The sequence below is a fragment of the Anarhichas minor genome, unplaced genomic scaffold, assembly GCF_050575085.1.
Source record: "Anarhichas minor isolate MPS153535 unplaced genomic scaffold, ASM5057508v1 ptg000037l, whole genome shotgun sequence".
Taxonomy (NCBI): Eukaryota; Metazoa; Chordata; class Actinopteri; order Perciformes; family Anarhichadidae; genus Anarhichas; species Anarhichas minor.
Window position 1 is genome coordinate 3,327,517 of NW_027466483.1, and position 122,484 is coordinate 3,450,000.

General features: G+C 42.1%; 8 protein-coding genes across 9 annotated transcripts in view; 5 read left to right on the forward strand and 3 right to left on the reverse strand.

Moving 5' to 3' along the window:
- Positions 1-13,237: 13,237 nt before the first annotated feature.
- On the reverse strand, positions 13,238-19,420 carry gpr135 (G protein-coupled receptor 135). 2 transcript variants are annotated; one of them, XM_076107018.1, is made up of 4 exons: positions 19,348-19,420; positions 18,971-19,264; positions 17,708-17,947; positions 13,238-16,271 (listed from the first exon to the last, which is right to left on the reverse strand). In XM_076107018.1, the coding sequence occupies exons 3-4, from the start codon at positions 17,821-17,823 to the stop codon at positions 14,921-14,923; spliced, it is 1,467 nt and encodes a 488-aa protein (XP_075963133.1). In that variant the 5' UTR covers positions 17,824-17,947; positions 18,971-19,264; positions 19,348-19,420; the 3' UTR covers positions 13,238-14,920. The 2 variants fall into 2 exon arrangements, with proteins under 2 accessions (XP_075963133.1, XP_075963132.1); XM_076107017.1 differs by having other exon boundaries at positions 18,971-19,416.
- A 2,131-nt stretch (positions 19,421-21,551) lies between these two features.
- Positions 21,552-29,563, forward strand: jkamp (jnk1/mapk8 associated membrane protein). The gene is made up of 7 exons (XM_076106956.1): positions 21,552-22,017; positions 22,683-22,762; positions 23,610-23,764; positions 26,139-26,345; positions 26,661-26,842; positions 26,983-27,059; positions 27,340-29,563. Exons 1-7 carry the CDS (start codon positions 22,014-22,016, stop codon positions 27,556-27,558), a joined length of 924 nt encoding a protein of 307 aa, XP_075963071.1. The 5' UTR covers positions 21,552-22,013; the 3' UTR covers positions 27,559-29,563.
- Positions 29,564-39,629: 10,066 nt separating this feature from the next.
- Positions 39,630-45,237, reverse strand: fam241a (family with sequence similarity 241 member A). The gene is made up of 2 exons (XM_076106957.1): positions 44,994-45,237; positions 39,630-40,682 (listed from the first exon to the last, which is right to left on the reverse strand). The coding sequence occupies exons 1-2, from the start codon at positions 45,138-45,140 to the stop codon at positions 40,401-40,403; spliced, it is 429 nt and encodes a 142-aa protein (XP_075963072.1). The 5' UTR covers positions 45,141-45,237; the 3' UTR covers positions 39,630-40,400.
- On the forward strand, positions 43,837-52,829 carry lrit3b (leucine-rich repeat, immunoglobulin-like and transmembrane domains 3b). The gene is made up of 6 exons (XM_076106955.1): positions 43,837-46,389; positions 48,504-48,878; positions 48,982-49,067; positions 50,497-50,790; positions 50,886-50,945; positions 51,631-52,829. The coding sequence occupies exons 1-6, from the start codon at positions 46,280-46,282 to the stop codon at positions 51,924-51,926; spliced, it is 1,221 nt and encodes a 406-aa protein (XP_075963070.1). The 5' UTR covers positions 43,837-46,279; the 3' UTR covers positions 51,927-52,829.
- Positions 52,830-57,236: 4,407 nt separating this feature from the next.
- Positions 57,237-81,109, forward strand: enpep (glutamyl aminopeptidase). The gene is made up of 20 exons (XM_076107025.1): positions 57,237-57,871; positions 60,254-60,395; positions 61,984-62,118; positions 62,270-62,390; positions 63,773-63,927; positions 65,141-65,254; positions 65,352-65,486; positions 65,566-65,631; positions 65,752-65,817; positions 66,305-66,465; positions 66,861-66,943; positions 67,220-67,356; positions 69,319-69,374; positions 69,473-69,623; positions 70,864-70,937; positions 71,076-71,180; positions 71,423-71,596; positions 72,303-72,443; positions 79,024-79,105; positions 80,826-81,109. The coding sequence occupies exons 1-20, from the start codon at positions 57,237-57,239 to the stop codon at positions 80,970-80,972; spliced, it is 2,880 nt and encodes a 959-aa protein (XP_075963140.1). The 3' UTR covers positions 80,973-81,109.
- A 1,777-nt stretch (positions 81,110-82,886) lies between these two features.
- rrh (retinal pigment epithelium-derived rhodopsin homolog) lies at positions 82,887-90,915 on the reverse strand. The gene is made up of 7 exons (XM_076107033.1): positions 90,804-90,915; positions 88,939-89,129; positions 86,506-86,605; positions 85,799-85,952; positions 84,405-84,573; positions 83,254-83,432; positions 82,887-83,015 (listed from the first exon to the last, which is right to left on the reverse strand). The coding sequence occupies exons 1-7, from the start codon at positions 90,913-90,915 to the stop codon at positions 82,913-82,915; spliced, it is 1,008 nt and encodes a 335-aa protein (XP_075963148.1). The 3' UTR covers positions 82,887-82,912.
- Positions 90,916-106,412: 15,497 nt separating this feature from the next.
- Positions 106,413-109,823, forward strand: cox8a (cytochrome c oxidase subunit 8A). The gene is made up of 2 exons (XM_076107007.1): positions 106,413-106,601; positions 108,901-109,823. The coding sequence occupies exons 1-2, from the start codon at positions 106,485-106,487 to the stop codon at positions 108,994-108,996; spliced, it is 213 nt and encodes a 70-aa protein (XP_075963122.1). The 5' UTR covers positions 106,413-106,484; the 3' UTR covers positions 108,997-109,823.
- A 1,988-nt stretch (positions 109,824-111,811) lies between these two features.
- Positions 111,812-122,484, forward strand: part of LOC142966317 (glucosamine-6-phosphate deaminase 2) — an 11,011-nt gene continuing 338 nt past the window's right edge. Inside the window, exons 1-7 of the mRNA XM_076107010.1 lie at positions 111,812-111,870; positions 112,282-112,417; positions 112,509-112,610; positions 117,398-117,580; positions 118,187-118,371; positions 118,517-118,691; positions 120,928-122,484. The exon at positions 120,928-122,484 is cut by the window's right edge and continues 338 nt beyond it. Of these exons, the coding sequence (XP_075963125.1) occupies positions 112,294-112,417; positions 112,509-112,610; positions 117,398-117,580; positions 118,187-118,371; positions 118,517-118,691; positions 120,928-120,986 (828 nt within the window). The 5' untranslated portion in view covers positions 111,812-111,870; positions 112,282-112,293 and the 3' untranslated portion in view covers positions 120,987-122,484. The remainder of the gene's footprint in view (positions 111,871-112,281; positions 112,418-112,508; positions 112,611-117,397; positions 117,581-118,186; positions 118,372-118,516; positions 118,692-120,927) is intronic.

Here is a 122,484-nt window from a genome sequence, read left to right on the forward strand (position 1 = left end):
CGTTTTGTTCAGCAAGATAATCTTCACAAACGAACACCACTTCTATGATTTTTGAAGCGTTAACGAAATCAGCAGAAGTAAAAAGCTAGCATTAGACTATACAGGAACTACACCACGGTCACATGACTTCACGTCACCACCACTAAGCTAAAGGAGGACTAGTCTGCGTGATGACGTTTGTAGTCTCATTGAGCCACTTGTTAGCTCTTTTAAAGACACCTAAAAGCTTCTACATTTTTTTGTAGCAAATGTGCTACAGCTGAATTTCATTGCTAAACACTGTATGATAATAAATGATCCTTGAATCTTTGAATCCTAACCAAACACCCATTTCAAACACCCATTGACTTCAAGACAAAAAAAACGGAAATACAAAAATGCTGACTCGTTTCTGGGTTTTAGGACTCATTCTTGTAGCACTCTATTGCTCCACCCTTTTTTTTAGCCCTGGAATCTCATGTTCTGTTATATTTTTTTAGTCTAGTCTCATTTTCATTAACACTCACTGTGAATTTCTAAGTATATCAAAATGTAACTGTCCCAATGACAATTACACCGTCTCCATGACAATTGAGCAATCAATGTGGTTAACTTCTCTACATTTGACAAAAAGTCACACTCAAATGTTTAGTTATATTTAGTTTGTTTTTAAATTAAGGACAGGTTCAAATTATTTGGATGGGGTTGTATTGATATATTTATGTACATTCATATACTATGACTATATTATCATATCTTATACCCTCCCATAGACACTACACGTTATTTTAACCTCTCTACATTTCTGCACAATACTGCCACTTCTTATACTGCACAGCTTTATTATTTTCAATTTTAGATATATTGTACATATTCTTTTTTAGAATGTATTTGTACTATTGTAATTTTCTGCTATTTATGTAATATTTATGTTTCTTGATTTTTGTAGTTACTTTTATTTTTCATTTAATTTCCTCCTACTGTGTTAATGCAATGCACCAATACACCAAATCAAATTCCTTGTACGTGAAAACCTACTAATAAACTGGTAAACTAGACTAAACTAGATTCTGATGGTGGTGAAAGATGGCATTTATTGTTATGTAATGTATTTCTCATTAAGTCATCTCAAAATATGGTGGAAGGATATTTTATCTCTAGGGTTCACAGATAATGATATAAAAAATAAAACATGTCTGCTGCTTCTTGTCTGTATGCTCCCCCCCCCCTCCCGTGTGTGAGATGGAGCCGGGTGACATTCCAACACACTTGTCTAACATGCTGTTGCAGAGCAGTGACGAGTGTTGTCCTTTTGTCTCCAGTCTTAAACACCAGAATTACGGGTTGTATGAGCTTAGCTTACATAGACTCTATCACTGAACCTGTCACATTAACAGTTTATTTCAAGCCATCTGCACCCGTGAAGACACATTACTGTCCAGGACATAAGGGCTGGAATTATAAGACTTTTAGAAGAGCAAGAGAGAAATCCTGACCAAACACGTACCTGCTGCATTATGAGCACAACATTCAAACTATAAGTATTAGCATTAGAATGAGCGTCAGTAACAAACAGGTCTGCTGCTGTTCAAGTTGAACAAGACTGAAAGGCTAATACCCATACAGCAACTTCCGGTTCTGAGAAGTGAAGCCAAAGCTTCATGTGTTAAAGCTGCATTCTCTCTAATGTCCACCAGGGGGCGACTCCTCTGGTTGTATAGAAGTCTATGAGAAAATGACTCTACTTCTCTCTTGATTTATTACCTCAGTAAACATTGTAAACATGAGTTTATGGTCTCAATCTCTAGTTTCAAGTCTTCTTCAATACAGCATGATGTTCATTTAGTAAATAATGGTCCATTTAGAGTCAAACAAACCATAAAGCAGGGTATGATTTAGGGCGGGGCTACATGGCGTTGTCCGGTCTGGGAGTTGTGTTTTCATCTTATTCAGCATTCAGTTGCACTTGGCTACACTCTCTCCTGTCAATTCCGGTTACAAAAAAAAACAGATTGCGAGGGACAAAATGCCGAACTTGAAACAGCAGTCCACAAACCGATAGGTGTCAATGTGACTACGTCCACTTCTTATGTCTAATACCCTGCTGGCTCCCCCTGAAGGACACAATTGTAATTACAGCCCACAAAACAAGTGTTTGGGCCAATGCACAATGAGCTCATAATGTTTTACTGTCCTCTTGTGCTGCACACTGCATACCTTTACACATAAACATCGAACAAAAAGTTCGGAAATTAGTGTTTGGTAGATTATTTCTCTGTTGTAACAATGCTTCTTGGCAATGAATTGTATACCATTGGAAAGCCTGTTTAGTTACCTTTTAAACGGTGCCCCATTTGTAAGGAACATGCATTTGTGGGATGAGCAGCACGGCTGAGTATGTGGGTTGCGCCCATGAAAAATTTGCCAAATCTTCTCTGCCAATGCCAAACAGCTTATTCTGCTGTTGCTATTGACCGTCAGGCCCGTTTGCGCTGGTGTCGGCAACACCTGCACTGGAACCTGAACATGTGGAGGAACGTTATGTTCAGCGATGAGTCCAGATTCTGCCTAAGGAAGTTGGATCGTAGGGTCAAAGTGTGGAGAAGACGGGGAGAACGCTATGCTGATTGCTGCACCGATAGAGGAACACCTTTTGGTGGAGGCAGTGTGATGATGTGGGGCGGCATCTCCATCACTGGAAAAACGAGGCTTTTCTTTATTGGAGGCAATCTCAATGCAGAGAGATATTGAGATGAGATTCTGCAACCAGTGGCAATCCCATTTCTCCACTGTCTGGGACCGAACTCCATCCTCTAAGATGACAACGCTCGCCCCCACAGAGCGGTTTATCAGAGACTACCTCCAGAATTTGGGAGTAGAGAGGATGGAATGGTCCTGACCTCAACCTAATTGAACACTTGTGGGATCAGCTTGGGCGTGCTATTCGTGCTAGAGTGACCAACACAACCACGTTGGCTGACTTGCGACAAATCCTGCTTGAGGAGTGGAATGCCATCCCACAGCAGTGTGTGAGCAGGCTGGTGACCAGCATGAGGAGGAGGTGCCAGGCTGGTGTGGCTGTGTATGGTTCTTCCACACGCTACTGAGGCTCCTGTTTGTTAAATGGCCAATATGTCTTGTTTCTTCCTTGTTACTGATAGACTTCAATCATCCAATCCACCAAACAACACCAAACAAGAGTCGATAGCAACAGCAGAATAAATTAAAGCTGCGAGCAGCGATGAACGGGCCCTCGCAATCTGCAGTGCGTCGGGGGTGCGCGTCCGAGAACGTCCGCGACCGTCGGACGGCGCGTCCGCGAGCGAGACGTTTTTAATCCCGCGTGGACCGCCTGATGCCGGAAATGATGCTTTGCAAATAGTCCGATGCTTCCTGTATCCGCTGCCTGGCGCTACAGAACACGTGCAAACATGCATCATGTAGCACTGTGTCAAATGTAAACCACATTGTGTAAAAGTCATGTAAATCGGAGGTGTTTATCACAAAATCCAGATTTCCTTTGGCCAGCAGGTGGCGCTGTGAGTATTAGTGAAAATTAGCTCATAGACATCCTCAGGCCATGAGTGTTATCAAGCATGAGAAGTTTGGGACCGTTTGGAACAAGTCCAGCTGAGTTACATCAGACATTTCCTTTAGCCAGTAGGCTTTGCGGGTTTACTGTAGCGCCCCCTAGTGGTCGAATGCAAAACAATTCTCAGGGTATGTTACTGGATGCGAATATGCTGAATATTTTGGGAATTTAGAACAAATGGTTGAGAAGTTATGTGTATTGATATTTTGCCACGCACCTAAGAAGTGTATTGGTCCACATCTTGTAAACACAAAGAGATATCAAAAAGATTTTGATAACTTTTGATGATCTAGATCCACTTATGATCCACAGCAAATTTCGTAGAAATCGGAGCCAGCGTGTAGGGGTTCGCAAAAATGTGTTTTTTTTCACTAAATTAAAAATGGCTGACTTTTGGTTGGGTTTAGAGCTTAGAGCTCCGGGGCTTTTTTGTCAGTCTACATGTGATACATCTGTTTACCAAATGTTATACATCTAAATTGTATATATAGATAGTGAAACGTACTGCGAGGGGTGCATCGTCTAAATATTGTATAAATTCATACAAAATTGAAAATGGCAGACTTCCGGTAGGGTTTAGAGCAGGGGTCACCAACCTTTTTTAAACTGAGAGCTACTTCAAGGGTACCGAGTAGTACGAAGGGCTACTTGTTTGATACAAACTTCCTGAATAACAAAGTTGCACAGATCACCTTAATAATAATAATATATGTGAAGAGACTGTTTGATCACATGTCAGTTAATTATTCCTCACAATAATTATTAATAATGATTTCCACAACAATGATGGTATTGCTACACATACATATTTAAACATGCAACTTTTATTTCTGTTAATCTGTTTCAACATTTGAAAGTCAGAGATCACATCTCTGATATTTTTGTATCATCACATGATCAAAGCCGGTTACTTTTGCACACAGCGCCTGCTGGTGAATGATCCAGTGGTAATGTAGACATTTTGCGAAGTCTGGGTCACCGTTGCATTGCGCAATGAAGCCTGCATGCCGGCCAGTCATCGCGGGAGCCCCGTCTGTTGTCACCAACACCAGCTTTTCCAATGGTACCTTTTTCTCCACGAAGAAACCAGTAAAAAGTCTCGTCTATAGCCGAGCAGGGGATCCAACCCTCCGAGGCGCGCGAGCGTCTTCGGGCGCCCGTGTTCAAACCTCTAGTCTGGGCCTTTTCGGTCGGATCGCCCCGCGGCCTGTTCCGAGGATTTACGGACCTGATGACGGGGTGCGCTCGCGGCGTGCATCTGGCGCCAACGGGAAGCGCCCGCCATTCAGAACCTGAAAACCTAGTGCGGTGCGGCGGCCTCGTCCTGGCTGTCCGCCGTGCGCCTCCGGGTACCCAACTCTCTTAACTCTCTGCAAGCGTTTTTGATTAAAAAAGAACAGCAACTACAATTTTAGACGGAGCTCCATAATGACTAGTGCTATTTTTAGAACATGTCTTGCGGGCGACTCACGTGGTCCCTGCGGGCGACAGGGTGCCCGCGGGCACCGTGTTGGCTACCTCTGGTTTAGAGCATGGTCCCAAGAGACTTATTTTTAAGTCTCCATAGGATACATGTGCCTACCAAGTTTCATACATGTAGCCAAAACGTAGCGCTGGGGCTGCTCTTTTGAAGTATTGTAGGGGTCGCTATAGAGGCAATTTAAAACGGCCAATAAAGAAAATCATATAAACTATTTCTTCCAATGACCTGTGACACATGTACAAAGTTCCATGAGTTTGTGAGCATCCCAACCCACTAAACCATCAGCTTCCTTTTTCATGGCAAACTATGCGTCGCCACGGCAACAGCGTGGAACGAAAACTCACAATATTCATGGCGATTTATCATCAATGTCTTAAGGCTATCCTTATCAAATTTGAGACTCATCAGGTCACCTGGCTAGGAGGAATAAATAAAAGTATAAAATATGACATTTCCTTTAGCAAGTAGGCGGCGCTATGAGTTATTGAAATATTTTCAATTGAAGTATATTTAGGCTTGAAGTAGCATCATGCATAAGAAGGTTTGTGCGAATTGGATAATGTACCTTGGAGTTATAACAACTTCTTTTTTCATAAACAATGAGGCAAAATGGCCGCCACGCCACGTCAAGGTTCTTTGATGAAAACTCTCGATTTTGATAGCTTTTAATCACAAAGGTCTTAAGAGCATCCTGACCAAAGTAGAAGTTGATCGCTTAAAATCTCTAGGAGGAGTTCGTTAAAGTGCGAAGGCTTAAATCTGCTAAAAGTGACAAAAAGCACAACTTCGAGGGTTTACTGTAGCGCCCCCTAGTTGTTGAATGCAAAATAAATCTCAGGGTATGTTAGAGGATGCGATGTGCACATATGCTGAACATCTGGTAATTGTAGGACAAACGGTTGAGAAGTTATATGTATTGATATTAAGCCACGCCCCTAAGAAGTTTATTGGTACATATCTTGTAAACGAAAAGAGATATCAAAAAGCTTTTGATGACTTTTGATGACGTAGATCCAGTAATGATCCACAGCAAATTTGGTAGTAATGGGACTAAGCATATAGGAGCAGTTCGCAGAAATGTGTTTTACACTAAATTCAATATGGCGGAAAATCTAAGTAGGCGGAGCTTAGGGGTCTGATTGGCTTTTTTGTAGCTCTAGCTCAAGGGGACATGTGTGTCAAATTTCAAGTCAATCGGACATACTGGACGAGGGGCGTCGCCGGTCCGACTTGTAGGGGGCGCTAGAGAGCCATTTCTTAACACAGAAAGATGCATTCTTTTTCAGATGGCTATATTCACCAGGCCTGACAAGTCCCCAACATTTGGTGAGTTTTCATGCATGGCAAGTCCTCCAACCATGCGTACGTTTACCCAAACGGGTACAAGATCTTTACCCAAACGGGTACAATATCAATAGGGCCTTCGCGGCCCGACGTTGTCGGTAGCTCGGGCCCTAATTAAAGCTGCGAGCAGCATTGATCAGGCCCTCGCAACTTCACGCACGTCGAGGGTACTAGCAGGACTCTGGCCATGCATTTCTGTGACCGTCATACACTGCGTGCACGAGTTAAGCGGTATTTCCTGGTACTGGCAGGACTCTGGGTGACGCGGCCATGAATTTCTGTGACCATCACACTCTGCGTGCACGAGTGAGATATTTCCTGCGTAGACCAGCACCATAGCAAGATCATGTTGCCAGGTCTTAAGCCTCAAATGTTTTGAGTGTACATCCGATACAATCATAAATGTAAGCCTTTAAAGATCATTAAGAAAATGAATGTGTGTGAATGTGCTTCAGTGTTTGTAACATAACAGACTGTCAGTTTACTGGGATGGGGTTCAACTCCCTGCAGTGTCCTGCTGATTGTATTTGGACTTACATGAAAGTTAACAAAACAGTAGTGCCATTTGCTGTTACTTGAACACTTTAATTTAACACTGTTTTCATTTTAAGTTCTTCTGTAACTTTAGATTGTAGTGTGAAGCATTCATTATAACGTTTAACCTGATTGTGATGAAGAAGCTCTGGACAGATCATTTATACTAATGCCCACTGACATGGTTTGAAAATCCACTGTTATCTAACTTTTGCTCTCCAAGCATCTTAGTTTGCACATATTTAGATCAGAGAAGTATTTTTCTCATGGTGCGCCCACAAACCCTTTCAATAAGTTCAGTGTTTGGGCCGCTGTAATTATAGAATCCTGCTTACGTCCGTGCTTATCAGTAGGTGGCGCTATGACTATGAGTTAATATTGGTATGCAGAAGTCCTAAAGCCATGACAGTCAACAAGCATGTCAAGATTGGGACAGTTTTGACAAAGTACAGTCGGGTTACAACAGCTTGATGGATGATGGCGAACCATGTAAAATGGCCATCACACCATATCCACGTCGTTCGATGAAACCTAAAGCTTTTAGTAAGTTTTAATCGCCAAGGTCTTTAGATTGTTCTGACCAAATTCTAAACTGATCGGATTAATTCCCTATGAGGAGTTCGTAGTACAGCACCTGGAAATGGAAAAAAAACACGAGAAATTCATACAAAATTGAAAATGTCTGACTTCCGGTTGGGTTTAGAGCATGGACCCCTAAGACTTTTTTTTAAGTTTACATGTGATACATGTGCCTACCAAATTTTGTAAATCTATGTGAAATGTACAGCGAGGGCTGCTTCGTTGAAATATTGTAGGGGGCGCTATTGAGCCGATTTGCCACTCTGAACCAATAAAATCATATTATATAACTACATTTTGGGCTTTAAATGTGTATGCCAAGTTTGCTTATGTTTCGAGCATTTCTAGCCTCTCAAAAACACCTTAAGTTTTCATGGGGAAGAATGCGTTGCCACGGCAACAGCTTTTCACGAAACAACAAGCTTTGAGTAACTTTTCATCACAAAGGTCTTTAGACTGTCCCGACCAAATTTGAAGTTGATCTGATTAATTCCCTAGGAGGAGTTCGTTAAAGTGCAGCACCTGGAAATGACAAAAACGACACTAGAAATTCATATAAAATTCAAAATGGCTGACTTCCGGTTGGGTTTAGAGCATGGCCCGAAGAAACTTTTATTTAAGTCCGTATGTGATACATGTTCCTACCAAATCTCATACATCTAGGTCAAACATACTGCGAGTGCTGCTTCGTCGAAATTTTGTAGGGGGCGCTATTGAGCCGATTTGCCACTCTGAACCAATAAAATCATATTATATAACTACATTTTGGCCTTTAAATCTGTTCGCCAAGTTTGCTTATGTTTCAAGCATTTTTAGCCTCTCAAAATTACCTCCGTTTTTCACGGCGAAGACTGCGTCGCCATGGCAACGGCGTTGAACGAAACATCAAAAGCTTCATGAACTGGTATTATGAACTTCTTACATTTGTGTGGAAGTAATTTGATCCATCCATCCATCCATTTTCCTCCGCTTATCCGGGGTCGGGTCACGGTGGCAACAGGCCAAGCAGGCTGACCCAGACTTCCCTCTCACCGGCAACATGTTCCAGCTCATTCTGGGGGATCCCGAGGCGTTCCCAGGCCAGCTGGGAGATGTAATCCCTCCAGCGTGTTCTGGGTCTTCCCCGGGGTCTCTTCCCAGTTGGACGTGCCTGGAAAACCTCCAGTGGGAGGCGTCCAGGCAGTAGGAGCTGTGTCCGCATTCTCGGCAATAAGTCAGACACGTTCCCGGTGGGTGTTGGCCTCCGCCAGGGCTGCCCTTTGTCTCCGGTCCTGTTCGTGACTTTCATGGACAGGATATCTAGGCGCAGCCGGGGGGTGGAGAACGTCAGGTTCGGGGGTCTCGGGATCGCCTCTCTGCTGTTTGCAGATGATGTGGTCCTGTTAGCCTCCTCGGATCGTGACCTCCAGCATTCACTGGGGCGGTTTGCAGCCAAGTGTGAAGCGGCGGGGATGAGAGTTAGCACCTCCAAATCTGAGGCCATGGTGCTCTGCCGGAAACCGGTGGATTGCTCCCTCCAGGTGGGGACGGAGTGCCTACCTCAAGCGAAGGAGTTCAAGTATCTCGGGGTCTTGTTCACGAGTGAGGGTAAGATGGAGCGGGAGATCGACAGACGGATCGGTGCGGCTGCAGCAGTAAAGCAGGCGCTGCACCGGACCGTCTTGGTGAGGAGGGAGCTGAGCCGGAAGGCAAAGCTCTCAATTTACCACTCGGTCTACGTTCCTACCCTCACCTATGGTCACGAACTCTGGGTCGTGACCGAAAGGACAAGGTTGCAGCTACAAGCGGCCGAAATGAGCTTCCTCCGTAGTGTGGCCGGGCTCAGCCTTAGAGATAGGGTAAGGAGCTCGGTCATCAGGAGGGAGCTTGGAGTCGAAATTCGCCAAGCCGCCACGTCGCCGCCCTTCAACAACTTCTTACAATCTTCACAATGAAGCATTATCAAGGTCTTAAGACTGTTCTGACAACATTTTAGAGGGATCTGATTAATCTGTGAGGAGCAGGATGTCAAAGTACACAACTTACAACTTCCAATTGCCACTAGGTGTCGCTATTACTATGATTCTAAATTATCATATAGATGTGTTCCGGGTCAGGATGTTATGACATATGAGAGATTTGGAGCAGATTAGACAATGTATGGCCAAGTTACAACAACTTCCTGTTTCGCGGCGAATGGTGTTTTTTTGACACCACGCCACGGACACATAATTCGATAACTTTTTGATCTTTGAGTAACTTTTCACTGCCAAGGTCTCAAGAGTATACTGACCAAATCTGAAGTCAATCGGGTTAAATCTCTAGGAGGAGTTCGTTAAAGTACGACGCCTTGAAACGGTCCAAAAACGTAATAAAAGTCAAAATGGCCGACTTCCTGTTTGGTTTAGAGAAAAATTCCAAGAGGATTTTTTGTACGTCCCATCACGATCCACATACCTATCAAATTTCATACAGCTAGGTGAAACCCGGTGTTGGGGCTACTCAATAGGGGGCGCTATCGAGCCAATGTTTCATACCGCAGCTGGACACCCCAATCAGACTGCAATTTTCGCAAATTCTGGCTTGCGTGCCAAATTTCGAAAAATTTTCATTTTCCCAAGCACCTCCTTTTTGCGACGAAACAGGTACGATAATAATAATAATAAACAATCGAATAACAATAGGTCCTCCGCTCCGACTACGTCGGTGCTCGGGCCCTAATAATAAACTATCGAAAAACAATAGGTCCTCCGCTCCGACTACGTCAGTGCTCGGGCCCTAATAATAATAATAATAAACAATCGAAAAACAATAGGTCCTCCGCTCTGACTACGTCGGTTCTCGGGCCCTAATAAACAATCGAATAACAATAGGTCCTCCGCTCCGACTACGTCGGTGCTCGGGCCCTAATAATAATAATAATAATAAACAATCGAAAAACAATAGGTCCTCCGCTCCGACTACGTCGGTGCTCGGGCCCTAATAAGCTGTTTGGCATTGGCAGAGAAGATTTGGCAAATTTTTCATGGGCGCAACCCACATACTCAGCTGTGCTGCTCATCTCAGAAATGCATGATCCTTACAAATGGGGCACCGTTTGAAAGGTAAATAAACAGGCTTTCCAACGGTATAACATTTATTGCCAAGAAGCATTGTTACAACAGAGAAATAATCTACCAAACACTAATTTACGAACTTTTTGTTCGATGTTTATATTTTTGCACGTGGGCTTCAACAAAGCCAACGGAGAATATGTCATTAATGGTATTAAGAATTCATTAATATATCATTAAGAGAATTCCCATTAAAAAGATTTTCCACCGAGGACAAGATCATAATGTCAACAATTCGGAGGTTTCTGTTTTATTGTTTTTATTGTGTTGGTAGGGCATTTTCACCACTGCTTTGGGTAACATGATATTTAAAGACTTGTGTGTACAAGTATAAGATTTGTCATTTGTCTACTGACCATTAAATAAATTATTGCAATTGCTAACAATTACATTTTGATGTATTTGAAAACAGCCAAGTCTATTAGTGAAGTGTCTTAAAGGTGCTGAATTCATTACTATATCATCAAATAACTATCATCTATGTAGAGATATAGTGGAGTAATGTCTACCTGAGCAGAGAATGAAGTCACCCCTCCGGTTGCCCCTCAGGTAAATACTGTCACTACTGTTGCACTCTGTTAGTTGTAAATAGCCGACTCAGCCGTACTCAAGTATTTCCATTTTTGGATTATACGAGATTGGGAGCATTTCAATTGCCTCTCAACGTCTCTCAACATGGGACGCCTGAGCCGGCGGTGCAAACTAAGGCTACGGTGCTAGCGGAGCTGCAAGTGTTTACCTGCAAGTGTTTACCCAAGTGTTTACCTATGGGCGACTGTAGCTAAGTGGATAGCAGGGCTGTCTTTCAATCAGAGGGTCAGTGGTTCGAACCCCGGCTCTGGCTCTGCAAGTCGCATGTCGATGTGTCCTTGAGCAAGACACTTAACCCCAAAATTGCTGTGCCTACGGTGTAGAAATGTGATAGACTCTGAATTGTAAGTCGCTTTGGATAAAAGCGTCTGCTAAAATGACTGTAATGTAGTAATGTAATGAGGGGGAACCGGAGGGTGGGGGCTATAGCTTCCGCTATGACGCTGTCGGTCGGGACGGCGTTATCAGCTATAACCACCGTATGAGAGCAGTGCAGAGCTGTCAGCAAACGTTATTCGATTGTTTATTATTATTATCGTACCTGTTTCGTCGCAAAAAGGAGGTGCTTGGGAAAATGAAAGTGGGGCATGCTCACATGCACTGAAAGGTACATGCGGCCGACCGGCTATGTGAGAAGCTCTGAGTACAACATACTCAGAGGGAGAGACTTCATTCTCTGCTCAGGTAGACGTTACCCTACTATGTCTTCACATGGATGAGTTGTTTGCTGCTACATTGCTGCTGTGTCCTATAAACTACCTCGCAGTGTATACAATAGTTACAATCAGCTCCGCCTCCATTAAAATGCTGCTTAGACAATAACATTTCTTGGGAAGGTACATTTTGCTGATAATACTTACTGTATTTGAAGTGACATTCAGTGCAGGAGTTTTACTTGTAATGGAGTAGTTTTTACATTGCAGTATTGCTACTTTTACTAATAAAGGATCGGAATACTCAAGAGAATTTGTACTTCCAGAAAAGTGGTCTGAAAGCAAAAAGGAACAAGAACTGTGAGGGAATCAGAACAGGCTTCATTTTGAATTAGAATTTTCAAGGGCTCAAATGTCCAAAGGGTAAAGTCATCTCAACTCTGATTTAAAGAGTTTTTTACGCCCACATTACCCCAATCGTTTCCCTCACCTGTTTAATATTAATATGACAGACCGCTGTCCTCTTCCGTCCTCTCTCAGATCTCCTGTCCTGGTTGCGTTTGTCTTTAAATAGCCCTGTAGGGTAACAATCTTCAAAGACATGTGACCTTTAGGGTTCAGTACAGGATGTGAACTGAAGGCTTTCATGACACAGGACAGCCCACTAAACAAGGCGCTGTCCCACTTTGATTGTTCCTTTCCTCGTTACCATTTAAACCTGCAGATCAGTTATTATATTAGTTAGACTTTTGGAGCCCACTGAATCCATCCTGTCTAGGTATCATTCTTATTAGTAGATGGAGGTGGCCATTCTCACAGCAGACATTTTTTGACTTGTCAAACCCCAAAAAATAGTAATGCCAATATTTTATACTGCAGCTCATTGTGCTCATTATGTCTTACCTGGCACACTTACAGTAAACTCAACAGTATTATTTACACCTATGCTTTTCCTACTAACATTTAAAGCTCATATGTTGTAGAAAGTGAAGTTAGTGCTTTTTAAAAATGATTATTATAAAGCAAGCCTAGGTGCTATATAAATAGAAGAAATGAGTACTAAAACCCAGATATGAGTCAGTATTGTTTTGCACATTAGGTTCCCTCGTCTCGAGGTCAGTGGGTTTTTACAATGTGTTTTTGGTAAACTGCCTGAAATAAGGTCCGTGGTTAACACAAGCTGAAGAGATTTTAACGTTTTGCTTCAAGTTATAAAATACATCAGTAAATTTCCCTCTCAACAATGTTAAAACCTACTGAAACGCAGCACAATCGACGATGCTGCTTTGCTGCAGACAGGTGGCCGCTGAGCCATAAAAGCATCATTGTCACAGCTTTTATAGACCTGCTGAACTGAACTAGACAGTTTGAACAGTCCAAAGACATCACATCGGTTACATCTTTCACTGTATTTGGAAGATTGCAACACAAAACCTGTTGAGACACAATCAAGCTGACACTTTTACACATATTAATAATCATAATAAAATATATAGTAATGTCATGCCTAATAAGTAAAAAGAAAAAAAATTCCACAACAGGCTAACAGACATGCTGAAAATACAACAAGCTCACGTACCTAACGATGAAATAGATAGCCTGTTGGTGACTTTCAAAATGACCCATATGACTGTTTATAGGCACAGTTTCAGATCTACAACCTCCGAGGTTAAGCTTTGGTTCAATTCAGACAACTGAAAGCACCTCGCTACTGCTCTGCACAACGCCACACGGTTAATACTGTGCAATGATTGGTTAGGTTTAGGCAACAAAAGGACTCGGTGAAGGTTAGAAAAAGGATCATGGATTGTGTTCAAATAATACCGTAACAACGTATGGTAACAAAATAACCTTCAACATAACGTGACAACTAAACACAACAACGTAACTGCCACAAACAATCGCTGTTAACAGATTTACAAAACATTCCGTAACAAGCGTAACATTACGTGAAGTCAACAACTTGGTTACGTACTAACTTAGTTACGTAAAATAAATGGACGTGTAGACTTTTGGTTTTACAGGGAACACGGACAACGGTGTAGTTTGTTTGACACATCCACACTTAGAGGACTTTCTTGCATGTTAAACTCGTAATTTGCCCACATTACATCCATTCAGCGTACCTTTCAATAATGGCCGCTCAACATACTATGTCAGTCATTGTACTACGTCACCTGCTCTAACCGAATGCAAGAATCTGGGAGTTTGCGGAAACTTATAATGGCAACGTTTTTTTCCTGGCGACTGGGCTGCAAAATCATTCTTTATCGATCCATACAAATCAACTTGGGGAACCTTGCACCGCGGACTGATAGTGAACAGTCTTGAACAGACACTGATGAACTTTGAGTGATCTCAGAGGCCGCAGTCCAGAACAGAGGAAACTGCCATATCTTACTTGCTGAGCTGCACCATCCACTTTATTATAACCAATAAGAGGCGTGGTTTGCAGAGGATTTTGAGACAGCAGTCCATATTACAAATACGTCTCTTGAATAAATTGTGTTGACTCTGCAAGCTTGTTGGCTGAAACGATGGTTGGGTAATCCATTGTAACTGGGAGGTGTTTTTCTGGAGATGTCTGAAAATGGCATGTACATATATGTTTTAAGCACGAAAGGTTTAGGATTAAGGAAAAGCTTGATCTTTTTTCCATATCTACATGCTGCGTTTACAGATGAAACAACATAAAAACCTTTGTAACACAAACATTTCATGGTTTTCTACAGAAATATATTCCATTCCCTTCCATGCTTAACCACTGAGAGGATGCTAGAGGTCCTACAGGTGGTCACATGATGATGGTGTCCTCCAAAATCAGGAAGGAATTTCATGTACCCATCAATTGTAACAGCTAACTTTTGTCTTCCCACATGGTGTAAACTTTTTGGTAATTTAACAGTATGCTTTTGGTTCCTGGAACAAAATCCAAATAAACATTTTGGAAAAGACACAAATACTATAAGGTTTCCAAAAACTGTTACAAACTGGTGATAGTCTCTAGATCCACAACAACAAATACAGATATGACGAAAAAACTCGTAAGATGGTTAAGCATTCTCCCAGAATGTCACAGGCTGGTGTCAGCTGTCTTCATCTTTAGGGCACTGACGGAGTTGGCTAGTGTCGCAGTGTCGGGCTGGGCGTCCCGGCAGAAGAACACAGTAGGGTTTTTACAGGCCCACATTGCCACCTCCCCTCCCCCTCCTCCTTTGCCGGGACTTGAACTGGACAGCTGGCTGATATTATTCACGCCGACACGACTCACGTAGCGGTCCCTTATCCGCTCCGCTTGGTTGAGCCGAATCTCCCGGTTCTGGGTTTGGCTGGAGAGGTACGCGGCAATGTTTCTGGTCCGATAGCCCTCCTCTCTGCTCCGCCCCATTAACATGGAGATATTGGGGTTCCTCAGGGCATAGATCAGAGGGTTGATGGCTCCGTTGGCCCAGGCTAGCCAGATGGCCACTGTGTCCATCGCAGGATTGAACGTGTAGTCCCCCATTGCCGTGACCAGCCCCATCAGACAGTATGGACCCCAGCAAAAAATGATGAAGACGATCATGATCAGAACCGTGGTGGCGGTTCGCATTTCACTGTAGAATCGCAGCAAGTACGCGTATGTGGTCACTGGCCTGACTCGGATTTCAGAGAGACGAACCGTCTTGCAGATGTTGTAGTGACAAAAGCACATGAGGGAGAAGGGCAGTAAAAAACACACGACGATAAGGCAGACACTGTAAGCTGTCCCCATGCGGGAGGTGCCAGAGTGGAACACGTACATACAGTGGTAGAAACCTCGCTTATGGATCTCTGTAGGTGTTCGGACCAACAGATACCAAGGCAGAGAGAAGATGACTGCAGTTACCCACACGGCTATCAACAACTGAGTCGCTTTCTGGCGCCCTATTTTGGCCTGTGGCTGCCTGACTATGGCGTAGTACCTGTCAAAGGAGATCAAAGTCATAGTCAGGGTGGAGATGATCCCAAAGCAGGTGTTGAAAAAGCCGCTGGCCACGCAGAAACGCTCCCCGAACATCCAGGCGCCATCCTTGCTGAAGAGCATGACGAAGGAGAACGGCAGACACAGGACGGCGGTGAGGAAGTCGGACAGCGACAGCGACATGATGAAGGCGTTGGTCACAGTCCGGAGCTGTCGGTGCTTGATGATGACGACAACGACCGCGGAGTTGCCGAGGCTGGAGAGGAGGAAGATGGAGAGGAGCACCAGGGCCTGGGTGGCCACCGCGATGCCCTGCAGGACAGAGTTACTCTCGGCGGCGCTCAGCACCGACGGGGTGGACGCCTGGTGGAATAGACTGAGCTCGCTGCCTCTTTGGTCTCCGAAAGTCGACAGGTTTCCTGTATTCCCTACTGTGACCTCTGTGGTGACGGTCACTAGGCTGGTCACTATGGAAACAACCCTAAAGAAACAACAACAGAAAAGACAGAAAGAGGTAGAAATCATTGTACATAATCTGGACACAGCGCCTCATGCATCATTTTTTGATACTAGTAGGGTAGAGTACTTGACTTTTGGTACCAACACCAAAACAATATTGCATTCGCTACTTTCCTTTGTGAAATATACGTGGTTTTCAGCAAAAACAAAGGAAGTTTTCAAATTGAGAATGGTCAAAAAGCACAGCACAGCAACTTGGTTAAAACTAAATAAAAAAATAAATAATGATTTAAATCATTCCACCATGCTCGAAACATTTTTGCTCGCTTTGATTGGCTGCCTGGGCAAAGTGGAACATTTACGTGTTGCGACTCCACTCCTGGAGCTGAAAAGTTGAGAATATTTGAACTTTTATGCGGATCTAAAAAGTGTAGAATAACGTGACGAGAGGCACAAAGAGAGCAGCGGCTCAACTGCTTTCAAAAAAGTTCTCATTCAAGAGCTAAACAGTACAGTGAAATATGTTTCTGAAGACATTTGAGGTGAGAGTTGTTTTCCTTTGGCCGCCGTGGAATCTTACAAATGCCATTAAGAACACTAAGAGGAGGCAGAAAACCACAGATTATCTGTCTCATGTATTACTGTCAGGATATAGTAACAGTTTGAGCAAATATGACAAACGGTTATATTTTATTAAAGTTACGAACTGCGGTTTTAAGTCGTAACTAGCTCCTTATTACAGGACCAAAGCATTTCAAACCCTGAATTGCTTGTTCATAAAAAAATTAAAAGTTAATTTATTTGTATTTGTTCACTGCAAACCAATTCGTGGAGGTACACCTTGCGTCCAGTCTGAAATGAAATGTGCAGGAATAGAAAAAGTGTAGCTGGGAAAGGGCAGGCTCCTTCAAAATAAAATATTGAGAACGGAGGTTATTATGTCTTCCCACATCACTGGTAATACCTCACCACTGTAAATAATGCAATAAATTTGGTATTACTTCAGATTTCCACACGGCTTTGGGGCCCCGTGTTCTGGAACATGCCACAGATTAGAGATGTTTATTGTTTCAAGTCCTGAGGGAGTTCTTTTCAGGAATTTGTAACCACACCAGTGGTGCCGATATCAGATTTTTTCTTAAAGGCCGTCAGTCGACTCTACGTTACAAATATGAAATCGATTCCCCATGCTATCTGTATGCTGAAATGAGCTTTCTCTATTTCGACAGATAAATATATGTTTGCGTCACCTATAGCTCCAGGAAAAAGGACGGCGCAGCAATTCCTTCTAAAAGGTTGAGTGGAATTTGTTGATAACTTGCTTACCTCAAGCAATTCTACCACTCACACGCAAATGTGCACAGTGCAATATGAATTTTGCACAGTGCAATATGAATTTTGCACAGTGCAATATGAATTTCAAAGCAGAGAGGAAAGTGGTTGGACAGAGTGAGCTACCTTGGCACAGCAGGTGAGGGAGTGCCAAGCTGGTTGGTGAAGCTCGGACCGGAGGGGTCAGCCGTGTAGTTGCTGGTGCCGCTGCCCTGCAGGGCCGTGCCAACGGATGAATCCATCGAGGAAGCGCGAACACAGCACGAGAGTCATCTATTCAGATCACAGTCAGTCCGATGGTTTCATGGACTCAAACATAGCTGCCGACAACTCCTCATCCATTAGTAGTTTTTCTATTTTCATTATCTCCAAATTCATCAACGGGAGAAGGGAAAAGACAAGGGGATGTCAAATCTGTGTTCATGGGCTTGTTGGAATTATCTCTCATAGTGAAATATCTAGGATTTTTAAAAGTAAATAATGGCAGTAAAGAAAATGTGTAGATTAAAATATAGTGTAACACCTGAGCCCTATTTGTATATACACATATGATGGATACCAATATTTTACACCACTGTTGAAAACACACAGTTGCTCCGTGAGTAATTACATGTAAAGTCAATTATGCCTCATTGTTGTTGCAGCTACTGGCTCTGCATTTTGAAGGCCACAAAGCTCCCCAGGGCCCTTCTTCTATAGAAGGATTAAGAGGACAAGGACTGATGCCGCACCTGATCCACAGGAGCCCATCATAAAAAGTGTACAGATGGAGCCACTTCAGGGGAGATTAATATCTAGAATTTATAACTCTGATATGATTTCAGTGTTTGTTCGTCAAAGTTTTAAGATGCTTTTTTTTTTGCTTTATTTGTAATTTACATTTATAGGTTCAACATGTAAGTTCCATTTACATATACACTTGCCAATTTAGATGACATATTGGGCCAAAATATGTGCTTCACTTCATAATTTTGATTGTTAGCTGTCAGATGACATTGATATAAAAATGTTGCCATATTATGATATATTAAACAGCATTTACCACTGCATAGTAGTTGATACAAGTATTAATAATACTGTCATGCTGTCACAGTGGGGCTATTTATCCTACTACAGTCTGACAATATACTAAAACCCTTTTACAAGGTAATTCACATTTGCAGGTTTAAAGATTTAAAGGTTTAGCATAATGTTACCAAAACAAAGGCCCCAAAAAACTCACTGTTTCCTCAGTTCAATAACTCACCCGGAAGTTAGCTGTTTGTTTACATTCCGTAAAAATAAAAGACCAAAGTCGTATTGACATTTTGTTAAAAGCACGTTTGCTAACATTTGCATGAATGCCCGTTATTCGGCAGTGACGTGTTCCCTGTGGTCCCGTGTCGTTACCTCAGACTGATTTAGTTACAATGTGTCCACAGTGACCTCCACACAGACGAGCTCGTCCATCAGTCGCGTGGTCCGGACGAGCATTTGTGTTCGATAGAGCGCGAGCGTTTCCTCTGAATGCGTTCTAGAGAGTCACAGCAGGCTGCGTACACTAACAAAAAACACGGTGTATATATTCACAACTCCGTGTCGTTAATGGCAGCTCTTCAGAATGTGGCCTTTTGAAAACCGCTTCGTAGAGAAGAAAGTCAGTCCATTTATTTTTCTTTGTTTTCCTCAGCTGCTTCAACAACGCTGGAAGAGAAAAGAAAACATGGTCGGAGAGAAAGCAGCTCCCACCCTGTTGATTTATGTACGAGGAAAAAATATTACGATACTTCTTTATATCTCCATCATAACAGCTATGGAACCCAGACGAGACCAGCCTCAGAGATCCCAGGTGTGAACGCGAGCACGAGCACGAGCTCACCAACTCTCTCTCTCTTTCTCTGTGTCTCTCTCTTTCTCTGTCTGGGTGGAAGGAGTGCGGAGTTGACGGAGCGTGTTTGAATAGCGATTTTTCGATATTTTTCTTCACTGGGTAATGGTGTATATGATAGTGTAGTGTAGTGTGTAGGGTTCACGGGGTTTGTGTGTACATTTAGGGGATTCTAGGGTCTTTGTTTGTGGGTGTTTGCAGTCAATCAGCGCGTGCTGGTCGGCGTGCTAAACGCCACCATGCGCCTGACCGAATTAACCGGCGCTTTTCGGGTGTTCAGTGGAAGAATGCAGCCTGGCAGTGGGGGAGCTTGTCGGCCACAGCTGCGTGAAGTCCGCAGCGCGGATGAACAATGCTGTGGTCGTTTTTTTAGATAGCATAGAAGCTGCGGAAGTGGTGTTGGAGTGCGGGATCGAGGTGGGTGATAACTTCCTACCCGTTTACCCTCTCAGCTCACCGGCAGTGAAAGTTACTGTGTCCAACGTTCCACCGTTTATTAGGAATGATGCAATAATCAGAGAGCTGTCCAAACACGGGAAGGTAGTGTCTCCGGTTAAGAGAGTGTCTTCTGGGTTTAAATCTCCTCTGTTAAAGCACGTGGTGTCTCACAGGAGACATTTATTCATGATCCCGAACAACAGGAGCAGGGAGGTCAACCTCGTGTTCAAAGTCCCAGTAGAGGACTTTGACTATGTCATTTTTGCAAAGACTGATGACTTTAAATGTTTCAGTTGTGGAAAAGAAAGACATCAGAGTAGAGCTTGTCCTGAGAAAAACGGCTCTCATAAAGACCAGAACCAGAGAGGTACTGAGGAGGGCAGAGGGGACAAGCAGGACGAACAGTTGGGGTCCAAAAAGGGAGGGAAGAGAAGACAAGTGGGGTCCAGGAGATGAGGGTGGAGTGGACAAGTCGAGCCAAGGAGGTGAGGGTGGAGGAGACAAGTGGGGCCCAGGAGGTGAGGGAAGAGGAGACAAGTGGGGCCCAGGAGGTGAGGGAAGAGGGGACAAGTGGATTACAGGAGGTGAGGGAGGAGGGGACAAGTGGGGTCCAAAAGGTGAGGGAGAGTACTGGAAGACAGGTGGAGACAGGTAGTGAGGTGGACATGGAGGGAGACGAGGAGCAGCTCAAAGCCCCTCAGCTGAAGAGGAAAAAGGAAGGAAACAGTGGAAACTCACAGGCCAAAAAAGTGTCAACGAAAGGAAGTAGGAGCAGCTGAGTGTGTGTCCAGTTTGGAGAAGGACTCTGAGTCAAGTCTGGAGGAGGATGCTGAGTCCAGTCTGGAGGAGGATGCTGAGTCCAGTCTGGAGGACGCTGCTGCTGACAGTGAGCTCTCTGAATACAGGGCTGGCAGCTAGGAGCTCTGAAGGCTACAGTGTGGAGGAAATAAAGGGTTATCTGCTGAGGAGTAAAAATGTAAAAAGAGCTAAAGTGGAGGACTACTTCTCTGACAAAGAGAAGCTCTCCAACTCTGTCAGATCACATATGAGCAGTGAAGACAGAGGAGGTCTCACAGAGCAGGAAGGCTACAGACTGAAGAAAATAGTTCAGAAGATAAAGAAAGAGCTGAACAATGATGGAGTTAGTTGGCAATGTTTTTTTGTTTTTTCATGTTTTAAGAAAATAAAGGTTTCTAAAAATCAAATCAATCTCTGTGTCTCTCTCTCTCTTTCTTTGTCTCTCTCTCTGTCTGTTTCTCTCTCTGTGTCTCTCTGTGTGTCTGTCTCTCTCTCTGTGTCTCTCTCTGTGTCCCTGTCTCTCCTCTCTCTCTCCCTACAATCCCTTGCTCTCACCCTCTATCTGAACCCCCCCCCCCCCCCCAATATGAACGCGCTCACTGCTTCATGTGACGTTTGATGCAGTTGTCATGGTAACTGGTGATAGATTATTTTGCATCCCTGTCCCTTGTTAAATGGCATTACAAGGTGTTTGCAAAATATGCTGCTGAAAACTGTTACATCAACCCTCCGACACACTGGATGTATAGTCCATGTTTAGTGATTCTAATAGGCGACACGGGGACGTCTCGTCATCGCGGGTTTGTTGGACAGACAGGGTTGTGTGAAGGATGTGGAGAAGAAGAATCAGTTGAGCACGTACTTTTGAGTTGAAGTGAGTATGAGATGCAGAGAGAAAGGATGAGGAATAATCTGAGGGAATTAGGAATGCATGAATGGTGATATGGTACAAGGGTGCTTGTCAGAACTAGGATTTTATAGGTCTAGAGGGTTAAACATGGAGGATAAAATATAGGTTAATGTGGTATGGGTGGGTTTTTTATTTATTTTGTATTATTTAATTATTATTATTTTGTTTGTTTGTTTATTTTGGTTTGGGGAAAATATTGCAAGTCTACTGTCTGATCCACACTCCGGAGCAGAAGGTAGCGGTAATGCATCAATAAACTGGATGCCTACAACCGCCGTAAAACTAGAAGAAGAAGAACTGATTTCCTGTTTGTCTACCTCATTTTCGTCCGCATCCGGTTTGCGTATAAATTGTCTTCCAGACGAAAATACGGTAGCACCGAGGCCAGACACCTTGTTTTAATCATTATTGGGCACATAATGGGTGAGTTATAGTACCGTTTAATTTTCATTTTTCATCCAATGATAGCTTGACGCCGTTAGTTTGACCGTAGCGGTAGCTCAACTAGCCGGAAACTAGCCTGTCGGCTAAAAACATCCCAATGCACTGACTATACCAGCCCAAATTATTCAGTAGGAGATATGCATTAAGTCAAATAAACCAACGAGTGTGTTCATGACAGTTTATACACCGACCAGTAAACGCACTATTTTGTGCCAGTTGCGGACATTTGGCAACATTACAGTTGTATCCGGAACTAGCCTGTGGTTGTGTTGGTCGCGAGCTCACTTTCACATTATGCTTCGTTCCAGGAAGCTATAACGTTCGTTTGAGGTAACTGATAGCTTAGCTGCCTTAAAATAACTAGATACCAATCGTATTAGCTGATATGGCAATACACTGAGACTTCTCCTGACTGTGGTGCATCAGTTAGTTAACTCCTCTCTCCGTCAGTGTATTGCAGACAGTGTTGGTGGAGTCTGACTGGTCAGAATGCATGGACAAGATGGAGGACAAGAGCTTGACGTTGTTGTTGTTGACATTTTTAGATGTTGCCTTCAGTTTAATAAAGACAATCTAATCTAGTGCTGCCAAACTGTTGTTTACCAGTGCCGACTGCTGTATACTGTGTTTGTTTGTCCTTGCAGCTGTGTCCATGAGTTCAACATGTCCAGGCACATACTGTGGCAGGTTGATGGTCAACGGATCAGTGGAGGGAGAGTGTGGTGTGAGTACTGACCATCAGGATGTGTGTCTGACTACTTCATGTGTGTCTGTCAATGCATCGATGCTATAAAAGAGACCCGGGATTGTTGTCGTTTTAGTGCAGATTTCAGGTCGGTATCCAGCCCTTCTGCTGCAGCAGGGCTTCTTAAATTAGTGGGGAAGTTATACTGGAATGTTCTGTAATCCAAGGTGTTTTGGATATTTTACCCCCCTCATGTATGTAAATAGGTGGAGAAAATATAACAAACACCATTCGATGTAATGCAGTCCAGTACAATCTCCCGTATGTTGCTATCACATCTGTAATACTTTTGTTTAGAAGTGCTGCATTAAATGTAGACGTCAATATGCAACACACAAATACAGTAAAGTAAAGTCCAAAAAAGATACATATGGTTCTATAACTTTAATTGATCGAACTGTGATGATGTGTTCAAATTCAAAATTGATGGCGATTAATTCACATTCAGGGGTCTTGCTCCCTGTGTGCTCTCATGTCTCTGGGGCTGCAAGAGTCGTCCAAACTGATCAAATCATCAGGAGCTCTCTGTGTCTCTCTCTCTCTCTCTCTCACTCACTCACTCACATATATATATGAGTGATATATATACTCTCTCTATCACGGGTGAGTGCCAGCAAACCAGTAATTGTTTTGGAACTGCTTGTGGCAGCTCTAGCTCCACCTTCAGTTGGACTCGCAAAATCGGTCTGTGCACCGTTGACAGGAGGGAGGGGATTAAACGTAGCTTTGATGCAAAGAACTGGCATGTCTTATATAGATCAATTATCTCCACATTATGTCTACATTAGGAAGAGAAAGTAATCCCAGCATCTCTGTCTGCTGCCAGGTTTGTCCTCGCGGAGAGCGAGCCAACCTCCAGAATGTGTGTGAACGCTGCACCGAGTCCCCTGAGCTGTACGACTGGCTCTATCTGGGCTTCATGGCCATGCTACCCCTCGTGCTGCACTGGTTCTTCATCGAGTGGTACTCTGGGAAGAAGAGGTGAGGCCACACAGGATTACTCTCACTCGCTCACTCACACACACACACTCACTCTCTCTCTCTCGGCTTTCACGAGGTAATGGACAACCCAGTTATTATGATAAAATAAGACCTTGGTGTAAATGTCATAGCTAGTGGTGGTATGACCCTTATAGTGAAAGAGACATGAGCTCTCCACAAAGAGAAATGTAGGCTATCCAAGGTGTCGAGGTAGGCTTCACACACAAAACACACACATTACACATGATGCACACGTTACTCACAAGACACGGGAATTAACCGAATTAATCATTTTCTTCAATTTAGAGACCCGCCGCCACCGCATGGACATTTGACTCCCCTCTCCCTGCAGGCTGCAGCTTTTTAAATGATGTATTTTAATGTCACTTCAGCAAATAAAGTGGGACATTTAAAGCAGCAAAAACTAAAAGCTGTACAGTCAGGACCAGAAGCATTTGGACTGTGACACAATTTTTCTAATTTTGCCTCTTTACACGACTCCAATGGATTTGAAAGGAAGCAGTCAATATGTGGTCGAAGTGTAGACTTTCAGCTTTAATTCAATGGATAGAACAAAAATATCACATTAACCGTTTAGGAATTACAGCCATTTCTACGCAGTCCCCCACATTTTCAGAGGCTCAAAAGTGATTGGACAAACCACCATAATTATTATTTTTAATACTTGGAGGAAAATCATTTGCAGTCAAATGCCTGAAGTCTGGCTCCCTCAGACATCACCAGAAACGGTGAGTTTCCTCCCTTGAGATGCTTTGCTGCAGCCTCCTTCAGCTGCTGTTTGTGGGTCTTTCTGCCCTCAGTTTTATCTTCAGAAAGTGAAAAGCCTGCTCACTTGGGTTGAGATCAGGTGACTGACTTGACCATTGAAGAATATTCCATTCCTTTGCCTTGAGAAGCTCTTGGGTTGTGTTCACAGTATGTTTTAGGTCGTTATCCATCTGCACTGTGAAGCACCGTTCAATCAGTTTTGCAGCATTATGCTGATTCTGAGCAGATGGGGTTTAAACACCTCAGAACTCATCCTGCTGTTCTATTAGCTGTGACATCACCAATGAACACCAGTGACCCAGTTCCATTGGCCATACATGCCCATCCAAAGACTTTAACAATGACACGCCTACCTCCTCCAGAGTGTTCTTGACTTCAGTAGATGTTATGAAGGGTTTTCTTCACCAAGGTAAGAATTCTGTGATCATCTACTTTAGATGTCTTCTGTGGTCTTCTGAGCCTTTTGGTGTTGGTGAGCTTGCCGGTACATTCCTTCTTTTTAAGAATGTACCAAACTGTTGATTTGGTCATTCCTAATGTTTCTGCTATCTGACTGATGGTTTGTTAAGTGTTTATAACCTAATAATGTTCTCCTTCACTTGCATCGACACCTTTTTGGTCCGCATGCTGAGAGTTCTATGGACCAGCTACCAAATGCTAATTCAACATTTTGAATCCTATTCTCTGCATCATTTGTCATGAAATAGTGACAGAACAGGCCACATCTGGCCATGAAACCATTTGTCAAAAATTACTTTTGAGCCTCTGAAAATGTGGGGGGCTGTGTAGAAATGGCTGTAATTCCTAAACTGTTCATGTAATATTTTTGTTCTATCCATTGAATTAAAGCTGAAAGTCTACACTTGACTGCTTCCTTTCAAATCCATTGGAGTCGTGTAAAGAAGCAAAATTAGAAAAATTGTGTCACAGTCCAAATACTTCTGGTCCTGGCTGTAGATAAACTTGACACGGGAAATCGCTGAAGTTGTGCTGGTGTTCTTGTGCACAAATGCGCTTTGTGTGTCTCACTTTCCTGACAAAATGTAGCTGCAGAGCAGCAGCAGCTCTGCCCTCTGCCATGTTCATTTTTTAGAGACTTTAATTCACATTTCTGTCATTTATGATGCATTATTTCACCCACCTGCAACCCATTCACTAATATTCTGAATGTTTCTTTTATTTACGCCCCGATCCGTGCCCGTGGATATAACGGCAATCCCTGTATCTCTATTAAGCACCGTACGTTATCTTTCGAGTGAGTCGAAATGTATTGATAGTTTATTTTTTCATTGCACCCCCAAAAACTATGGCTTCCCCCGAAAACCATAGTGTAAATCCACCACTGGAGATAACTGCTGTACAAGCAGGACTCTTCATAAAGGGTTAGGCTACTAGACGTCTTGATTATACTAAAGAGAAGGATTCGATTTGTCAGTTTAGAGGGCTGTGGCGTCACAGCAAATGCAGCGTCTTCACCATTTTGTTTTCACATGAAATGTCATATCAATGGAAAAAGGAAATGAAAGAGACTGACCCGTGTTTCTGTTGTGTGATCTTGTGTTGCTCTGTCTGTTGTGTGTTTCAGTTCCAGTGCTCTGCTGCAGCACATCACAGCCATGTTGGAGTGCGGCATGTCGGCCGTGGTCACCTTGCTGGTCACAGAGCCGGTGGGAAAGCTCAGTATCCAGTCGTGTCGAGTCCAGATGCTGTCGGACTGGTACACCATGCTGTACAACCCGAGTCCAGACTACATCAACACTCTGCACTGCACCCAGGAGGCCGTCTACCCGCTGTGAGCACTGACAACGGGGGGATTATTCAAAATAGCTCTAAATATATGTCACTCCCTTTCAAAAAGATCTTGCAATAAGGAAAATAAAACTTCCCGGATATTTGTTTAAATAAACTATTTGATGATACTTCTCATCTTTGTTGAGCAACAGCTTTGTGCCGGTTGGGTTCAGTGATGGAAGCAAATAAAAGCCCACAGTTTTACCGTATGTGACATTAATATCTAAGTATTGGACTGTGTTTCTGCTATTCCTGAGTCCAACATGTCGCCTGCAGTTTCTTGTGATTTTGACTGACTGGTTTTTCTCCTCCTCAGCTACACCATAGTGTTGATCTACTATGCATTCTGCCTGGTGCTGATGATGATGCTGCGTCCTCTGTTGGTGAAGAAGATAGCGTGCGGTCTGGGCAAGTCGGATCGCTTCAGGAGCATCTACGCTGCTCTGTACTTCTTCCCCATCCTCACCGTGCTGCAGGCCGTGGGAGGAGGGCTGCTCTGTGAGTGCTACCGACTTCACATCTAACTGCTAATGTTTCCTACTTCGAGAAGGAGTTTTCTTGCGAATAGGACCAAATTCCAGTTTAAATAGCGTTTGCTGGGCTGCGTAGGTTGACCTGTGCTGCTGTGTTTCTTTCAGACTATGCGTTCCCCTACATCATACTGGTCCTGTCTCTGCTCACACTGGCTGTCTACATGTCTGCCTCTGAGATACAGGTAACACATACAGGTTCACTTGTACTTTGAAGGAAGTCATTTTTACCTTAAAAGTCAATGAGGTCTTGAATCTGATGTTGGAATATGCTATTTCTTGTGTGTGTGTGTGTGTGTGTGTGTGTGTGTGTGTGTGTGTGTGTGTGTGTGTGTGTGTGTGTGTGTGTGTGTGTGTGTGTGTGTGTGTGTGTGTGTGTGTGTGTGTGTGTGTGTGTGTGTGTGTGTGTGTGTGTGTGTGTGTGTGTGTGTGTGTGTGTGCTCGTCCGTCTGTCCTTCCCCTCAGTCTTTTAAGAACCTGATTGCCAAGAAGAAGCGCCTGGTCGTCCTGTTCAGCCATTGGTTGCTCCACGCGTACGGCATCGTCTCCATCTCCAGACTGGACAAGCTGGAGCAGGACCTGCCGCTGTTGGCCCTCGTGCCGGGCCCCGCCCTCTTCTACATAGCCACGGCCAGGTTCACCGAGCCCAGCCGCATCCTGTCCGAGGGCGGCAGCGGACACTGACGGACCCCAGCGGACACTGACGGACCCCAGCGGACGCTGACGGACCCCAGCGGACACTGACGGACCCCAGCGGACACTGACGGACCCCAGCGGACGCTGACGGACCCCAGCGGACGCTGACGGACCCCAGCGGCGATATAAAAGTTTTTAGGGTTGGCTACAGTCCAAACTGTCAGCTTCTAGCAGGGCGCCATCGGTACACTGACAGCATCGGGTCACTGAACAACTTCAAAAGCAAGTTAAAGTGGATGTTATTCCATTCATTATTTGTAAACAGGACAGATGGTCTCTGATCTGTTTCCAGATCAGTTCACTCTGCTGAATGTCATTTTGTTTCAGTAGTTTATTATACATAGACATATATTCCCTCTCTTGTTGGAACAAGACAGCTACTCGCATTACTGTAAATAATAATTCTATTCATTCAAAGTAAATTAACCCGTCATTTTAGTATTAATCAATTCTAATACAGTCCATAACAATCCTGACAAATGCCAACTAGAGACCGACTTCATTGGTACAGGGGAGGCCCTTTCTACTGGTATGGACTACACATCTGTAAAGTTTCCTGACAGACAGACAGACACGTACTGAAGACCTCCTCTGTGGTAGTTCCTGCTCCAGTGTCTCCAGGACTACATTATACCATGATGACTCACACACACTTATAAGGTGAAAAGAACAGCAGCCACACACTGTCACAGCTGGTAATGACAAGTTATTACACCAGAGATGATGTCTTTAAATTACTCATTTAGGTTGACAAACCTCTGCACTACACTCATACAGGGGTTACCGCTAACACCCCCAACAAGCCACCTCCATGTTGAGAGCTGTGAGCAAGCAATCCCAGCTCTGTGTGTTGCAGCTGCTGCGGTAGCTGGCCAATCACACGTGGTATCAAATGGAAGAACGCTTGCGGTGATTGGCTGCGGGCAAAACCACACAAATAGCCCGTCATTCTAGATCTGAGTGCAAATAGTCCCAAATGCAGGAGTCTCCATACTACTTTGTTCTGGGTTATTTTGGTCCTATCATACCTAGTTCTGTTCTCTGGAGTCACTCACAGCCCACCTGCCTGTCTTATATCTATCCCAGGGTTGAGTGGCCCGTCGTGTACATTCTCTTGTAAATACAGTAGGTGGTGTGAATGCAGACTGAGGTGAAGAGGTTCACTGGTCCGCATGTGTAACAGAAGTGCTCCTCAGCCACACCGAGGGTTTGTGCCGCTCATCTGTTACCTTTACATCAGAGCCATCCATTTCCTCTGAAGGTATTTAAAAGATGCTTCAAACCATCTGGAGGAAAAAAGATTCAGTCCGCTGAATGAAGAAAAACTCATTCTTAACTTTAATCAATATCCCATCTGGAAATGACACTATTTAAAAAAAGTTTTGTTTGTCTTATTAATCTTTCTAATTTAATACACAATAACACGCTCATATTTTTCCTGTGTTGTACAAAATGAGACAAGAAGAGCACCTCGGTAAGAAGTACTCAAACTGCTTCATGGTGCAGTGGACAGAATATATTGTAGTGTAGGAGGATCCTTCCCACCAACACACATGACGACTTATGAGAGGCACAAACATGTAAATAGTGTCACTTCATTGTGTTTGTACTAAAGATAAAGTAAGTGATATTCCTCTGGAGTCCTTTAAGCTGCTAATGCACTGTCATGTATATGATTGTGAATGTTTGTATGTTCAGTAGGATTAGCTACGTGCAGACACGCTCAAATTGCAACAGTCAGCAATGTTGACCGACCTATGATGTCATGTATCTGTTTGCTGAACCTTGTCAGCATGAGCTTCACCCTCAACTAGTCATACCAGTCATCTTCATGAGTCTCTTCAATGTCGACCTGGTGCTGGCAAAGTGCAACAAACAACGCAGACGTTCCAGAGAGTACATGCATGTGCCCACTGTAAAAAGTAGCCACCTTGTTAGCAGCGAGGCATTCCTCTCATTTTATAAACTGTTCTTCAGATGCTTTTCCTCCTGATCCCCTCTCCTTATTTATTTGCCCTTCTCTCATCAATTTGTCAATTTTTAGAACCGAAGACAATATTTGAAAAAACGTCTGACAGAAATGTTTTTTTTCGGTGTTAATGTGTTACAAATTTGATAATACAACAAATTAATAACTTATTTTTTCTTGGCATATGATTATACATCATATGTTTTCAAAGACATTTTGAAGTGTGTGTGTGTGCGTGCGTGCGTGCGTGTGTGCGTGCTACAGGAAGTGGAGACAATAGAGAGCTGCAGGGATGATGTATTTTAATGCAGGCCGACAGGAAGTTAGCCTCACACTGGTTCCCTCCACAAAAGGCCGATGGGATTTCTCCGTTGGTTTCTGGATTATTCAAGAAAATTATCTTTGGAAAACAAACGTTTATACATGGTTCATACTGTTTGATGATGTAACACTTACTGCGGACATTTCAATGCATATTGACTTTTCCTTTAGGTAATCTCAATGACATTTTGCTGCTAATATTTCTGCACTAGTACTGGAGTCTGATTTTGAATGAAACACGTTTAACAGCAAAACTACATCAGAACATCCGTTTACAAGGTCTCACACAACTCAGTCAGTATAATCCAAGACTCAGTTTATAGTTTTCTTCAAGAAATCAAGGTGACACGTGGTGAGTAACAGATACAAACGGTCCTTTTGTGGGTGAACTTGTGCTTTAAATCTACAATGCACAGTTCATACAGTGACGTTGCAACACATTGTGAATCAACATCTCTTTCGTAGGTAGGCATGAAACACCTCAGAAACAATCATTTATGATTCATGAAAATAATGAAGTAGAGTTTCCTAAAAGGAGGACACATGCTACAGTAAAGTCAGTGATGTTTAAAGTCAGCGGGATGGCTACAGTTCAGTTGTTCTACAACAGTGTGTGGTCAGTGAACCTGCACATCCAAACAATACAAAGTAGTAGAAGAGTGAAATATGTGAAAACTACCTGAGACCACCGGGAACATGAAAAGGTCCAATCAATCCAACATCAGATACTCCCTTCAACCTGCCCCATCAGCCATTTCTCCTGAGCAGTGCTGTTTCACATTGGATCAAACAGTTCTGAGTGAAATGGTTTTATTAGATATATATTAATGGTGAGCATTCAGAAAGTATCCACACACCCCTCACGCTTCTTGTTGCGTTGCAGCCGTATGCTAAAATCATTAAATGTGTTCCACACTCAACATCCCACAATGGCAAAGCCTAAACTTACTTACTTTAATAACTATGCCTTTGTGTTATTTTTGGAACAAAGTATGCATGTAAAGCCACAACAGGAGATTAGATTTTCTTTGCAAATGAATTAAGAAGAAAAAAACTGAAATATGGCATTGACCGAAGTATTCAGACCTCATTCCTCCTGATCATCAGTGAGATGTCTCTACACCTCGATCGGAGTCCACCTGTGGTAAATTCACACACCTGTCTTTCAAAGACATCAGAGCAAAAAAAGAAGAAATGAGGTGGGAGGAACCGGCTGCAGAGCCCAGAGACATGATTGTGTCGGGGCATGGATCTAAGAGACATTTGGGGCTTTTACAGGCAGTTTGCGACACACGGGCTCTGTCCTCTTTACGGTCCGCTCCGTGCGTTGTACGCAAACCAACCAGCCGACAGTTTGCAGAGTACTTGCCCAAAAATAAAGCCCAGCGGCAGGGACTGGACGCAGCTGAACAGAGAGTACAGAGAGACCCAAGCACACAGCCAAGACAACGCAGGAGTGTCTTAGGGGACAACTCTGTGAATGTCTTCTTGGGCCCAGCCAGAACCCCATCGAACATCTCTGGAGAGACCTGAACGTGGGCGTCCATGCGTACCTGACACAGCCCGACAGGTTCTGCAGAGAGGAATGGCAGAAATCCCCCAAATCCAGGTGAGGCTGACATCTCTGCCAAAGGTGCTTCATCTGAGTGAAGACTGAATACTTTTTAATAAGCTCGCTCATATTTGTAAAATCCTGTTCTGGCTTTGTTATTGTGGGGGTATTGAGTGTAGACTGGAAATGTTGCCAGTGAATGGAAGTAGCTGACAGAAAAGGTTGAATATGTGGGTGACTGATAATCATTCAAAGACTAACCTGAGGAGGCTTCCACTAGATATTCTATCAGCCTCAGAGGCCGACAATCTGATATGATTCATAGACGAGGCATTTTGTGTTAATGGCACGTAACTAAACTGACCTGACAGGTCAAGACAACAACTAATGCTACGTAGACTGCAAACTGAAATGAATTTCACAAAATAACCAAAACCCCAAAACAATATCTAGTCTGATATGACAATATTGATATGCTACCAGTATACTGATTGGCTCTACGCATAATACATTTGAATGTCAGCAGCAGAGATAAACTGGAAGACTACACACACGTTTGGTTTCCAGCATAAAGCTTTAGTTCTGTCGCTCCACGAGAACACATTGTCATCAATTTATCTTTCAATGTGAGAAATCATTCACATTTGTGTCGGGTCCCTTGAAACGATGAGGGCTTCCATCTATCAGCGATGCAGCGGTGTGTGATTTCAGGATCGGTAATGTGGAGGAGGCCCACAGAGCAGAGAGTGCGAGAGAAGAGGGCCGTGGTTACGCTCGTCTCTTTGGTGCTTTTGTCATCCGATCAGCTGGACCACATGCCGAGGTGGCCTGGCCTGCATTGAGTTGGGATCTGAACGTGGTGTGGACAGCATGTGGACAATTCATCAAACTTATGTCCCCATCATCTCCCCTCCCACACGGGAGTTCCTCTCCAGAAGAGCGCAAAGGGAGGAGAGGTGGAGGGTTGTGTTGAGTTACTGCTGATGAAAAGCCTTCACATACCAACATAATGTTATTGTGCAGACTTGTTAGGAAACGGTGTGTGTTAATCCACCGCTTTACAGACGGTCCGTTGACCACTAAATGAATCCGCTCAGGCAGCTCTCATTGAAGTGTCAAGTCTGGACCCACATCGGTTCGATCACAAAATCTGCGTTGAAAAGACGAGTGTAACCGCGGCCAAGATGGCTTCCTTATCTAGAACCATCACCATTAAGGACCATGTTTTGCCGATGGCATCCCTCTCCACAGCTATTGCACAATGTCTATGCAGAACTGGATGGAACTACCGGCTGGAATTCCACCATTGGAACAAATCCAATAATTGCATTATCTCATTCATCAGTAGTGGTGGAACGGACCAGACGACCCCCCTCACAGATCAGCACGCACGTGGACCGCGGATTAATGACAGTTTAACACGAAGTTTTACTGACATCGATATCCACCAATATTCAGTAAAATATTAGGGGTGGGGGAAAAAATTGATACAGCATAGTATCGCGATATTTTGCGTGGCCATATTATATGAAATATAAAAAAAATAAAAAAATGAATTAAAGCTGCGAGCAGCGATGAACGGGCCCTCGCATCCTCCAGCACGTCGGGGGTGCCGGCGGGACTCTGGCCCGAGAACGTCTGCGACCGTCGGACAGCGCGTCCGCGAGTGAGATGTTTTTAATCCCGCGTGGACCGCCTGATGCTGGAAATGATGCTTTGCAAATAGTCCGATGCTTCCTGTATCCGCTGCCTGGCGCTACAGAACACGTGCATTATGTAGCTCTATATCAAGTGTAAACCACATTGTGTAAAAGTCGTGTAAATCGGATGGTGTTTGTCAAAAAACGCAGATCTCCTTTCGCCAGCAGGTGGCGCTGTGAGTATTGGGGGAAATTTGCTTGTAGACATCCTCAGGCCATGAGTGTTATCAAGCATGTGAAGTTTGGGACCGTTTGGAACAAGTCCAGCTGAGTTACTCAGACATTTCCTTTAGCCAGTAGGCTTCGCGGGTTTACTGTAGTGCCCCCTAGTGGTCGAATGCAAAAAAAGTCTCAGGGTATGTTACTGGATGCGATATGCACATATGCTGAATATTTTGGAAATTTAGAAAAAATGGTTGAGAAGTTATGTGTATTGATATTTTGCCACGCCCCTAAGAAGTGTATTGGTCCAAAGAGATATCAAAAAGCTTTTGATAACTTTTGATGATCTAGATCCAATTATGATCCACAGCAAATTTCGTAGAAATCGGAGCCAGCGTGTAGGAGTTCGCAAAAATGTGTTTTCTTTCACTAAATTCAAAATGGCTGACTTCCGGTTGGGTTTAGAGCTTAGAGCTCCGGGGCTTTTTTGTAAGTCTACATGTGATACATCTGTTTACCAAATGTTATACATCTAAATTTTATATATAGATAGTGAAACGTACTGCGAGGGCTGCATCGTCGAAATATTGTATAAATTCATACAAAATTGAAAATGGCCGACTTCCTGTAGGGTTTGGAGCATGGTCCCAAGAGACTTTTCTTTAAGTCTCCATAGGACACATGTGCCTACCAAGCTTCATATATGTAGCCAAAACGTAGAGCTGGGGCTGCTCTTTTGAAATATTGTAGGGGGCGCTATAGAGTCAATTTAAAACGGCCAATAAAGAAAGTCGTATAAACTATTTCTTCATATGCCCTGTGACACATGTACAAAGTTCCATGAGTTTTTGAGCATCCCAACCCACTAAACCATCAGCTTCCTTTTTCATGGCGAACAATGCGTCGCCACGGCAACAGCGTTCAACAAAAACTCACAATATTCATGATGATGCATCATCAATGTCTTAAGGCTATCCTTACCAAATTTGAGACTAATCAGGTCACCTGGCTAGGAGGTATAAATAAAAGTATAGAATATGACATTTCCTTTAGCCAGTAGGTGGCGCTATGAGTTATTTCAATTTTTTTCCAATTGAAGTATGTTTAGGCTTGAAGTAGCATCATGCAAAATAAGTTTTGTGCGGATTGGATAATGTACCTTGGAGTTATATCAACTTATAAGAACTTATTTTTATATAAACAATGAGGCAAAATGGCCGTCACGCCACGTCAAGGTTCTTCGATGAAAACTCTCGATTTTGATAACTTTTAATCACAAAGGTCTTAAGAGCATCCTGACCAAAGTAGAAGTTGATCGCTTAAAATCTCTAGGAGGAGTTCGTTAAAGTGCGAAGGCTGAAATCTGCAAAAAGTGACAAAAAGCACAACTTCGAGGGTTTACTGTAGCGCCCCCTAGTGGTTGAATGCAAAATAAATCTCAGGGTATGTTAGAGGATGCGATGTGCACATATGCTGAAAATCTGGTAATTTTAGGACAGATGGTTGAGAAGTTATATGTATTGATATTAAGCCACGCCCCTAAGAAGTTTATTGGTACATATCTTGTACACAAAAAGAGATATCAAAAAGCTTTTGATAACTTTTGATGACGTAGATCCAGTAATGATCCACAGCAAATTTGGTAGTAATGGGACTAAGCATGTAGGAGGAGTTCGCAGAAATGTGTTTTACACTAAATTCAATATGGCGGAAAATCTAAGTAGGCGGAGCTTGGGGGTGTGGGTGGCTTTTTTGTAGGTCTAGCTCAAGTGGACATGTGTGTCAAATTTCAAGTCAATCGGACATACTGGGCGAGGGGCATCGCCGGTCCGACGTGTAGGGGGCGCTAGAGAGCCATTTCTTTACACAGAAAGATGCATTCTTTTTCAGATGGCTATTTTCACCAGGCCTGACAAGTACCCAAAATTTGGTGAGTTTTCATGCATGGCAAGTCCTCCAACCATGCGTACGTTTACCAAACGAGTACAATTTCAATAGGGCCTTCGCTGGCCCGACGTCGGTTACTCGGGCCCCATTACTAGAAAAATCGAATCAATTGCTTTTTCAGTCCACTAGATGGTGCTGAGTTGTTTTCTGGTGAGGTCAGGAAAGGTCCCGGGTCAGCGTGATTGGTAGGAAGTTGGTCAAAACAAAGTTGGAGACATCTGGCCTCACAACGGGGTTAAATCTGCCAACAGTAGCCAGGCTCATGGGGAGAGTGCAGCGCATAACTGTCTCTCTGCCCTCAACGTCCACGCATCGCAAGTTATACCGAGTTCCATCCATCCATCCATCCATTTTCCTCCGCTTATCCAGGGTCGGGTCGCGGTGGCAACAGGCCAAGCAGGCTGACCCAGACTTCTCTCTCACCGGCAACATGTTCCAGCTCATTCTGGGGGATCCCGAGGCGTTCCCAGGCCAGCTGGGAGATGTAATCCCTCCAGCGTGTTCTGGGTCTTCCCCGGGGTCTCTTCCCAGTTGGACGTGCCTGGAAAACCTCCAGTGGCAGGCGTCCAGGAGGCATCCTAATTAGATGCCCGAACCACCTCAGCTGACTCCTTTCGACGGGAAGGAGTAGCGGCTCGACTCCAAGCTCCCTCCTGATGACCGAGCTCCTTACCCTATCTCTAAGGCTGAGCCCGGCCACCCTACAGAGGAAGCTCATTTCGGCCGCTGTTGTTTGGGGGGGAAAATACTAATTTTTATAGTCATATAGACCTTGTCCTTTCGGTCACGACCCAGAGTTCGTGACCATAGGTGAGGGTAGGAACGTAGACCGAGTGGTAAATTGAGAGCTTTGCCTTCCGGCTCAGCTCCCTCTTCACCAAGACGGTCCGGTGCAGCGCCTGCTTTACTGCTGCAGCCGCACCGATCCGTCTGTCGATCTCCCGCTCCATCTTACCCTCACTCGTGAACAAGACCCCGAGATACTTGAACTCCTTCGCTTGAGGTAGGCACTCCGTCCCCACCTGGAGGGAGCAATCCACCGGTTTCCGGCAGAGCACCATGGCCTCAGATTTGGAGGTGCTAACTCTCATCCCCGCCGCTTCACACTCGGCTGCAAACCGCCCCAGTGAATGCTGGAGGTCACGATCCGAGGAGGCTAACAGGACCACATCATCTGCAAACAGCAGAGAGGCGATCCCGAGACCCCCAAACCTGACGTTCTCCACCCCCCGACTGCGCCTAGATATCCTGTCCATGAAAGTCACGAACAGGACCGGAGACAAGGGGCAGCCCTGGCGGAGGCCAACACCCATCGGGAACGTGTCTGACTTATTGCCGAGAATGCGGACACAGCTCCTACTGCAGTCGTACAGAGACCGGATCGCCCGTTGTAATGGGTCCGGCACCCCATACTCCCGCAGCACCCCCCACAAGAACCTCCGAGGGACCCGGTCGAAAGCCTTCTCCAAGTCCACAAAGCACATGTAGACTGGTTGGGCAAACTCCCAGAACCCCTCCAGTAGTCTTGCGAGGGTAAAGAGCTGGTCCACTGTTCCACGGCCGGGATGGAATCCGCATTGCTCCTCTTGAATCTGAGGTTCGACAAACGGTCGGAGGCTCCTTTCCAGCACCCTGGCATAAGCCTTCCCGGGAGGCTGAGTAGTGCGATACCCCGGTAATTCGAGCACACTCTCCGGTCCCCCTTTTTGAAAATGGGAACCACCACCCCGGTCTGCCAGTCCATGGGCACTGATCCCGACCCCCATGCGACATTGAAGAGGCGTGTCAGCCAGGACAGCCCAACTATGTCCAGTGCTTTCAGCATCTCAGGGTGGATCTCATCCACCCCCGGCGCCTTGCCACCGAGGAGCTTTTTGACTACCTCAGCGGCCTCTGCCAGGGATATGGGTGAGCCTCCCCCTAGATCTTCAGGCGCTGCCTCCTCTGCAGAGGACATGTTGGTCGGGTTTAGGAGTTCCTCAATGTGCTCTTTCCACCGCCCTGCTTTCCCTTCCTGAGTCGTCGGATGGTTTGCCAGAACCTCCTTGAGGCCAACCGAAAGTCCTTCTCCATGGCCTCCCCGAACTCCTCCCATGCCCGAGTTTTAGCATTCGCGACCACCGCAGCTGCAGCCCTTCTGGCCTGCCGGTACCTGTCAGCTGCTTCGGGAGACCCCTGGGCCAACCAGGTCTTGAAGGTCTCCTTCTTCAGCTTGACGGCTTCCCTCACCTCGGGTGTCCACCACCGGGTTCTCGGGTTGCCGCCACAACAGGCACCGATGACCTTCCGGCCACAGCTCCTAGCGGCCGCGTCCACAATAGAGGCTTTGAACATGGTCCATTCGGATTCCATGTCCCCAACCTCCCTCGGGATGTGTGAGAACTTCTTCCGGAGGTGGGAGTTAAAGATCTCCCGGACAGGGTCCTCCGCCAGACGTTCCCAGTTCACCCTCACTACACGTTTGGGCTTGCCGGGTCTTTCCAACCCGTTCCCCTGCCATCTGATCCAACTCACCACCAGGTGGTGATCAGTTGACAGCTCTGCTCCTCTCTTCACCCGAGTGTCCAAGACATACGGCCGCAAATCAAATGACACGATTACAAAGTCGATCATTGATCTCCGGCCTAAGGTGTTCTGGTACCAGGTACACTTATGAGCCACCTTATGTTCGAACATGGTGTTCGTTATGGCCAAACCATGGCACGCACAGAAGTCCAACAACAAAACACCATTCGGGTTCAGATCGGGCAAGCCGTTCCTCCCAATCACCCCCCGCCAGGTTTCTCCGTCATTGCCCACGTGAGCGTTGAAGTCCCCCAGGAGAACTATGGAGTCGGTAGGCGGCGCCCTTTCCAGGACCCCTCCCACCGACTCCAAGAAGGCCGGATACTCTGAACTGCTGTTTGGTGCATAAGCACAAACCACAGTCAGGGCCTTGCTCTCCGCAACCCGTAGGCGCATGGAGGTGACCCTCTCGTTCTCCGGGGAGAACTCGAACACAGCGGCGCTCAGCCGGGGGCTCGTGAGTATCCCCACTCCCGCCCGGCGCCTCTCACCCTGGGCAACTCCAGAAAAGGACAAAGTCCAACCCGTCTCCAGGAGCTTGGTTCCAGAGCCAGCGCTGTGTGTGGAGGTGAGTCCAACTATATCTAGCTGGTACCGCTACACCTCCTGCACCAGCTCTGGCTCTTTCCCCGCTAGCGAGGTGACGTTCCACATCCCTAGAGCTAGTCTATGCTGCCGGCGATCGGCTCGCCCAGGCCTCCCGCCTGACCCGCCGCCCGGTCTGCATTGCACCCGACCCCGATGCTTATCCCTGCGGGTGGTGGGTCCACAGGGTGGCTGCTCCATGCTGTTTATTCGGGCTGAGCCCAACCGGGCCCCATGGGCGAAGGCCCGGCCACCAGACACTCGCCGACGAGCTCCCCTCCTGGGTCTGGCTCCGGGAAGGTGCCCCAGTTTCCCTGGTCCGGGCGAGGTGACTGAGTCCGTGGGCTGCTTTTCATTGGGGTCGTTTTGAACCGCTCTTAGTCTGGGCTCTCCCCTGAGACCTGTTTGCCTTGGGAGACCCTACCAGGGCTAATGCCCCGGACAACATAGCTCCCAGGATCACTGAGCCACTGAAACTCCTCCACCACGTTAAGGTGGCGATTCGCGGAGAGTTATACAACTCTTATATCCTACTTACATAAGTTATAGTTCATATACGGAGTCCACACGTTTGCATTTAGTTAAGTTGAACTATGTTAATACATTCAGTTTGTCAGGTTCATGCAACATTTATGACATTGTTGGTCAGTCTGTCTGCTTGACAATCCTATTTTGCTGCAATAAAAATTATTGAAGTGAGATGAACAGACTGAAAACTTTATCTTATTAGATAAAACATGTTGACACAGTTTTCCTTTGGGGACATAATTTGAAGTTGAAAAAAGTAATAAATCGCAATATAGGCCTATGTTATCGCAATACTCAGAATATCGCAGTATCGTGATAATATCGCAGTATCGTGATAATATCGTATCCTAAGTATCGTGATAATATCGTATCGCGGGATCTCTGGTGATTCCCACCCCTATAAAATATGTGATCAGGACATCAGTTAAGCTTTTTTAGTCACTGTAAAAAACAAAAGGTGTTTAAATTGACAGGAGAACAAAGCTTCACTTCAGTTACATTATGATGCGTTCAGGCTCTGTTCGGTTAAATGAGTACTGGGTGAAGGTAGATTATAACGTTGTCATGTGTTCACATGTGATCTGTAAAATGTAGTGTTGATGATAAACTTGAATAAATGCAGTTTGAAGGAGACGTTTTCACAACATAAATAGATATTAGAGATGAATTATGAGCTGTTTACATTAGCTATGAACAGATTATAATACATCATTAAACTACTAATGACAAGTTTGTTTTAATCAATGAAAATACAATCTTTTATTTCCTAATCCTTTATGAAAAAACACTATATATGACTAAAACAAAGTAGACATTTAGACTTTTTGATGGTTTACAGACTTCAGATCAGTTGAAATGATTTTAAACAACAATATGGATCATCAATGATCTGCAATTAGTATCGACGGCAAAAAAACATGTTCAGGGATCTGCTCCCCTTTTTCTTTTGTGCTGATCTGAAATTTGATCCGATCTGAACCGTGACTTTCATGATCCGTTGCTCCACTAGTCATCATCAGTAATCTATTACAAAGTAAACATTTTACAGCAAAAAGCTTTCACAAGAACACTCAGCTTTAGATTCCGACACCGTTTGTTATGATTGATTATTGGAGTCATATTACTATTCGTATGCACGCCACATGTTGGCGAAGGTCTCTCAGCGTGTGAACACAGAGAGGTTCCCTGAGAGCTGGGATCACTCTGCAGCCTCTCATTCCTTTAGATCTGCTCATCAATACCATGAAGTCAGACGGCAGCGCCCAGACAACCCTGAAGAAAGGACCCAGCTTTGGATTTACTCAAGACTGAACACGCTTCTAACCAGTCTAGAAACCTGCTCCCCAGCATCACTACAGAGCACAGCCCTCCACAGCTGCCCCCCCTAAAAGCACAGACCCACTGCAGATTCCAATCCAAACAGCCGTTAGCATGACATCCTGCATATGTTAAGCGTCAAACAAAGCAAACCAGCAGGCTCCGCTCGGATGGCCCGCTCTCTTCACTTCTGGATGTAGATGATGATGATGCACAGAGTCCCCACCAGCCCCAGGGCCTGGATGCCCAGGAACCAGAGCAGCAGCCAGAAGAACACAATCACTACCGGTTCCACAATCTTGTCCCCAAAGTACATCTGGCTGAAGCCCATCCCCCGCAGGCACTTGTTGAGCATCCCGAACAGAGTGCCCATCCGCTCGCAGTCGTCCAGCCGAGGCTCTCTGGTGGTGGGGTCGTCCACGTGGGGCCATGTGGTGGTGGGATCACGGGTCCGGCTGCCATCCACCTGTGGAGACAAGATTCAGGACGGGTTACTCATGGACACTCCCACACACTGCTCATTATTTAGGGGTTTAATATATCCCCCCCCCCCCCCCATGGAGTAGCACACAGGACAAAGTAAAAGCAGGCCTATTCATGGGACATGTGAGACACAAACAATCTATCATTATTTTCATAATTGATTAATTTGCTGATTATTTTCACAATTAATCAATAGTTTCATCTGCCCGTTATAATTTCTTGCAGCCCAAGGTGAAGAATCGAAGGTGTGACAGGACTAACGGGTGATTCATGCGTCTAGTCTCCATGTTCAACAGATGAGATCTGAACGCAGCATTGGTTCATTGTCCATTAGACACTTCACCAGCTCTCCTCCAGTCACTTTAAAACAATGTCACATTATCAGACATCAGTGAACAGAAAGCATCAATGATGTCCTGATCACATATTTCACTGAACATTGGTGTCAGTAAAACTTGATTTCACACTGTGTCATTAATCCACGGTTCACACGTGTGCTGAACTGTGAGGGGGGGGGGGGGGGTCGTCAGGATCAACAACAATCTGTTACACCACTAGTATGAATGATTTATTTCTTATACCAGGATTATACGCATTTTTACCAGTAAATATAAATGACTTTCCATGACATGTGTATCTACTTATTTCTTCTGCTTTGATACGACTGTAAACATAACAAAAAATTTGAGCGAGGCCAATATACTTTTTACATCAGTGTGTCAGCCAATCGGTAACAACGCTGTCGGTACAGAAAGGTCCAGCGGGGTTTGAGCTATTTTAGTTTTAACATTACAGTTTGGAGTTTTTTTCTCTTTGCATTGCAGAATGTCTCGCTCAGCATGTACCTGGATCCCACCTCTTTTACACAGATGACCCTAACCCACCAAGCAATCATGTGCCACACATAACTAATCACTGTTTAGATCAGGGGTCTTCAACTAAAATTCCAAAAGGTCCAGATTGAGAAAATCTCCTCGGGCAAAGGTCCGAAACATTACAATAATATCTAACTTGCACTATTTAGTGGCATATATATATATATATATTCAAGAAGTCTAGTAGTAGTAACGTCTCTGTGTAGCCAACAACTGTCAAATCAAATAAAGAAAGTACACATCAATTATATTTTAACAATTATTATTCTCAGTTTTCAAATTTAACTGGATGGATTATAAATAATACATAAAAATACATAAATAAATGTTCTTCTCATTTCAAGTACAATAAGAGCCGGATCAAAGAATATCTGACATAACAGAAAGCTTTTGAAAAATGTGCATCTTTAAATAAAGTAATTCATTTTAGAAAAACTAATTTCACTGAATTGTCCTGCAGCTTTAAATTCAGTTCATTCAGGTGTGAAGTGATGTCAATAAAAAAGCCACAATATTATATTTTTCTCATCTAAAAAGAGAAATCAGTGCGCATGGACTTTATCTGTGGTTATTAAATCACTTGTTTCAGCTCTATCCTCTCTGTTAACATCATTGTTGGTCAGTGAACTAACGTGTTAGGATTCTGATCATTTTGGGCTCTTAGGTTTATTTTCTGTGTCTTCATTTCAGATGTGAGTGGGTATATTTGTTCAAACGAGTTGTGCTTTGTCTCGTAGTGAACTTCATTTACCGCTTTTATCAATAGTTACGGTTTCTGGACATATGAGACATGTTGGTTCTAACTTCCTGTGGGAAGAATTAATGCTTATAAATTCTGTTCTCTCTGAACACGTTTCTCTTTTTGGAGAACGTCATGTGAGATAACTTCTCTGATCAGCGCAATATTCCTGCTCTTCTTTCTCTTTCCTCATCTCTCCCCCGTGTGTCACGTACATCTCATCTCACTCGAATCAGGAAACTTGTCAGAATACCCATATTTGATTGGCTGAGCTGCATCACGTGATGTGATTTACAACGCATTGGTCGGCGCGTTTCCTGCACCGCTGAAGAAGTGCCGCAACGGCTGAATAAGTTGCGCCGGTAAAGTATAAACTGGCTCTGTAATATGTAGATTTCAAAATTATCTATCGGTTTGAGATCCTGGGTCCGGATGCAACTGCGTCTGGTTCCGGACCGCGATCCGCCAGTTGGGGACCCCTGGTTTAGATCAACAGAAAGATTGATCTCGGTATCTGCAAAAATAACCGCTCGCATTGGGGACCAAAAATACCTGGAGAGGGACATTCCTGATTAAACAGTTCAATAAATCTGGCCCCCCCACACTGTCTCAAACACGAATAACTCATGCTGTCGAACTCACTGTTACCATTCATCATCTCTTGATACAATATCAGGACCTCTCCTATCTTGATACGGAAAACTTTCGGGAAAAAAAGGTTACACAGTTCCCAGCTGTAACAGTACCGTATTTTCCGCACTATAAGGCGCACTTAAAAGCCTTTAATTTTCTCAAAAAACGACAGTGCGCCTTGTAATCCGGAGCGCCTTATATATGGATCAATTGGTTAATTGGTTGATCCATACTGGTTGTACACGGCGCTCTGTCAAAATGTTTCAGTACGACTGGTAAACTACAAAGCCGCACCGCGGTAAACACCGGTACTGTGCTTACTCCTAGTCCAACACCACTTGTGTGTATAAAGACCCCAAAATGGCACCTTTCAAGAGACACGCTTACGACGCTATTCTATTCTATGCGCCTTATAATCCGGTGCGCCCTATATATAAAAACAGTTCTAAAATAGGCCATTCATTGAAGGTGCGCCTTATAATCCGGTGCGCTTTATAGTGCGGAAAATACGGTACAAGTCAGAGAACAGTAATTACAGTTCCTCATTAAAGCATTATCTCCCTAGATAATTCCCAGAATGCATCGTAAAAAGAAAAGCAGTGTGGCCGTTTCCTCATGACGTGCACTGACAAGAAGTGACGTCACTACACTCAGATTTAGGTTCAAGTTATCGAGCATGGAGCATAAACTGAGCCGTGTTAATGATTGATCATCACCTTATCTCACTGTCCTCGTACGAACTGTATCAAGCCTCTGTGAAATGGGAATGGCCTTTCATGGATGCAGCAAGAAAGAGCTTGTGAAGTGAATCCTTTTATTTTCACCACCCACATCCTATCTTTCTTGACGACGATGGACTCTTCTGAGCTGTGCCATCACTGGCCCTCCTATGCAGCCTGTAATCCCATTCACTGAGCCATGATTTACCTCCTCACTGAACTAGAGCGTATCCCATCGTGTCTGCAATGGAACACACTGCAGTCGCTCTCACACACTCCACCTGCTGACTTTCTGAACCGCTCACGGTATCAGCACAAACAGAATGAGCCACAGACAGACAGCTTCTGGAGAGCAGCACAGGACGGGCTTAAAGAGACAATCAAACAGACAAAAGAAGACATGACAGGCCATAAACTAAAACTTAGCGGCTTCATTATAAGTTCACACCGGGCAAACACCACAGACAGGGACATTGATACATCAATCAATTGCGTGTGTTAAAAATATGGTTTCAATTGTTAGCCTGAGGGAGTGGCAAGCTAGTGCTCGGGCCAGTTTCAACTAAAAGTCGTGTTGAATCAAGTATAGGCCAAAATGCACCACGACCTCACTGTAGTTTGCTATTAGCCGTCTGGATTCCAATAGTGTTTACATTGTGGGCATGATGATAACATATATAGTAGTAACTCTAGTTAAAGCCAATATCACTACCTGGTGAACAGACTCAACTTGATCATACATTGTAATAATATAGACTAACGTTAAACGTTGTTAAACTGACTCATTATTACAAGATATAAAATTGACCTGTCACGTGATATTCTCTCTTGCGATGAGGAAAAGAAGCCAAACTAAAAAGCGTTGAATTTAAAAGTCGACACATATATGAATACATAGACACTTGGTAGAACGTGGTTAAAGAGACAACAACCCCCCCTCCGCTGTGTATAAACTGCTGTTTATGGCGCTCATATCCGCTAAATCCAGACTTGTTTTTTGATCCTGTTCTCGTTCGTAATATGTATCAGTCACGTGCTTTCAGTTATGTATCGCTTGCCTTTGAAAAGGAACATCGAAAATTCTTTTGAATTGGAGGTATAGCTCGCGCGCTGGTGTCATTTTGGGCTTGTTATAGGACACTGAACTGAAAACTGTCTTAACTGAAGTCGTACTAAGTTATGACTGACACTGAACCTTACTGAGCTTATCTCTAACAACGCGAAGCCCCTCCCGAGCATTGGTCCGTGGATATCCCGTGTCGGCTCGTCACGGTTAGCTTGACAGTCTAATGAATGTGCTGCAGCTAGCTTGTGTACTTCTGCTTTACCCGGTGTCGCTGGTAGTGTAGTGCGGTCTGTCTCGCACCGTGGTCGAGTTGAGGAGCGTGCCATCTCTGGGTTTCTGCCGGCAGCTCTTCAAATTCACGTCGACGAAAAGCACACTGGTCGTTAGCGGGCTGCGTAACAGTGGACATTTTACAGCTGGTCCACTGACGGTAACTTTAAAACATGCGAGTAGAGTGATTGATAGCACGCAGTCCCAATGTCCGCCCCTGAGCGACGCGCCGCGCGTTCCCGATACATCCGCGAGAGCTCAACACCATCCAATCGCAGAGCCGCAGCGCCAGCAGTTCTGTACGTGTCAGCACGCGCCACCTACAGGCTAGTAGTAACACTTCCAGCAGTACTTGCACTGACGTGACACTTGTTTGAATGATGTACATCCGTCTCCATGAAGTAGGAGACATACAGCAGATATGCTCACAAGTCAATTTTTGCAAGTCCAAGTCAGGTCTCTTCTGGTTGTAATGTTTACCATTTATTTTGGGTAAAAGAGTTACAGCTCTCTGTCAATCAGTTGTATCTGTCTTTTTAATGTAAAACGTGTGCTTTAAATGAATTGTTCTTCCACTGGCAGGTAGTCCATTAAAATGTCACAACGGAGCATGCCACTCCGCCGTATTAACAATAAATAATAAAATAAGTGATGGTGTTGGCAGGGATGTCCTAAGAAGCAGCGTTGATGCTTGGGAGGGGCCTTAGGGGAAAGGGTTAAGGAACCGAGGCTCAGCACCCTCAACATACCAATATGATCACGTGGCATGTATGAGAATGCCACTATTTAGCATGTGGTCAATTTAACTACAGGATACTAAGGTTCTTTTTTGAAACTAAAACATTGTCTTTACAGATGAATGCAGTAATAACAAATGATTGATATATAAAATACTGTTACACTGAAAGGGTCATTTTTTTGCATAATATGTACTTTTAGCACGTTTAGCTCATAACACCTCAGTACTTTTACTTAAATAAATAAATAAAATGATGATGAATGCTCAAGTATAATGCTCATTAGGAAACATTCTGAAGGGTGCATAGTGGGATCAAATTGTCCTCAAGGCCCAAAAAAAGGCTTGGGCTTGACCTGATGTTGTGATTTGTTCTTCTGACAGTGAGGCGTGGGATTACACTCCGCTTGTAAATAGTGTAATCCCAGCTAATCTGGGATTCAGTTTCACTCTGCACGGTGGACACAAACCTCAGACTGGAGAGGACTGGGAATATGGAGTTACAAAGTGCCTGTCTGGGTATATGGTTTGACTGATGAAGGATGTATCTGCTGGTCCTGGTTCACATCTTGCAGTCCCATCTGTTGGCGGTCCAGTCCTGTCCAGCTCCGTGTGCCTGCACGTACGGGGAGAGTGGAATAGCAGCGCTCAGGTCGAGTGAGCCTGATTTCATTCTCATCTCTGTGTATTTATGTGTGTGCAAGTTATTTATTTTATGCCAAAACACAACTCATTACCGTGCATTGTATTTTAATAATTGAAATATTGAAGCTCTAAGAAACCAAAACAGTAATGCAAATCCAACACTTGTTATATTTGGTGATAGGACACATTTGGCTATAAGTAAATATTTAGTCACTGAATGGTATCCCATATTGCAAAAGAAAGGTGTATAACATTAGTTTACATTGTTTGGATATTGAATAACATAATAGAGGGTGGCAGTAATGTTGTTACAACCAAATTTAGTAGAGGTTAACAAAACCTTGTATCATTCTGTCAATGTAAAATGTTATCGAGCAATTAAAAAAATAGATTAATTTGTTCATCAAAGAATAAGAAAATAGTTCTCAATTTCATTGTAATCATTTAATAATAAAGACGTACATTTCTATTAATAATGTAATAAATAAATGATTAATTATTAACTTTCCATACTTTTCAATAATTGACATATACATGCAAATCCCATAAATATAAATTAATTATCTACATTTTTTAGTTAAAGGAGCTGTATACGGAATTCAGAGCAAATCTCTGATTGAGGGATTGCCTCCACGCAGCTCTCAACATGGCTATGAGAGCAGTGCACGGCCGTACCCACTAAGTACAGCAGAGAAGCTCGGATAACAACACACAGGGGGAGAGTGACTTCACTCTCTGCTCAGGTAGACATTACTCCTCTATATCTTTCCATAGATAGTTGTTATTTGATGCTGTATTAATGCTCTGAATGTCGTGTAAAGAACACATACAAAGTTTTTACTAGAGGGAACAACTGACGGCAGTAATTTCAATTTGATTACCTTTGTATAGCACCATATCATACAAAAGCAGTTCAGTGTTTTACATAAAAACTAAATAAAACAGCAAAAAATTACGAATATACAGAGTCCATCCAAACATACAGATAGAAATACATGTTCACACATTTATACAAGCATTCTGTACAAATGTGGTGTGTCCAATCTAAGAAAATACTCAAGTGAAAAGTCAAGTTTTTAGGTTGGTTTGAACAGAACACAGTGTTTGAGCAAGTCTAAGTTCAGCAGGTAGACTGTTCCATTGGTTAGGTGCATAAATACTGAAAGCCATCTCAGCGGACTTAGAAAGTGCTCTGGACACACTGAGGAGTTTTCCACCGTGTGTTTGGAGAGATCTGCTACAAACTCCCAGCGTGCCTGAGAGGCCTACTGTGGAGCCAGACCAGCCAAAGCTCTGTTCACCAAGAAGAGGATTTTGAATTGTAATCTGTAAAACAACAGGTAACCAATAAAGGTTTCAGAGGGCTGGAGTTATACGGTCGGATGTTTTTGTCCTGGTCAGAACTCGTGCTGAGTTGTAGATTGTGTTGTTTGGAAGCCTGCTCATAACAAACACATGCATGAGTTTTATGCAAAGAAGTCCTCTGATTCTGAAAATAGTGATGTGGTTTAAAAGTATGGAGCCCAGAGAGAGCCACTGGAATAATTATACTATTACAGCATTTTATTATAATCAATTAAAACATTGTTCAATTCAAAAAAAGAAATCACACAATTAATTAAAAAAGGGTAACTTTTACTTTTTGATACGGTTTCCTGCTTTAAAAATAAAGAGTCCAGACAGAGTCCAACCCACAGCTGGAGTTCTTACCACACACTCCTGGCTCAATATAAAAGGAGGAATATGATTAGGAGCAAATGTAGAAAAATGCAGTTTTTTAAAATCAATCAAAGGTTTTTTGGAGAAAATGTATTTTCAGGTAGGAAATGCATTAATCATGTTTGTAAGGCCTCACATACATGCACACACTTTGGTCAGAAAAGTGACAAACACAGATCTGTGTTTGTTTAATATAAAACATCCTCATAGTAGTTATAATGAATCTATCATAAGTAGCTAATAAAAAGCATCAGACTAGCAAAATGGTGTGTGAGCATAATTTGTGTCATCTTCACAGAATACAAAGCAAGAACATAATCAAATAGTGTGAAGGAGTGCACTCAGAAAACACGTCTTTGTATTTATCTGTCCAAACTTACAGGTTTGTGTTTCACCTCGCAGGTCGGTGCAGTGCAGTGACCCAGGAATCTCAGCTGTTCCCATAAACGTCCCAGCTGATACGGTCAAACTGCGTCTAGAAAAGACCCCGATCTCCAGGGTGCCCCGGGCAGCCTTTTACAACCTGTCGGAGCTGCGTTTCCTGTGGCTGACCTACAACTCCATCAAAACCATCCACACCAGCAGCTTTGTCAACCTGAAGGCCCTGCGCGAGTTGCGCCTGGATGGAAACCTCCTGACATCCTTCCCCTGGGAGGGGCTCAGGGACATGCCCCGCCTCCAGACGCTGGGTCTCCACAACAACCGACTGTCAAGCCTTCCTGCCCACGCAGCTCTTTTTCTACCCAACATCACCTACCTCGACCTGTCCAGCAACAGGTGTGTCCAGACACCATGGAGCCGTGGAGCCTATGATGTAGAGAGATACAGAGCTGTCGGTAGAATTTAATAAGTATGTTCAACTTTTCTCTCCTCTCCTCAGGCTGACTATATTACCTGTTGAGCTGCTGGACCTTTGGTTTCCTCTACCAGGACAACAGGAAGAATCAGTACAAAGAAGAATTTTGGGTACATTATGTTTTGGAGCAATAGAGATACATTATATTTTAATGCTGTCTGAAGCAGCTACACTTGATTTACATCAGCAAAGACATGAAGACGCCAGTGTGTCAATTTCTCTCTGTGAATTATGTTGAAGAGTTGCTAATAGAGATAATAGGTTTACCTATCCATGTTAGCTAAGGTTAGCTAAGGTTAGCTTACCTGCATTCTGGGATGGCAGAGTGGGGTAATAGGGTATTGTGAGCTCCTTAAGATATGATGGTGCCAAACCATTTAGGGCTTCGTAGGTGAGGAGAGTTCAGGTTTTTGACTCGGCAAGTCAAGCATACGAGATGGTGTGCAGGTGACAACACCATTAATATGCAGTTCAAACTGGACATGGATGGAAATTACTTCTTCTACAAGACAAGAGTGTTTTTCCCTCCATTATAATACACTATAAGAAGCGTTGGCTAATAGGTACCATCAAATGGTGTTGTGTTTCACCAAACACATTTTCACTCCCAACTCCTCAAATAGCGCTTCTTGGTCAGTGGCTCTACGCTTTAAGCTATGGCGCTCTAGGTAACCTTCTATAGCAACACAAGTACTTGGTTAGGTTTCGGGAAAGATCTTGGTTTGGAGTTTTTTTAGCTATGCAACTGGTATTAGTAAAGTACGGAAGTTACGTATAAAAAACGTAAGCACAATAACTCAATGTTGACTTGTTTTCACACGGGACACAAACAGCGGCCTCTTGGGTGAAAGTCCTGTGTTTGTTTGTTTGACACTTCCAGTTATTAGAGAAAACTCTAGTTACTATTTTACTACCAAATCACTTATGTTATTGTACAGTGTGATTGTATACAGCGGCAGTGATGACAGTTAACTCACATACTCTATTGATTGAACTATCTCCAGGGGTCTATGATGGTTCATGATCAGTGCCCTGACGTCTGTAGTCAAACAAACACAGGACTTTTACTCAGGGGACCGGTGTTCGTGTTCATTATGTCTCATGTTGCTACCTCACTATGTCCGTAGCTTAAGTTCTTAACAAGCGTACTTATTTTAAGCAAAAGCATGATGTTTTTTCTAACCCTTACCAAGTGTGGTTTTGTTGCCTAAATGCCACGCGTGAACCCTCTGCGTCAAGATACTACGCAAAAAGATCTTCCCAAGCGGAAAGTTTTATGAGAAGGAATAAGATCACATTAAGCTCCTATCTTCTGCGAGCCAAATCCCTCCAAGTAGTAGAAATAAACTCTACATATTAATAATCAACGGATAAAAAACAAGGTGAAACCTCTTTCCCACCACAAATGTCAAAGAACACCACGACTAAACAATATGGAAAAAATTAAAACCTGCCATTAAAACAATGTTTTCCATCCAATTTATGACACAAACATGACAATTCTGTAAATAAGTAAATTTCTCCTGAATATCCATGCAGGTCTCCATGACAACCCCTGGTTGTGTGACTGCCAGATCTCCACGGTGATGTCCTTGTCCACGTCCCTGGGGAGTCCTGTCGTCCTCATGGACCAGCTGCTGATATGTCGCGGGTCTCCGGGTCAGTCAGGGATGCTGCTGACCCAGACCGAGCTGTCCCGCTGTATGAGGCCTTCAGTCCAGCCTGCGGCCACCAGGGTCGTCTCTCCACTGGGCAGCAACGTCATCCTCCGCTGTGACGCCACCGGCTACCCAACACCGACCCTGACCTGGATCAAAACCTCGGCCAACACTGGTGAGCTATCCGGGGTCACTCTCAGCTGATGAAGTGGTGTGACTTAGATCTGAATATCATGTCATGTCATGTTGTGATTTGGTTTTTCTTTGCAGATTGTTGCAAACAAGATATCCCTGAGAACTCTGACCAGCTACCTAGGAATTTGGAGAGTTGTAAGTGGTCCTTGTTTCTTGTAAGATTTATATTTATACTATCTTCCATCCAGGGTGGGCCATGGTGCTCTATGGGTTAGACTATAAATCAAAACCAGTAATATTAAACCACACAATTGTTGCATACATCTCAGGTGTCCTTTTCGTACACAAGCTCTACTGTGAAAACTGGATGCAACTAAACACAATTTACAGCTGATGGGAAGTTGTTGCAGGAGAAAACAAAACTCATACTCCTTTCCCGACACAGGCAATACTGCTGAAATTATTTGTTTTACGTCTAAGGCTTTGGCTCTCAAACATTTTTTCCAATAGTGGACCCACTTTGAAAATATTCTTTCAGCTGAGAATCGTTTGTGATATCTACAATCTCTCTTTGGGGATGAATGTGGAGTAAAAAATGTACGGAAATATTAGCAACAGTTAGAAGGGCCAGAGGGGGTCCAATATTATGGAGTACTGGCTACCCAACACCCTTACCCTACCTTAGAACCGCCATTGAGTAGATGCACTATGCCCGCTTGAGAGCAAAACTGTTTCTTCGGGTCTTGGGTTGAGTTCAGGGCTCCAATTGGGACTACCACTTGGATTTAGCTAGGTCTGTGTAAATCTCTAAGCTGTACTTAGAGGGAAAAGACTGGTAAAGTGTACTGAGAGCTAAGATTGAACGTTTTTCATGTTCCAGTTATGCAGCAATCTCCTCGAGTGGGCGTTCGCTGGTCGATAATCATCTTGAATGGGTTGTCATATGAGGATGCTGGCGAATATCGCTGCCAGGCACGGAACATGGCAGGGATATCTGAAGCCCCCATCAAACTGAGGGTGGTGGGAGTCTCGAGACTATCCCGTCTTCCAAAAAAGAAGTCCCAAAAGACTCCACCCAAATCATCATCAAAATACAGGAAGCCGAATCAGACTCCTACCAATGCCCCCTCAGTGAAGGACAATCAGATTACAAAACATTACCCCACCTTCCATTAACAAGACCCAGACGGCTCCCAGTCTTTCGCCAAAAGTATTCTCCATAGACAAGTACATTAAAAGGCGCAAAATGAACTTAACAGATGCGAAGACCCCGAGATATGTCAAGTCTTCACCTGAGCCCCCAGACAACTCTACAACTGCTCTATTGACAGAGACACTTGGATGAGATACACTGCAGTTGGTCTGGATCCGTCACTTGGTTGACTTCAACAAAGTATAGAAAATAAAGCTTAATCGTTTGTGAACTACTAGTTTTAGTGCTCCTTTTTTGGGTCATTCTGCACTGCACAATAATGCATCAATTTGTTGATGAGGTATCCTGTAAATTTAACTTGTTTGTAAGAATAAAATGTGACACAGGATGTCTGTGATGTCTATAGTTTTCTAAAAGGATGTTTTGAAACCTGGAGTTTGGGTTTACAGCAGAGGTCTGAAATTACCAGCCTAGGGTCAGATCCAACCCGCAGGATAAAGCCCCCTTTGTTTTTTATTTGAGTCATTTATCTTTAACCCAGGTCCCAGAAAATATGTTAGCATTGTATGTTTCTACAAATCTCAGAACCAAAAACACTTCATGTCAGCCTTGTATCGCGCTTGCAGAAGCGCACAGTGCCACATGGTGAACGTTGTAAGAAGAGAGCAACCTGGCCCCTCATGTAATTTGACTTTTACCCCTGTTACTGCTTCCCACCATTATACCCACTACTCGAGCCAGAAAGTTTTTCCATTTCCTTCTACAATTCATGAGTTCCCATCTGAATGGAACATGACCAGTAGGTGAAACCAGCAGATACAATATGTCACTGGGCCTTATGGCAGCTATACTGTTCATACTCTACATACATACATATAACATGTAAGAAATAAATATATACAGAAAATCTTAAATAAATGTAACCAAAAAATAAATATTTAATACAAAAGTGTGTTTTTCATGTAAAGCTTTTGGCCAACAATGCATTAGAGAAAGAGCTCCAGGTGTTCAAGACTTGCTCTACATTCACCCATAAATGAACCACATTTGAATTTCACTGTGAGGGAACTGGAAAGCTCCAGCCTTACTAAGACGAAAAAACACACATATGCACATGTAGGGAGGTTATTTTAAGGAACTCCGACTAAACACACTCTCCTTGAGGTCTTCTTCTGGGTGTGTTTTCATGGAGCACACGCCTGAGAATGCAGCTGCAGGACTCCAGCTGATGTCAATGACCTTGTTAGGTTAAACCAAGTCGTCAAGGAAAAGAGAGGGGAGTGGGTTGAGGGTTCTTTGTTAAGTTCGCTTGTATTTGGTAATTCTTCAGCTGATTGTGCATTTTCTTTCTTTTGTATTAGGAAAACACTCATTTATATTTTGTATATGGTGAAATTAGTAGTGTTAGGTTGCAAATATATTATTTTAGTTTACTGTGGGAGTGTTTATATGCCCTTCACTGTGTAATGGTGCTGGTAGGCCATAGGTATTTACATGCCAGGTGTTGTTTCACATTTCTCCATCACGGTTTACACCTGAATCCGCCAGCTTAAATCCTATTTGTAAGGATTCACCCCCATCCAAATCTTAGAGCTCAAACAGGTGGCCACTGGTATGTGTGTGTCAGCAAATAGCATTTACGTATGTTCAGTTGGGTTTACACAGAGTACCACATGGTTGATGAAATGAATGGTGAAGCCAATGCAGAAGTGCCTTACACCTGTATTATTACTAATGGCCAGCAGAGGGCGACTCCTGGTTGCAAAGAGAAGTCTAATTGTATCAAAAGTCTATGCCCGCTACACAGTGTGTTGTTAATTCTTCTAAATATCAGCTCCTGCCAGCGCTATTTGAAAGCTGTAACAGTAACGTTAGGGGCCGTTCACACTCTCCTGCTGTGACCTCCACAGCGCCTGTGTCAGCGCTGGAGGGGAAGAGCTCATCACTTGCCTCTTAACGAATCATGAATGCATAAAATAATAAATAAATAAAAGTAGCGAAATGAATGTATCCAAATGTAACAGTACTGTACTGGCTAGATCGTCACTGTCGGTATGATGCAAGTACTTTGGTTGAATAGAGGTCAGATATACAGTCTTTTGTGTAAGTATCAAAGTTGTCAACCAGTTTTATGAATAATTCGTTTTTTCTATATGGAACTTTTTTGGATTATAGCCAAGATTTATACTCAATGCTCAATGTGAACAAGCTGCCCTTCCTGTCACAATCAGGCTTTGCCTTGGGTGTTTTGTGTGTGGTTTTCTGTAGCTCCTCACTTCCTTCACCTGTCCCTAATCAGTTCATTCAGTGCACCTGCCAGTCACACTCTCCCTCATCAGCACAACTCTCCTCACCTGTTCTAGTCACTATTTAAACCCCTGTCTTTCACTCACTCACTGCCAGATCATTGTTTTGTTTCCTACCTACCTGCCTGTTTTGCTCTTCCGGTTTCCCAGTCTGTCTGCCTGCCTGCCTGCCCTGTTTATGCCCTGCCTTGTCCTGCCGGATTTCCCCCCTTGTCTCGTCCTTGGATTACCTGTTTTTGTTTCGTGAGTTATTAAAACCCTTTTGTTCACTACTCTGACTGTCTGCATTTGAGTCCTCATTATGTCCCGTGACACTTCCTTGAGAGAAGTGTCACAAATTGGTCACATTGACATGGTGACCATTTTCACCAAGCAGCAAGTGAGCACTAAAACCTTACCACTCATATGTCTGTCCTGTGTTTGTCTACTTATGTAAGATACAGAGGAATCTAATATTCAAGGAGTCAAGGCCTTCTATTATTATCTTAACGCTATTGATGCATCCCTATATATGTTCAGGTTTTATAGTATACCTTGCACAACGACTACATGTAATTTATGACACGTATAAGCACACCCCTGCCTTTAAAGAACCCTTTCTTGCTTTTCTTTTGTGTCTTAATGTGAGAGTTGATTGTCTCTCATGTAGATGTCTCGTGAAGGTCAAGGATGAAGGAGCCATAACATTTCTGAGTATCTTATCTCTCTTGTAAAAAATACCATAAAGATACAACATGAGGAAGAAGCTTAGGGTCAGAATGGTTGCATATTAAGCTGCTTTGCCGGGATCACATTGACCCGTAAACTCCTGTAGAAACCACTAGATATTTAGTATCGCCCCCTGGTGGCTGCAAGATTCAACCGTTGGAGAGAACCAACATCATATTGACAATTGCTATTTTTAAAGCCTTAATCTGACTTTAGTATTTCCCTTTTTTTCAACATGAAAAGTGTGTCCTGAGGGTGGCACTCAAGGACAGATCAAGGACTCCTTAAAATCAGAAGGGACAGCATGAATGTCATTGACCACCAGCCAATTCGATTATTAAAAAAAAAAGACAAATTACAGGAAAAGCCTGAATAAATGAGTGGAGAAACATAATGAATGCAGATGCTTTCATACAGGTTAGCAGATGTCACTGAAAGGTGATGAGTGTGACAATAGTACGAATCATATGCCGTGACCACGATTTTTGCCGGTTTGTACCAGCCCACCACTCCACAGGGGACAATAATATAATTACCTAACCTTTAAACAAAAACTAAAGAGATTGCTTAAAGCAAACCAAACCTAAAATCACGAGTATTCATACTACTTCTAATGGTATAAAAAAACAAGTAAACCGTAAAAAAAACAAATGCTAAACATACAATATAATCTACAAATACTATATACAATTATTGCACATGTGAGGTAGGAAATATAAAGTGTTTATATTGCACAGAGTATTTATATTGTACATACATACATTAATATTGATAGGGATTTTGCACATGAATGAATACATACTCATTGTTTTTAGAAATCTGCTCTCTTTGTAATGTATTCATGTATTTTATTATATTGTATAGTATTGTATTGTGCTGTACAGTGTTGTACTGTAATGTTTGCTATTGAATACTGATAATATTAGGCAACTAAATTGTAATAACCTGCAGGGGGACTACAGACAAAATTTGCTCCCTTGCTAAGTCTGGCACATTGAGGTGGAAACTGAAATGTTGATTAACGTGCACTGTCCCTGGTAAATAAATAAAGAATAATGATTGTTGAGATGGAGGATACAATGGTGCTGCTGAGATATTTTTTTTAATCCATGTTGTGAAATCCTTCCTCATACAGTAGTTTTATAAATGTAAAGTGTTTTGGCATATGAGGAAGCTTCAGAGTCATAAATCGATTCCTCAAACCACCAACATTTCTGGGTTCTATATTTCATCATCTCACATTACGCTTTTCTCTGTGTATGTGCATTTTCAGTTTGTCCATAAACAACCTGATCGGACAGACAAAACCTCCACTCAAGCTTCTACCCGAGGGACAAAAACATCACATCTCTGTGTAAAGCGACGAGGAGACTGTCACCTTTCTCGAATGAACAAACATGAATATCATAATTACCAGCCGTAACAGAGACACTGAGTGCGAGTCAGCCAGGTGTTTAAGTTCCTGCCTGTGGACAGAGCTTGTCAGGACACTTTACAGACGTGTAGTTGAGATCAAAATGAAGGTTGAGGTTGAAGTTGGACGTGGTTTGTGCAAGAGAGGTGAAAGGGTCTTCCAGTCACCGCTGTGTCAAGTGTTGAAGCAGTGTTGAGCCGACTTGTTGGACAGACAACTGACCACCTACATGACCATTATCATCATCATCATCCTCAGGCTCTGTTGCTAATGAAACAAGAACAAAAAAAGAACATTTCTACAGTTAATCCTACTACTGTGTTTTGCTTCTCTGTTCACACGTCACTCTGTTGCAATCGCTATTATGTTGCCCAAAGAGCAAACACAATAGGAAGTGCGGTCCTATTGGGGTCCCCACTGTCAGCAGGACAGATTACTCTACAAACAACTTACTTGGAAATTTAAATCACTCTGTCAGGGATTCACAGCAAACCCACACAATAAAATGTTGGTTGCAGGCACTGACTTCATCTTCTATTTACATGCGTACACAGAGAGAGCAACATGTGTGTGTTGTGCAACATGAAGCACAACACACACACACAAAGTTGAACTTTAGCTCTTCATTTACAGGCAGATTGTAGATGTTTAACAGGAGGAGGTGTTTCGGCAGCACTGAGGACAGAATAAATCTCTACCTCAGCGTGATTCCTGTGACAGATTTCCTCTTCTCTCCTCACTTCCTCTTTCTTCCCTCCACCCCCTCAGCACCACAGAGGCGAGCTTTGGATCTGCTCACGCGGCTAATCTAAATACTGCGAGAGCCCACAGCATGCAGCTCTAATTTCAGGTCAGCTTAAGAACCAGGAGAAAGTGGTGTTTTTTAGTGAAGTTTGGAAGTCACCATGGTCGAAAGCCTGGAGATGGAGAAGCAACAGAAGCGTTACTGCATCCGCACTAAGCATGTCATCATCATCTGTGTGACGGTGGTGGTGTGCTCATTCGCGGTGGGCCTCGGGGTGGGCCTCTCCGGGTCGGGCACCACATCTCCCAGTACCTCAACACCAGCCCCCACGGTAGTGCCTACCCAGCCCCCCCTGCCTGCCAGAGGGCGCTGTGCGCCTTCCACTGACTCCAGCGGTGAATGGAGGAATTTCCGTCTGCCCAGCTACGTGAACCCGGTCCACTACGACCTGCACCTGGAGCCGGACCTGGTGGAGGACACCTACGCGGGCACCGTGGAAGTCCATGTGGAGGTCAGCAAGCCCACACGTCATCTGTGGCTCCACATCAGGGAGACGTTTGTCAGCGCCCAGCCCAGGCTGAGGATGCTGAGTAGCCAGGCGGGCCAGAGGGAGGTGGCAGTGAGGGGCTGCTTCGAATACGTTCCCCAGCAGTACGTGGTGGTGGAGGCCACGGAGGAGCTGCCTGCCACCAGCCCAGGAGAGGTGTACGTGATAAGCCTGGACTTCCGGGGCTGGCTCAACGCCTCGGTGGTGGGGTTCTACAGGGTCATCTACACCGAGGACGGGGTCACCAAGTAAGTCAGTAAACAACATATGCGAAGCAAAAGAAAGTGATCACAGCTTCAGTTTTTAAAGAAACACTTATTTTGACTGTATTCAGTAGTATATGATAGCATAGTAATGTGTTTTGAAAACATATTAGTTTTAAATCCACCTGTGAATGAGTTGTACATGTATTTAAACCAGTGGTGGGCCGTCAGGGCCTGCAAGGCCTTCTCTGCTGGCCTAAACAGAATCACAAAGTTATAGCTATTTTATAATTTAATAATTGTTCTTAAATACACTACATGTATTATAATTTATAAAAATATCTTTCCCATTATCTTATGTTCTCACTGCACAGCTACTGTCTTCCTCAGTTGCTCTGCTTCCAGTGCAGCTTGTTTTAAGTAGAGCTTTTATCCAATCAGATCTCACCTCTGTGTCTCTAGGTAAGAAGAGAGGCCCGAGGCCTGCAGACTCACAAGTGAATCCCTTTACAGTTTAAGTGAATGGGGACGATATTGTTGATTGTCATAGTGTTCAACCAATCAGATCTTTAGTTTGGCATGTTGGGCGTATTCTTTGACGTGTCGGAGCCTGCTAGCTAGCCTATAGCTACAGTATAAAACATGTATTAACTGTTTAAATTTTAAACAGTTAATACATTTTTTAATCTGTCAGGATTTGTTCATGTGTATATTCTAATACCTATCTACATAATTACAAATATGTTATACGAAGTATTATTATCTGTTTACACAAAGTCATTGACATTAATAAACATTTGAAATGTCCTTATATATGCTCAGGACTAAATTACAGTGTGTAGATAATAGATTGGAATATTACAAAGGCAAACTGTAACAAAATTCTTCAAATAACTTAAAGTATTAACAAAACGAACAAATATTAATATCAAATCCACTTACTATCTTTATGTGAGGTGCAGAGATGTGGTTGAAAGTTCTGGAGAAGAATAGTAAGTGGACATGTCAAGATATTTACCCACTCCAAGGTCATTTTCGGAAAGAATAAAAATTGAACGCAGGGTTTTTCTACTCAAACCCTAATTCCCCTTGAGTAGCATTCAAGCGATAACATGTGTAATGTTCTGGGTTGGTCATTTCATGAAAGATGCTGGATCTGGTTTGCACAGCTCGATACATATTTTCCCCAAATATAACCTGGTACACCTATTACTTTTCGAAAAGCTGCTGGCATTTGAAATTACATTTTGGGTAATCAATCTATGTCTGACTGTGAATCGCTGTCATTGTCCCATAAAAAGCACATAACAATAACATATCAAACAAAAAGTGACAGCACTTCCAAGTCCAAGCTTGAAGGTTAATTTTGGACCTTGGAAATAATAGTTTGACAAATAAATCTCAGCTGAAGGGCCACTTAGAGACTTTTTCTGGAGCTCTAACTGTATCCCATGGCATTCATCAGCGAATGGAATTTACATGGAAATGCAATGGATGAAATCCTAACAGCTGCTAAGCTGTTTAAATGATCCATCGCCATGAGCAAACTCCATCTACTGATGGAGACTGGAGACATGGTGGAAAGCTCCAAGAAAAGCAAGTAAGTGCTGAGTTGTTTTGTCCAACTATGGAACTTTGACCAAATAACGACACATTGCTGCTCCCGTTGAGTGAAATCTTGGCTCAGTTTGTTTGGAGTCTTCCAGATCACTGCAATGTGTCTGTGAGACTGTTCTCTTTGCTTGCAAGCAAATAAATTGACTTTACAAACCTTGATCGTTCATCAAAACTCTGTTTACTTTATATTGATTGAAAACCTTCACTTTCTTCTCCCGACTAGTCATAAGAAATATTCCACAACAGTCCGTTACAGTGGATTCAAACGGAGACACATGTTTACACTGCAGAGGAAAAAATGATCCGTCCGTCGAAACTTTTCAAACCCCTCCAGAAACATAATCCACTTCAGTCCTGCACGCCCAATGTGTTCCAGTCATTCTTTCATTGGATAAATACACAACCTCATACTGTGGATGGACTACAGAGAGGTGGATCATGCTGCAGAAGTAGGTTAAAAAGGTTCTATGGACCATTTGAAACCCTTTTGCCAACATGAAAATTAAAAAATGTACTCAAAAGACAGATTTTGGAGTATCACTTTCAATTTTAGGTTTTGGTAAAGGTCTTTACTTTTACAGTAAACACTGCCGTGGTTGAGTCTTTTGGTTCCTCAGTGTTTATTACCTAATAAACTGTGGTCAGGGGAAGTAACTGATGCAAAATACCATAAGGGGTCTCAATCAGAAAAGAAAAACTTGCATCTGAAAGTATTTGACTTTAGGGGTTAAATACTTTAGGAAAAAAAACAACAATGAAGAGCACCAGGTGTCAAACCCACTTGCAATAATCTGTCCTTTCGATCACCAGGAAGATCGCTGCAACCGATCACGAGCCAACGGACGCTCGCAAGTCATTTCCCTGCTTCGATGAACCCAACAAGAAGGCCACCTACAAAATCTCCATCACTCATGATGCTAGCTACGGAGCTCTGTCCAACATGCCGCCTGAGGTAGGTGACGCAAAAAAAAAATTTTTTTTGGTGATGTCATTAAATTAAACTATTGTTACTCACATGGACAAGTTATTTATAACTCTAACATGCTACATATGTGCGTGCGTTCTGGTTTGTATGTTTTCTCCCCCTTCAAATTACAATCCAATAGCCATCATCATACTTAACGATATAAAGTTGACACTGTCAGGTCCATTCTCCATCCATTGTGTGCGGTCCCTTTAAGAATTAGGATTTGGGAGTGACGCGGATATGAAAGCTAGTTTATCCGTCTTTCCTTTACAAGTTGGAAAATTATTTCTCTCTTTATTTGAGAAAAGTTCATATTTGTGTTGTCAAATTTCACTATGACCCTGAAATTCTGTCTCTTGTGTTATCATATACTGAATGCAAGCAAAACTACAGAGCAAAATCACACTCTTTCTGATTGAACCAATCTATGAACTATCTGAAACAATGGATATCCGCGGCCCCAAATGGGGGAAAAAAATTGCGCGCAAACATGCCACTCCCCTTGGGGCTAACCCCCCCTTTCTTTGAATCCTAGAAACGCCCCTGCTGTACAGCATATGACATCATTTGTCCTTGAACCCTCGCATCTGAAAAAGGCCCATATTTGATTGGTTCAACACTTAGATGGGGTGCGCAAGTCAAATGTTTGGACAACCAAAGCTAACGTTAGCTGTTTGACTAGTTTCCACCATTTGCATTCCACCCATTTCCCCACCTGACTGTTAGTGTATCATAGTATATCTTTGTAGGGGCACAATCTCAAAAAAACACACACAAATGAAGTTCACACATGACAAGCAGTTTGTAAATGCAGGTACAACAGTTTGTTTGTAGATGTAAAAACATCCACATATGTTGATGAAAATTAGAAATCCTTTTTAGATACATATATTTGTAGATTTCTATTCCATTGAGTTAAACTACAAATATCTCTGTGTGCTTTAGAAATATATTGGTTATAAGTGGATTTTGTTGACATTTATATATGATAACTATTTTTGAGTGCATTGAGGAATATTTTTGTGGAGTAATTTATATACAAATCACTTGTGTGAAACCTTCTGTGTGCATTCATTTATATAATATATATTATTATATATTGATATCCTTAATATTTTACTGATCTCAGAACGTAATGCACTTGTTTTTTTCGATCAAGTTCAAGATTCAATATGTTTAATCATTTTGACTGAGCTTCATCAAGGGTTTATCTAAGATTTTCATTCTGGAGGGAAACTCTAAATTCAAAGCGTCACTAATAACTACCAACACTGACAACTTTGAATTTCTTGTATGTACGGAGTTTCTTTGCCGATAAAACAATTCACAAACATGTACTGCTGTACGGTTGCTGTAGGTGGAAAGAGCATAATTACTCAAACCTTCCCATGAAGGAAGGGAAAAGAAAAAAAACAAAGGATGAGGAGGCCAGGCTTGGAGTGATCACTTTTGAATACTAAAAGCAGAGGAATCAATCTTGTGAATCTGGATTTGGGGGACAGGGATCCACCCAGCTCCACAGTCTGTGTAACACCCACATTAACCCGTCAGCCTTTCCCTCTGCCTTTTCCAGGGCAACCCTCAACAACTATCTGGCAATAAAGTGAAGACCTCCTTCCATAGGTCCATTCCAATGAGTACCTATTTGGTATGTTTCGCTGTGCACCAGTTCGGCCATGTGGAAAGAACTTCCGCCCGAGGAATTCCTGTGAGTTTGCCATTATGTGTCACTTTCGATGCCGTCTCATGACGACAAGTAGTGTTGAAAGTAACTAATACTGTTAGATTTATACTGTCAGGCAAATTAGTGTGGTCAATGCATGCAAACATATGTGTTCTCTCTTTCTCCGCCTCTATAGTTGAGAATCTACGCCCAGCCAAGTCAGTTAGGAACTGCAACGTATGCAGCCGACACAACCAAAGTCATCTTTGACTACTTTGAGGAATATTTCAACATGACATACTCTATCCCAAAACTGGGTACGTTCAGACTATACAGTATGTATAGTAGGTTAAGCACGTCAGATTCACAGTGTTCCACCACAGTGATCACAGTGAGACACACTTTATTTTTTGGGTCGCAGTCTGTTTTTTGATAAGAATAACAAATGTAAAAGTCCTTGCAGGGGCTGTTTAGTGTCTGCAGATTTATTCCACAGGGGGCATGTTCTCCATCGCAGTTGTTTTCGATGCTTTTATTTAATCACGTGCCAAGAAAAGCATCCCCACCCTGCCCCTACCCGCGGGATCTGCACACGATGTTGCCTCTACTGGTTACCGAATTAAGCTAATCAATGATGTTATGAGAAATCTGTCTGACGGTGGCTTTAGTGGCTGTGGACGGAAGCAGCAGAAAAACGTAGGTTAGAGGTCAGTTCAAGTGTACGCTATCTTTAGAATACATTACAGTCATTTAGCGTAGATGCTTTTATCCAAAGCAACTTACAATTCAGATTCGATCACATTTCTACACTGAAGGCACAGCTACAGGAGCAATATTGGGGTTAAGTGTCTTGCTCAAGGACACATCGATATGCGACTAGCGGAGCCGGGGATCGAACCGCTGATCTTCTGATTGAAGGACGGCCCTGATCTCCACTTAGCCACAGTCGCCTTAGAATACCCTCACCACTTTAACTTGCCACCACAAAGCTCTTTCTGACGGGGCACTAAAGCAGTTATATCGCTTCATCATTTTATCCATACATGTCTTTACCATTTTACCTGACTGAACACAGGAGCTGATGGTTTACCGCTGGTTAGTTAGGATTTTAATGTCATTTACATATACACATATACGAAATTTGACTTCTGCATTTAACCCATCCCTAGCTTATTGGGAGCAATCTTTTGATATGCAAATAGTTATATAATTATATTGACCAGACAGGAAATAAAAAAACATTGTGAGCAACTGTCCTAACTTGAAGTTAAAGGGGATTCCATTAAAACCAGATGAACTGATCAGTACCTCTAGGAAGAGCAGCTGTAAGTCAGTGAGAACACCACCAGTTGGGACAACTTAGTGGGTTTTACAATGCTCCCTGTTATACTAAATAATTGAAGTGCTTTGAGAAAAAGCACAGAATCTTGAATGAACTGAAAGTAGTGTAGGAGTTAATAGAGCCATTACCCAATCCAATCTTCCAGGGTGAACATCATGGAAACAACTGATGGTGGGAAATCTGTTAATGAGAAATTCAGCAAAGCGGGGTAAAGAACATCCATTCCAACAATTGATGTGAATATTGCCGGCAATTCCAAGATACTATATCACTGTCAAGCATTAGTGAGGCAGTAATGCAATAAAAATCTGTGATAAGCTGTTACTTCAGTGGACTCTCTGTGCTGTTTTTATCCAGATAAGATAGCCATTCCTGACTTTGGTACTGGTGCCATGGAAAACTGGGGCCTCATCACCTACCGGGAGACCAACCTGCTGTATGATGTCAACCAGTCATCGTCCTACAACAAGCAACGAGTGGCCAGTGTCATCGCCCACGAGCTGGTTCACCAGGTACAGCTGTCTACTTTAATTACTCGACGTTTTATATTTTATAGTTGTATTTTTTGTGTCACAATTCAACCACATGTGAAGATGTCACTTTTGCTTTGGCAATGGTATGATGTTTTTTAAATCTTTATTTCACACAAAAGAAAAAAAGGGTTCACAGTTCAGAATTGTAAATGTTTAGAATCTTTTATGTGCTATTGTTCAATCTTTTTATGATGCACATGTCTTTCCGAGATATCAGCTGTTTTGCTGTGATGGGAGATAAGAGGCCTTGGGGAAGTCAATAAAGTTTTATGATCTTCAAATAAGGGATCAGCAAGTAGTCTTCTGGCAAGCTTTTCAAGGCCTTCTAACATGTAGGTACTGAACAATTAACCTTAAACCTGTATAGTATAGAGTTAAAGGTATGATATGTAGTCATATTGTCGGTTTTTCTTTGTAAACACAGTATTCAAAATTAGCCGCTCCCCTCCGGCTCAAAGAGCAAGGAAGAGAGAGAGAGAGAGAGAGAGAGAGAGAGAGAGAGAGAGAGAGAGAGAGAGAGAGAGAGAGAGAGAGAGAGAGAGAGAGAGAGAGAGAGAGAGAGAGAGAGAGAGAGAGAGAGAGAGAGAGAGAGAGAGAGCGAGCAAGCACAGCGGTGGTCGAGCGAGCTAAAGAAGGAATGAAGAGAGGGAGCGGCGTCAGTGAGAACAAACTCGTGAATCAGAAAAATAAAACGTTACTTTCTGATTGTTTCACCGCAGTTATGTTCTAAAGCACAACTAAGCACATCCACACCTCCTCACAAACCCGTCCAAGGTACGCTTCATCCTGCTGTGGCCTGTCTGTGTCAGGCCTACGAGGTCTGCGAGCGTCGGTAAACGCAGAGGTGGCGCAACAAAAGAGGCGGTTTGACCTGGGAAGGAGAACAGGCTGCACACCCTGAACTGGTGTTCTGAAAATGTACATTATATTGAATTTATCCAGACAACATGAAGGATATGTTGGGTTTGCAGGTCAGAAAACAGGGAGCCTTCCGACTAAAATATTATACAATGTGTTCTTGAAGGCTCGTCTCCAACAAAGGCCTGATTCTCTCTGCAGGCCGTCTTAAGAATGGGCAAAAACGGTTCCGTTTTTCACCTTGATAACCGCTAGCAGGTTTTTTCCCTGCAAATTCCACATTATTTCCTTTGTTTGGACCCTCGAAAGCTCACATCATTTATCTTTTTCCCAGTGGTTTGGGAACATTGTGACCATGGATTGGTGGGATGACCTCTGGCTTAATGAGGGCTTTGCCAGTTTCTTTGAATACATCGGTGTGGAGAAAGCTGAACCCAGCTGGGGCATGGTGAGTTCTCCTTCTAACGGCGCCACAATTCATCCCACTGTCAATTTACCTGGTCGGTCCTGAAGACTTTCCCTTGTGTCCCTCCTGTGGCCTACAGCGAGACATCATGATCATCAGTGACGTGCTTCCCGTCATGGTGGACGACGCCCTCATCTCCTCTCACCCGATCATCGTGAACGTGTCGACCCCAGCAGAGATCACCTCCGTGTTCGATGCCATCTCGTACAGCAAGGTACGACTACTGGATGCAGACAATGAATTATCATGCAGCGAAATACTGTCTGTAAAGAAAATGATCCAACTTCATACAGGGAGCGTCCATTCTCAGGATGCTGGAGGACTGGATGGGCAAAGACGTGTTCAGAGATGGCTGTCGAGTAAGTCGGCTGCTAGTTCACGGCAGATATTTAACAAATGGATGCAGCTCTTTTGATTCATGTTCATTAAAGTTTCCATCACATGATTGATGAAAGCCTTTTTTTATCTTCTTCCACCAGAAATACTTGAAAGACTACTACTTCAAGAACGCCAAAACGGCCAACTTCTGGGCATCTCTCGCCAATGTATGTTTGAACTTTATCGCTTTTGAATCTTCCAAGGCTAGATTAAGTCCTCATGTCGGATTGGATGTTTTTCTTCTGGCGCGGTGCCACGAGAAGCATTAAAAGGAGGCAGCTGTTTTCACAGATTATCAGACTCATATACTGCTGTCAGGCTATAGTACCAGTTTGAGCAAATATGACAAAAAAGTTGTTTTTATTAAAGATAGCGACAGCTTTAAATCAAAACCAAATGTGATAAAGCGCGTTTATTTTTAATATATATATTTTTTCTGTTTCCTCCTTTGTCCAGTCTTTATGCTAAGCTAGTCTAATCACATCCTGACTAAATCTCTCTTATTAATTGATAGGCGTGAGATTGATTATGACCTCAGCATCTCACTCTGAGAAAGAAAACTTAAGCATGTTTCTCCAAAATGGTGGAGCATTGCTTTAGGTTTTGTCTGTGAATCTTTCTGAGCAGTAGCCGGTTCCTCCTCTCTGTGACCAGGTGAGTGGGTTGCCGGTTGCAGACGTCATGGATACATGGACCAAACAGATGGGTTATCCTGTGCTGGACCTGTCTGTCTCGGAGATGGATGCCAAACTGAGCCAAAGGCGATTCCTCCTGGATCCTAAAGCTGATACCAGCCAGCCTCCTTCACCTCTTGGGTCAGTGATACGAAGAAGATAAAATTGTCACCAACTGTGTAGTTCCCCCTCAGCTTTCACTTCACTGTTTTTTTTTTTTTACGGCCCTCAACTTTACTGTTCTGGCAGTCAGCTGTTTTCAGTGAAAAAGCTCCAATAAAGCCACAGTACACTTCCTGCTCAGCACCCATTCAAATCTACATAGCAGGACGGTCAGAACGGCAGCCATTTTTATGTGTACTGCTGCCATTGCAATGGCCGTAGCGAGGCTAACTTTTGCAAAAAACCTCCGTATCAACCGACTTGTGGGAAGTTGCAGATGCCGACGAGACGTGTAACACAACTGTGTCGTTGTTTTATATGTGTAGGTTTGGTACATCGGTGTATTAATAAGAAAGAATGTGTTTTTGTTCCAGGTACAATTGGACCATTCCAGTCAAATGGCACTCTGTGAAGAGCGACAAATATATGTTGGCGATGTTTGACAAGAGCAGCGCAGGTAGTATGCTCAGCTTAAGTATATTGATATCATCTTGAAAACATTCAAAATGATTTAAAAAAAACATTTCATCAGTACAGACTAATTCAGCCAATGACTTATGTCAAATTTAATCCATTTTCTTATTATGAGGATGAGAAGATGGATTGCATTTGCCAAAAAAGGACTATTTTCATAATACTCAAATCAGAGATTGTATTTTACAGCAGAAATTGACCAGTGCAGCGATTTTTCCTTGACACACTAAACACTCTCAAAATGATTGTTGGTTTTCAGAGCATGTCCTCGGTAACTACTCGGCCTCAGTGGACGGCCTGCTGAAGGTCAACAACGATCACATTGGATTCTACAGGGTCAACCATGACGACCACATGTGGAACGCCATTAGTCAACAGCTTCAGGACAACCACTTGGTGAGCTGTTCTCAGAGATCTAGAAGCACACTGCACATGTACACACTACCCGGCATATCTTCAGGTTTAGATGTGTGTATTTCTGCTATGTCTCGGTATGTTTGACTGCTGTTAAGGTTGCTTACCCTCGTCTTCTGCTGTCCCGCTTGCATTTGATTCAAGTCTGTGTTTTTCAAAGGGAAACGGCCACTCAGCCGTAATCAAAAACCAGTAACGCAGGTTAGCCAAAATTAGTTAATCAGTAAGGTTATAAATAGTGTGAGCGCTGGCACTAGCTGAATCCGTTTTTGGAAACTGAAAGGTTTAGTTCACAATCCCGTTTTCTGTGAAGTAAAATTACTGTTTTTGTCAATGGAGTCTTGTGGTTTTGAAGAGAGCACTAAAACTGCTTCAGTTCCCAGTTATAGAGGTCTGTAAAGTGTCTGTGGACGGGAGCAGCAGAACGATGTTTTGTAATCGATAAGTTTGTTTGTGTTTTTGAGTGACTTGCTGATCCAAACTACAGCAGTAAGCTTTTGCGCCAGTGCTCCGGTCTGCTTCTCCAAACTGAGAGCATGCCGGCCGTCATATAAGTGACTGTAGGTAATACACCGACTATAGGAATGTTTATATACTGTATAAGTAGCAGCTTCCTCATGCAGAACATCATGGGAACGTAAGTACTTTGGGATTGTTTGAATTTGAATACATCGGGAACACCACTGGGAAGTTACAGAATGATGTAAAAGTCTGGTGATTGTACAGTTAGTTGACTTAGGTGTTGTGTAAGGGTTGTGGCAACCCGGGGGACGTGGAGGCAAGATTCAGAGATAAAACAGGAGACTCAGAGACAGTAACCATATAACAAAAAGTGTCCTTTAATAAACAGGGTAGGGTAAAGCGGGATAGGGTCAAACTCAACAAAAGATTCCTCCCGGTCGGGGTCTTTGGCCTTCGGTCTACACCCAGTGTGAGACGATTCCTGCGTCCTGTTTGGGCAGAGCAGAGGAGAGAGGTGAGTCCGCTGAATTACCTCCGGTCTGCTGCAGCTCCTCTCAGAAGGTTCAGGAGATCCTCGTATTCTTCTGCCCAGTCTGTCTGGCGCTGCTGCTTCACAGCCCTGGGAACATATGCTCATTCTAATTAGCTCATGGGCTGCAGGTGTGACCACTGCCACGTGCCTAGTGGCTGCAGCACCTGCACTGGATAGTATACTCCCTCTATCACCTCCCCCAACCTGAGCTTGGGGATCCGCCTCCTGTGCTGTGTCTGCTCGGCTTTTCCCCCTGGTTTGCCACAGGGTGAGCATTGACACCAAAATCATACATTCACTTCAGCATGTGCTGTGTTGAATGATAGTAAACCAGCAGCATTATACCGGGTGTGCACTTCTATTGCTGCATTGAATAGAACGGAGTAGAAGCCACAGGGGTCCTTCTGCTTTTTTCCATATATTTTAAGTATGAGATAAGTTATGAGATAAAAGTGATAATATCATAAGAATTAAGTCATAACTTTACGAGACAAAAAATGTGTAACACATACACATGTAATCTAATTCAGCCAAACCTATCATAACATGCATGTTCTTCTCAAACAACAAAAATAACCCTTTTTTCTCACAATACTATGACTTGTTATTATGACATTTTCTCATGAAAATGTTCATGTTTTATTCTTGTACAATTTGGATTTCTTTCCTCAAGATAGTACAACTTTATTCTTGGAATCTCCGTCGCACCATTAATCTACATTCAGCCAGTATTACATTTAAAACTACCAGACACATACGTGTCATCTAAACATTTTGAGCTGAATTTTCTGCGTTATGCTTTTTACCTTTGATGCCAACTTCTTAGCTTGAAGGGGAAGAGTAAGAACACCGTGAGCCAGAGCCTTTAATGACACAATGATCTATCATCAGAGACACCAAACTCACTGTTACTGCGATGGTAACCTTCTCTTTGACTCTGTCTTCAACAGGAGTTTGATGCAGCTGATCGCACAAGCTACATTGATGATGTTTTTGCTCTTGCAAGGTAAGATTTCAGCCCAAAACACACTGTATCAACATTGATGACAATGTCTCTGACATCTATAGAGAGATGCCAACGACTATTTCATCCCACTGTTTCAGGGCAGATGTTATAGATTACGGCAATGCCTTCAATCTTACCAAGTACCTGACTAATGAGACTGACTACATAGTCTGGGATCGTGTGGCCTCCTCTATCGCATATGTCCGGGACATGCTGTCAGGCAATGCTGCAGTCTACCCGTTGTTTCAGGTGAGGGAGCTGCTAATCCTTCAAGTTTAAAACCTCATTAACCTTGATGTTTATCTGTGATCAAAACAAGCCACCTCAGCAAAATAAACACAGCAGCCTTTTTTTTTTACAGAGCCAGATGAGTGGGTTAAATATTCGGTGAAAAGAATCAGAGATAAAGTCAGTAAATTGCGTTAATAAAAAATCTGAAATTGTGCAAAAAATGTGGTAATGTGAGCGATTGTATTTCATTCAAATTAGTAAGCAAGGAAGATGGATGACCACTGAGCAAGGCAAAGGTCCTGAAAGATACATATAAGCATTTCCTTTCATGTTATTTCTGTGTTCTTTTATGAACATAAATAGACACTAATATAGGTAATATATTTTGCTCTCTGCTGGGTCTATGGTGTGATGAGGTCGATCCAACCTTGCAGACTGAAGTGATGTCTGCAAAAAAGTTTTTTTCTTGTAAATTTGTGACTTTGATTATTATTATTATTGTTGTTATTATCAATCAAACTTCATTTCAGACTCAGGGTCCATATATGACAAATACATAAAATGATATACAAGAACAATAAAAGTACATAGGCCTAGTAATGCGTTACAAACGGACAGCTGTAACAATGTCCCCACAGCAGGGACAGGTAGCGTGTGCTACTAAACCTTATGTTGGTTAAAACCAAGATGATGACATGTAGAGTCAATAAGCCGACAAATAAATTCATACATAAGATTTCTTAAAACATTTTTATTATATTTATATTAATATTATTTTACCTTCAATGGCCCTAATTGGTGTATGTAAGAGCTACTGAAGTGGAGATTTGGAGAAGTGGAGAGTCAGAGTCAAACCCATTTCGAGAAAGCAGCCTTTAAAGATATGTTTTGAAAGTTTACGTACATTTTGAAGACACTACAGGTGAATAGAGGAAAAAAATATGAAACTTGCCCAGTTAATTACTTACATTAAGACAATTATTTTTGCATTACAAGTTTTCTGAAATGTTATGTTTAAATGTGCAAATAATGCACTATCTAATGGTAACTTTAGGTGAATTTAGCAGAGATCCACATACACCAAGGGGTAAAAGAAACACCTAAATGTATGTTTTGGATGTTTTCCACAGGTCTGGGAGAAGACATGTTGTGAAAGCAAAATAGACCAAAATCTCAAAATTGACTAGTGCATGAAAACTGGTTCTGCCTGTAGTGTCTTGTCTTAATTAAGAACCATGTTGTTGTTTGTTTTTTCTAGAAACTGTTTCGTATCCATGTTAAAGCACTCACAACGCAACTTGGATGGACTGATATCGGAACACAGACGCAGAGGTACAGACCGAGCAGTCACAATCCCGTTACTGTTACCAACACGTGTCCTTCTTTTATGATAACCCCATGCTAACCCAATGCGCTAATTTACCACAATGCGAAATGGGTGTCATGTGTTCTGCTGGCTGTGTGTGGCAGGTTACTGAGGGAGACGGCGCTCAGCATCGCCTGTCAGATGGGAGATCAGGAAGCTTTGAACGAAGCCTCTCGCATTTTCGACCAGTGGATCAGTGGGGAAATCAGGTATCATTTTTCAAAATATCATGTGTCATAGTATGTAATTTAGTCATTTTCACCCACACCTGACATTTACCAATAATGTTTCAAATAGCAAGAACATTTAAGCAGGGATGCCATGACCAACCTGTAAACATTTCACCAGTTTTCTGTGAGAACAAGAAAAGCAACACCTCAAACAATATCTTTAAACAAAGCTGTTTGTTTCAGAACCTGACATTAACATTTGTTGGCTTTTCGACCTGCAGCAGCGTGGCAGTGAACCTGAGGCTGCTGGTCTATCGATATGGCATGAAGAACTCGGGCACCAAAGCAAAGTGGAACATAATGTTCCAGCGGTACGAAGACACTTCTTTGGCTCAAGAGAAGGACAAGCTGCTGTATGGACTGGCTTCTGTGGAGAATGTGGAACTCCTCTACAGGTGATTAATAACAACTCATCATACAGAGTGGTTGACCTGATAACCTGAAAACACTTTCATGTTATCACTTTGGCTGGGATGAGATCAGGTGGCCACCTCCAGTTCTGAGAAGTGAAGACAATGCTGAAGTGTCTTAAAGTTGCATTTCTCTAATGGCCATCAGGGGGCGACTCCTCTGGTTGTATAGAAGTCTATGAGAAAATGACTTCTCGCCAACCTATGAAAGTAAAACCTGTGTTGTAATAAACCATGGTTTTCCTTTAAACAATGCACTGGACTGGGTGATGATGTGGTGAACAGATTCAGCCTCGGGGACTCTCGCTTCCTCTGCATGGACTGTTTCAAACTGCTTTGCAGACACTTATGGACTCATAGGGAGAGTCTTATGTTTTGCCCGCTCACCCTCAGTTAGATGAGAAAATCAATTCACTGCAATAGAGTGAGATGAAACTGATACCTCATATATAAATATATAGAATTTTTAACATGAAGGTTCATTCCTGACCTTGGGAAATGTGATGTTTCAACAGTATCTGATGTAAGTTGTAAACTTTTAGTTTCTAACGTTCTATTGGGACATTCCTTTGTGTTGTCGCACCGCTTTTACTTTTAGTCTGATAATATGACTGGATTTTACATACAAGATCATCTTTAAAATCATTATGAGGAAGATTTATGTGGAGAGAATAACCTTTGTTCCCATCAGGCTCCTGGAGGCCTCTAAAAATGAGAGTGTGGTGAGGAGTCAGGATCTCTTCACTGTGGTGCGATATGTTTCCCTAAACCCACTGGGGCAGAACATGGCCTGGGACTGGACCACACTCAACTGGGACTACCTGGTCAACAGGTCAGTGCAACAAAGACCAGAAATGACGCTGCTGATGCTTGGAATGTGTGGGGAAGATACATCTTAATCGATGCCTCTTTTTACCGGAGTATTATAGTCAAAATAATACTCACAAATCCCTCTTTGACCTGTTTAACCGATAGGGTGTCGCCGGTGTATGGGTTAGGGTTAGGGTTACAAACTCTTCATCGGGATGGTCTTGTACAGCAGTGGTGAACATGTACCTTCTCCCAGTGGCGGGCCGTGCATTTTATACCTGGGCCTTCAGTGCTGTCCTACTACAGTTGAACCACCTCCTAATGATCTCATTATGACGCCACAGCTACGGTTATTATTTGTTTCTCGGGGTGTAACAATACACATATTCGTATTAAACCGTTCGGTACGAGGCTTACGAACCGAACAATACGTTTGAATAATACTAGTGCATTTGGAAAATACAGAAGCTTAAATTGTGGGAAATATAATGTTTTCGGTGGACTTTGTTCAAACTGGCAACATGGTGTCTGACACGCCCACCCGGAAACAAAACATTGTATGTACTCTGGTGAGGCGCGTGTGTTCTGGGAGGCGCGCTAAACTAGCTTAGCAGGGAAACCAACACGCTACAAACTCTCCCCGCAGCGTTTAGCTGTTCCCTACTGATTCAAACAGGGCTAAAGCAATCGCCACACAATCCCCATTTCTCCACACCATAATTCTTGCTTTGTAAAAGAAAACAGATACATGAATACGCACATTACGGGATGCTTCGTCATTAACGGACAATGCATATAGTCAAAAAAATAGTCGCATATATACATGCTCATATATATGCTCCCTATATACAGGGATGGGTCAAATGCAGAGACAAATTTCCCCCTTAACGGGATCTATATAGTATAATAAAATAAAAATTAATTTAATTTAATATACTGTATTTACATGACAACAAAGCATGACGAATCAATCCAGCAACACTGCAGCGCTAAAACACGTATTCCAACGCACACTAAAGAGCACGAGCCATTCAAATATTATTCACATCAGAGGGAACAATATTAACCATATCATAAAAATGACACGATAGACAAATCTAACAGTAGTAACGCTAATGCAGATGTAAAAACACAAAAGCACTTCACTTACCACAGATGCTGTTCACTTAAAGACAAAGTCCATCCTCCTTTATTTGATAACAAAGAGTTTAATACCGCGGTTGTACAGAAGATCAGTGCGGTTCAGTTCCAGCCAGAGGTCCTCCTGCGATCGTGTTCGTTGAGTTGTAGATCCACTCGGGTCTCAGCAAACGTTTTCAAAAGCACCGTAGCTTGTAAGTGTCCTGTCATGCTATGGTGTCGTGTTGCTGCCTTGGTGAGCCACCTCAGGTTAGCGTAGCGTAGCTCCAAACAGCTCCAAACACAAAGATGCTCAGTTGCAAATAAAACGCATTCCCAGCCATAAAATGTGCAACGCTTCTCCGACGCTGTTAGCCAGGAATACCATTCGTACAAATCCTTTTCCATGCTGGGTCAGGGCTGCTAGCTGTGGGGTTAGCCGACCCTTTGATACAATGTCAATTTTTTCCTGAAATGTCCTTCTCCAGAAAGGCATTGCCAGTAACTCCTCCACCAAATCTGTTTCTCCTCTTTCAGCCATTGAGTGTTAAAAAAAACAAAGCTCGGTAAAAAAAAAGAATCTACACCAAGCAAAACGCTAAAAATGTCATAACTTCTTACATATCTTTCAACTTGAACTTTTACTACTAATACTAAATTCTGCTAGCTAGCTAGCTACAACAGTCACGCTAGCCCACTGACCAATCACACTGCACCTTAATGCTGAGCTGCACGTTAATGCTGACGTATTTGTAGCAGGCTACCTAGAATACTCTGACATGTCAAAGAATACGCCCACCATGTCAAACTAAAGATCTGATTGGTTGAAGTCTATGACAATCAACAATATCGTCCCCATTTACTTTAATCTGCAAAGTCTACCTAGAGGGCCTTGGGCCTCTCTTCTTACCTAGAGACATAGAGGTGAATCCTGATTGGATAAAAGCTCTACTTAAAACAAGCTGTGCTGGAAGCAGAGCAACTGAGGAAGACAGTAGCTGTGCAATGAGAAAATAAGATAATGGGAAAAATAATTAGAATACATGTAGTGTATTTATTAAAAATAATTAAATTATAAATTAAACCTGCGAGCAGCGATGAACGGGCCCTCGCAATCTGCAGCGCGTCGGGGGTGCCGGCGGGACTCCGGCCTGCGCGTCCGAGAACGTCCGCGACCGTCCGCGACCGTCGGACGGCGTCCGCGAGCGAGACGTTTTTAATCCCGCGTGGACCGCCTGATGCCGGAAATGATGCTTTGCAAATAGTCCGATGCTTCCTGTATCCGCTGCCTGGCGCTACAGAACACGTGCAAACATGCATCATGTAGCACTGTGTCAAATGTAAACCACATTGTGTAAAAGTCATGTAAAACGGAGGTGTTTATCACAAAATCCAGATTTCCTTTGGCCAGCAGGTGGCGCTGTGAGTATTAGTGAAAATTAGCTTGTAGACATCCTCAGGCCATGAGTGTTATCAAGCATGAGAAGTTTGGGACCGTTTGGAACAAGTCCAGCTGAGTTACATCAGACATTTCCTTTAGCCAGTAGGCTTTGCGGGTTTACTGTAGCGCCCCCTAGTGGTCGAATGCAAAACAATTCTCAGGGTATGTTACTGGATGCAATGTGCACATATGCTGAATATTTTGGGAATTTAGAACAAATGGTTGAGAAGTTGTGTATTGATATTTTGCCACGCACCTAAGAAGTGTATTGGTCCACATCTTGTAAACACAAAGAGATATCAAAAAGATTTTGATAACTTTTGATGATCTAGATCCACTTATGATCCACAGCAAATTTTGTAGAAATCGGAGCCAGTGTGTAGGGGTTCACAAAAATGTGTTTTTTTTCACTAAATTCAAAATGGCTGACTTTTGGTTGGGTTTAGAGCTTAGAGCTCTGGGGGCTTTTTTGTCAGTCTACATGTGATACATCTGTTTACCAAATGTTATACATCTAAATTTTATATATAGATAGTGAAACGTACTGCGAGGGCTGCATCGTCTAAATATTGTATAAATTCATACAAAATTGAAAATGGCAGACTTCCGGTAGGGTTTAGAGCATGGTCCAAGAGACTTATTTTTAAGTCTCCATAGGATACATGTGCCTACCAAGTTTCATTCATGTAGCCAAAACGTAGCGCTGGGGCTGCTCTTTTGAAATATTGTAGGGGGCGCTATAGAGGCAATTTAAAACGGCCAATAAAGAAAATCATATAAACTATTTCTTCCAATGACCTGTGACACATGTACAAAGTTCCATGAGTTTTTGAGCATCCCAACCCACTAAACCATCAGCTTCCTTTTTCATGGCAAACTATGCGTCGCCACGGCAACAGCGTGGAACGAAAACTCACAATATTCATGGCGATTTATCATCAATGTCTTAAGGCGATCCTTACCAAATTTGAGACTCATCAGGTTACCTGGCTAGGAGGAATAAATAAAAGTATAAAATATGACATTTCCTTTAGCCAGTAGGCGGCGCTATGAGTTATTGAAATATTTTCAATTGAAGTATGTTTAGGCTTGAAGTAGCATCATGCATAAGAAGTTTTGTGCGAATTGGATAATGTACCTTGGAGTTATAACAACTTCTTTTTTCATAAACAATAAGGCAAAATGGCCGCCATGCCACGTCAAGGTTCTTTGATGAAAACTCTCGATTTTGATAACTTTTAATCACAAAGGTCTTAAGAGCATCCTGACCAAAGTAGAAGTTGATCGCTTAAAATCTAGTGCGAAGGCTGAAATCTACAAAAAGTGACAAAAAGCACAACTTCGAGGGTTTACTGTAGCGCCCCCTAGTTGTTGAATGCAAAATAAATATCAGGGTATGTTAGAGGATGCAATGTGCACATATGCTGAAAATCTGGTAATTTTAGGACAAACGGTTGAGAGGTTATATGTATTGATATTAAGCCACGCCCCTAAGAAGTTTATTGGTACATATCTTGTAAACGAAAAGAGATATCAAAAAGATTTTGATAACTTTTGATGACGTAGATCCAGTAATGATCCACAGCAAATTTGGTAGTAATGGGACTAAGCATGTAGGAGGAGTTCGCAGAAATGTGTTTTACACTAAATTCAATATGGCAGAAAATCTAAGTAGGCGGAGCTTAGGGGTCTGATTGGCTTTTTTGTAGCTCTAGCTCAAGTGGACATGTGTGTCAAATTTCAAGTCAATCGGACATACTGGCCGAGGGGCGTCGCCGGTCCGACTTGTAGGGGGCGCTAGAGAGCCATTTCTTAACACAGAAAGATGCATTCTTTTTCAGATGGCTATATTCACCAGGCCTGACAAGTCCCCACAATTTGGTGAGTTTTCATGCATGGCAAGTCCTCCAACCATGCGTACGTTTGCCCAAACGGGTACAATATCAATAGGGCCTTCGCGGTCTGACGTCGGTAGCTCGGGCCCTAAATAGCTATAATTTTGTGATTCTGTTTAGGCCAGCAGAGAAGGCTTAGCTGGCCCTGACGGCCCACCACTGCCTTAACGAGTGCTTTGCTAGTCCGTCCGCAGGTGTGGTTGGGGTGTGGGGGGCAACTATTCCTGGTGCGGGCACCAGACACCCTGGTAAAGAATTGGCCTTCTCTGTTTGCCACGTCTTTTTGGGAAAGGAACATAAATTGAAGGGCGTGTGTTGATGGGCTATGGGAGGATGGGAGGAGGGGGTGCTGCTGGAGATAAACGGTTGAATACTGGCGAGATACTTGAGGAAGAGGGATTTGAGAGAGGTGGGTGAAAGATGACTGTGCATGCTCTGGCGGGGTGGGAGGGGGCACGACAGGAGAGGGGTCGCCGACCATAATTAGGGCCCCGAGCTACCGACAACGTCGGGCCGCGAAGGCCCTATTGAAACTGTTAGGGGTATTATTAGGGCCCGAGCGACTGACAACGTCGGGCCTGCGAAGGCCCTATTGATATTATAGGGGTTAGTTAGGGCCCGAGCAACCGACAACGTCGGGCCGCAAAGGCCTTATTGAAATTGTAAGGGGTATTATTATTATGATCTTTATTTTATAACATTGGACGCATTTTTGGGATACTTCACATGCATGAAAAGTCAACAAATTTTGGGGACTTGTCAGGCCTGGTGAAAATAGCCATCTTTTAAAGTGTCATATTAGTGTGAAAAACAATTGCTTTCTAGCGCCCCCTACCAATCGGACCGGCGGCGCCCCTCGCCCAGTATGTCCGATTTACTTGAAATTTGATACACATGTCCACTTGAGCTAGATAAAAAAAAAAGCCTCTCAGACCCCTAAGCTCCGCCTACTGAGATTTTCCGCCATATTGAATTTAGTGAAAAACACATTTTTGCAAGCTCCTCCTACATGCTGGGTCCGACTGCTACCAACGTTGCTGTGGATAATTATTGGATCTAGATCATCAAAAGTTATGAAAAGCTTTTTGATAGCTCTTAGCGTTTGCAAGATATGGACCAATAAACTTCTTAGGGGCGTGGCTTAATATCAATACACATAACTTCTCAACCGTTTGTCCTAAAATTCCAAAATTTGCAGCATATGTGCACATCTCATGCTGTAACATACCCTGAGATTTTTTTTGCATTCAACCGCCAGGGGGCGCTACAGCAAACCCGCGAAGTTGTGCTTTTTGTCACTTTTTGCAGATTTCAGCCTTCGTATTTTAACGAACTCCTCCTAGAGAATTTATGCGATCAACTTCTCCTTTGGTCAGGATGTTCTTAAGACCTTTGTGATGAAAAGTTATCAAAATCGTGCGCTTTCATCGAAGAACCTTGACGTGGCGTGGCGGCCATTTTACCTCATTGTTTATGAAAAAAGAAGTTGTTATAACTCCAAGGTACATTATCCAATCCGCACAAAACTTCTTATGCATGATGCTACTTCAAGTTTTAACATACTTCAATTGAAAAAAACTCAATAACTCATAGCGCCGCCTACTGGTTAAAGGAAATGTCAAATTTTATACTTTTAGTTATTCCTCCTAGCCAGGTGACCTGACGTGTTTCAAATTTGGTAAGGATAGCCTTAAGACATTGATGATAAATCGCCGAGAATATTGTGCGTTATCGTCGAACGCTGTTGCCGTGGCGACGCATCGTTCGCCATGAAAAACGAAGCTGATGGTTTTACTAACTTGGGATGCTCAAAAACACATGCAACTTTTTACATGTGTCAAAGGTCATTGGAAGAAATATTGTATATGATTTTTTTAATCGTCCGTTTTAAATTGCCTCTATAGCACCCCCTACAATATTTCAAAAGAGCAGCCCCAGCACTACGTTTCAGCTACATGTATGAAAGTTGGTAGGCAGATGTATCCTATGGAGACTTAAATATAAGTCTCTTGGGATCATGCTCTAAACCCGACCGGAAGTCGGGCCGGAGTCCAGGCCGGAGTCCCGCCGACACCCCCGACGCGCTGCAGATTGCGAGGGCCCGTTCATCGCTGCTCGCAGCTTTAATTAATTTTCTTTCTCAACAGGTACACCATCAATGACAGGAACCTTGGTCGCCTACTGGGTCGGATTACCACCACCTACAACACAGAGCTCCAGCTATGGAAGGTTGGCACTGTCCTTTTTGTGCAACTATCTCCTACTTTGTTTGTCATTTGTAACCCTCTTAGTATCTGCAGGTATACTCAAATTATTTGTTGGACCAGGACCTAGGTTCATAGGGAGAGGTTTATAGCCAATAATAGACACACAAAGAACTGGAGCCACAGAATGGTTTGATTTAAAAGATTATATTGAACCTTGTGAAGATAAAAATAATATTGACATCTTATACAACATTTACAATGCTCTTCTCAATCAGATAACTCAGCACATCTCCATTGAAATGTGTAAAAGTGTCTCTGAGATGCAATGTTCCTTCAGTTTGTTCCTTTCGCGTTCAAGCTCCTTCCTTGTTTCCTTATTCAGTCAGTTCAAATATTCAACAGTCAGTTTCAGTTCCAAAGTCAAAAGAATAAGTCAAAGTAGTAAGATGTGTTGCTTTCTTAATCCTACCACACTGGTGCACTCAGGTGATGAGAAATGAAGAAACGCTTGTTTTCTCCTCAGCAACAAAGAAAATCTTGATCCTACTCCTCGAGGTAAGGAGATGATCAGTTCAGTGGTGGCTCGCCATCTTCCTCGTCAGGAAGAGTTCCATATCCAGTCTCAAAGGTATCCAGGGAACATCAAAAATCTAGCCTGTATAAGACAAGGCAAGACGCTGCCAAAAGTTGTAAACTCGTGGCACAAAGGTCTCTGAATCACCTCTCACGTTGCTGAGTGCAGTCTCACAAAGCGCTGTGTCTCTGACCGTTTGAACTTTAAACAGTTATCACTTGTAACGGCTGAACTACTTTATGAAACAGATAGTGCTCGTTCCCTCGCGCATTCTCTTACTCTGTAACGTCTAACGTCTTTCTGGTAGGGCGGGACTTATTTTCCTTTGCCCAATCGGGAGTCTTCATTCGCCGAAATAACCAATGAGAAGCGTATCTGGGTAAAACTGCTGTGATTGACACTTTGTTTAATCAACAGAAATAAGGTTAAATTAAAATGACATTAAAGACGTAAATTATCTGCTGTGTTACATCACAAATAGAAAAATAATCCTAAAAATAAAGATATTAAGGGCTCAAATTCTCTACCTGGTTACACATTCTTCAAATAGTGGTATCTTTTTAGCTTATTGATTTGAACAATCTAGTTATTTTTACTGAAGAGCGGGTAGTTTATCTTCATGCACAGTTCTAATGATTCTTTCTGAAAGAAATACTCCACTAAAATCTTTCACAAAAGTAATAAATACTCCCAGTAGGCCTCAAAGGTGACTGTAACTGATGTGGTCAGCTTGTATCAAAGTCTTTCAAAGTGGATTACAATGGTGAAAGTTTATGCAGGCAAAATGAATGAAAAGATCCATAGAAACTTCCTAAAACCCCTCACGGAATCTATCTCATTTCCTAACATAGATTTGGTTGGTTGGTTGAATACACTGCTTCTGTGCTGTGCCGTTTGCCTGCCTCAATGTTTAAAGATTCTGCCAAAAGGTGTGTTTTAAACCCACTGGGTGGATGGATGAGTTTCTATAGACATTTTGATGAATTTTCCTCATTGTGAAAACTTTTCACCATTGTACTGTATTTATGAATTAAGGCCCCATAAGGATGGGGTATTATCTACTGATTGCTGAAAAAGGGGATAAAATGTTTGATTTTGATTCAAAGCAAGTAGAGGTTGACCTGTTTTCAGGCCTCTTGAAACGCATTTCTCCGTGCCGCCCTTGCAGATGGAGCACTTCTTCAGTTTAAATCCAAACGCCGGTGCCGGGGAGATGCCTCGGCAGCAGGCGCTGGAGACGGTGAGGAACAACATCGAATGGATCCGGGGGAATGAGAACGAGATCAGAGGCTGGCTGGAGAACAATATCGCCTGAAGTGGCACCAGCATGTGAAGCACTGCAGGAATACCGTACCTGTACAAGACCAGAGCATCCACAGTCCCCTGTAGATACGTAAGGCCTTTTCCTATTCAGCGCATTCAGGATGAGGCTCGGTCGAGTTTGTAGTCTTTTTGAAGCGCTAACGCAGGTGGCTGCTGATCTGAATCGACATTGCAGATGATCAAATAATCACATTCTTACTTGTAATCAAAATTCACATGTCACCTGATCTACTAAATGTAAGTCCCATTTTGCAGATTGCTGTAGTCCTCAAAAGTCTGCAGTCCAGTGTCGGCTCATTTAGCAGAGTGTGATTCTGGGCTTAAAAGAGATCTTTTCTTAGGTATCCAAAACATCCACTCCACTGCCACGCACACAGTGAGTCATTCAGGCATTGAGTTATGAACGGGTAGAGTTCCTGTCTATCTACTGTAAACTGACTCTTACAGTTCAACATCACCGCTGTTCTCGCATCATGGGGCTAGTTCTACTGACGATCATTTTCACTTTATTTCTGATCTGGTGCTCATCACATGAAGGATATTTATGCAGCCGCCTTCTTCTTCTTCCTGTAAACATTTATTACAAATTCTTTAATGTATTTTTGTAAATTTAACTTGTTGCACAGTGAGTTTTCTATCGCCAGCACAGTGCAGCCATGATTATCAGACCCACCCTTATAATATGATGATGCATTCTGCCTCTGTGCTTGTTTGTATTTGTGAGCAATAATGGAAGTGTTGGATGGGTAACTTGCTGGAGGTGAAGAGTTGAATGAATAAATATTTACTGAAATTACTTTATGTGAACCATGACTTTTATTTCATGTTATTTTGACCCCAGCAGCAACAAAGCAGCAATGTAAGTACTTCACTTCACCACTATAGTCAATATTTATATTGGAGATTAACATTTTGCATTCAAAACATGAACAGAAATTAAATGTAAATACTTCTTGATGTAGCATTGGGATACTGATGATACCCTACATCCCTCTACCTCGACCCCTTCATCGCTTCATCCCTACCCTACATCGCTTCATCCCTACCCTACATCCCTTCATCCCTACCCTACATCGACTCCTACCCCTACATCCCTCTACCCCTACATCCATTCATCCCTCGACCCCTTCTGCTTCTTAAATCTAACAATCATTCATTATGCAATAAACCTCTCGAAACTCATACTGTTATTGGCGTGGTCCTTGTTAGTGAACAGTATTTGATACAACACCGGTGTCCTTCAGCGTCACAGTTAATGAAATATTATTTTCTCAGTCTACTGTTGGCTAACTGCTTTATTTGCTCGGCACAAATAAGTGAATGAATTCATTCAAAATACAAACTGGTTAAAAACAACAATGCATTTGGTCTTTGCAAACAGAAATGATGTCCGTGCATATAGAGGAGGTGAGTGGGGTCCAATCACAAGCGGTCCCTGGAGACGCATTAATAATAATAATAATAATAATACCAGGTGTAAACAGGGCCTAAGAATACATGTAGTGACACAGAATCAAAATTAATTTCTACGTGTCCAATAAACTTTCTTGGGATTCTGATGTGAGCTACAATGTCGGTGTCACTAAATTAAATCCTATTGTATCTGATGAGAGAGGTGGCACCGCTGTATGGGCATAGATAGCACATGTGAAAACAAAAAGTAATGTCTTACTTTGGCCTTTTCCAAGCAAAGGGGATGCTTCTGTAGCAGTTGAAGAATGCAGTCCGCACACAGAAAGAGTTGCATTGTCAGTTTTACCACAACACACACAATGACTACAATGTCACGGCAAGTGGAATGTACACAGTAAACACCACAGTGCATTAGATTATTATGGAAACACTGACACTGATCCATATTAATTCACCGTAGCAATCTTCTATAAATGGTTTTAATGCCAGGATACTTTAATACAATGGGATTTCACCTCACTAGGTCAGGGGTTGTTGGGAGGTTGTCATGGGAACCTGGGTATTGATGGTGATTCTTTGCCTGGTTTGACATCGAACCATACCTATGATGGCTCTTCTGAACCTGCAGGAAGAGATCATCCACTCATTATCAATTTAAAATACAGTACATCATTAAAACATTACTCAATGATTACTGAACAGGAGTACTGCCCTTTTTATATGTCTGTGCCCAGGGACCCACAGTCTCATTATGGGCCCATCACCCCCTCTCTATCCTCACAACTGCCTCTCACAAGTAACAAGTACATCTACACACACATGAACTATTATCAAAGCATAATGACGAGAAAAACACTCACTTTTTGTTGGCAATGACATAAATGCAGGGGTTGTAAAAGGTGGAGGACTTGGCAAAGAGTGGAGCGATGATAGCCATGGGGGCAGGGATGGTCTTTGGGTCACCAAAGGAGGCCCAGAGACACACCACGGAGTACGGAGACCAGGCCACCAGGAACATGACAATCATCACCATGGACATCTGCTGGCCACAAACACAGCAACACAGCTTTCATATAATACAGGCAAAAATATTGTATATAGTATAAAGGAGAGAGTAAATTGAATGAAGCCACATTTTTGCTCACAGTCCAATAGCATAACTACATGTGTAACATGAAACAGAATAGAATTGTCCTTTTAAGAACTTTAAGACACCAAGTCATCCAAAATTGTTACACGTTCGAAAATAAATGCAACGTCATGTTGTGAAAATTCCATTTACACATCGTCCACCATTAAAGTGTTCTCAATAAATTAGATTTTTCTGCGTTATTTCGCATCCGTCAGAGTTCTTTGACCGCTCAGAGCTGCCCTAAATGAAAACGTAAGCATTTAAAATGGCATCTGAGCTGATTCACTCGGTTCATTCGTCTCCCAGCACAAAGCACTTTACGACAAACAGAGTCACGCAGATTTTAAAAAACAGATTGTAGAAGCTGATCATAGAACAGCTTGGAATCGGAGATGGTCACAAAACAAAGGATGTAAGGTTAGATGGTAATCATTGTGCTCTAGGCAGCTAAACGATAGCTTCTTGCTAATGTCATTCATTCATAATTAACATAATGAATTAATTATTAATCAATTCAGTTTTGTCTTGTATTGCAAATAAAAAAACAAATGACATTCAAAAAAACGCATCAGACTCAGTGCGCAAGTTTTCTGTTTGTGACGATTTTTATCGGATGGATTTAAAAAACGCATACAAAAAAACATTTTGGGTCATCGTTACGCTGATAAAGTGGCCCATAAAGACTATATTGATTCAAATTTAATACAGATGCATGTGAGACAGACAACCAAAACATGCCTCTGTAATGATGTTGGACAAGTTTGTTTAACCGCTAAAAAGATGGGCTACGACAAAGCTGTGTGCCATCATAAGTGGAACACGAAGCAGAGTAGAGGAAAGAAGAGTGAGCTCGATGGCTCAGTGTGGTTCAGCTTTCACCTTGGTGACATCCATCTGATCTGACCAGTCGACATTGATGATGTCCAGGCAGTTGCTGGCTTTGTATCTCCTCACAGTGGCCGACACGTTGTAGTAGCAGTAAAACATGGCGGACAGAGGCAACACAAAGTTCACAGCGATCACAGCCATAGTGTAAGAGATGAAGGAGCTGTGGAGGAAAAGTTAGTTAGTGTCTGCTCAAACATTGACATACTGGATTATGTTTCATCTTTGGTCTGGCTGACTTTTAAAAGTCAGAGTTTAAAATCTTAATCCTTTCCAATCAATTCAAAGTTGCCTTATAGCATAATTACAGTTGTAATAGTAATGGCATAACATAGTAGTAGCAGTATAATATTCTCTTCTGGCTTCACTCACTGGAGCCAAACTATTTAAAATGTTCTAAATATGGCCAGTGTATTTTGCTCTAGCACTATCCAGAATTACTGGAATATCTTACTGTAAACTGCATCAATATTTGTTCAATGCTTGTGAAACATAAATTGGTCTGAATCTTTCCTGCTCATAATCACAGATATCCGTTTGTTCAGTTGAAACTGTTGTTTCTGTGAGTTATAACCTCATGATGCTGCTGTGACTGCTCCATGACTGAAGGCCCCTAGTAATCAGATGAATTTATGAAGGGCTTAAGCTAAGACATTCTTTACATTTCAGCAGCGTAACCTGATGTACTGTAGTAAATGTAGATGAACAAAAGTATCATTTATTTGCTATAGAGCTTAATTTCTGCAATAATCCAATATCCAATGGAAAACTCCCATTGGCTTTTTGTCGAAGAAACCGGGGCGATGTTTGCTTCTGGCCTTCAAAAATGCGTCATCCCTGGAGCACTCTATGATCCAGTGAATGTCACATTGAAAATGATGTCATGGCAGTTTCATGCAGGAGCTGCTATGGCATTCAGCGAAAAGTCCCGCCTTCAGAGAGGGTACTACCTGCAGTGCAGAACGAAATAGAGACATAATACCTGGTACCAAAAGTGAGGAGTCGAGCAGAGTTGTACGAGGCCGTGGAAGTGAGGCATTAGTGTGCTTTTGTATTGTTGTTGGGGTGTATCTTCTTCACAGATATATTTAGTATAGTTTTATGTTTTATGGTTGTTTTTTTACGGTTTTAATCTGTGGGTATTTATTTTCTGGGTTTTTGTAATCAGTGTTGGTTGAAAAGGATGCACTGTTTTTATGGATAAATAAGTTGAGACACAATAGCTGTGACAACTCAAAATCATCACAGTAGCAGCAGTATTAGTAGTGGCAGCAGTATTTAATTGTCATTATAAGTGGGCAATTTTCTCAGTAGTTTTATAACAAAACGATATAGTTTCTGCCAGGTGTAAAGTATGCAGTAACACCTGCAGTCTGCTGATAACTCACGCGTCATTCTGTCTCCAGTTGATGGTGCATGTAGCTCCGGTGGGGTCGGGGGCATAACCAGCCCAGCCCACCACGGGCATGGAGGACCAGAACACAGCATTCAGCCATGCTGCCAGGATAAGAAGGTTGTATGATCGCATCGTCATTTTCTGCCCTGGAGAGACAAATGATATGTCCATTCACAATGAAAGTTCAGGAGGGTCAGTGTGGAGATACTGGTTTGATTTGGTTTTGATTACAAGTGAAAAGGTTTATCCCATCAGAAACATGAAGGTGCTATGGTAATCCCCCCGTTACAATTGACTTTGATGTGTACAAGTAAGATCTCTTTCTGTCTGGATGGCGGCTCAAAAAGAAGGGTCAGGGGTCACCAATAACCCTGGGGATCAGGAATTATTTGATGAGTCGCCAGTTTATAAGGTACACCAAGCTAAAAGTAATGTAATCCAAATGAAGGGTCTTGCTATAAATGCCAGTGAGGGTAAAGGCTAAACAAAGCATCACTCTAAATGATGCGTTACAGTTAAACTAATCTACATCCTCCGAAATGATCACACAGTTGGATCAACACCTCTCTAAAATTGTAACCTTCATCAAGGGAGAATACACTGCCAACTATATAAATAGGAAGTGAGGGGGATGTGTCCCCCCATCCCCAGTCGAAATTCCACCCTTGCATGGCGAGCAGAAGTGCAGGAAATAGATACCTATGTCTGGTCTGCAGATGGTGAGGTATCGGTCGATGGCCACAACCGTCAGCAGGCCGATGCTGGCCATGCCAAAGAAGATGTTGAGAGCTGCATAGATCTGGTCGCAAAAACACAAAGATTACAAATAATAGCTAGTTAATGATAATGTTAGTGTAGTTAGTGTAATGGGCCTTGATGTTTTCTTGAGGTATTTGATTAGAACTAGTTGCATATTTTTTCTTCTTTTAGGTTTTTAGGTTTTCCGTAGCAGCCGGGGGCTGAAAGGTGGTACGCCAGGCCAACCTACCCAGCACGTTAACTAATCCTTTAGTTGAAGTAAAGTGTTTTCATCTTTCAATGCGTTCTAACTACCTTGAACAAAGCCATTGGTTTCAAAACTTTAACTAGGGCAGCAACCAATGATTATTTTTCATTACTGATTCATCTGGCGATTACCTCGGATTAATCAAATACACGCTTGGTCAATCGTGAAAATATTCAGAGAAGGTGCCCATCCAAATTTCCAAAAGTCAAAAACACAAAGATATTGATGTTGATTCATGACAAAAAAAGCAGCATGTCCTCATATTTGAGATGAACTACAACATCAAATGTTTAACAGACGATAAAATTAATCATGTAAATATTTGCCAATTTCTTTCTGTCAGCTCTCATTTTAAATGTGCTATAACAAATCAACTTGTACAGAATCTAAACTCATTCCAACGTTGCTGAGTAGAATCCATCAACTATTTTTTGGGAAAAGTTACAGTATTATTGCATACAAATCCAAATGGAATTGTTTAAAGAATTGCAATGAACCACACAATGCTATCAAACTGATACATATTGATATGTAACTAAGGCAACATTAAATGCAGATAAGTATGTTCACTGTGATGGATAAGTCAAACAAGTCTCAGGTTTCCCATCGTTGATTTTACAGCACAAATAAACTGCACCACTGGCTACCTGGAAGATAGATACACACCCAGCGAGCTACTGGTTTATTGTAGCAGTATTGATCAGCATACCTGATTTCCACTGGATGGATACAATTATTGTGTCGTCCATTGTGCTTTGACATTGATCAGTACTATCTGATCCACTGGAGGGCATTGTATTGACTGACTGAATAGATGTGAACATTTGGAAAATCAGTTGTGGTAAAGGTACACAGGCACTAGGATTCCCCCACTGCCCAGTTAAAACACTCTGCTTTCCCTGCTCTGCTTCTCACTGTAGAATAACATCTATGGCACAATATAGCTGTGCAATAACAAAGGCTGAGGGGAAACATAATCTGCCAAAATAATCCAAACACGTGGCCTTGTGCAGTGTAGCAGCTGATGAGAAGATGCCTCAGCCTGTAGATAAGTAGATTCTTATGGTAGGCTCAGAAAAAGTCACGTTAGTTAGTGTGACATTTTAAAGGTTGTAGAAAGCATGACGACATGGAGAACTACAAGACTGGTGACCCTTCTGACTGGGTCTCATGAATAATTCCCATTTATTTACATACATTTTGAAAAAATATGTAGAAAATGTGACTACAAAAACTGCCCAGTAAGCATTTTTAACTGTTTTTTCACACCAGGAAAAGAAAAACAGAATTATCCCGTTATGATGTGAAAAGTTTCTTGTTATAACAAAATGTTTTCATGTTATTACAACATATAAACTTATCACGTTATATCAAGACACTTTTCTTGTTTTAACAATTAACTAGTTATCTTGTTAACGTTTAATATTTCACATAAAGTGATAATTTATTGTATAAAACGTTTAATGTTATAACACAATAACCTATTGTTATAACATGATAACCTATTGTTATAACGTAAAACCTTCCACGTTATAATGTGATAAATTGTTGTTGTAGTGTAAAACATTTCACGTTAGAACTTGATATGTCTCAAGCACAAAGTGAAACCTACTCAAATTGTGTAAATGAGCCATATTTGTTATAACATTAAAACGTGAATCGTGAAACAGTGTAAGTGATCATGTTATAACATGAAAATATCTTAAATGTGAAAAACATCTTATTATAACCTTAAACTTCACATTATAATGTGATACTGATCTGTTTTTCCATTTCTGGCATGTCAGCAATACACTGCAGTAGAAATTAAACAAAACAAGAGTCTGTTTTTTTATGGAATAATTAAAAACTATTATCCCATTTTTAATACCGCTGAAGCAGTTCACGTAAGAGGGGTCAGTAGAACCTGTTCACACAGTTAACCAGTCTGCAAGGGTTACCTATAGGCATCATTCAGTGTAGACCAGCCATACAGTATGGGTCCTTGAAGAAGAAAAAAATTGGCAGAACATTCACCTCCCCTAATCTCAACATTAAATGTGGTTCCATTTACATTACTTTTTTATTGTATATGTAGGTTGCTCTATAAGTAAAATAATATATATGTGAAGACACATTCCACCAACCTGACAACCAGCGTAGCCAAATTTCCAGCTGCCGTGGATGTCTGAGGCAGCTGACATGGGATAGCCGATACCAGCCACACCAATGTCAGTAAAAGCAAGATTAATTATAATAAAGTTGGTGGCAGTGCGCAGCTCCTTAAACTTCACAAACATGAGCAGCACAACAATGTTGCTTAATAAACTTATGACACCTGTGAAGAGAAAGAAAAATGCAGGCAAAGTGTGAGGTAAAAGTCAAACTTGCAACACCTTTAATCCTGTATTTATTAAGTCACATTAACAGAGGAGTAAAGAAAACACAAGCATTTTAAGCTACATTTCCTCTGATGGCTCCAAGACTGTATTCAAGTCAAGTCAATAACTCAATAATCTATTGATTTTCCATTGTTATGGTTATTCGTTAACATTTGTTGTAATAATTATATGATCTGCTACCAGTAGTTGACCACCTATGAAAACCGCCGGCTGCATTACATTATAATGATTTTTGGCGCCGAGCTATCATCAGTGTCACTAATTCCACCTGTGCTTTTCCCCCTATGAGAAGTCAACCCAGTCACCAGAAAACATGTTGGCATTGTACTTTTTTTGCAAATCACAGAATACGTTGAATGTGGATGTTTGTGAATCAAAAATACGCTTTCACATGTTTCATATTAGCCTTGTATCACGCTCGTAGAAACGCGTAATGACACATGGTTAACGCTGTGAAACAATTGGGTAGGTTTAAGCCATAAAACTACTTGGTTAAGGTAAAGAAGATCATGATTTGTGTTGTTATAGCGTAACATAACAACGTAAATATATAACAACCGCACTTAGCACACTTTCATGCAATGTTACGTAACATGCCGAACAATATTACTCAAGAAGCATAAAGTCAATGGTAACTTTTGGTTTCACACAGGACACGAACAGTGGTCTACTAGGTGAGAGTGCTGTGTTTGTTTGACCTATATGCACACTTATTGGACTTTCTCACTTGTTATACTCGTTATTACACCACGTAACTTTCATACCACACAGCTTTTAATACCGGTTGCTCTATATACCACTTCACTTGATTGGATCAACGCTCATTGTACTCTGACCGAATGCAGAAACATCGACATTCAACATATCCGTGGTTTGCAGAAAGGTAAAATGCCAACATGTTTTCCTTGACTTGGCTGGAAAAGTGAAATATCTGCTGTGAAAAACTTCTGTGAATCTGATTAATTTTGGGAATGTAAACAAAAAAGGGTGCTCTGATGCGAGCAAGGCTAAAAAATTCAGGCAAGAAAGATTTATTCAAACCGCAAAACACCACGATCAATACAAGATGGACAGAATCTTAAAAGAGAAGACAGAAAAGAAATGGTGATGCTAATTAAGAAAAACAGTCACTTTCAGTCTTAATGAAGTTGCCATGAGAGAAATGCAAAGTAGGAATTCAGAAACAGGTCTTGGAATACAGTGCCAAGACCTGGATCAGTTACATAATGCTATCAGGACACTTTTTCAAAAGGTAACAATGGACTAGTTTCCTTTCACCATCAATGGCCTGGAAACAGTCATGTTTTCTTTTCCCCTCGTGTTTTTAAAACTGAGTTTTGATAAAAATCTCATTCTTTAGGATGAATGAATTTGTCACACAGCCAATAATACTCTAAATTCCCTTTTCCTCCCAGCTTACTATTGATGGTTAGACACTTAACTGTAAGATGTGCTGAAAGTTAGAACAAAGATTGAATGCAGGCTCCTGAAATGACTCCAGAGAGTTACACACTTTAACTTTCGACAGAAGAACATCGATCAGAGAATTCACAACATTCACATTATTCATCCTCTATTTCTACTGCCATCGGCGGCCTCATCTTTGTTACCTGCAGTGATAAGATATCCAGCCACTATGTTGTGCTCCAGTTGGGTAAAGACACTTTTTCCCCCGTAAAGTGCAACATCATCTGAAACATTGACTCCAGAGTCAATCCCCATTTTCTGAGGTGTTTAAAAAAAGACCAAAACTAAAATGGCCCTAAATTTAAGTAAACGGTCTTCCCACTAACAGTGTGGGAAGGAAAATTACACGGAGAGGCAATAAAAAAATAAAAGAGAGATAAGAGTTAGAGAGTCGGTATTGCAAAATGCTTCGTCAAACTAAAATCTGTTGGGTTTTGTTGTGGAGTGGTGTGGTGGTGTCCCCAGTTAGCAGAATGCAACAGGGCTGACCAAGAGAGGATTAACACTCACATGGAGTTGCATGGCTCTGGCCAATAAGCTTTGACATTACAAAACTGTAGTTGAGTTAATGCCTGAGCCTCAAACTGAAGACTGTTCACTTCACATACTGTAGATACAACCAAGGCTGGATTAACAACTGGCAAAGAGGGGCACCTTGGACCCTCAAGACCCCAGGTTCACTGTGTAGCAGTTACTTTGATTAATTAATAATGATTAATTTATACAAACTGTAATGGAAAGGGCCTTAAGGTGACTCTGCATTTTTACCTAATCCCGAGGCCCTCACTTGTTAATGTCAAAATCTAGTTTTAGAGAGTGCTAACACCCAAAGCAGTAAACGTTTACAGCTACTGAGCAGTGGTGGGCCGTCAGGGCCAGCAAGGCCTTCTCTGCTGGCCTAAACAGAATCACAAAGTTATAGCTATTTTATAATTTAATAATTGTTCTTAAATACACTACATGTATTATAATTTATAAAAATATTTTTCCCATTATCTTATTTTCTCATTGCACAGCTACTGTCTTCCTCAGTTGCTCTGCTTCCAGTGCAGCTTGTTTTAAGTAGAGCTTTTATCCAATCAGATTTCACCTCTGTGTCTCTAGGTAAGAAGAGAGCACTGTTGCCAAATATTTTTCCGGGGAAGCTAAAAGTTGCTAAATGACGTTGTGACGTCATTACGTGATGACGTCATTACGTAATAACGTAAAACTGCGTCATTACGTGATGACGTCATTGCGTAATAACGTAAAACTGCGTAATTATGTAGACTACACAATAACGTTACTCAAATTGACTGTCCATCTCGACAAATAATATGATTTGACATCTGTTAATTAAGATTTTTTGTTTATTATCACATTTTTATTTGTAGAAGTAATTTAAACACAACACATTTTATATGATCAGATATTTTTAAACACAACACATTGAATTATTGAACAATTACACATTATTGAACAATTACTTTTTTTTCTTTTCTTATTAACTAGTAAACCTACACATTCTGAACAATTTAAGCAGTGTACTGGTAGTTAGTTAACATGCAACCAAACTGATCAATAATTATAGGTACAAGCTAATAACAAGGTATATATGATATCTTATTGAACAAGCAACTTAACTCAAATAATGATGTGTGCACTGGGCATCTCTTTCTAGCTGTCTCCAGGCTGTTGTGCTGCTTGGCTGGCTAGCTGCTCAATGGTATCCTCCAGATATTGCCGCTGTTCTCGCTCACACGGCAGTGCACACTGCCACCATCAGCTGTGTGTCTCCGCCAGTTCCAGAAAGTCCACTCCTTGCATACATACTGTAAATATGATGAATCAAAAAGTGGAAAAGAAAACCTCTTCATCTTCACTGTCCAACTGCATTGTCACGGAGCTGGAACCAGCAGAAGAGGATGGAGTGGCCTTAAAGCCGTATGCTGTTTTGGTGCCAAACTGCTCCAGAACTTCACTTGGTAGTTTGTGCTGGTAACAGGTATCTCCAGCCAGCTTCAGTCCATACCACCAGGAGTATGGAGTTGAGAGTGTGCAGTAACATCCTATTTCTCAGCTTTGACTTGACCACACTCATTTGGCTGAACAGCCGTTCAACCTCCGCATTTGACTCATTCACTCCAAAACTCAACTGTATTTTCAGTTGAGTCCCACCTAAACAGATGGATGATTCTCCATTGGGAAACAATTTTGTCAATTGTTTGGGGATGGTACCCCAGTAGCTCAGCTACTTTAATAATTTCAATGGTGCCTTTATTGTGGTTTAGCGTGTCCTTAACACTGAACAAGGCCATGTTTCGCAAGGCTTCTCGGTTGTCTGGGAGCCTTCCTTGCAGCTCCTTGCTTAAAGCAACAATGTAGTTGATGCACCGTCTACGAATTACCTTTTCGTCGTCTGGCGCAAGACTGAGTCGGGACACTGTGCTCTCGAAAAGGTACCCAAGGTATGGTGATGGACTGAGATGTCCATCAATGGCATCCTTCAGGACATCAATTTTTGCCATAGGGTGGACTACTCTGCTGCAAATTGATGTTAAGAGGTGTACCAGGTTGTCCAAAAGCTTGACAGGATCTGTTTCCTCTCCCTGAAATGACTTCAATGCAACTTGTACGTCGGACAGGATTGATTTCAAGAATGTCAGGTAGACATAGTTGGTCTTGTCCACGTACATGGCATGGAGCACATCCGCCATGTAGCAATGCTCACTGGCCTTGGTCAACTCAAAGTGGAGTTTCAATTCATCCCACTGGCTCAATATACGAGTTACCGCAGGCTCAATCGATAGCCAACGTGTGGCACACACTTTGGTGATCTGCAAGGGTTTCTGGCCACAATTAATTGTGGCATACACTGCTTTGTATGCCTCGCGGCTTTTTGGGGAAATCGAAAACCAGTTGTAGGTTTCCCTGATTAGGTACTCAACACTCCTAGGGATGGTTTCTTTGGATGCTGCACTGATAGCCAATTATAAAGAATGGCACACACAGCGGATGAGTACCAAATTGGGCAATGCACATTCTTCCTTTAAAATCTTGTGTACCCCGTTGTGCACCCCAGTCATCACGGACGCATTATCAGTGCCAATACCGTGAAGATTCTCTTTTTTAAGGTTACACTTCTTAAGTAACTCAACTACTGCCTTTGCTATTGATTTGGCATCGCTCCCCTCCAATTCAACCAGCCCGAGAAATGTGGACACAACGGTTCTTTTTATAGCACTGAAATACCGAATCACCACACCCAAGTATTTCGAGACACTGACATCAGTGGACTCATCCAAAAGGAGACTGAACTTCTCATCCCCCACATCTGATGTTACTCTTTTGAGAAAATAAGGAGCCAGTACTCCCCTAATCATTTCTGTGCACTTAGTGCAGTGCATTTGGAAGTTTGTTGCTGCCACAGAATCTGAAAAGGCAGCTTTGCAAGCCATACCTAAATGGTCACATGCTAGCAGCGAACAATGCTCTGCAATGGCCATTGCCATAGTAGCTTCTGCGCTTTTGCATTTATCCACTTTCTTAACCAACTGTGGTAATGTAGATTGCGTTGCAGGGTTGTGCGGTTTTGATTTATTTATATGCTTTGCTGTAGCACAATGTTTTCTGATGTCATAGATTTTTGCAAGCATATCTGATTTGCAGTACGCACAGTATGCCCGACAATCATCCCCAATTACTGGCTTTAGCCACCCTTTAAATTCAGGTACAGACTCCCACTCTTTTCTGTACTTCTGGCTGTACAATTTTGACTGAGACATACTGCTGCTGCTGCAGTCAGCCAACAATGATTTGCTGCGTGTCACTGTCGGGCTGTCGGCTGACTCGGCTGGGCTCACTCGGCTGCTGCCCCCTCCTGTGCACGAGCTGAGCACATGCTGTTGACGTCACCCACAATGCACTTTTGCAGCCAGGCACGTGTGTTGTGGGTGTGGCTGTGTGTGACGGAGAAAATCTTTTTTGTGTCATTTAGAGGGAAAATGCCTGCGTGCATTTTAGCATTTGAGTCACTTTAAAAAAGTTGCTAAAAGTGCCAAATATATTTTCATAAGTTGCTAAATTTGTTGCTAGGTGCTGTTTGAAAAAAAAGTTGCTAGGGTAGCCTGAAAAGTTGCTGAATCTAGCAACTAAGTTGCTAAGTTGGCAACAGTGGAAGAGAGGCCACAGGCCTGCAGACTCACACGTGAATCCCTTTGCAGTTTAAGTGAATGGGGACGATATTGTTGATTGCCATAGTGTTCAACCAATCAGATCTTTGGTTTGACATGTTGGGCGTATTCTTTGACGTGCCAGAGCCTTCTAGCTGGTCTACAACTACATCAGCATTATACCGTATTCGCACCGCGTATTCGCGGCATTTGCGGCATTTGTGCCGCCGGTCTCGCCGGGGACTATTTGTGTTCATTCGCGTGAATAGCGCTGGACCCGCCGGAGAGGGGGCGTGGTGTATCGCCCTGAAAGCCGTTCAACTGCCATCAACCATGGAAAAAATAACCTATTTCTGCTTAGTACGTGTTGTGGAAGTCACAGATATTCCGGAAAACTAAACGCCGTCATGTCTGGTTCATAACATTGTCCAGAGGAGCTCCGTGGATTTTATCGAGCTGTATTCACTGTGTCTAGCAAGCCACACGTTGCTGTTTACTACAGCTGTATGAACACTAAATAAACTGATTTGGCTGTGATTTAACGGCAATAAACCAACAAAAAGGGACTCCGAAATAACTACGTAATGATGCCGATTTGTACTTGTCTTCTCAATGGAGCTCGGATCGATCGGTGCTAGGGTATGCTAACATTGTAGCAGATCCACCAACACTCAGAATAACGTCATCTAGACGTAAATACGGCAGCGTCTATTCATTGTTTGTACCATATGGTTTACACACACACACTTATACACAGTTTGGTCCGGTCTCCATTAATGAGGTATCGTAGAGCTCTGGGTGAACACAGACGGCTACAGTATTTATTTCCTGTTTCAACAACGGCAGGAAGTCAGTGATGACAGCAGAAACATCTTAACGCTGATAGGCTATCGCGTCACAGCGTCACGCCATTTTTTCCGCCGAAGTTGGAAAATTTCAACTCACGCGTTTGGGGTGATTTGGCGTTTGACAAATTTGCGTCAATCGCGCCGCAAATTCGCGTCAATCGCGCCACGCCATCGCAAATTCCAACTCCAGTCTCATCGCGTCTGTGCATAGACTTTGTATGTAATCTACTCGCGCGAATAATTCACGCCACGTTTGGTGTGAATGCACCATTACATGCAGCTCAGTTTTCAGGTGCAGCTCTGCAGTGAGGTGCAGCGTGTGCTGTGATTGGTCAGTGGGCGAGCACTTGACTATTGTGAAACAAAACTTAAACTGGCAAAATTTAGTCAGAGTATAGAGTTCAAATTGAAAGATATGGAAGAAATTATGACATTTTTTGCATTTTGCTTGGTGTAGATTATTATTTTTTTTACCTAGCTTTGTTTTTTTAACAAAAGGATTTGTATGAATGGTGTTCCTGGCTGACAGCGTTGCACATTTTATGGCTGGGAATGTGTTTGATTTTAACTGAGTATCTTGGTGTTTGGAGCTATGCTATGCTAACCGGAGGACGCCATTGCACAGCAGGACACTACAGTGCTTTTGAAAAGTTTTGGAGAGACTCAAGTGGATCTACAGATCAACGAACACGTTCGCAGGGAAACGGAGCTCCGGTGTTCGCCGGCCGGTGTTCGCCCAACGAACACCGAACAAACGGCGGACGGTCGGTGTCTGTTCGGTGCGCGTTCGTCGAAAGACGGCCGGTGTCCGTTCGTTACTGCGGTCATGTGGTCCGTCATCCGCGGAACCTCGGTCACGTCAGCCGGCACTTGAAATGTAATGCTCGTCTATTCGTGGTGCTACGGTACGGGTGCTTGGATAGCCCAAAAAGCCCGGAAATAGACCTATATTTCATCAATAATTTGCCCAATTTGTTAAAAAAATGTCATTTTGTACGTTATATGAAATCCAACAATAAAAAAATCTGAAATTACACTGCTGTATAATCTTTAATTGAAAAAGGGGTCGAAAATTATAATATTGCCTAATAATCATCTTTGATCTCTAAAAAAAACATTTCCTTCAATGGTTAGCTAAAATTTCCGTTGGAGTTCTGTTCATGATGACCCCATGTATCTCCATGTCCAATGTAATCTAATTTTACTGTACAATCTTTGAGAAAATTTAAGGCAAAGTCAGCTCAAATGACATTTTGATATTTATAATTTCCCAATATTTGACATTTTATAAAACATAATCCTTAAGAGGTTATGTCAATATTTCACTTGATTCTTGTTAATGACGACCCTCACTATGTACATGAATAGTGTCATGAAATATTACTGTACAGTTTTTGAGAAAATTAAAGGCAAAGTCAACTCAAATGACATTTTGATATTCATCATTTCCCCATATTTGACATTTTATAAAAATGAATCCTTCAGAGGTTATGTCAATATTTCACTGGATTCTTGTTAATGACGACCCTCACTATGTAACTGAATATTGTCATGAAATATTACTGTACAGTTTGAGAAAATTTGATGTAAAGTCAGCTCAAATGACATTTTGATATTCATAATATCCCAATATTTGACATTTTATAAAACATAATCCTTAAGAGGTTATGTTAATATTTAAATGGATTATTGTTAATGACGACCCTCACTATGTACATGAATATTTCCATGAAATATTACTGTAGTTTCTGAGAAAATTAGATGCAAAGTCCGCTCAAATGACATTTTGATATTCATAATTTCCTCATATTTTAAACTGTTAAATAAAGATATAAGTTAATCCTTTATACCTTTTTGAACAGTTCCTTAAGAGGTTCTAGTACATTTTCAATGGATTCTTGTTCATGATCACTCCGACTATGTCCATTAAAAATCCCATGTAATTTTGCTGTATGTCTAATGTTTTGATTGTCTATATTATTAAGCTTTGGTCTTTTGTGTCATTTTGGACATATATAGCTCTACCTCCCTCTACGTACCTCCTTAGTGTGGTGGTGATCAAAGGCATTGTTCTAAAACTAATGTATTTGGATTCGGATTCAGTTGGAACACATGCGCATTAATTATTTTCTAATTGTCAAGTTTCAAAGAAAAACTTTTAATGATAAAAACACAACATGAAATGCAAAACATATCTGACCACCCTCTTCACACAGACAGATATAGCAAGGGGCATATAAAAAGAGACAAAAAAACATAAATGCTGTATGTGGATTTAATTGTTGCACAAACAGCATTTCCAGTCATTGTTTTTTATTTTTAAAAGCAGGGATTTTTCCATCTGCAGGCTATCGGCATGGAACCATCTGTTACAGCTGTCACACTGAATCTGAAAAAGGATAAAATTGAAACAACTTAGTAAAGATAGACTTCAAACAGGAATTCACCCCAAAAGCAAACTTTATTTAAATTTGAAATTATTTTCATCATTTAATCAAATGGGACATTGTTATTGTCATGGTCACAGCTTTTACAATGTTGTTTTTTTTGATTGACAATCAACAATAGGACAAGGTCCTATATCTGAATTTGTCAGCTGCCATGGTGCAAATGCAAGGAAAAGAGCAAGGCAGAGTATATGGACATATCAGAGTGGCTTGGTGCAGATGATAGCAAGTGTTCCTTGAGATTGTGATGGACAATGAAGCCTCTTTGTCCTATGTATTTAGTTAATTTGAAATTGCACACATATTCCTGGAAACTCAAAAGAAAGTACACCAATCTTGTCTGCGTTGCCAAGATTAAAACAAGAGGTGCCCTAGTGTTAGAGGAGTAAACTGCAATATCACTGATATGACTCTGAATGGCGAACTTTGTTACATGACATTCCCATTCTCTCTCTACTCTCATTTCCTGTCAGCCCTCTACTGTCCATTCTCAATTAAATCTACAAAACGCCAAAACAAAAACTCAGATCCATTAACAAATGCACAAATACAACTAATTACAACACCTTACCCATTCAGTGATAGCAGGTCCTGGAGTGGGTAGCTTTGTGGCAGAACACATGGCACAGTTGTTTTCGATGTCAAAAACTAATTTAGAAACATTTTAGATCTTTAGTAGTACAATATCACAGTATAAATAAATATGAAGAAATGCTGTCACACACCTGATGCTTCGAGTATTTTAAGTGCCACGTGTCGACGTTCCTGCACCATCCCTTTTCTTGTTGTCCCAAAGGCCATGTTAGGTGTTTAATATGAATTAAAATAGAATATTTAGGTAGATAACAAAAAAAAAAAAAAAAGCTGGTAGGAGCAAAAGGAATATCCTCGTCTTGGCTGTTTTCTCAGATGTTTTTCCTGGATGTTATTTTTTTCTGTCTGTTAGCATCAGTTCTGTTTGTATGTGTTGGAATTTAACAAATTAGCCTGCATTAAATGTATTTAAGTACTGCACATAAGTAACATTTTTACATTTACTTAATTTTGTCTTGTGAAAATTGTAAAAAATGAAATACAGTTTCACTTGATCATGCACTAAAACCCGCATTTAAAAAAAACATTCCAAGGGTAATAAATTTACCATTTTGTAAAAAAGATTGTTGTAACACAAACATCAAAGGGTACACACAAATGTCAGGACAGTGACACACTCATGCCTACATGCAGACACACACACAAAACACAAACACATAGCTCTATCTTTATGCAATCATGATTAGGCTCATTTGTACTGTATAGAATGACAGACAAAATTATTGCAATTGCTATAAAGTTATATCTTTAATTGTCATTGTGACGACCCCTCCCTTCCACCAGGGCTCTGGTGTCCTGTTTTCAGGTTGTCTTTCAGGATGGTAATCTGCTGCTGATGAGCCACACCTGGGCCTGCAGTAGGTCCCAGCTATAAAGGCTGACACTCTTCTTTGGCTGGGGGTCTCTCCTCTCTGACTCCTGGCTGGCTGGCTGGCTGGCTGGCTGGCTGGCTGGCTGACTGACTGACTCCTGGCTGGCTGACTCCTGGCTGGCTGGCTGACTCCTGGCTGGCTGTTTAGTTCAGTTATTTGTTCTTAAATTAATGTATATTTGATTACTTTTCTATTCGTCTTGTCTACCTCATGTTGCGGCCTTTTGAGCCGGGTCGCGACATCGTGCTGAAGTGACTCATTTTTAAATAAGCCATCAGGTAAAAAGCAAGCACAGCATATAGCTTAACAATACAACAATTTTCAAACATACAAACAATTCAGTTCTAACTAACAAAATCTACTCATGAAGAAGCCATAGTGGCAAGAACTTTACCAGCATTCACAAAAAAAGACAGCAAGCCACAGATAGTCTAAGAAACACTTTTCTTCTAAACGCTTAAGTACATTAAACTACAAACACACTTGAAGCTGCTGTAACCATAAACACAAGAGTTAACGCTGTGTCTTTCAAAAAATGTCCAGGATTTTAAATTGGCCACAGCCCATATTCCTAGGCAGTACCCAGGACATCATCCACTTGCTATTTTCACTAAATAGCTCCTTTAGTCTCTTTGCAAGACCACTTCCGTGTCCAACAGATTTGTAGAGCCTCATCATATTAACGACACTGTCGAAGTCATGGTCCAAGTAAAGCATTGACATGTCTTTATCAAGGCTTAACTGCACAATATATGACAGCAATTCTGTTAGCAGGAAAGTTTCTTGTAATCTCTTAAGGATGTGTATTTATAACCTGTCATATATTGGGAAATTATGAAAATGAATGTAAATTGAGCTGATTTTGCCTTTAATTTTCTCAAAAACTACAGTAATATTTCATGACAATATTCATGTACATAGTGAGGGTCGTCATTAACAATAACCCATTGAAATATTGACATAACCTCTTAAGGATTCATTTTTATAAAATGTCAAATATTGGGAAATTATGAATATCAAAATGTCATTTGAGCTGACTTTACATCTAATTTTCTCAAAAACTGTACAGTAATATTTCATGACAATATTCATGTCCATAGTGAGGGTCGTCATTAACAAGAATCAAGTGAAATATTGACATAACCTCTTAAGGATTCATTTTTATAAAATGTCAAATATAGGGAAATTATAAATATCAAAATGTCATTTGAGCTGACTTTACATCAAATTTTCTCAAAAGCTGTACTTCTCAAAAGCTTAATGTACAAAATGACGTTGTTTTTGACTTATATCAAATTGGACAAATTATTGATGGTATAAATAGGTCTATTTCGGGGCTTTTTGGCTATCAAAGCACCCGTACCGTAGCACCTCGAATAGACGAGCATTACATTTCAAGTGCCGGCTGACGTGACCGAGGTTCCGCGGATGACGGACCACATGACCGCAGTCGTTCGTTGCGCGTTTGTACACCGAACGCCGGCCGGCGTTTGTACACCGAACACGCACCGAACGGACGGGTGCGCATTCGGCGAACGCCGGCCGGTCGCGGTCTATTCGTCCATGAGAAGGTCTTCTTACTGGAACTGAAACGATGTACTGGGATTAAACTCTTTAACTCTTTAAGTGAACAGCATTCGGTAAGTGACAAACTGGGTTTTTTTTTTTTTACATCTGCAGTAACTGTTCATTTGTCTATCTTGTAGTTTTTATGAATATGAATGGCTCGCGCTCTAGCGCTGCAGTGTTGCTGGATTGATTTGTCATGCTTGACATTTTATGTGACTGGTTCTTGTCATTGTGTTAATTACATTGATTCTGACTTGTCCGTTAATGACGAAGCATCCCATCAATGCGGGGTTATTTCGGACATTTGATTCTCTGTTTGATTCAGTAGGGAACAGCTAACTGCTGTTGTTTCCCCGCTAAGCTAGTTAGCTTAGCCTCCCTGAACAGACGCAGGGCCTCAGTGTTGCCAACTCCTCAGTAAGGAAAGTAGCTATTGGCTGTCCTAAAAGTCGCTAGAAGTCGCTAAATGACGTCATCGTCTAATTTGCATAATTGTAATGAGCGCTGTAGGAGAGAGGCGGGAACAGCGGCAGCTTTGCGCATGCGCGATTCATTTGCAGTCTGGACACGAGAGTGTGGGTCTCTTTCTGCAGCTGGGACTGCTGCGTGAGGGGCTACTTTGAGACTAACTGCCTGTGAGTGATTTGGGGCGGCGGAGGAGCTCACAGCAGCTCCCGCGTGCCGAACAGTACGTGCTTTCACGTCAGAGTCAAAACACCAGAAAAGTCTCCAACAACACCAGAAAAAGTAGCTAGATTTGTCGCTAGTTGCTTTTGACAAAAAAAGTCGCCATGAGGGTTTGGAAAGTCGCCAGATTTAGCGAGAAAGTCGCCAAGTTGGCAACACTGCTCAGCTGTTTTTTGTTATTGTTCCGGGTTCAAAAGGTCACACATCCCGTTATCTGTTACATGACTGCAGTCCACCGAAAACAGTGTATTTCCCACAATTTAAGCTTCTGCATTTTCCAAATGCACTAGTATTATTCAAACGTATTGTTCGGTTCATAAGCCCCGTACCAAAAGGTTTAATACGAATACGTGTTTTATTACACCAATAGAAACAAATAACCGTAGCTCAGTAGAACAGCACAGAAGGCCCAGGTATAAAATGCACGGCCTGCCACTGCATATGAATATATGTCACTGGTTCTTGTGAGTTTGTTGTTGTCATTGTGTTAATTATACTGATTTAGACTATGCATTGTCCGTTAATTACGAAGCATATCGTCATGCAGATCCAATTGTCCTGACAATTGAATCTGTTTGGGCTGTTTTATTTTACAAAGCAAGAATTATGGTCTGGAGAAATGGGGATTGTGTGGTGATTGTTTAGCCCTGTTTCCATAGGACCCGAGAGCCCCCCACGGGGGGCTGTTTTAGAGTGTGTAGCATTCAGCATGTCGTAGAAAGCATTTTTCATAAAGAAATATGATTATTGCTCCAGACATATTAAATATCGAATTAACGGGAAAAGTCCGAGCAACATCATCATACCAGCCATTCTAAACACTGCAAACACAATTATACATGAACTAATATCATATCTGGAAGATATCTAGAAGATTTGCCACAATTCTGGCCAAAAATCGACGACCTATGCTCTCTCTATGGCTCTCTCATCACGGAGCACTGATCGCACATGGCGGATGAACACATGCAGGAGGGGCACGATTCGACCCGGAAACGCACAGCGGCGTCGAAATTACTCTTTCAAACCGTTCAAAAGTTATGGGTATACATGCCAACATCAGCCACATGTCACGAGAAAATAAATTGGGTAAAAAAAAAAAACTTACGTTTTGACGGTTTTGGCGATGTAAAACGGATTTATTCTAGCCGATTTCTGCACAGCTCTGCCAGCCATGTTGTGCTGCGAGTCTGTGACTGGTATCAATGCGCTCGCGGAATGAATCACAAAATGGCAGACTATTCTGTGAGGTGGAGCAATCCATGTAGAGAGGGGGGTTCGCCCTGCATTTTGCGATTTTTAGTCAGTAAACAGACCCGGATACGATCAAATGCCCCCGCATGGCTCCCGTTGGACTATCCCGCATCTAAAAAGCTCTCACACCAGTAAATCGGCCTTACCAGGGTCACATAGACACACATTATGAGCCATTTATTGTTATGAATGACAGATATGACGCATCATAACTGCTCAAAATTATTCAAAATGGTGTCAAACTGATTTATTAGGATTATTGAACACTCTTAGTGATAAGAAAAGTGAATATATAGTTAATATTTAGTTATATAGTATATACAATTAGTATACAGCAATGCAACAGCTGGTTCCCTAAAATCAAAATTTTGATTTTTATGACCATTTATGCTGGCCTGCTTCACTCAATCGAAGTAAAATATGTTGTGGGGACATGTAAAACGTGTTCTATGTCTGTGGCGTATTTTTAGGCTTGCAGCTGCATTATTTTAAAAAAAAATTTTTCAATACAAGTGCTTTTTTCAGGCGAACCTAGAAATTTTTCAATTTGAGCTGTGCCATAAGTGTATCAGTTATTAACCAGTAACATATACACAATATTTACATAATTCGACACATCTCACAAGTGTTACCAGTATTCTAGCATCAAAATTATTAAAATAGACCTTGTAGTTAGAGCTCGGGACTCTCTTGAGTATGGGTATGCAATTTTCGAGCAGAGGTCTAAAAATAGGGCTAGGGTCCTATGGGTTAAATCAGTAGGGAACAGCTAAACTCTGCGGGGAGAGTTCGTAGCTTGTTTGCTGCGGTTTTCCCATTAAGCTAGTTTAGCGTAGCCTCCCAGAACACACGTGCGGTGCCACAGCAGTTTTGTTTTTTTTGTCCCGGGTTCAGAGGTCACACAGCCCGTTGTCTCCTACATGAGCGCAGTCCACCGAAAACGGAGCGGGCGGAGCCACATTTCCTTAGAACACCCATTGTTACCACAGGTCAGCTTCCATAAATCAGTTTTATGATTTTAGTTGAGTCACCCGTTCTTTGTATACATCCTTAGAGGCAAGTACATTGTACTTTTTTGTTTCTCATTCATTTTATTTAAGTATGATTTTGCAACAAAAGGGAACATAATACACTTTCCAAATTATTACTTTTATAGTCAGTTACAACAATCGGCTAAAATAATGAAAATAAATCATCCAATATTATTATCATTTAAAAGTATATATATAAAAACGTTTTGCAACGACGCACCGCCGTTACTTGGACCACGGATAGTGTGTGAGATGGGGTCAAGAACATTGTATTGTATTTATTGTATGCATTTATTGTTGGACTGTGGATGCTGGGAGCATTGTGCACAGCTAGGACACAGAGCTGGTCCTTTTGTAGTGATGTGACCTTTCGTGTCGAGGCTTTGAAGCCTGTGTCGAGTAATCCAGGACAATTTTTGTGAAGCGCGTATCGAGGCCTCGCAAACCGGCCATACCACGTGACTGATTCAGGAAATGGTTCACGGGTTTGGCGTGCGTTTCGAAATATAAGGGGCAGTGAAACGCAATGGTTCCCCTGTCACATTTTGTGTACTTCGGACTTTATTGCGCGTTTGTTTGCAAACTATTCTCTGTACCCCAGCTTCATCTGTGCCTGTGAAAGGGTGTTTTCTAAAGCAGGCGAAATAATCAAAAAAAAAAAAAAACGCCTGAAGCCCAGCACTGTGGAAAAGTTGTTATTTTTAAATAAAAATGAAAAAAATGTTTTACGTGTTGCATTTTGTCCCTAGTAAGATAAGTAGAGTCACAAACCAAGAAACATAAGTATATTCGGCCATGGGTCAATGGGTAGAGAGTGTAGTCTGGTAACTGCTAGGTCAGCTGTTCGATCCTTGACTGCAACATGTTAAATGTTGATGTCAAGCTTCGTACATGTATAAGAAATCCTATCTTTAACTTTTTTTTTTTTTTTTTTTTTTACTTTTCACATCACAACCCTCTCCCCAATTTGTTTCCACTTTCCCTTTTGACCCCACCATTGTATCATAAAGACAGACACCATATTAATAAGTTCATAAGTTATGTATTGGCATCACAAACATCATTCATTTATTCAATTCAATGCTTCACACACCAAAGCCATGGTGTCATTTTAATCACTCTGCCTGTTTTACATTTATTGTCCACTTGATGGCGCAGTAGAGCAAATGAAGCACCATGAAGCTTTGACCCATGTGTGAACCAATTGGATGGAAAGCTTCAATGCTTCATGAAGCTTCATCTCGCCATCACTATCCTTTTGTTCTCCCTGCCAACAAACAGACAACTGCAGTCAGTGACAAAGTGAATAGACTTGACTGTGGTAAAAGTCTATGTGGCAGAACATTATTGTGTATATGCAACAACTTACCTCTGCCTGTTTCCTCTTCCCAGGGTGTTCAGGCAAAATACTTCCCCGGGGCTCGAGCACCCATTTATAGTTCCGGGAAATACCAACTACAGGAAGCGGGTAGGGGGAAGTGAAGATATGTGTTGCTGTGTTTATTTAGATAAATGATGGTGTTTATAATGTACTTTATTTATTAGGCATTATAATTAGATGTTAATTAATATGGATACTTGTGGTGTGGGTAAAGTCATGTAAATATTTATTATACATATATGTTTAGCAATATACTTACCCGTAGATGGCAGGGCTGGTCCAATTAGCTGGACTAGGTGTATAAAAGGGCCTCATTTTGTTTGTGTGGAGAATTAGTGGCGGCAACTAGACACTGGTGTCAGCGTTGGTGCGATGGTTGACTTTTAAAAATAAAAGAAGCAAGAACAAAAGGGATGTAAAAGCAGATTGATGAAGACATGGCTATCTGCTTTCATTTTCAACTTTCACTCGGAGCATTTGAACAGGAGACTTGAACCGTGGTTAGAAGATCTTCTAATAATACTTTAGCTTGGCTCGTTTAACCATCACACTAATAAACCTTCGCAGATGCTGGCAGGAAGATGCCGTCAGTCAAAAAAAATCACTAATAACAACTATCATACATCTGAAACACGGCAGAGTGACACTTTTTTTAAAGTCTGTCTTGTGTTTTTAATTTAATTATAATTACTATTTTATTTTACCTTTAAATATAGTTAAGAACATAGATATACACAAGTAAGGGACAAAAACCTCAACATTTTATAGAAGAACAGTTCTCGAGTAAATCTACTTTCCACCACTGAAGAAGACAGACCCGTCACACCTCCATGTACATCCACATCCAGGACAGTAGGTGGCACTGTACGACTCGCTATTATTCTCTTATGAAGAGAAGAAGAGAAACGACCTTTGCATTGATCCATTTCCGCTTTACATCATCGTCGCTTCTTCATTCGAGAAGACATCGCTGCAGCCTAGCAGAGAAACATGTCGGGCCTCCTGAGGACCATTGCTAACCGCGCTGCTCCCGTCCTGCGGGGACACACCGTCATTCAGCGGGCTAATCTCTACGCTGGCCCGGCCAAGGAAAAGATTGGCACCGTTGTAAGTCTTATAGCTGGTTAACTCCATTGCTAGCTGACAGCCATTAGCTTAGCTGTCCTTGGCTGGCGAGGTCAAAATTGATATCTGTAAAGTCAGCTGTGTTAGGTCTACGTGTGTGTTTCGCTATAAAAGCCAACGTATCTAATTAACCAAAATAACTGAATTTAAACTGCTGCATGTCCGGTTAAGTATTTGAAGTCTTGGCTCATTATACGGAGCATAGCTCACTGTATGCTGTTCTAAAGGAGAGCAGGGCTGCAGCATTAGCATGCTGAAATGGACTAAACAAAGTAAAGAACAGTATTACTAGGATCAGTGTGCAGTTGGCTGTGGTTTAGCTAGTATAATATGTCTTGTAGATGGGGGGGCTTATTTCTATCTGTGACCAGAGGATCGTTGCTAGCCCAGCGGCGTGTTAATAGTAGCAGGTAGTTAGGAGTGGAACGGTCGGTAAGCAACTGTCAGGGTTCATTGTGTTAAGTGCAACTATCCGGTCCACTTTGAGTGCAAAGATCTCAGTGCTCTTTTTCTAATGCTGCTGAAATGAAACTTAGTACATTTACTCAAGTACTGTACGTAAGTCCAATTTTGAGGTACTTGTAGCCCTCTACTTAAATATGTATTACTTATTTTATGTGACTTTAAACTTTTAGTCCACTACTTCTCAGGAAAATATTATACTTTTAACTTCACTACATGTATTTATCAATGTCAATATTGGTTACTAGTTAGGCTTGACTAGCTTTGCAGATTGTTCATCTGAAATATATATCAACTATTAGACTATGATGTATTAATAAGCAGTATATAGCCTAATTATTAAGTATAATAAAGTAGTAAACAATTAGCTCGACCTTTACCAGCTGCAACTTTAAAGTGGCAAACGCATTAATGTATCAATTATTATTATCCAGTGATATTGTAAATACACGTCGGCCTGTCCGTCTTTGTCTCGTCTATTTATTGAAAAGCTACAAATGCAGCGTGTCCAATAACGTGTGCATGTTATAGATAATAAAGTTATAATGTTATAAAGCACACGTGTTGCTCCTCTTGTTTGAGAGCAAAGACTGATGGGACTGCATACATGGCTGAGTGACAGCTTTTTAACATCAGCACATTTAAAGGGAAAAATAGTTCAAACTAATACAAAACTATGGCGTAAAATTAGTGCTGGGCAAGATAACGCGTTATTATCGTGTTAACGCATTAATTAATTAACGCCGCCAATTGTTTTATCGCGTGTTAACGCAGTTTTGAAAGTCCGTTGCTCACTGGCTCTGAATACACAGACAGACCATGGGTCACAGGAGGGGCGGGATGTTGATCAGGACTGGCTTGGGATGGGCGTCATTATGCGTCTCAACCAATGAAAGCATTTGGGGTGGGCGCTGCGGCGCGATAGCCTATCAGCGTTGAGATGCTCCTGTCATCACTGACGTCCTGACGTTGAATCAGGAAACAAATACTGTATCCGTTTACGCCTATGTGACGTTATGTTGAGTGTTGATGGAGCTGCTACAATGTTAGCTTAGCATAGCACCGATAGATCCAGACTCTATTGAGAAAACAAGTATTTTAAAAGTTATTTATCTTGTCGTCTTGTGGAGAGAACTAACAAAACATGAAGGCAGACTTTTTACAAATCGACATCATTGTTACGTAGTTATTTCAGAGTCCAGTTTTGTCGGCTTATTGCAGTTAAATCAGTTTATTTTGTGTTCATACAGCTGTCGTAAACAGCCGCCGTGTGGCTCGCTAGACACAGTGAATACAGCTCGATGAGATCCACGGAGCTCCTCCGGACTGTTATGAACCAGACATGACGGTGTTTAGTTTCCTGATATCTGGGACTTCCACAACACGTACTAAATCCAATCTGGGGAAGATTTTCGATTCAATTGTAGTGGCTTAAATTATTCATAGAATATTATTTCAACACACATTGCTTTTTTTGTTGTGTTGATTTCATAAAATATAATAATTGTATAATATACAATAAATATTTTAACTGCTACTGTGTAAAGGGAATACTTCTGTTAAGCACCTTATTTGTTTAAAGTGTTTGCAAACCAAATGTTATTGCACTTTTGTTCATATAGCAGTACTTTTAAAATAAAAGTGCGCAATACACTACTTTTGAATTCATTATTGAACTTTGCGCATAACAATGCGATTAATTGCATTACTGTAAAAATTGTAATCGTTGCCCAGCACTACCTAAAATACTTTCTTTTCTTTTTTTTGATTGATGGATCTTGAGTTATGTGACGGCTGACTGAATCCTCTGTCTGTCCAGGAAACTATCATTGGATTGAGCTTTTTCTCCATGGCCATTCTGGGACCATCTGGATGGATCCTGGCCCACCTGGAGGACTACAAGAACAAAGAGTAAAATGGACATTTTAACAGTCTAACTGCATCCAAGTCTCCCTTCTCCAATGACAACCTGGGACCATCCTGTTCTGCTGCAGAGAAGAATATGGAACACGTTTTACCTTCACTCGTCTACCTCTGACAGTTCCACTCCACATCCCAGATGGAAACCAGCTGTTTCCCAACACTGACTCTGATACATTGAAAAGTGTACTGTGGATCTTCCCTCTTAAACAATATGTTACAAGATTAAATTTTAAACACAACTATGTTGCTAAATGTGTATATTCAATGTGTCTATATGCTTTGGATACAGCTTTTTATTTAAATATTACAGATTCTTGTTTTTAGATTTAAACTTGATTTTTAGGATGGATTTGATGTCCCCATGTTTCAGGGTTTCATGCTGATAGAAGACTCTGTTTAGCGGGTTCCGCTGGTTGTCAGAAGAGCCTAAAACTAATGCTGCTCATAGAGGGCAAAAGGATCAAAAAGGGAGAGTAATGGGCAAAGACTTGCTGATAATTCTGCAGGTTAACCACACCGTCTGGATAAAATGAGGACACTCATCAGCAGTGGTGAAAGAAGATCTTTACTTAAATAGAAGTAGCAATGACACAATGTAAAGAGAAACACAAGTAAAAGTCAAGCATTTAAAATCCACAGAACAAAAAGATTAACAGCAAAATGTACTCAAAAGTGAAAATAGTATTTATGTGGAAGAGACGCTTTCACAGTGTTTCATATTATATTACTGGATGTTTTCTAAATTTAAGGCAATAAGGTATATTTCAAAATGTCTTTTTACAAGTTTAACTAGTCACTAAAGCTTTACATTGACTATTGCATCTGTGTGATGTCTTTTATTTGTGAGTTGTCATATCATTTATTAGATTGACTAAAAACTGATCTTAGTGTCTATTTTCCCACTGATGCACCACAGCTATGTAGACCGACAAGAGAAGTCCATTGTCCAAACACTGTCAGAGTGTGCTGTTGGATTTCTTTGTCCACTGCAAGGAACCAAACAAAAGAACAAAGAAATCATCACCCCTGCTGCCTCTCTTGTTGTTTACAAAAGACAGCCCTCCCAGGTGCATGCTGGTCCTGTACCTGCATTAACAACAATCTTAGGTGCCTATTGCCCAATTTTTATAAAGAAAACAAGTGAAACAAATGAACTAAATAGCCCTACACTGGTTAATTCCGGTGTTTAAATAGTGTGATGCATTTTCTGCAAAATTACAACATTACTAATATTAGAAAATAAAATTGCACGTCTTGATAAAGGGGTGAAAGCGCTGAATAAATGCAGTCCGTCTAAGATTTAGGTCCGCAAGATTCATTCAAGAAAACATGAGTGCAAGATGGAGGGGATGAAATAATATCCCCTCACACAATCCTCTTACAACACCCCTCCCTTTCCAGGTGTGTTGTAAAACTGGTGGCCTTCAGGTCACATCACAACATGAAAGTCTCTAGAGCCAGTGTTTGGTTTGTTTCAAGGCGACTGTAGAAACACTGCGGTCTCTGAAGAGGATCCGCTCCTTGTGTAGAATATAATCGGCTCATTTTAAGTAAAGACGATTCATTAGTTTCAGTAAAATATACACTAATAAGAATATAGTTCTGTAAATAATGTTTCCATTTCTGCTAATAAATCTTCTTAAATCCTGCGCACTGTTCCGTTAAAGAGCATTGGCCTCCAAAAAAATTCTGATTGGTCAAAAATGATCGTCTTTTGTTTGTCAGCACAGGGCTACATAGGTGTCGGACAGTATGACAGTCAATAAGGACTGAAGGCCTCTATGCACGGCTTTCTGTCACTTGAAGGCATTTTCTAAGTGCACATTATGGCGGTTTTACAAAAATGTAAGCGCTAGAAAATTAGCAGAACATGGCTGCTGGACATGCCTCATTTTGTCCTAGACTAATGTCCCCACTCTGGAGTGAATTAAGTGACCCAAACCGTAGATGTCCAAATCATTCCAGATGTACCTGGCTGCTGGAGAAAGACCAAACATGCCAGAAATAAAGCATGGATCCCCTAGTTATACATCGCATCATCCCGCCATCACATCTATGTCCCAACAAAACACAGGACTATTTAAAAAAGACATGTTATTCCACTTTATTAAATAATGGAAAGCTACACATTTTTTTCATAATATGATGATAGTAATGAACTAAAAAAAATTCTTTCAAGGATAATTTGCTTTAAAGGTCAGGTGTGTAGGAGTTGGCGCTACCTAGCGCTGAGGTTGTAGATGGCTACCAATCGTGTGGGACACATATTGTGGCCAATGCGAAAACACGTAAACACAAATAGCCCCATTTAGTGCCAGTGTTTGTTTTCTACCTTCTGGGCTACTGTAGGAACATGGCGGTTGATGAGGACCGGCTCCACATGTAGATATAAATCATTCTAAGGTAACAAATACACAACAATTCTCATTTTCAGGTGATTATACACTTAAGAAAACACATTTGATAATATTATACTTCATGTCTGCTTATAGATTCTACTAAATTCTACACACTGTACCTTTAAGTAAAGTATTTATTGACTGTTTCCTAAGAAAATTGCCCTTTGCTGCAGGGATGAGTGACATTGCCACATGAAAGGACAATGTTAATAAGAATGATGATACAACAGTTAATCAGTTGACTTTTTATTTATTTATACATATGTTTTCAGTCATACCATTGTGACTGATTTCATTAAATGTATCTCTATAAATCATAATGTACTATTATTCATTATTTATTTTGACCCACACGGACTTCCATACCTTCACCGGCAAAATCACTTGACCAGAAGTGTTTCACGTGACAAAACAGACATCGTGAGACACGTGACTACTCTTCCAACAAACAGCGTATTTCTTAGCAGGTAAAAACGCATAACTGATTAACTGTGTAGTCAAGGCTAACAACTAACTAACTAATAGTTGCAGATGATCTGAGTGACATCCACCGACTTGTCAGCAGTAACTGTACAACTTGGAACTAAACTTGTCAGAATCCGCTCCTGTTCACGTTGCTTCGCTTGCTAATAATAGCAACTGCCTTAAGAGCAAACACTCTGGACAATGGTCGCTAACTGTGACGACACATCTGTTCCTGCCTCAGTAGTAGATAACAGCTATATTTGAGACGCTATTTTAGAGAAGTGACGCATTGTACTGCAATAACTTTGATAAGCAGCTAACGTTAGCATATAACACATTCCGTGTTTTCTCACACTGCTACTGTGTGACTCCTGTAAAGATAGAACTTTGTTATGTTCTTCACATTGATTTAGCGAGCCAACACAATGAGGCTGGTCATTCTGGACGACTTTGACCTGGCCAGTGAGTGGGCAGCTAAATACATCTGCAACCGAATCATCCAGTTCAAGCCCTCCGCTGAAAGACACTTCACTCTGGGCTTACCTACAGGTGAGCACCGTTCACACAAACCATAGTGTTCTTCTGTGTGCACATTATTTCTGTAACTTTTCTCAACATCAATGTGTCTCATTGCTTTCAGGGAGCACTCCCTATGGATGTTACCAGAAGTTAATAGAATACTACAGAAGTGGCGATATCTCATTCAAATATGTGAAGACCTTCAACATGGATGAATATGTAGGTGAGTTAAAAGATGACTAATTAAAGGTAGGGGAGGTAGTCTTCTTCAATTTCATCTCATTACATCCTGACAGCAATCAAATGCTCTGTCCAAAATAATAATAAAATAAATGATATCTGTGGTAGTTGGAGGAGGGCAAAATACAGCATAATTGTATTTTAAGGTTATTTAAGGAGTTGACACTGGAGAGAAAGTGCTCTGGCTTTAAAGTTGAGGCAGGTTATGACCTCACATCCTCATACAACGAGCAATATTATCACTCTTGTGTTGTTCCATACACGATTCAACGAATGCCTTTAAAGGAAGTGGTCGATATATATGGTATTTCAATGGCCGGAGAATATTTAGAGACGAGGGTGCCCTATGGCCGTTATATAATGCCGACATGTTTTTTGCATCTGATTTATAAAAAAAAAAAAATGAAATAATAATAAATCAGACAGAACATTGCTGAATGTAAATTAACATATTTTGCATATTATATCAATCGGTCTACCGCCATTTTGAAGCATGCAAGATTCATGTAATGCAGTATTTATTTTCTCAAACTAGTGGGGCGCAGCGGTATTGCAGGTGGGGCGCAGGGAGAAATGCAGAATTTTTATTTATTCATACCTGCAAACTTGTCGCTTTTTGGTGAAATTCGCCGTTTTGAATCAAAATATATCATCCACATGAAACGTGTAGATCTGTAGAGGGTTTTTTTTGGGGGGGGGGGGGGGGGTTCAACTGGCCAGCCAGTGTTTCTCAGATTGGAGTGAGACGAGGAGAAAAGGTGATGTCGTGATCTTCACAATAAAACATCTTTGATGTGACGTGTCGAGTCTTGGCCAATCAGCGTTCAGATGCCTACACCGTCTTCATTTCCCTCCGTTAAAGTCCCGTTATGTTCCTTTACCGTTCATCAGTGGCGGGCCGTGCATTTTATACCTGGGCCTTCACTGCTGTCCTGCAGCTGAAACACAGCTATGGTTATTATTTGTTTCGTGTAAAAATTAAGCCAACACCTATCTGCAGAGAATACGCCGGGAGTGCGTCTCCTCTCTGCTCTGACTGCAGCTGGGACTGCTGCGCGAGTTACCGCCTGTGTGTGCTTTGGGGCGGCGGAGGGGCAGTTCACGACAGTAACTGTAGAACGGTAGTCCTTTAATGTCACAAAAGTCTCCAACAACACCAGAACAAGTTGCTAGATTTGTCGCTAGTAGCTTTTGACAAAAAATTCGCCATGAGGGTTTAGAAAGTCGCCAGATTTAGCGAGAAAGTCGCCAAGTTGCCAACACTGGCACCGGCTAAATATGTCCCTAGAGCAACACTGGACGTAACAATAGTTCCTATCACACATAAAACCAAACAAAAATCCATCTTCATAAAAACAAGTTGTACAAATAATAATATATAAACAAGCATAATAAAGCTACTGCAGATGTAAAAACAAACGCATTTAACTTACCAAAGCTGCTGTTCACTATTTAGCTGCTGTTCCTCCTTTCTTTGTTAATAAAGAGTTTAATCTCATGGTTGTTCGGTACATCCGTGGGTTTTAGTTCCAGTAAGAAGTCCTTCTCGATTCATGGACGCCAGTGAAGACAGTCGAGCCTCCCCAGTTGTATTTCTTGAATACGTTTTAATGCGTTTGAGGCTGAAAATGTCCGCTCGACAGAGGCAGCAGATATTGGGATTGTCACCGCCCAACATGTCAGGCTAGCCCACTGACCAATCACGTATGGCTAGGCCAGCTAGCAGGCTCTGACACGTCAAAGAATACGCCCAACATGGCAAACTAAAGATCTGATTGGTTGAACACTATGACAATCAACAATATCGTCCCCATTCACTTAAACTGTAAAGGGATTCACTTGTGAGTCTGCAGGCCTCGGGCCTCTCTTCTTACCTAGAGACACAGAGGTGAAATCTGATTGGATAAAAGCTCTACTTAAAACAAGCTGCACTGGAAGCAGAGCAACTGAGGAAGACAGGAGCTGTGCAATGAGAAAATAAGATAATGGGAAAAATATTTTTATAATACATGTAGTGTATTTAAGAAAAATTATTAAATTATAAAATAGCTCTAACTTTGTGATTCTGTTTAGGCCAGCAGAGAAGGCTTTGCTGGCCCTGACGGCCTACCACTGCCGTTCAGACTTGCTGGGTTAAGTTAACGTCCACTGCACGCGGAAATTTGTCGACTGTTAACGTTCGTCATTATCACGATTTAGGAGGAAAAAACGTAACGTGATGAAACATGCAGCCCCCCCGTGTTCTGGTTCAGTTCACGCGGTCACTCGTTAACGTTAAACCAGAACACCGGCGCATCTGGTTGCAGGTTGTTGTTTTTTAACTCAAAGTAGAATGAGGATGATTTCGTGGTCAGAATAACTTTCATGACCACGAAACATGAGGCCCAGATACTGATGAGATGATGAGGTCAAAGAGCTTCAGGGAGAGGAGGCTGGTTGTGTAGCGCAGCTTGACGCAGGGCTGAGCTGTGAGTGAGCTGGGCCTGGATAAAGGTGGAGGTGGGCCTGGATAAAGGTGGAGGTCTAAACAGACTGAAGTACAGCTTCCTGCTGTCACAGTGTTTTAAATACATTGATAAGGCAGGGTATGCTAAATGCAGCCTCTGCTCCAAGGAGATAAAGTACAGCAACAAGGGCTCACATGCCCTCTCATCTCACTGACACACTGTTCACTGTGATGACCACAGCCAGTGTACAACAGTCCCACGTGCAGTTAAATCACAGCTATTACTTTACTCTTGATAAGGTTGCACTTTATTGTTATTATCTTGAAAATATATTGATTCCAAAACTGGTTAATTGCAGCCACAATAAGCTATTTTTTGCCAAATATTAGTTATTTTTTGCACAGATTGAACTTTATTTGCATTGTTCTAACAAAGCGATTGCACATTGTATTTGTTTTTGTCTGATGGAGCAATCTGGTTTACTTGAAAGTGATTGCAATTTTCTTTATTCTATTATTTGAAAAAGCACAGATGGAGGAGTCACAAAATGTTATTTCAATAAAAGTTCAACATGGAGCATTTTGTTACAATTTAGTTGGGGCGGTGGGGCATGAAAATTTTTCTTCCTCCAAAGTGAGGCGTGACAGAAAAAGTTTGAGAGCCGCTGATGTAACAAACGGATACACGTCATTAACCTGCTTCATTCATCTGAGCCACTCTTTTGTTTTCAAATCCCTTACCCCGGCATGGCCTGTCAAAATTGCAGGTCATACTTTATCCAAGAAAACATTTTCCCCATCAAAACTGTTGATGAAACACCTATAAGATTATAAAGACTAGGTGGAAACCTAGTATATGTCTGGACTGTGCTAAATTGTGGAAAGCTGTTGCAGACGGTAACCTCCAGTTCTTCCGAACAAAGCCGATGCTTCATGTGTTAAAGCTGCATTCTCTCTAGTGTCCACCAGGGGGCGACTCCTCTGGTTGTATAGAAGTCTATGAGAAAATGACTCTACTTCTCTCTTGATTTATTACCTCAGTAAACATTGTAAACATGAGTTTATGGTCTCAATCTCTAGTTTCAAGTCTTCTTCAATACAGCATGATGTTCATTTAGTAAATGATGGTCCTTTAGGGCGGGGCTACTGGGATTGACAGTTCACAGCCGCTACCAGAGCCGTATATGGCGTCTTTACGTCACTGCTCCGCATTCCAAATATGGTAACTTCTATTCATTGGCTGCGAAAAAACATCCTGATGACTAAGTCTACTTCTTATAGACAGTCTATGGTCTTTGGTCTTCAGATAGTAGTGTCCTAGACCAGCAGGGTAATTTGCTCTTTGCGTGCGATAGATTTTGAATGAGCCTACCGCAGTCACTGAGTGGAACCTGCTTTAAAAGCCCCCTGAGGATGTAATTGAGGACTCTCCGCCCCGCGCTGTAAAAGGCTCCTGAGGACGCAGTTGAGGACTTCAGCCTATCGGGAAACTCCAACACTGGACTGACTGGTTTGCTTCCTCAATCACTCTGTCCCTGACTTACTGTCTTTTGTGCTCATTGGGCTGCTGCGTTCCAGCCAAGAACAACTGAAGAGCGTCGCACAGAATCCGATATGACTCTTTATATTATAAAAATTTGACAAAAACAGCCACTTTATCATATCCCATAGGAGGAAAGTGTCTTGGATAAAGGCAAGGCAAGTTTCTTTGTACAGCACATTTCAACAACAAGGTAATTCAAAGTGCTTCACATAAAACCATTAAAAGCATCAGAACATAAGGCAAAAGAAAAGGAGATTTAAAAACAACTAAGAACATTGATTGAAACATTAAAAACAGTCATTAAAAGACTAAAATACTGTTGTAAAATGCAGAAATTGATTAATATCCTTGAATGTGGTTCAATTAAAGGCAGCAAACAGAAAAGTCTTCAATCTTGAGTTTAAGGAGCTGAGGGTCTCTCAGCTCCTTAAACTCTAAAGGGAGTTGATGCATCATAACTGAACGTCACAATAAAAAACACATTCAATAGAATAAAAATATATGTCACATTATGACAATTGGCATAGAAGCAGCTTTCATCTGGCTGCAAGAGTAACATTTAGATGAATCAACACAGCAATCCTGTATTAAGGTCCATGCAGTGTTTTATTTTTAGCCTTTTTCTTAATTGTGTACCTTCCACATCCTCGTGGCCCCAAAGCTCTAGTGTCTCTCTGGCCCTTAAGACGGAACCAAAGATCTGCCGTCTTCCTCTGAAGGCTGAATTCATGGCACTGCAGCGCTTTAGTAAAAATAAAAAGTTGACCCTCTTGTTCCCCAGGTCTACCTCGTGCTCATCCCGAGAGCTACCACTCCTACATGTGGAACAACTTCTTCAAGCACATCGACATTGATCCAGCCAACGCTCACATCCTGGATGGAAATGCAGAGGACCTGGAGGCAGAGTGTCAGGCCTACGAGCAGAAGATCGCAGAGGCTGGAGGAATCGAGCTGTTCGTAGGAGGTCAGACACACGAGCTTCTTACATGTTGTTTTGTCTGCCGTATCTCGTTAGTTGTAGATGCCACAGGTATCATTTCATCTAAGGGTGGGGTAAAAAAAGAAATTGACACAGCATAGTATCGCAATATTTTGTCTGGCAATATTGTACCGACACACGGATGCCAGGTATCAATCTTTTGTTGAATAAACTATTCATTTTGCAAATAAATAAAACCTTTTGGTAACAATTGCCTTTTCAGTCCACTAGATGGCGCTGAGTTTTTTTCTGGTGCAGTCATGGGTAAAGTCAGCGGGATTGACAGGAAGTTGTGCTAAAGAAAGGTGGAAGGTCGGTCAGTCCGTCTGCAATAAGAATGATTGAAGTGACATGAACCACGTAAAAAAACAGACAAACTGCATAATTTGTAGCTGAAAAAGGGTAATAGATCGCAATAGATTGCAATACTCAACATATTGCAAAATGTTTAACCACGCAATTAGGATTGTGTCATGACTTTATCGTATTGTGGGGCCTCTGCTGATTCCCACCCCTAATTTCATCTCTTGGGTGACTTAAAGCTTCTCTTTAGCTCCGTCTTTGACCGGTTCCTTCTCATGTATCCTGTAGGTATTGGACCTGATGGTCACATAGCGTTCAATGAGCCAGGTTCCAGCCTTGTTTCCAGGACCCGAGTGAAAACCCTGGCGAAGGATACCATTGTGGCCAATGCTCGTTTCTTTGGCAACGACCTCTCCAGAGTTCCCACCATGGCCCTGACTGTGGGCGTCGGAACGGTTATGAACGCCAACGAGGTCAGATTAACAGGCAGTTAATTTATCCCTCTGTTGTCCTGCAGTAACATAATCTTATGTAACCATGTTAAGATATTCTAAACCATACATGCACTATATATACTCTTAGTGTTCCTTCTTTCCTGGATCCATGTTCTCTGCTCAGGTGATGATTCTGATCACTGGAGCACACAAAGCCTTTGCTCTGTATAAAGCCATAGAGGAGGGAGTGAACCACATGTGGACCGTATCTGCATTCCAGCAGCACCCGCGCACCATCTTCGTCTGTGATGAGGACGCCACCCTGGAGCTACGAGTCAAAACGGTGAAATACTTCAAAGGTACCAGCACCGTGCGTGTGTGTGTGCATGTGCGTGCATGTGTGTGTGTCCTTCGCATATCTCGAGAATGGTTCATCCGATCTACTTTGAATAAACAAGCGATGGCGCTCTGTGCAGGGGCGGGGCATCAGGGCTCTGCAGTCTTTGCAGACTCATTGACTGCAGTTCACTTTTGCTGCTGGATGCTGGATGTACTAATGTAACAACCAAACACGTCTTCACTTCCCTGAAGTCAGTGAACATGTTGTTGGTGTGGAAGTAACTAAATCAGACTTATTGTATCGTAATTCATTCCCATCATGCTGCTCAGAGTAATCACAGTAACCGGCTCGTCTGCTGACAGCACGGTGTCTCACCCCAACACAGTCCTGCTTATAACGGAGCTAACGGCTAACGTTAACAGAGGTTGCATTGACTCGGAATATGATAGGTTCAATATATTAAGTAAAAATGAGTGTTGGGCGAAGGTAAATTATAACGCTATCATATGTTCAAGTGTAATCTTGTAAAATGTAGTTTTTTGGAGAGAAACTTGAATAAATCCAGGAGAGGTTTTCACACCATGGTGAATTATGACCTGTTTAACTTCAAGTAAGTCTGGAGTCTTGTTGCTGCTTTTTAGTCGTTAGGAAAAAAAATGAAATTGGCTGGTCAGAATTTAAAACATTGTAATTGGTCAAGAAAATAGCAATCGGAGCATCCACAGCAAGTGGCTCTTCTGGGGGCCAAGCAATCATCCTGCTCTGGACAGAGCGACGACTGACTGAACGGGTCAGCATGGGTGGAATCGGATGCGGGTGGGACATTGAGTGTCATGACTTCTGTCATGACTACAGAATGTCTGGTGACTACAGACAGAGAGGCAAAGAAGCACATTCTTAACATGTTCAATCTTATCAGCCATCGTACTAATAGAAGGAAGGATTGCGGTAAAGGTAAAATGTTTAGAATTGCAGCTGATGTTTGGTCGGTCCTTGGTCTCATTCTGGTTCTGAGTGTGAAAGCAAAACACACCAGTCACAGGATTCTGTGATTGGAGATATGTGATTTTTAGAATGAATTTAAAAGAAAAACTAATATTAACTCCTGCGCTCTGTAAAAGTGATGCACATATTTCTGCATATGTAATGAATTTTTAAAAATGTGGTAACCATCCCAACATGTTGGCTCGTCGGCATGTGATAGCTGGGCTTTTCAAAAAGTGTAAAGCAGTTGGAATTGAGGTGTGTTGTGATTTTTACAGTTCCTTGTTAAAAAGTGAATGAAACAGAGCGACCACACAGTAACTATCCTCACTATGGGATCTAATAGTTGCTACCTGTTAGTCAATGAGATGAATGAGATGAGGAGCAGTTACAGTGTGGACTAGTGATGCCAGTAATAGTCCGTTATCTCAGTGAGTTCTTTGTAGAACCAGAGGAGCTATATAAGCACATCAGGTTCAGTATAGTGCTGCTAAAGCTGATGTCAATCCCCACAATTAGATTTTCCTCTGTGGGTCCAGAAAGCACTGATGATGCAGGATGACCTCACTAAATCAGTCCAATGAAAGAGTCCTATGACTTGATGTTTGTGCCTCTTAGTTTGTTTGTAATAATTCAGTGTGAACAGGAAACCGACCCAAACTAGTCTGGGCTGCTCAAAGTCAACCACATTACAGCATCCTGGAGAGAAGGCCAGCCTGTTGTCCATTAGAACAAATGTGACTGAATCTCACAGATAATGAACACTTGTCATCATTTCTGATCATTATCTAAAACTGATCAGTGCTCTGAAGGGGTCTTAAATGATATGAAACACTTTGTTACCTCTGTACACTTTCTTATTCTCAAGTACAGTCAACATGTTACTAATGGTGTCATAACATACACATGACGTTTATTGTAGGCCAACCAGGAAGTTAGCATCACACTGGTTCTATCAACAGAAAATAAACTCTGTTGCAACAAACATTTATGATACATGTTTTGTTAAACAAGATAATCATCAAATGAACACCACTTGATTTTAGCAACCACCTTTTTTGAGACACATAAAAGAATAAAAACATTAAAATACCTTTAGCTTGTGTTAACCACAGACCTTATTTCAGACATCCAACCAAAAACCCCACGGTCTTTGAGACGGGGAACCGGAAGTGCAAAAATGCTGACTCATTCCTGCAGAACTCTATAATGCAAACAATATTTGTGTGTATCGGACATGCTGACGATATCCTTTGTGTTTTCCATTGCAGGTTTAATGCATGTTCATAATAGACTGGTGGACCCAGTGCTCAGCATAAAGGACCAGTGAAGGAAGAGAAGTGAAGATGATATCCCTGCATACAACATGAGTGGGCAGCCTCATTCTTCTGGTACTGTGCCTGAGGATCTGTTGAGTGTATGAATGTCCTGGCCTGTGCATTGAGTTCATGCATAGATTGAACTGCCTTTGGATAAAGTCAACAGATAATGAATGAGAGGTAAACGATAAAGGGACATATTCCCTCTGAGGTTCTTTGTTTAGCAGTTTCCATTTAAAGGGATAGCACCAGTTCGCTGGCTCTAATCACTGCTGGCGGTCTTGGTTGTCCTTGGATGACTAGATTTAAAGTCATCATGACAGTAAACAGGAAGCCTTCATTCTGTTTGGTACACAGACTGAATGAAACTGTACAGTATATATTTGATAACTCTTCTTTATGTTAGCTTTGTTTTCTCATCTCCCTGTTACTGTTTGGACAGATGAATATATAAGATAATAATACTGCGTGTATATTGGTAATATCTATTAAACCAACACAAATAAACGTTGTCAGAGGTGACCTTTGACTCTGGTCAAACTGTTGCTGTCGTATAGTTTTGCATAGTCACACTAGTAGCAGCCCTGCACCAGTCAAAACTCTTAACACAAATCTTCCAGTTTTAATGTCACAGAATAATCTCAACTCAAGGGCCACTTGTTAGCTTTGCCAGAGCTTTTAACCGTATCTAAGGGTCTTCATGGGTGAATGGAGTTTGCTCAGTTTGTGAGTGAAACTTCAGTCACATGATAACAGGCGGTTGTACATGGGGGGGAGGTAGAGATGGTCTGCTGTGTCAGATCGTCCTCCAGTCGCCCACTAACTCCTGGTCCTCGACCTTTGACCTCTTCCCAGTGGCTGCTTGTGCTGGTCTGGTTCTGGTCTGGTGGCTCTGAGGACTGAGATTTGGTTGAAAGCTTAAAATAAAGCTAGTTTGAGAATCTTGGGTTGAGATTATGTTTGTCACATACTGAGGCCGACGTCAGGTCTGAACTTCTGACCTCAAACACCCCTTTAGTTTACCTCTGGCATTTGTCTTGCAAGCATCCTTGCTAAGCAGCTGAGCTTCACAAGGTTTGTAAAATATATATGAATATTCTTTTTTTCAAATGGCATTCAATTGATTGTTTCTCTGGACGTAGGGCTGCGGCAGGCTGCGGTGTATGCTCCGTGAATGTTTAACTACTGTCAGTACTGCTCTAGTATCAGACAAAGTGTAATGTAGACCGTGATGACATTTACTGTCAAATTCAACAGCATCTAGATTCATGATGCATCTAGTCAACTCTTGCAGCCTTTCCCTTCGAGTACTGCTGTGATTCATTTCCATGGTTCTAGTTCCAGCATCCTGTTCTTGGTTTTCTTTCATTCTAATGTCACTCCTCGTGTTCATCGGGCTGTTACTCCTCGTGTTCATCGGGCTGTTACTCCTCGTGTTCATCGGGCTGTTACTCCTCGTGTTCATCGGGCTGTCACTCCTCGTGTTCATCGGGCTGTCACTCCTCGTGT

Bases quoted from the DNA above. Each gene is read 5' to 3' on its own strand.
- gpr135 (XM_076107018.1), bottom strand. From the start codon at position 17,823: ATGGATTCATCCGTTGGCACGGCCCTGCAGGGCAGCGGCACCAGCAAC. The intron at 16,272-17,707 runs GTAGCTCACTCT...TTGTTTCTTTAG, and splicing joins CCCTCACCTGCTGTGCCAAG to GGTTGTTTCCATAGTGACCA.
- jkamp (XM_076106956.1), top strand. The intron at 23,765-26,138 runs GTGAGGCCACAC...TGTGTGTTTCAG, and splicing joins TGGTACTCTGGGAAGAAGAG to TTCCAGTGCTCTGCTGCAGC. The intron at 26,346-26,660 runs GTGAGCACTGAC...TCTCCTCCTCAG, and splicing joins CAGGAGGCCGTCTACCCGCT to CTACACCATAGTGTTGATCT.
- fam241a (XM_076106957.1), bottom strand. From the start codon at position 45,140: ATGTCCACTGTTACGCAGCCCGCTAACGACCAGTGTGCTTTTCGTCGA. The intron at 40,683-44,993 runs GTAAAGCAGAAG...TTGTCTCCACAG, and splicing joins TACACTACCAGCGACACCGG to GTGGATGGCAGCCGGACCCG.
- lrit3b (XM_076106955.1), top strand. From the start codon at position 46,280: ATGTATCTGCTGGTCCTGGTTCACATCTTGCAGTCCCATCTGTTGGCG. The intron at 46,390-48,503 runs GTCGAGTGAGCC...TTCACCTCGCAG, and splicing joins AGTGGAATAGCAGCGCTCAG to GTCGGTGCAGTGCAGTGACC. The intron at 50,791-50,885 runs GTGAGCTATCCG...TTTTCTTTGCAG, and splicing joins CAAAACCTCGGCCAACACTG to ATTGTTGCAAACAAGATATC.
- enpep (XM_076107025.1), top strand. From the start codon at position 57,237: ATGGTCGAAAGCCTGGAGATGGAGAAGCAACAGAAGCGTTACTGCATC. The intron at 69,624-70,863 runs GTGAGGGAGCTG...TGTTTTTTCTAG, and splicing joins CAGTCTACCCGTTGTTTCAG to AAACTGTTTCGTATCCATGT. The intron at 72,444-79,023 runs GTCAGTGCAACA...CTTTCTCAACAG, and splicing joins TGGGACTACCTGGTCAACAG to GTACACCATCAATGACAGGA.
- rrh (XM_076107033.1), bottom strand. From the start codon at position 90,915: ATGGGGATTGACTCTGGAGTCAATGTTTCAGATGATGTTGCACTTTAC. The intron at 89,130-90,803 runs GTAACAAAGATG...TTCTCTTCACAG, and splicing joins TGGATATCTTATCACTGCAG to GTGTCATAAGTTTATTAAGC. The intron at 84,574-85,798 runs GTGAGTTATCAG...TTTCCTCCACAG, and splicing joins AACTGGAGACAGAATGACGC to CTCCTTCATCTCTTACACTA.
- cox8a (XM_076107007.1), top strand. From the start codon at position 106,485: ATGTCGGGCCTCCTGAGGACCATTGCTAACCGCGCTGCTCCCGTCCTG. The intron at 106,602-108,900 runs GTAAGTCTTATA...CTGTCTGTCCAG, and splicing joins AGGAAAAGATTGGCACCGTT to GAAACTATCATTGGATTGAG.